This window comes from Neolamprologus brichardi, chromosome 23 (assembly GCF_056152115.1).
Source record: "Neolamprologus brichardi isolate AB-2024 chromosome 23, ASM5615211v1, whole genome shotgun sequence".
NCBI classification, from domain to species: domain Eukaryota; kingdom Metazoa; phylum Chordata; class Actinopteri; order Cichliformes; family Cichlidae; genus Neolamprologus; species Neolamprologus brichardi.
Genome location: NC_142125.1, coordinates 2,990,404 through 3,131,486, shown reverse-complemented (window position 1 = coordinate 3,131,486; position 141,083 = coordinate 2,990,404). Strand labels below are relative to the sequence as shown.

General features: G+C 40.2%; 11 protein-coding genes across 14 annotated transcripts in view; 6 read left to right on the top strand and 5 right to left on the bottom strand.

The window, feature by feature from the left end:
* The window catches only part of lpxn (leupaxin), a 9,480-nt gene extending 4,756 nt beyond the window's left edge, over positions 1-4,724 (bottom strand). Inside the window, exons 1-5 of the mRNA XM_087835667.1 lie at positions 4,683-4,724; positions 2,077-2,296; positions 1,026-1,111; positions 793-860; positions 27-123 (exon numbers count right to left, since the gene is read on the bottom strand). Coding sequence (XP_087691793.1) covers positions 27-123; positions 793-860; positions 1,026-1,111; positions 2,077-2,110 — 285 coding nt within the window. The 5' untranslated portion in view covers positions 2,111-2,296; positions 4,683-4,724. The remainder of the gene's footprint in view (positions 1-26; positions 124-792; positions 861-1,025; positions 1,112-2,076; positions 2,297-4,682) is intronic.
* The window catches only part of scyl3 (SCY1-like, kinase-like 3), a 17,660-nt gene extending 786 nt beyond the window's left edge, over positions 1-16,874 (top strand). Inside the window, exons 1-14 of one of the 2 annotated variants that reach the window (XM_087835664.1) lie at positions 5,796-6,005; positions 6,133-6,376; positions 6,822-7,007; positions 7,168-7,281; positions 9,403-9,459; positions 9,540-9,642; positions 9,732-9,843; positions 9,927-10,004; positions 10,120-10,259; positions 10,401-10,591; positions 11,086-11,257; positions 12,567-12,716; positions 12,803-13,605; positions 16,312-16,874. In XM_087835664.1, coding sequence (XP_087691790.1) covers positions 6,212-6,376; positions 6,822-7,007; positions 7,168-7,281; positions 9,403-9,459; positions 9,540-9,642; positions 9,732-9,843; positions 9,927-10,004; positions 10,120-10,259; positions 10,401-10,591; positions 11,086-11,257; positions 12,567-12,716; positions 12,803-13,605; positions 16,312-16,371 — 2,331 coding nt within the window. In that variant the 5' untranslated portion in view covers positions 5,796-6,005; positions 6,133-6,211 and the 3' untranslated portion in view covers positions 16,372-16,874. Of the gene's footprint in view, positions 1-5,795; positions 6,006-6,132; positions 6,377-6,821; positions 7,008-7,167; positions 7,282-9,402; positions 9,460-9,539; positions 9,643-9,731; positions 9,844-9,926; positions 10,005-10,119; positions 10,260-10,400; positions 10,592-11,085; positions 11,258-12,566; positions 12,717-12,802; positions 13,606-16,311 lie in introns of those variants that run through there. The other variant, XM_087835665.1, reaches the window with a different exon arrangement.
* Positions 16,875-16,977: 103 nt separating this feature from the next.
* On the bottom strand, positions 16,978-29,315 carry firrm (fignl1 interacting regulator of recombination and mitosis). Its single transcript, XM_087835668.1, has 24 exons — positions 28,880-29,315; positions 28,643-28,682; positions 28,474-28,562; positions 28,171-28,275; positions 27,889-28,029; positions 26,626-26,788; positions 26,422-26,506; positions 26,167-26,305; positions 25,817-25,906; positions 25,645-25,709; positions 25,392-25,540; positions 23,836-23,965; positions 23,228-23,414; positions 21,297-21,379; positions 21,099-21,150; positions 20,532-20,621; positions 19,525-19,710; positions 18,939-19,058; positions 18,763-18,858; positions 18,558-18,671; positions 18,219-18,323; positions 18,040-18,120; positions 17,814-17,960; positions 16,978-17,328 (listed from the first exon to the last, which is right to left on the bottom strand). Exons 1-24 carry the CDS (start codon positions 29,018-29,020, stop codon positions 17,113-17,115), a joined length of 2,814 nt encoding a protein of 937 aa, XP_087691794.1. The 5' UTR covers positions 29,021-29,315; the 3' UTR covers positions 16,978-17,112.
* Positions 29,316-40,131: 10,816 nt separating this feature from the next.
* si:dkey-51e6.1 lies at positions 40,132-41,147 on the bottom strand. Its single transcript, XM_006800454.3, has 3 exons — positions 40,921-41,147; positions 40,467-40,591; positions 40,132-40,382 (listed from the first exon to the last, which is right to left on the bottom strand). The coding sequence occupies exons 1-3, from the start codon at positions 41,132-41,134 to the stop codon at positions 40,290-40,292; spliced, it is 432 nt and encodes a 143-aa protein (XP_006800517.1). The 5' UTR covers positions 41,135-41,147; the 3' UTR covers positions 40,132-40,289.
* A 3,312-nt stretch (positions 41,148-44,459) lies between these two features.
* Positions 44,460-58,538, top strand: LOC102781488 (sushi, von Willebrand factor type A, EGF and pentraxin domain-containing protein 1-like). Its single transcript, XM_087835790.1, has 23 exons — positions 44,460-44,534; positions 44,656-44,719; positions 44,838-45,242; positions 45,413-45,517; positions 45,608-45,799; positions 45,954-46,139; positions 46,249-46,437; positions 46,633-46,839; positions 46,927-47,106; positions 47,219-47,348; positions 47,433-47,476; positions 54,710-54,897; positions 55,027-55,105; positions 55,236-55,640; positions 55,756-55,860; positions 55,952-56,143; positions 56,256-56,441; positions 56,551-56,739; positions 56,824-57,009; positions 57,121-57,327; positions 57,453-57,632; positions 57,739-57,868; positions 57,951-58,538. The coding sequence occupies exons 1-23, from the start codon at positions 44,532-44,534 to the stop codon at positions 58,009-58,011; spliced, it is 3,813 nt and encodes a 1,270-aa protein (XP_087691916.1). The 5' UTR covers positions 44,460-44,531; the 3' UTR covers positions 58,012-58,538.
* A 6,949-nt stretch (positions 58,539-65,487) lies between these two features.
* On the top strand, positions 65,488-72,268 carry LOC102798030 (E-selectin-like). The gene is made up of 15 exons (XM_087836714.1): positions 65,488-65,559; positions 65,664-65,736; positions 65,861-66,265; positions 66,907-67,011; positions 67,101-67,292; positions 67,448-67,633; positions 67,743-67,931; positions 68,016-68,201; positions 68,314-68,520; positions 68,646-68,825; positions 69,806-69,991; positions 70,104-70,310; positions 70,436-70,615; positions 70,685-70,814; positions 70,993-72,268. Exons 1-15 carry the CDS (start codon positions 65,497-65,499, stop codon positions 71,036-71,038), a joined length of 2,535 nt encoding a protein of 844 aa, XP_087692840.1. The 5' UTR covers positions 65,488-65,496; the 3' UTR covers positions 71,039-72,268.
* A 2,838-nt stretch (positions 72,269-75,106) lies between these two features.
* LOC148095973 (E-selectin-like) lies at positions 75,107-80,901 on the top strand. Its single transcript, XM_087836712.1, has 12 exons — positions 75,107-75,172; positions 75,266-75,338; positions 75,864-76,268; positions 76,411-76,515; positions 76,606-76,797; positions 76,910-77,095; positions 77,205-77,393; positions 77,478-77,663; positions 78,851-79,057; positions 79,145-79,324; positions 79,426-79,547; positions 79,631-80,901. Exons 1-11 carry the CDS (start codon positions 75,170-75,172, stop codon positions 79,542-79,544), a joined length of 1,845 nt encoding a protein of 614 aa, XP_087692838.1. The 5' UTR covers positions 75,107-75,169; the 3' UTR covers positions 79,545-79,547; positions 79,631-80,901.
* Positions 80,845-85,454, top strand: sell (selectin L). Its single transcript, XM_087836713.1, has 8 exons — positions 80,845-80,917; positions 81,769-82,164; positions 82,540-82,644; positions 83,063-83,242; positions 84,427-84,606; positions 84,824-84,913; positions 85,011-85,032; positions 85,151-85,454. Exons 1-8 carry the CDS (start codon positions 80,890-80,892, stop codon positions 85,191-85,193), a joined length of 1,044 nt encoding a protein of 347 aa, XP_087692839.1. The 5' UTR covers positions 80,845-80,889; the 3' UTR covers positions 85,194-85,454.
* On the top strand, positions 85,384-93,513 carry LOC102782066 (selectin P). The gene is made up of 17 exons (XM_087835786.1): positions 85,384-85,416; positions 85,810-85,891; positions 85,973-86,362; positions 86,434-86,541; positions 86,926-87,111; positions 87,197-87,388; positions 88,827-89,012; positions 89,120-89,305; positions 89,408-89,593; positions 89,792-89,977; positions 90,122-90,307; positions 90,435-90,620; positions 90,778-90,963; positions 91,103-91,291; positions 91,368-91,556; positions 91,783-91,899; positions 91,988-93,513. The coding sequence occupies exons 1-17, from the start codon at positions 85,384-85,386 to the stop codon at positions 92,050-92,052; spliced, it is 2,853 nt and encodes a 950-aa protein (XP_087691912.1). The 3' UTR covers positions 92,053-93,513.
* A 1,874-nt stretch (positions 93,514-95,387) lies between these two features.
* lmx1a (LIM homeobox transcription factor 1, alpha) lies at positions 95,388-105,111 on the bottom strand. The gene is made up of 9 exons (XM_087835663.1): positions 104,957-105,111; positions 104,822-104,867; positions 104,282-104,462; positions 99,312-99,532; positions 98,723-98,901; positions 98,042-98,119; positions 97,592-97,673; positions 95,818-95,997; positions 95,388-95,677 (listed from the first exon to the last, which is right to left on the bottom strand). The coding sequence occupies exons 2-9, from the start codon at positions 104,847-104,849 to the stop codon at positions 95,535-95,537; spliced, it is 1,092 nt and encodes a 363-aa protein (XP_087691789.1). The 5' UTR covers positions 104,850-104,867; positions 104,957-105,111; the 3' UTR covers positions 95,388-95,534.
* Positions 105,112-106,075: 964 nt separating this feature from the next.
* On the bottom strand, positions 106,076-133,919 carry rxrgb (retinoid X receptor, gamma b). Of its 3 annotated transcripts, none has more exons than XM_087835662.1 (10): positions 133,761-133,919; positions 117,651-117,886; positions 114,966-115,110; positions 114,402-114,605; positions 112,767-112,927; positions 111,935-112,064; positions 111,321-111,453; positions 110,212-110,303; positions 109,140-109,245; positions 106,076-106,598 (listed from the first exon to the last, which is right to left on the bottom strand). In XM_087835662.1, the coding sequence occupies exons 1-10, from the start codon at positions 133,789-133,791 to the stop codon at positions 106,451-106,453; spliced, it is 1,386 nt and encodes a 461-aa protein (XP_087691788.1). In that variant the 5' UTR covers positions 133,792-133,919; the 3' UTR covers positions 106,076-106,450. The 3 variants fall into 3 exon arrangements, with proteins under 3 accessions (XP_087691788.1, XP_087691786.1, XP_087691787.1); XM_087835660.1 differs by lacking the exon at positions 133,761-133,919 and adding an exon at positions 128,078-128,309; XM_087835661.1 differs by lacking the exon at positions 133,761-133,919 and adding an exon at positions 128,078-128,305 and having other exon boundaries at positions 114,426-114,605.
* Positions 133,920-141,083: the final 7,164 nt, after the last annotated feature.

Below are 141,083 nucleotides of genomic sequence, written 5' to 3'. Positions count from 1 at the left end.
TATTCCCACACTGGGGTAGTACTAACCCCTTGAGCTAGACCCATCAGGTCTTGCAAGATTAAGTCCAGCTCCTGAGTCGGTGAGTCGGGTTCCACAAAAGCTGGCACAGGAGTTGGAACATCACTAAATCCCAGAGAGGAAAAACATGAATGTTTTAAAATGCAAAACTGACATCCTGTAACATCATTAATAATTGAATGGTAAATGGCCTGTATTTGTATAGCGCTCTTACTAGTCCCTAAGGACCCCAAAGCGCTTTACACAACCAGTCATCCAACCATTCACACACTGGTGATGGCAGCTACATTGTAGCCACAGCTACCCTGGGGCGCACTGACAGAGGCGAGGCTGCCGGACACTGGCGCCACCAGCCCTCTGACCACCACCAGTAGGCAACGGGTGAAGTGTCTTGCCCAAGGACACAACGACCGAGACTGTCCGAGCCGGGGCTCGAACCGGCAACCTTCCAACTCTTGAGCCACAATCGCCCCAATGGTTGCATTTCTGAACCATAGCAAAAATATAACTGGAAATTCTTAACCTTTTAGACCTTAAGAAAATAAAGCACATCTACATAAAGGCCAGAATATGCTGAAGAACGATGCTTTCATTTTGACTGTAAATTAAAGCATTCAGACCACACTTTTTGGGTGTGGTCTGAATGAAAGAAAAACCTTAGCATTAAAATGTTTAAAAGAAATACATAAATTAATTAAAATGTATTATTTAAATTATTAAGCTAATGATCGTCATGCAGCACCACTGTGAATCGGGTTCAACTTTGAACTTCACCTGTACACATTTGAGGAGTTTGAGACTTTTCCATTTTTGGTAGTTCCAACACAAACTTCACTTGGCACCTGCGAACACAACCAACATATACTGACGTTTCTGTACTTAAAGAAATTAAATTACATGTTAGGTTTTACGTTGTTTTCTTTAGAATTCCAGGTTCATCTACAAATGAAATGGGGGATAAAGCAGAAACAGGATAAGCTCATGATTAATGAGTTTTATCTTTTTACTTCTCTTTTTGTTGCATCGTTGCTCTTTTTCTCAGGGACGCTGTCTGAACCCGCTGGATTCAGGGCCAGCTCCTCTAACAGCAAATCTGCGGCAGGACACACACACAATAAATCTTTAAACCTCAGAAAAAACACTCATGCAACCAAATATTCATATTACATAACGTTTGTACGGCACGCATTGTTCTTTCACACTTATCGTCCTTTGTGGGTGTTAACTGTTAGACTGTACGCATATAATTTATGTATGGTGAAATATTTTCTATGAAGTAAGTTACAGTGGATTTCAATACACAGATCAAGATGCTAGCAGACTAAGGTTGCTCGTGCAACTTGCGTTCCTCAGGAAGTGAGGGCATACCACATTGCAGAAGTGAAACTTGTGATGTCGCAAGAATCTGGTGACATTTGTTACAACAAATACAACACTCCTTCACACAGGGCAAACCACACATCTAGGGAAATGGGAAGCTTTTGTATGAGTAAGTATTTTACATAGAAGTAGCAAAAAAAGACAAAGGTTCATTTTAAAAAGTTAAAGACATGACTTTAACTTTCAATGTCAGTAAGTCAGTAAAGATCGTCATCTTCAAACATCATCGCACCTCAGAAAATTATTTTTTGACATTGTGAAATTAAATTTTTTTTTTTTTTTGACTTACCTTTTGACCGTCACCCTTATTTCATTTCCAGTATGCGAATTAAACGACTTCATTAAGACTTGTAAAATTCTACTGTATTCTAAATGTTACACTGTATTTGATTTGTAGTGAATCGCTACATGTAGAGCACTACGAATCAGAGGTAAAACACAAGAACAGTGGTAGACAAATTCCTTCTAATGAGCTGGATCATTGAGTACATTAAATATTGTACTCAGAGTCTGCTGTATAAATCAGTCTGAGAACACACAAGACTGTGGTTGTGCCTGATGTCATGGTGTCAACACACCAACTCCTGATTTTGCTAACAGTTTCGACCTCAGTTTAAATTGTACCATCGATTAGTTTGAGGACATTCATGAAGGTAAAACATGACAGAAAGTTCTTACCGAGCTCATCCATTTTGGTTCCTTCTGACAGCATAAAACTTGAATGTGAGTGGGTGGCTTTTTTTTCTTTGTGTGTGTGTGTGTGTCTTCTGGTTAGTTGCTAAGGCAACTGAACTCATTTCTGATCTGATCAAAACCGTCGCTTCCTGTGAGGAAGGTGTGTTTTCGTTTGCTGCTGTGTGAAGAATTGTCAGCAGCTAGGAGGAGGTTCGACTGTTTCCTGAAGATGAAAACAGTGAGAGTTTTAAAGCAGTGCAAGTGTGATACCAACAGAGTGAATTTTTCACTTATTAAATTTGTGCTTTTTAAAAAATATTTATTGCATATTTCTTCAAACAAAGTGTGTGTTATGTTGTAACACTACCTCCACTGCAAGTGGTAGAAAAAATCAGCTTCTCTTGATTACTGATTAACGTGGCGCTGATAAAACTCGACATCCTTGTGTTACTAACACAGAGTCAGACTGACATTTTGGTTCACAGATACAGAAAATAGTACAGAAAAGATCATTTTGAAGCTGTGTCATGACAGTGTTTGTCCAGCAGAGTTTGCTCTGACTCCACTGTTCACGGTTCTCTCAGCAGTGCAAGCATCGCATGTAGCAGGGGAGAGTCAAGTGAGGTCGTCACCTTAAGTTAACCTCACTTTAAACTTGTGAAACACATTACTGGAACGTTCCTAAATAAACTTTTTAATGTAACTTTGCACTCTGTATTTATACTCATAAAGAACATGTGTGATTTTTAAAATGCGCAAAAGAAGGAACATTTTTTTAAAAAGAGATCTATTATCTGTCGCCTACATTGTAGAGGGCGATTTTGCCTCTAAACAGAAGATGAGTATAGCCCAGGGTTAAAGCGGGATTCAGCACTAAAATCAGTTAGAGTGGCTCAGCGTGGGGAAAAGAATCGCAACTTCTGTTGTGAGCTCTTGTAGATCTTCTTTTGTGTGCATGCTGTGATCAGATGATCTGGGCTGCTGCTGCTCTGAGGTTTACTGCACTTTGTGGATTAACACAACTGAATTTAACAAGATGTGAGCAGGTGTTTCATGAGTTGTCCTGTTCCTTCCTCTACACTGACACAGTTTATGCTGCCTTTATACTAAACAGTATGAAGGTGGAATTCAGTGAATGAATCCAAGTATAATCAGCTTACCTTCAAATTCATCTTTGCAATACTTAATGTAACCTAACTCTGAAGACCACAGCCACTTTGCACCAATCTAACACAACGCAATCCGTAACGTAATCACATTACCTCAAGCGAACCAGCTTATCCTGCACTAAACTCCATGTTTTCATGCAACCTTTAAATAACACGGTTAGTCTGTGTCAGGTTTTTTTTCCAGCACATTTTACTACATAAAAAAAAATAACATAATATGTACAAACCTGATATTCACATTTCCAGTTTATCAAACACCATAAAAATATAACCTCTCTTCTTCCTCTCCTGCCCTGTCTTTATCTCTCTCCATCTCTGAGTAAAATTAACATCTTCACAGCAGCTCTACCTTTCTTTAGCTAGCACACAGTGTGACAAACTGCACACACAAACAGTTTGTGTGTTTGATGACATTTGTTGAGGTGACAAAAACGTTGCGTTTGAAATTACCTGCTACTTAAAAAATATCACTCCTTTTATGCTTCTCTTGGTCCTCTTCTGTAGTGCTAGCTAGATGCTGAAGTACAGCAACTGCAACTTACGGACATGTGCACCCGTTCCTGTGTTGTGCCGAAAAGTGGTTATCTGCCAAAAATTGATTTCCAATGTTTCGATGTGGTATTTTTTATGTGTCATGTCTTTACTTATATTGGTCAATAGACTTTAGTGAACAGGATTTACAAAGGGGTTATTTATAGAATTAAAAAAATACATGTTTTTCAAGTATCTTTATGACTCTGGGTTACTGTATCTACATTGTAACCAATCCAGTCCATTTTGGAAGTATCTTTATAGAATTATTGTTACATTTGTTGCAATTCCTGCTGTCCTCTTGGCCAGATTACTCCTAAAAAGACATTTGTTAATGTGAATTAGACTTTTTAACTGGATAAATAAAGGATATATAAAAGTCACTTTGCCAAAAAATTGATTGCGGCTTCTACGTTGAGATAGGAATGTTGTTTGTGGCTAAGATGACTTGATATCGTTCATGAGGGATACATTTGACATATGTTTTAGATATTATAGGCCAACAAGTTATTTATGGCTCTTTAAATACAGGCAATCACTTTTTAGCAAATACCGGAAATCAGTTTTTGGCAGGCAATCACCTTTTGGCATTTTAACCCCTGATTATGGTCTCTTTCGTCTCTTTTTATGTGACATATCGTTGTGAATAATACACGAGTAAGATTGCCTTTCATGTGTTGCTGTTGAGGCTCAAATTTTGAAAGTTTGATGCTTGAAGATGCGCACTGACATGAAAAAAAAAGAACTCCCCTCAAATGTCTTAAACCAAAAGTACCGAGTCTGTTTTGAAAGTGTAAGGAGTAGAAAGTACAGACATTTGGTTAAAAATATAGGTAGTAAAAGTAAGAAGGTGTTAAAAAAATTAATACTTATGTAAAGTACATATACCTGAAAAGGCTACATACTTACAGTAACAAATATTTGTACTTTGTTACTTCACACCTCCACTTTGACTTGTGCAATTTGCTGTCACGGTGAGGCTAGATCATATGTCAGCTGACATAGGATGAGAGACAGGATACAGCCTGGACAGGTCACCAGTCTGTCAGAGGGACAGACAACAGTTCACTCTCTCATATGCATACATGTTTTCGGATTGCTTAGGGAAGCCAGAGGACACAGGGAGAACATTTGAAACCAACACGTTCTTGCTGTAAGGTGACATTGGTAACCACAACACAACCCTGCAGCCTTTAGTATTAATTCCAAAAATCCAGTAATGGTGGTGGTGGTAAAGATGGAAGCAGTTTTAATTAACAAGCAATGTAAAGCATATCAGAAATATATATATTTTTAAGAACCCCACTAACATAGAAATAAAGTTTGGAATGCAAATTTTTATATTTAACATCCAATGATGGCTTTACGTGAACTGGTAGTGTTTATATGGTTTATTTTATTTAACCTAGCTGTGTTTGGGAGTCTCGTATATTATGCATATCATCATTATAATAAATAATGAACTATGAAACTATGCTTTGACAGCTTTTTAGTCAAAGTAAACTTTATTGTCATCTCCGCTATATCCAGTGACGAGGCTCCGGTTACATGAGTGCAAAAAAAAAAACCTAACAAAAATATATATAAGGAATAAGAAAATAAATATACACTTAAGACTTAAGGTAATTTTAACTTTTATACCTATGTGTTACCCTAACATTATGGACAGCACACCCGCTTTTGCTGTGAATGAAACCGTGTGCTTTTCAGAGTTTCATTAAAACAGATAGTGACAGTTTCTATTTTCACTTCACTCACCATATGGCGCTCAACTCTCCGCTGATTACTTGCGTTATCTCGCACCACTTTAGTCGCAACCATTAGCTTACGGGGAGGGGTGTTTGTTCTTTTGTATCAATGTATCAACAACAAATAAACCTATTAACGAATTATTTTATGATGAAGGGATTTGAAACCTGTATCTGTTGAAAATAAAGTTGAAAAACATTAAGTTATTCAACCAAGTGAGTAATTACAAGTAAGTACCAACCCCTCCTCTGTGGTTTCGTCTTTTACCGGAAAGGTCCTTGTTTACAGCACAGCTCTTGCTCCACGTTAGCATCGGTGATTTGACAAGAAGGAGACGGGATTTTTTTTTTTTTTTTAACTTTTAAAGCAGTTCGCAAAACTCGTTGAATTAATCTGTGGTACACTTCGACTGGCATGGTTGTTTGGAGGCGGAAAAGCTACCGACAAGGGCAGCAATGACAAGCTTGCTAACGTAGCGCTAAGGTTAGCCTGCTAGGCAACTGACGCTAGCTAACTTGTCACTAAGTGGTGCATCCAGTTTACTGAAACAGGTACCGGTATGTCAACTTAACTCTATAACAAGTACTCGTGTCTGTTTCTTTACTGACAGGCACTCGCACTGCCACGTATCACGCCTGGCTTGCTTAGTTTATGACCTGAGTGGCTGCTCATAAAGAACGACCGCGGTCATGGGTGCGGAGAGCAGCGCGGTGCGGAGCTGCACCCTGGAGGAGCCGCTCCTGACTCTGCCCACCGGACCCACCATGTACTCGGCGGTGCTCCAGGATGGAAAGCAGGCTTCTGTGTTTGTTCACAAACGTGGCAATGAAGACAAAGTCAACAAAGCTGCCAAGGTGTGTAATTTCCAGATGTCGCTGCTCGTCTTTGCCGTGTGCGTTATGCATGGAAGTGTGCAGCCAGCACGCTGCCATGATCATGTTGGACACAAAGTACCGCTGCAGCGTTGAGACATTTTTACCAAACTTCTCCAGTCGGTTTTCTGTATTTTCTAAAACAATGTAGAAAAAAAAGTTCTTTAAAAAAGCGAATTAATGCATCACGTGTGATTGTGTGTGAAGTTGAGATGTACACACAAGTGTGTAATGTGGATGTAACATTTTAATTAAGAAAAAAAATTAACATGGTTTTGCGTAGTGGAAGAGCCCCCTCCAACTTCAGTATTCTCTGTTGTGATTAGAATTAAATAAGTGAAAGTATGAGTTTTATTGTGTCTTAACTGACAGGTAATTTAAAATACTAATTCTTACACCTGCTTAATCATCCACACATTTCACCCAGCACCTGAAGACACTGCGACACCCGCGTCTACTGCGCTTCCTGTCCTGCTCAGTGCAGAATGGTGGCATCCACCTGGTGACAGAGCCTGTGCAGCCCCTGCAGCTACTGCTAGACAGTCTCTCCCCAGAGGAAATTTGTGCAGGCATCTATGACCTCCTGCAGGCACTTGTTTTTCTGCATGAGAGGGTGAGTGTTTCTACAGTCTCTGCATGATTATATCAAAGCATGTGGAAAAACAAGTTAGATGAAGATGGAGAAGGTGATTGACCCTTGGATGGCGTTCTGTTTGCATTAAACATGCATGCATATTCATGCAAGTTCCAAACTTGTCTTGCTCTTCCACCAGGGTAAGTCGAGCCACAACAACGTCTGTATTTCATCTGTATTTGTCAGTGATGATGGTCATTGGAAACTGGGAGGGATGGAGACTGTCTGCAAGTTCTCTGAAGCAACTCCTGAGGTAAGAGGTGCATTAAAGCCATGTGGGCAGTCATGTGAAAAAGAAAGTTTGAGAAGAATTCTTTACTGTCCTGTGGAAAAACTAAGTAGATATCATCATTCAGTAGCTTGTAGCTTTCTCAGTCTTTTACATCATAGTGAAAGAATATTGACCCACTCTTTGTACAACTCTTTTTACAACATTGTTTCAGTTCATTGAGGTTTGCAGGCATTGGCTTAGGAGATGATGTCAAATTTCAATTGATTTAAGGTCTAGACTTTGTTTTTGTTTGTTTGACAACTACTTGAAGTTTTAGCTGTTGGATAGAGTTGGTCTTTGGTACACAGAAAAGCTCATGGTTGACACAATGACAGCAAAGTGCCAAGGTCATGTGGTTGCAGAGCAAGCCAAAATCATCATCCCTCCACCACTGTGCTTAAAAGGTGGTTTGAGGTGTTTGTGCTGATGAGCTGTTTTTAATTTTAGCTTGATGCGATTCTGTGCATTATAGCTAACCATTTCCACTTTGATATCATGTAGCCAAAGCACATACCATAAATCCCGGACTACAGAGCGCACCTGATTAAAAGCCGCATGCTCTAATTTTAGACAGAAAATCAATTTTGTACTTGTACAGGCCGCACCGGATTTTAAGCCGTATGCGTTTCACTTGTAATATGATAAATTTACACTGAAATATTACACGTGAGGATTAATCCGTAAGGTAACATAAACATGGTAACATACAAAAATACATACTGCAAATTAGGGCTGCACGATTTTGCATAAAATGAGAATCACGTTTTTTTCCGCTTAGAATTGAGATCATGATTCTCTCACGTTTTTCTTTTCCAATATAAATATTTATTGCACTTATTAACTGCACATCAACTTCATAACAGTTGAGACTGAACATAAAAACAATAAATAAACATAAAAACAACAAATGTCTCACATTTTGTCGTTGCTGCGAAATGTTGTACTGCTTGAAATTCCGTCTCCACCGTTGCTCGACACTGCACATATAGAGCAGGTAGTGCAACAATAGAAAAATAGTTGCGGGACGGCACTGTGTAGCGTTTGTCTAGGGTGTTGATCGTTTTCCTAAATCCCTCGTTTTGCACAGTGTTGATGGAGCCATATCTTTGGTCAGGTGATAAGTGATAGCCTCCGTAATTTCTTTGTGCCTGTGGGAGTTCGACGGGTATAGGGAAGCGCTGTATAAGGTTCCCGTTATTGATGTTTGGGTGGTTGACCGGGACGGATTTTCTTCAGTCACTTTCTCGTCATCCCTGACGTGCTCTCCGTTGTTTTTTCCCTGCAGCCAGCTTCTGTATCACGTGGTATAAGGCTCCGCCCTTGTCATTTGTTGAGCAAGAAGAGTGAGCGCTTGTTTTTATGCAGATCACGTCCCGGATCAAAATGCGATACAATCGTCGTCGTCTTTTTTTTTTTTAAATTTTTAATTTTTTTATTTTTATCGTTGTCATTTGGAAATGAGATCGCACAGAAGTATGAATTGAGATCGCGATTCTCTAACGATTAATCGTGCAGCCCTACTGCAAATGCTTTCTTTCCTCGAACAGCGCCTGTAACGCGGCTACCTTTAAGTATACGTACGTATCGGTAACACACAAATTATGTTGCTTATGGTTTTTTTACAGAACAGTGCACAAACAACATTACGTCTCTTAACAACCGGTAAAAATATATACCGTATATATACTACTTATCAATTTTATTGGTCTACTGTTACCGGGCAAAATGTTTTTGGCTGAATGAAAAACAATATGCATTAGCCGCATGTCAGTATAAGTTGCAGTGTTCACAGTGTGGGGAAAAAAGTAGCAACTTATGACCCAAAAACTACGGTAATAGTGGTTAAGCTGTTTTCTAATCGTACTGTCATAACATGCTGATATTTGAGAAAACATGTTGTATGACTGTAATACTACAGTTCAGTCCGTGTGTGTTCACTCAACTAATGTTAAGTTGGCAAAGATTTATCCCAACATCGAGCTATTTTGCTTGCAATGTATATACAGTTCAGCAGTTTTAATGCACTTTTTTTAGACAGTTTGAAGACTCACTCTGTAAAATATCAGGTTTATGTTAAATTTTGGCTATTCCTAAACTCCTTAGTTCCTCACAAGCATCCAGAATGCAAGAGAGGCCAGCTATATTCCTCCAGAAGAGCAGGTAAGCAGGTTAAAGTTAATGATTGACAAGAAGCACTTCCCACTGTGTTGACAGGTTTTCAAGAAACGTTTTCTTGACAGGTGGAGGGTTTTAAAATCCTTCCTGATAAACATGCTCACTCTCGGGACTGTTACTCTTTTGGGATGATGGTGGAGTCTCTTATTCCTCTCCTTAATGGCTATGGTAAGGAGAGGTGACCTTTAATATCACATTTCATTTTTTCAGGTTTAACTTGCATGTACGTTATCATATGCTTGCACTGTTGTTTTCAGTGTCACAGGAGCTTGCTGCCAGCCTGACAAAAACACTGCAGGCAGGCCTGCTGAACTCTGACCCCATGTCGCGGCCGCCACTCAGTTCCTTGCTCACCAATGACTTTTTCAGGTTTGTGTGGTCAGGTTTGATTTGTAGTTATCAATAAATACTCAGAATGTTTTTTTTAAGCAAACATTATTTTCTGTGAACAGGAATGACTTTCTGGAAGTGATGAATTTTCTGAACAGTCTCACCCTAAAGACAGAAGAAGAGAAGAATGAATTCTTTAAGTAAGAAATAATTTACAGGTTATATGTGGACTTTTTTCACAGATAGAATTTTCTTTAACTTGTATTATGGTATATATATTCTCCTTACGTAGTGTTTTGGTTTTATGTTTTTTAGGTTTCTTCTAGACCGAGTCCAGAACCTCCCTCAAGAGTTGATAGCTACACGCCTTGCTCCCAAACTCCTTAACTCTCTCGTTTTTGCAGAACCCATGGCTGTAAAAAGCTTCCTGCCTCATCTTTTAAGGCCAAAGAAAGGTGAGATTGCATTTGAACAAAAATTGGCTCCTGATAACCAGATCTTATAATCCCATTTTCTGAGAGAAAGCCAGAACTTAGTATTTTCCTACAGGCACAAATGTTTTATGAAACTTTTCTTTATTTCACCTTTGTGGACAGATAACAGTGGTGGTGGTAGCAGTGAAGATTGCCTGCTGTCTATGTCCCTTTACCGTAAGCATGTGATTCCTCAGCTTCTCAAACTCTACAAGGTCAATGAGGAACATGTCCGAATCGTGCTGCTGACCCACATCCACCTTTACGCGGAGTTTTTCTCCCACGATGAACTCAAAAACCAGATCCTACCTCAGGTGGGGTGTTACTTTAGAAGCTTTTTTGTTGTTGTTCTTGTTGTCAAAAAACAAAAGTTGAAGCTGAATAGTTCAGTATTTTGGAAAATGTTTAAACCAATAAACAAATTTTTTCTTTAGTCTTTCTTAAGAAGCTCCAGACGGGGAGATTAGGTAATAGCTTAAACAGGGTGAAACAGGCAACCCCAGAAATTGTAACCAATTTAATAATGATAATAATAATAATGTATACTTTATTGATCCCTGTGGGGAAATTCCTCTCTGCATTTAACCCATTCACTCAGTGAAGCAGTGGACAGCCATTGGGCACCCGGGGAGCAGTGTGTAGGGACGGTACCTTGCTCGGGGGTACCTCAGGGTAGCTGTTCAGGGGAATCGAACCCCCGACCTTCTGATCACAGGGCCACCACTTTTATCTAATGTCTAAAGCTTGAGAACAAAATTCAAATGAAACTATCTCTTAAGTATATTATCTTGTCTATTACTCTCTTTAGGTTTTGTTAGGAATGAGAGACACCAGTGATTCTCTGGTTGCCATGACGCTGCAGAGTCTGGCGGTGTTGGTGCCCTTGCTCGGGGCTCAGGTGGTCGTTGGCGGAGAGAGAACCAAGGTCTTTAAACGCACCACACCTAACTTTACCAAGTCTACAGAAGTGACCCCTGAAAGTAAGCAACGCTGTCTATAAATGTCAATGAAAGCACCTCTATCTAAATAATAACTAAAAAAACCACTGCAGTGGATTTTAAATCAAACAGTCAGCTGCAGATTTTCAGCTTTTACAAAAGTTTTGCATAAACTGTTTAGTAATTACTGGAATATTAAACGTCGACCGTTTTCAGAGGCTCAGAAGTAACTGGACAAACTAAAACTGCAGAAATTTTAAATATAAGAGTTTGTTTTTGTAACTGGACAAAAATCCTTTTGCAGTCAATTACTGCATGAAGTCTAGAATCCATGAACATCATCAGATGCTGTGTTTCCTCCCGTGAGATGCTCTGCTAGGTTTTATTGGAGCTGCCTGCGGTGCCTGGTTGTTTGTGGGTCTCCCTGCAATCAGTTTTGTTTTCAGTCTTCATGCTGTGTTCTGTTGGGATTAGACTGACTTGGCCACTTAATATCTTTGCCTTGAGATAATCTTGCGTTGTTTCAGCATCATGCTTTGAGCCATTATCCATTTGCACTGTGAAGTATCTCTATTTTCAGATGTGTGAGTGATGATGTAGCCGCTTAACACGTTTTTGCTATTTCACAGATAGGTTTGTTTTGGTTTTCAGCCTAATGATGGCTTCCTTTACTTTTATCAGTATTTATTTGGATCTCATATTGAGAATTTCTCCTGTCTCTTATCTGCTTAATTTGTCAGAAAATAATGAGAAAACAGGCCTCAATTGGTCATGAAATTGGTTGTTAGTCCTGTTACTTTTGAACCTCTGAAAGTGGGGGATAGTTTAAAAACAGATGCAATTTGTAAACAGTTAATTCAATACTTTAGTTAAACCCCTTGAATTAAAGGTGAAAACCTTCAGCACTTCAGTTGCATGAAAAAAGACTGCAGTGGTGTATAGAAGCAAAATTATTTAAATTCCAAAACCTTCTGGACCTAACTGTATATAGAGTACATTTACATTATTGATACCGTAAATCAAATAAACTGAGGCTTTTGTTGTTTTTGAGAATTTAGCTATACCATATAAAAGTGGTGCACAGAACCTGATTGTGCATTAAAGGTCTGGCATCATACAGAGTTTACTAAATAAAATGCTTCATTTTACAAGTAATCTTTAAAAATCAACCAGGAACCATTACATTTGTGTTTAGCATGCCGTGTCTCGTCCAAAGAAGATTACTAGTTTAGTCAGACTACCAGTTCAAACTAGAAAATCTGGATTTGGAGATTGAAATGTCACTCTAGTAATCCTTTAAGAACTACAGTCAAGTGAGCTACTCTCATCTTTCTTTACTTTTATTCTTTAGCCTCACCTGTCCATATAGTTGGAAGTTTCCACCCTCAGATGGCCCAACCCTCCAAAGTGCTGAATTTATTCCCTAGACCATCAGGGACTGAAGGCTTAGTCCTCGGTCACACGGGTAGCAAGACACCAAGGGTTATCAAGCCAGTATCGGGTAAGAAACTCCCTTCATGATATTAATTCAAATGAATTAGTTCATTTATTTAAGGTTCATTGTATATTTCTTTTTGTATATTCCAGATGTTAGCAGAAAGATGTCTCTGCCTTTGAATGGCTTTCATCAGGACAGTGAGATGGACCAACTTTCTTCTAGCCCAGAGCAGACTGACAGACTAGAAGGCACTGTGGAAGACTGGCCTGACTGGAGTGACCCTGATAGTGAGAATAGAGATGGGCATTCGGTCCAGATCCACATTCAGGCCTCAAAGGGCGCAGATCCAGTTAGCAGCCTGGCAATCACACATCAGAACACAGACGAGGAGCCGTGGGATGACTTTGAGGACACTGAACCTACCCCGGATCTCTCCCCCACAGCTCCTTTATCAGACTCTGTCATCCCTGCACCACCCAAAGGGGGCGCTGCTTCCCCATCTTCAAAACATGTTCCTGAACCACTGAGACTGGGTTCCTCTAAACCCCTTAAGTTGAGCTCAACACTGCGGCAGTCAACAAAGACAGAGGCCACTTCCTTATGGGACAATAGCTGGGCTCAAGAGAAAAGGAACTCTCAGAAATCACATAAGCCCTTAAACCCCCAGTCCAAACCTACAGTGCCACAAAAAAGTAGTTCAGTAGGTCTGGGGGAGGAGTTTACTATAAGGGTGAAGACAAAGGTAGAGCAAGACCCAGAGCTGGATTTGTTTGCAGACATGGTGCCGGACATCAAGTTGTCATCTCCAGCAGTGCTGTCACTACAAGAGACTGGCGAGCGTGAAGCAGAGCCGTCCACAGCATCTTCTGATAACACTAAACCTCTGCAGGTCGATTCATCCATCGATACTTTAACATTCACTGCCAAGTTTGCAGCAGTTGACCTGACTGAGGTGAGTGTCTGGTGAAAGGATGTTTTATATACTTTAATATATTGGTTCTCAGTCACAGCTGCCTGAGATTTCCCTGATTTCTGAAATCTTGATTTTGTTATACTTAATGCTGGTAAAATAAGTATTGAACATGTCACCAGTTTCCTAAGTAAATATATTTCTAAAGGTGCTGTTAAGATGAAATTCTCACCAGATGTCAATGACAACCCATCCAGTCCACACATCCAAAGAAATCAAACCATAGATCTCCGTAAAATAACGAGACAGGGAAAAATATTGCTGATATGAAGAAAAGAAGGCACACAACAGGGTGCTCCCCACACGATTTCAGACAGCGGACTGAAAATAATTATCAGTAGAGTTGTCCAAGAGCCAAGGACCGCTCGTGTAGAGCTACAGAAAAACATGGAATTAGCAGATACCACTCAGTATCACCCCAAAACGTGTTATAGGCGCGCCGGTCCATCATGTTCCTTTCTCACTTTGCCTCTCCAAACAATGAAATGGACACGTGTGCAGAAGTTGCATTACCAGCAGGGGGATATAATATATATAAAGTTACAAAGTTGGTAATGAGCAAAAAAATGTATTAGTACATTCAAGGTCCTTAATTGTCAGAATCAGTTAAGCTAGGTGCCTGTGTAAGTATATGCAAATGTGTTAATAATGTCTGTTTAAACACTTTCCCGCGGTTATTTCCATGCTGGCTTGAAATAAAATATCTCTCTGCTTTTACTGCAGAAGCTTCAATTTGTACATGCGTGTACATTTCACGTTTTGGAGAGCAAAGCGTGAACTGGCCAGTGTGTCTATTACATGCTTTGCCCTGATATCGGATTGCGGGAATAATTGTTTATAAGAAAACAAGTAATGTACTCGACCACCATGGACTGTATGCGCACTCACCACGCCATAATCTCATTTCTGAAGAAAAAGCATGTTGAAGCAACTTTAAAGTTTCTGAACAACATTTAGACAAGCCTGGGAAATAGTAGGTGAATATATTCTGGCCATGTTTGGAAGACAAAAGGTGTTGCATATCATGCCAAAAGTGAAGTTTGGAGATGGGAACGTCATGGTGTGGGGCTGTTTTTTAGCATACAGCATGGGCAGCTTTGTGTCACTGAAGGAAGTATGAATGGGGAAAATGCACTGAGATAAAAACCTGCTGCCATCTGCCAGGATGAAGATGAAATGAGGGTGTCCAGCAAGACAATGATCCCAAAGACAGTCAAGGAAACTCAACTGGTTTTAGAGAAAGAAAATAAAGCTGCTAGGATGTCCCAGCCAGTCACCTGATGTGAATCCCCTTGAAAATCTATGGAAATGGTGCTGTTTTTGTGCTTTCCATTGCCTCGTCTGTTATATGTCATATGTAGCACCAGGGTCTCAGAGGAATGTTGCCTCGTTTCACTCTGTACTGTACGACTGTCCATGGTTAAAATGACAATAAAAGCGACTTGACTTAAAAGAACTAAAGCTCAGAGTTCATAGAAGGGGCCTAAAGAACCTTCTGGAAGAATGGACCAAAATCACGTGCGAAGTATTCAATACATTTAAGCAAGCGTGTTCAATACTTTTTCCCTGTCATTTCTCAGTATGGATTGGATGAGTTGTTATCGATAACTGGTGAGAATTTCATGTCAGTAGCACCTTCAGAAATATATTTAGTTTTAATTGGCGACGTATTCAACTCTTATTTTACCCGCTGTATGTGAAGCACCATCTGTGTACAATCAGTAATAAGGCATGACTTTCTTCATTTCACTGTTTTTGGAGGCCTTGTTGGTTTGTAGAACTTTTAGATATGCAGACAAGCCTGAAAACACAGGCTCGTTAGGCTTGGGGTGGTAGAGCAGATCAACTACTGACTGGAAGGGTTGGTGGTTCGATCCTTCCCCAGTCTACATGCCAAGTATCCTTGGGCAAGATACTAACCCCAAGTTGCTCTCCGATGCATCCGTCGGAGTGTGAATGTGTGCGAATGCTTAGATTGCACCTAAGTAAAGAAGGAAGTGCTTGTATGAGTGGGGGTGAATGAGGCATGTTGTATACAGCGCTTTGAGTACTCTGGGAGAGTAGAAAAGCGCTGTATAAGAATCCATCCATTTACAACTAGATGTTTTGTTTTTTCCACCAACAAATTTTACTTTTATCTAGTGACAGTAGGTTCCAACATGACTTAATTCTTTTGACAGTTACACTTCTGTGTATAACTTTGGAAATTACTGCAACCTGTAACCATTTAACACAACTGCCATGATTTTTGAAGAACCTACGAGCCAGAAGACACAGAAGAGATACAAATGCATGTCTAACTTTAAAAATACTGACGGCCACAAGTGTTACCTCTCAGCTTGCAAGTTGATGCACATACTGTATAAAATTCAAAATCCAAGGTGATTTTCAGAAAAACTGACCTCTGACCTTGAATTTAAGGTCACTGAGATGACCTTTTTTCAAGATTTTTAGTAGATCCACCTACTGTATGAATTTGAAAATCCTGTCACCTCATTCTCACATTCACAAACATGGGTGCCCATGCCACCTGCCCACTGTGGGGACAGTAGCCCATTAGCCTTTAACAGCTGAGGGGTAAAAAGTGACCGTCAATGACAATCATTGAGAATTAAGAATTTCCCACTATTGTAAATATTTTTCCCAGTGGATGATTGCACCTCTTCATTTACTTCTTTTCTCTCAAAGACTGAACCAGGTGGCTGGGGAGATGAAGATGACCTGAACTGGGAGGATAACGCCTGGTGATTACGTTTGATCCATTGCTTCCATCTGCAGTAAAAGACTTGACCACTGGAAAACTGAAACCCATGCACCACATCTGGAGTGCCACTTCACCAACAGACCAGTAAACTGGAAGTTTAACATGATGCAGTAGGGATGGTAATGACAGGGATGGGTTAAGGCTTTTTATGTTATGTTGATTTTATCACTTTTAATTATGAGAACTCTCTTTTAAACTGGAACGATCAGCTCTTCATCAGATGGTGCTAGACTTGGACAAAATAAGCCATTTATAATTTGCCAATCAGAGGTGAATGTAATCCTGTTTCATCTGCTCTGCTCTTTTCTTTATGGGTTATTTTCACCAGTGGCATAAAGAAACGTTTCGGAGACACTGGGTCTTCCCAAAAAGAGTCAGTTTGATTAACTGAAGGCTTGCACTTTGAATGAATGTGAAATCAGAATTGCATAATTTATTAGTAGCTTTTGGGTTGATGGTGAAATAAAGTAAAACTTACTGTATCAAATGTGTTTACTGTTTTGTTTTACAGTACAATATTTCATACAGCGACCCAGCCAGGAAAGACTATCGACGCTATAGCTAAAAGAAATGAAATGCTTCAAGTTTCAGAAACAGGTTTAATAAAAAAAGAACAAAGATTAACATTTTTTTAAAAAAAGAGAGAAACCATTTTCAATAGCAGCAAAAGTTGTGGGGACTTTGTGGGTTTTCCATGCAGAAAGCAAACACCCTGAGATGAAAAACTATCTCGAGCTGCTGGGTCTGACTGTAGTGATGTGGGTTAGGAGAGTCTGGAGCTCCTGTAGTCTGGAGTCCAGCCACTGTGGAGGTGGTGCACTACTGTTAGTTTTACCATCAGTGAGAGCCTGAAGGGCTTTTAAAGCACTCTCAGCTGTCTGGATATAGCGGCTGTATTCCTGCTCTGCGCTGTTCTCCTGTCGAGCTCTCTTAGGGCATGGCTGAGAGGGATGAATAGTTAAAGAGAAAAATAAAGGTCTTGTTAATTAAACTTATTTATATAACATGATTCACATTCTATAGTACTTCATAGGACACAGTTTGAACCTGGAGAGCAAAATCTTGTGATAAAAATATCAAAAACAAATCTTACCCACTGCCATATTTCTATATCTGACAAAGCTGACTTCCAATCAAACAGTCACATTGAAGTTGGATGCGTTCACTCAAATCTTTTACTGCTAAACAAAGTATTTGGTTTTTTTATGCTTAGCAAAATAAAACTGATTCTGATCATCTCTGACATCCAATAAAATATGAGAATCCAGGCTGCTTTTGTGCAATGTGCACCGTCTCCTTATGCTCTGGTAGCTTTAATTTAATATAAGCCTGCTACTACTAATATGAAACGTGTATGTGAGACAAGACTGTACATGAACATGCATATTCAGAAACACTGAATACATTTCAAGTTGATTAAACTAACCTCTGAGTCTGGAACAACTTCAGAAGCTGGTTTGTTGAAAGGCTTTTCTTTGCTACACTCCAGCTTCTCATTGTGTTGCTTGATGTGTTGCGTCTCATGTTTGAGCCTCTCGAGCCGTAACTCATTGCTTTCCTGCGCATTCACCGTCTGCAGCAAACGAAATGACGACTTCACCATGCTTCGTTTTTATATACATGTTCATGAACAAATAATAGATTTCCCTTACCTTGCTAAGATAATTAACCACTTTGGTTTTGGTTTCTTCGACACTCAAACTCTGAGAGATTACTTCTTCGTGGTTTGTATTCTTTGACGTCAGAAGGATATATCAAGGTTACGTTTAAGCTTCAACAGTGTATGAATTTAATGTAATATGAAAATTATGTTAGACTTATAAATGAATACCTCTGCAAATTGAGAAAAGGCCTCCAGGGTGTGCTGCTGCACCAGCCAAGACTCGTCAGCCAAAAGGACTCCAAACAGGCCACTCAGCCTCGGAAGAATTTGACTCTGGAACCAAAACGGGTCATAACTGAGAAAATGCTTAATTTGTTTGTATTATTTTTATTTTAAGAAAATAAAAATGGTTATTATCATTTGCTTCTTATCACGAACTTTCCTTTATACAACAAAATGTGTGTATCTATCTATCTATCTATCTATCTATATATATAGATCTCTCTCTCTCTCAATAGATAGATAGACCAAAATTAAAATCATCATTTCTAAAATGTCTTTTATCACCTGGCTGTCAGGAGGGACAAAAATCTTCCCCAGAGAGCAGAGAAACTCCAAAGCAGCCAGCAGTAACCAATCTGCACACTTCTGAGAAACCACAGCATCCAGACACACCAGAGCCTGTGATAACACACACACACACACAGAGACACACACATCAATAAATTTATTCTGCCCTCTTTAAATGTTAACGTGACGACCAACAACACACCTGACAAATCACGTGAGGTTCAATGTGCTTCACTAAAATAGCCGACAGTGACAAGAGAAGCTGCAGCGTCCACTGGAGCGCAGGGTGGGTCTGCAACTACAGCATGGCAGGTTACAGTTTACTGCTCTCGCATCTTCTCATTTACTCCACCTGTTTGTGCGTGTACCGTTTGTTACCTGGTCTGGACTCATTCGTAACCAGAGCTGTGTGACCATCCTCACAGAAGACGACACGCACTGCTCTTCGGGAGAGGACTGGCCTCGAACCACCGATAGGAGAGACATCAGCACTGCATTCTGGTAACAGGAGGAACTTTCTTTCATTCACGAAAGATTCTGTTTTCATGGACTGATCAGTAATAAAAACAACCATTAACCATTCTGTGTTAGTAATCTCAGCTGCGTAACTATTACTCACTGGAAGCTCTGAGTTCATAGGCCAACAATGGAAAGGTCACTAACAGTCTATTGCAGGAAAAAGGTTATCACAGTCCAAACATCATTTATTGCTGATAATCAAGCTGCCGTCGTCACGGCACAAGTACAAACGATGCTGCAGCCTTAATGTTTGTACATCAAATAACTGTCTTTGTTGCATATAAGGCTATAATAATAAGGATGAATGAGTACAAGTTTATTATTGACTTTTGTTTCGTCCTTTGCACAAACAACAAAAGGCCTTCACTTGATAAAACCATGCTAAAAAGATTCAGCGATGAGGTGCACGACTCCCATTACATCCAACTGCTGAGGTTGTCCTCACCACTTTGCCGACTTGTCCCAGTTTGTATCCTCCATTCTGCCAGTCAGCCAGCACTTTTTCAGTTAAACCAGTGATTTCTGTCACTACTTGCCGGCAGATGTCCTGAGAAAGAGCTCTGAGGAGAACGTGGTGCCAAACTCGAAGGTTTTCCATCTCAGAGGGTGGAAAATGTGACACCAGCTCCATCTGTGAAAATAAATACATAAGATTATGGGAGAAGACATTATTTATTAAGATTATTTTTTTATTCATTGAAGTTGTTTCTATTGATTTCTTAAGCATCATCTAAACCCAGAAAATGGCACTCTACTCCAAATTATATGGAAGGTACAAGGATTCACTGAGCTTATGTTAACAGGGACTACATCTTAATTCGACTGAATGTGGGACTTCAATTACAAACTCATATGTGAGAATGTTGCTCATCACTCCGGTAAAGTTTCAGAAGTGTAGCAGAAGTGTGTGGCATCAGTGCTGCTCAGCTGTCCAGCATTTTACATGTTTGTCTTTGCCTCTAATTGTTGTAGGCCCCGATAAGAAAAAACTTTTCAACCATTTTAATGTTTAAATATGAATCCATGCATTTCATTATTTGTGTAATTTACTTTAATACAGTGTGGGCTGACTCTCTAGCACAGCGGTCTCCAACCTTTTTTGCGCCACGGACCAGTTTATGCCCGACCATATTTTCATGGACCGGCCTTTAAGGTGTCGCGGATAAATACAACAAAATAAAACTAGTACCGGTACCGAAAAAAAGAAGATTTATTCATAACACACGTGAAAAGACCCAGGAAAACAGAGTAAATGATAAAAACAATAACAAAATAACACTGAAAACCGATAAAAACCTTGAAAACTAAACATTTCACACCTGAGCCTCAACTCTCGCGGCCCGGTACCAAATAACTCACGGACCGGTACTGGTCCGAGGCCCGGGGGTTGGGGACCGCTGCTCTAGCATAATTCCTATTTCCCTGAAATCTTTCCCCACTAGGGATTCTAACCTGGTGGTTCGGCGTCATAAGGAAAACCATGCGTTTTAGCAGCATGCCCAGATGTGATGCCTGGTAACAATCGGTGGCACATGCTTTCACCTGAAAGAGAAGAAGGGGAGCAGCAGGGAGGGGTGATGAACAGCTGAGTGAAAGCACCAAAACAAACAGGTAAGAGAAAGGTTAGCCTGTGACGTCCAGCTTCATCTGACAATCTGCCTGTTTAAACAACTGAGACGTTATTTTTTGAGGAGTGATGCATGAGACAAAGGCTGAGCGCGGCTGTCGGGCCATAGTTAAAGTATTTTAGAGACTCTCCAAACTAATGAAGGCAAGATTCAGATGTAGGATTACACTCCTAATCGTGTGTGTTCTTTTCCTTTAATGCAACTGCATTTAGATCTGTGCACTACTGAAAATGACACGTGAATTATTATGATTGAATTCATTAATAATTGTTATTATTATCAGCTCCAATCTATTTCATTCGTTTCAAAATGTTGTGAAGTACTGTCTGCTGTGACGTCTCACTTTCAAATCAATGTTTGTGCGTTGTGCATTTCGCCGGTCTCTACATACCAGTTGAGCAATCAGGAGGACATGATGTAGGCAAAGCTCTGCTGTCCCATACCTGTCAGCACAGATTTAAAAGACCAAAAAAAAGCATTTGATTCAATTAACAAACAAAATCTTCACAAGCAATATCTGAAATCAGTCTAAAGGTCCCTCATAGCAAAACAAAAAGACCCAAAAAGTAACATTACTCTTCATTCTCACCGTGCTGTAAAGCACCAAACATCTGCTGCCAACACAGCTGTTTGAGTATCAGCCTGAAGTACAGCTTCAACCAAGCAACATTCCTGAGAAGAGGAAATAAAGAAGAGGGGAAGTCAGATAAACCGGAGAAGGGTGGGAAAATTGAAAAAAACAAAAACAAAAAAGACGCATAATACTGAGCTATCACAGAAACACGAAAGAACAACAAGCTTTTAATCGAGGGAAATCCTGCAGTGACACACTGCTAATGGTCACCACAAGATTACACACAACCTAATAATGTCTTTTCAGTCTTTAACAGTGATTAATCTAAAGAGCTTATAATCACATAATGTTTTAGAATAAAACTCCTTTTATTTTTGTTTTTATTTGGCAATTTATTCTATTTTACTTTATTTTTTATGTATACTGTAAAAGTAGATCTATTGCTGTATATTATTGTTAGTGTGTTTAAATATAAATACTTGGCACAATCACCCATGGCTGCGTATGTCGGGGGTCAGGTTAGGTTCAAGTGAGGCTTTGTCCTGATTGGATACTTTCTGAAATCTTTCTTCTTGACCAAGCGAATAACGTCCTTGTTGTTTGCGAGTACTGCCCCCACAGTTTGTATTAAACATGTTGATATTTTGACAGAAGCAGTTTGTATAAACCGTGGTGCAGGAGGTCAGGAAGCGCAACTGTAACCGGAAGGTCGCCGGTTCGATCCCCGGGCTCTCTGTCCTGGTCATTGTGTCCTTGGGCAAGACACTTTACCCTACTGGTGCTGGCCAGAGGGGCCGATGGCGCGATATGGCAGCCCCAGGGCAGCTGTGGCTACATCTGTAGCTGCTTCCACCAGTGTGTGAATGTGAGAGTGAATGAATAGTGGAATTGTAAAGCGCTTTGGGTGCCTTGAAAAGCGCTATATAAATCCAATCCATTATTATTATTATTATAAATAACATATTTCACTCCTTGGCAGAGGCTGGGTTTGATTTATTCCCAGGACTACCGGATGGAGATTAAAATGATACAATCATGGTATCATCTGTCAATTCTAAGGTTCTTCATATCAGGGCATAGCAAAACCAATTTTGGTCCTTAGAATGTCTTATTACCTGTGGTTTGTTTTGTTTTCTCACTCACTCACTCACACCGAACCAAAATGCATCACTACAAACCACATGAAAATGTTCCCCCCGCTCATTGGCCAGATGTATCTGGGGCGGGAGCAACAAAAGTAAATACAGGAAGATGGTGCTGTGCTGTGGACTATTGGAGAACACAGAATTTACATTCAATTAACTCTTCAAACCTCAGTCGGCACGTTACATTTTAAAGTTCACAGCAACACAGTTACAAAAGAGCTGAACAAGTATGTACTAAGCAAGTTTGTTTAATATTGAGAAACTGTCTCTCTTAAAAGAACATTGGGCTTCGGTTTGGAAAACGGCACCTGAACAAATCATAAGACTTCTGAAAAACTGTATTGGACAGACAAGCCAAACCAAATGGAAATGTTTGATCATAATGGAAAACACCACATTTTATATAAAAACCAAACACAGCATCACAGCACTCTCACTTCATACCAGCTGTCACGCACAAGTGAAGGAGTGATGAGTTGGGTTTGCTTTGCCAGACTGCACGGCTGTGGTGTCACGTGCTGTTCATCTCAGGTTGTATTTCATTTTTAAACCTGTTAACTACTAGCTTTTTTAAATTATTATTACTTCCTGATATGTCACACCATATCATTAACAAATAATGTCATTTATTTTCCCATGACTGTATGCTACCTCGTGGTCTTCACATTTACAGTCTACAACAAATGAAACATTACATCAGATTAACAGTTTTAAAGTGTCCCTTATGCATTAAGTGGAACAGTGTAAGAGCCATTCTGCTAGTATTGCTTAAAACAGTGTGTGTTGTTGTGTTGACCTCACCAGTACACGGAAGTATTCAGGTGGAAGCCAAGCCACACTGGCACAGAGGTGCACACAGATGTGTTGATGCAGAGTGACTTGGACTTGTGCCTGACCCTTCAACATCACCCCAGGCAACAGCACCGGGACCTTACGCTCAGTATAGCAACGCCGGAAACTAGTGAAGACGGCCTGGAAGAGAGGAAGCCTGGGGACAAAGATGACACGCTGAAGGACACAAAAACACAACAAAAGAAGCTATTTTCTACTTTAAATTCAGCACACATGAATGTAACCTTTTCCAAGGCTGCTAACTAATACACTTGTTCCTAACAGCTGAAAAGAGATTGCTCCATGTGGGATGTAATTATTATAACATTACTGCATATTAAAAATAAATTGATAATAAACCGTAAAGGCTAAATTGATATTCATAATTATTCAGCTACACTTGAGTTGCATTTAACTGCACTGTGAAAACATGAAAAGTACAATTAACTTTGTGAACCAAACAAGTCAATAATACATCAATAACTCATAAAACTAGTAAATTTTACTAATAAGTTCTTCAATAAAACAAGTGTTTTAAAATTTTTACTGCTCATTAAATCATCTAAAACCATTATTACCTGATATTTTCTTCTGAAAACTGACTCCCTGCATACCAAAGCTGCAGCACCTCCTCAGGTTGGCCGGCCAGCTGTCCCATGACGCTCACCAGCAACAGACAGTGTGGAAGCTCATGTTCAGGACTTAAACCTGCAGACAGTATTTTGTACAATCTCTAACAGTCAGCATCTACAAACATTATAGTGACATCACAACAAAATACAAATGTAACAAAGATCAGCTTTCAGTTAAAGTTTTGAAAGCAACCGTGGTGACATTGGGCCCTCAGGCCACCCTCATCAAGTCTGTTTCTGTGCACAAAGCAGCTGAAACTGATTCAACAATCCACTTCTTAACTGACCATATCAATATCACAGAAATTTAAGTGACTTGATGGTATAACGTACAGCTTTTTTCATATCACGATATGTTTTTTTTTTTTCCATTTCAGGCGATAACGATTTATATCACGATATAAGCCAAATAACTATATTTGTAAGATTTAAATGTGCCGTTGCTCACAAGTAAAATGAGAAATAATCAGCAGCTTGTTTTGATTTAAATATTTATTTCCCATAATAAGTTCAACAGGGTAGATGTACTTAAGAAACATGAGACTTTTTCAGATAAATAAAGGCAAAGATTGCAAACTACACAAAAGGCAGCCGCTAAAGCGTTTAAGTTTCAAAACAGAACAAACAAAACAGACTAAATTGTCAATTCCACTTAGAAACAAAATATTAATTCTAAAAATAAATTTTAGTTTGTTTTACAGAAGAACAGACAAAATTGACTAACTTTTGTCAATATCAAATCAACTGAGAACTAAAAGGAAATTCTCGATCTCTCCTTGTTGTATAGCTCAGCTTTTCAAACAGTGTTAACAGTTACTTTAGTCTGACAAAAGCCGAATGACGAATTAGCGCTTCAGGTCAGAGATTATTGTATTTCCAGACTTGCTTTCGGCACATTTACTGTGCGCGCTGCTGTTTTTTGTCAGACTTGAAATAGCCGAAATACCTTCACACTACGGGACTTCTATGGCTCTTCCGTTCGACAATCTCTCCGGCATTGGAACCATCATCTGTTTTCTCTTCGGTAACCTTCGCTCACGCTCGGTTGATTTTTCTCTAGTCGGCGCACTCATTTCCTCCATTACCCGGGCGGCACGGCGGCTGGCTGCTTCCCAAACAAATACACATGTGCGGCTTGGCACTTGTGCTGTACGTAACAAGTCACGTGACGTGACGCTGCAGCTGTGATTGGTTCGGCTCTGCGCTACTTCATTTTGATTGGCTGTTCTTTTTTTTTTTTTAAGAGGACAAGAGCGGCGAGGTCTATCGCAATAGTTTAATTTTTCTATCGAGAAAAAGTTATTTCGCAATACATATCGTTATCGTTCTATCGCCCAGCTCTAGTATAATGTGATTAAAAAATGTTCCTACGACCTTTTTTGAGCAGCGTACTATGTGTCATATGCCAGTGGAATGTCATTAGTGCACAAACTGTAATTGTTGAGTTTAAAAAGCCACTACTGTATCATGAAAATGTCCAAGAAGATAAACCTTTCACTTACGCAGGTCTTGCTGGAGGACAGCTTCAGCAAAAGGTCTTAAAGGCAACAGCTGAAGCAGGAAGGCATCCATGGGAACAAGAGCTGCTGCATTTAGCTCCTGAGACAAAGCTATGGGCAGTTCTGGAGTGCACAAGCTGGGAGGGAATTTACTGAAAGACACCAGCCACATTGTTATAATCAGTATTAAACATAAACTAAAAGAAACTGTGATTTGTATCCATTTAGTTTTAAATGACATGTAACCAACCGATACCTCGTGATCTGGAGGTAGAGCTGGTGGAAGCAGCTACAAGATTTTGTTAGAAAAAATTTGAACTCCTGTTAAAAGGATAAAAAGAAGAAATGTGTTTTAGAGATAAGATACAAGACAGCCCAACATTTTTATGCTGTAAAAAACACCTGAAATAAATCATAATTTGAACTACCTTTATGTAATGAATCAAAGTGTTGGCAAAAAATCTGCACATCTTTGCACTTTTTTGGAACAGCTTGTATTCTGGACTTTGCGTGGCCTCCTATAAAAAGAGAACAGCATCAATACAAAAGGTCCCCGGGGTGACCCTACACTTTTATAAAGAAACCGAAGTCCTTCTGTAAGTACAAAGGGTTACAGCACAGGAAACACTCAGCATTTGCTCTGTCACTGTTGTGACTCCAGTTGGCATCAAGTCACTAAAGACACAAATATGCTGAGCTGCAATCTCTGCATTATTTTAGAGGTAAACAGAGAGAGAGAATTACAATATACATATGTTTATAATTAGAGGTTTTCTACCTGTAGGCCAGCATGTTTAATCTGTTCAGCCAGCTCCACAGAGTTGTGGAAGGATGTCAGCAGGTTGTCAACAAGGCGGCTGCTGATTTCACTGTGATGTAGATGCTCCTCAACCAATGACTGGTACTTCAGACTCGTTCTGAACAAAAGAACAGCCCGTTCAAATAGTTATAACAACCAATAAACTCGCCCAACTCTTAAAACTAAAAATTCATCGCGTTAACTGTAAAGTTTCATGACACCGATTGCACTAACTTGATGAGGAACTTCCACGTGTTTGCATGCAACGCTACATCCAGGTTGGAGATAACAGAGCAGATATCCAGCAGACTATGAATCACTGAGGAAGATGAAAAATATGTCAAATGAACTGAAGATTGCATTAAGATTCGAGAGCACAGAAAGTGAGAAAATATGAAACACATAGTGATGTTTACCTGCACAGACAACTGAACACACCTGTAACAATATCAGAGACGTCCTCATCTGAGGCGCTGTTGTCAAGGCAGATCTTATCCAGCAGCTCTAAAAGACCCTTTTGAAGCGAATAAGCCTCCTTGAATAATCCCTGCAGCAAGTCAGCCACAAGGGACAGACGGCCACAGTAGACCACCTCACTGTCCTGTGGACAACAGACAGAATATGCTTGATCAATTCTGTTTTCTTCAGATAAAGCTCTTTAGGAGTATAAATCAATTTAAAATTAACTGTAACTACTAGCTCTGAGGTCTTTACACTGGCTGCCTGTCTGTCAGAGGATAGACTTTAAAGTTCTGATGCTGGTCTATAAAGCTCTGAATGGTTTAGGACCAAAATACATCAGTGACCTCCTGACCCAGTATGAACCTTCCAGATCCCTCAGGTCATCTGGATCCGGTCTTTTATCAGTTCCCAGAGTCAGAACCAGACACGGAGAAGCTGCATTCAGCTTTTATGCTCCTTATATCTGGAACAAACTCCCAGAAAGCCTCAGATCAGCTGAAACACTCAGTTTATTTAAATCCAGGTTGAAGACTCACCTGTTCTCAGCTGCATTTGAATAAAGCACCAAATCTGCACACTTAAGCTTAAATTTCAAAACTTACATTTTAACTACTGATTTTATCTACTGTTCTGATTTTATCTGTTTTGATTTTATATACTGTTTTGTTTGTTTGCTAATTCGTTAGTTAGTTTGTTTGCTCGTTTTAATCAATTTTAAATCATGCTTTTTATTTGTTTTTGTTTCTAATGTCTCTGTAAAGCACTTTGAATCACCTTGTTGTTGAATTGTGCTATAAAAATAAACTTGCCTTGCCTTACTTTTATGTTCTTTTGCATTGCTAAGCGTTACATTTCTTGCTGCAGTATGATGGGATGCTTTTCAAATCTGTTTTCAGTCAATTTCTTGCACTGATGACACATTTGGTGTAAACAAGATGAGGAAAAACTTAAGAATGTTCTGTAGAATTATTTTCAACCACTTAAATTTGACAGATTTTGTGTTTGAAACAAATATTAAAAATCCTAATTGCACTACTCAGATTAGCGTCAGCATTTAGCTGTGTATAACTGTAATATAAACATTTCTGTAATTAACCACTTAGTACATTCTCAGCAGCCACTAAAACATAGTCAGCTTGGTTATTAATATTAATGTTATAAAACTAAAACACATGCAGTGACTTCACAGAACACCTGATTTATAAAGATAACAGCTACCAGCAAACTAAATATTCTGACCTTGCAGTGCTGAAACGTTTCTTTCAGAATTTTTAGGATACAAGTTGGTAGCGAGCGGATAGAATCCAGGTCAGGGGCTTCCTCCAATGAGCCAACATGACGCACACAAGTGGATAGCGCATCAATTATCTGCATCATTGCCTGAAAAAGAAAACAGAATCTTGTCACAATATAATCCAGGGTTTAATTTGGGAGAAAATTTAGAGCAATGCACATTATACGGCATGTAAAAAGTTGTATGGGTTCCACTGTACCATTTTGAAATGCACTGTGTCGCAATACCTGCAGTATATTCCTCAGTAAGGCACAAAGTTCAGTGTTTTGACTTGAAAGTCCACCGACTTGGTCCATGATTTCTTTCATCATGCTGTCAAACATCGTCACAGCCTGAAAACATTTGAGTTTTTTTTTTTTTCAAAAAGATTAAAGAAATACATTTTTAAGGAAAAAATATGGAAATACAGCAGTTATTCAAAAGAAAATAGTTACTTGTATCAACAATCTGATAATAAAAGAGCACTGTATCTACTTTTTTTTAACAAATGCCATAGATGGTATTCACATATTATGCAATTATCAGGATACCTTTGGTAAGATCTTGGAGAAGCATTCATCCTCCAAGTCTGGCAAACCAATATGAGGGAGGAACATGTCCGTAATTATCTTCAATATACCTGTAAAGGTGTCATGTTATACTTAAACAGCAAGTCCAACCAAAGTTTATAATTATTAAGTGTGTAATTAGGAAACTCACGTATGTGATCATCCCAGCTGTCAGACTGACAATGCAAAGAGTGAACACAGTTAAGGAGAAAAATGCATTACAGGGTGATTTCCAATATAATGCCGACCTACCTATTTTATCATTTCAGCTACAGGATTAATGCTATTTTTTGGTTATTTTTCCAGGGTAATGGAGACAGGTGACAATATGAACCATAAGCTTACAACGCTGAAACTTGGATGAAACAACAAACATTAGAGAGGATATAGTGAGTTTTGGCAGGACAGACTTGAGTTCCTGGCGACAGGTTTCCTGACTCCACTGCACCACCTCGTCCAAGAGAGAAGTGTTGGTCTGGGACATGATGAAAGACGTGCACTGCGGTCCAGGGAACAGATTTTTTTTCATCAAAGTTATCACTGAAAATGACTCCCAAGCCCTCTTACCAATTAGCTATTCAAGGAAATTCCTTTTATATCCATTCTGATCAGTTACAAATAGACAACTTTCCCTACTTCAGTTACTCTGCTTTGCCTAATTGTATTATAAATATCGTAAATGTCATGCAGACAGCGTTACCAGTACTTTTGTACAACAAGCTAGCGTTATAAATTCACTGAGTGCAAAGCGTCAGCTAGCTTGTCTGTTTACTGACATGTTTTGCTAACGGAAACAGGTAATGTTTTCGATGGTTAATACGTATGGCATCCTACCGCAAATACAAGTCCAGCTTCTCTTTAAGAGGTTACAAATTCACACCAGCTTTCCTAGGAGTCTTGAATTGTTGTCATTTTACGTTTTTAACGACTGAAACGACCAAGCGGATCGGTAACTCAATCTGCGTGACACTAAAGATAGCGCGCGCCGTAGTTTGAGTCGGACGTGACGTTACGACCCACGTGACTCGTCTACCCTCATCGTCATTTGTTAAAATCTTAGCTTTCAAGGAGTTCAACCAATCAGAGATCTGCTGAACTGCAAAGCGTTCGAAATAACAACTCTGGTTTGGAGCCCACAGAGACGAAGTTAAAAGACAGGAATTTCAACAATTACACTTTTGTCGATCTTTTCTGTACACATGCACATACTAACATGTTACTTATAGGTTAACATTTATAAAACTCATTGCCGTTCCAAAAATCATATTTGTGTGAAACTGTCAAAAACAAATACATTACGTGAATGATATCAAGTTATTTTGACTCAGAAGGAAAATCTGCAAAGTGATGTTTATTTATCTTTTATTTATCCATGCCTACTGCCAAGTCTAATTGAGCTTAAACATTTATTTATTTACTTACTTCAAGAGCGATCTGGGAAAGATGACAACAAAAATTGCAACAACTATTAAAAATATATTTTATCTGTCCAAAAAGGACTAGATTGTTCACAGAGTAGAGACAGTAATACAGATTCATAGGAATACTTGCAAAGTGGGTCATTTCTTCTTAATAAACCCAGTTTATTGCAGCATATTTACCACTATCAATAAGAATATTAGCCATAACACATACAAGCATCTGTAATCATTTTTGGCAGACAATCACTTATTGGGAGAACCCTGGTCCCAAGCCAGGGATCAGGGAGAGTTGTGTCAGGACGGGCGTCCGACATAGCAATCTTTGTCAAACCAAATGTGGATTAAAAAAATGAGATTTCCTACAAACTGTGCTATTATTGGCCAAAGACAAAAGGAAGATGAAATTGTGGAAGACGTGTTTGCTGGCAGCAAGAGAGATGAAAAGAGGGATCTGTAGGTTAGAATGGGGACTATGTCTGTTAAAGCGTCTAGTAAATGTTGGCTCCAGCACACCAGGTTAACAGGATTCAAGTTGTTAAACAATAGTGTAGATAGTAATGGGGTAGGGGTAACCTTGAAAAGGAATGTATGTGAATAGTGTTGTGGAGGTGAAGAGGTTTTCAGACGGAGCAGGACTTTGTAGCTGGAAACCAAAGAGGTGTTGCTGAATGTTGTCAGTGCATATGCCTCACAACGTGTCAGTTGGAAGAGAAAGAGGATTTTTGCAATAATTTGGATGACGAGGTAGGGAGTATTCCTAGGAGTGAGATAGTAGTCATTTAAGCAGACTTCAGTGGGCATGTAGGTGAAGGAAACATGAGTAATAAGGAGTTGCTGGGTGGGTAAGGTATTAAGGAGAAGAATATGGAAGGAAAGTGCAGCTGGGAAAGTAGAGCTGAAGTGGTGACGGAAACTAATTAGGGAAATGAGGAATTTAGACAGGAGTACTGGGAGTCTCCATACCACAAAGAGAGATGTGTCAAGAGCAAAGGAAAAGGCTTATAGTGAGTTGTATGTGAGGCTGGACGGAGAAAAGGACTTGCAATGAGTGGCTAGCCTAAGAGATCAAGTAGTAAAGGATGTGCAGCAAATTAGGATGATTAAGAATAGAAAAAGTCCACTGATATGGCGATGGAACAGACATCGCTATATCAGTGGACTTTTTAACCAAATTATTTAAAACTATTTTGGAGCGTTAGACGATGCCTTTGAGAGTGTTGATGGAGAACTGTAGCTACGGTCAGAAGAAAACATCTGATGGGGTGTAAAGAGAGGAATGTGATACTGCATGAAAAGAAGTAAAGAGTAGTGAAGGTGGTGCAGGACATTCAATTCAATTCAGTTTTATTTATATAGCGCTAAATCACAACAACCTTGCCTTGAGGCAACTGTTGTTGCCTCAAAGTGCTTTATATTGTAAGGTGAAGACTCTACAATATCACAAAGAAAACAGAGAAAACACAACAATCACATGACACATGAGCAAAGCTAGTCTGTGGTGAGGCATGTGGTAGGAGTGACAGATGTGTTCAGGCTGGGGTGAGATTACACAGGGCATCGGCTCTGAGTCTGTTCTTGTTTGCAATGATGATGGACGGGCTGGCCGATGAGGTCAGGCAGAAGTCTCCATGGATTTTAATGTTTGCAGTTGACTTTGAAATTTGTAAAGAGAGTAACGAGCAAATAGAAGAGATCCTGGAGAGGTTGAGGTATGCTGGAGAGAAGAGGAATGGAAGTCAGTAGAACCAAGACAGAATACATGTGTTAGAATAACAGGGAGATACTGAAGACACATGGAGCAGAAGCCATTTGAAATACCTGAGGTACCATTCAAAGCAACAGACAGTTCACAACACAGGTGAAGAAGAAGAGGTGATCAGGATAGACAAGATTAGAAATGAGTATGTGAAACAACAGCTCAAGTTAAGTGGTTTGAAGACAAAGCGTTGTGGAAATGTGAAATAAACTAAGGTGCACACAACCAGGTTATCTTTATGAGTTTTGTTTTACCTTTGCAAAGGTAGATAAGACAACAGTGCAAACAGCATGACAGCAGTCTGCGTGCTCTTCGACAAAGAGGGACTGTAATCCTGAACTACTAATACAGAGTTATCTATCTACAGTTAGAATATTGTGTGATAAAAGAGAACTTTTACATCAAGTCTAAAAGATTATATGAAAGCAGAATAAGAAAATATGGAACCTTCTGAAGTCCACTTGACACATAGAAGCAGCTTAATCTTAAAATACTTCATTACAAGATGCAAAAATTAGATACTCTGGACATAAATCTGCTCCTTCATATTTGTGTGACCTGCTCCATATCACTACTATTTCCCGCCCTCTCAGATCATCATCTGCTATTCATCTTACTGTTCCGTCCTCACACCTTATCACTATGAGGAACAGAGCTTTCAGTCGCTCTGCTCCCCAGCTCTGGAACTCTCTTCCTCCTGCACTAAGAAATATTGACTTCCTCTCCGTATTTAAGACACAGCTCAAAACACACCTGTTTAAACTGGCTTATTCGCTTTAATGCTGATTTTCATCTGTTGTCACGCTCTGTTTTGTAATTTTAACTTATTTCATGTATTTTAAGTACTACTGTTCCTTTTATTAATTGTTTTTTTGTAAGGTGACCTTGGGTTTCTGAAAGGCGCCCTCAAATAAAATGTATTATTATTATTATCATTAGTATGTACAAAGGCGGTATAGTGGATATATTGGACAAAAGATGCTGAATATCAAGTTTACATCTGCTGTGGCAACCCCTAAAGGGAGCAAGAAGAAGAAGAAGTAGAAGAAGTAGAAGAAGAAGAAGTAGTAGTAGAAGAAGAAGAAGGAGAAGTAGAAGAAGTAGTAGAAGAAGAAGAAGAAGAAGAAGAAGAAGAAGAAGGAGAAGAAGAAGAAGTAGTAGTAGTAGAAGAAGAAGAAGTAGAAGAAGAAGAAGAAGTAGTAGTAGAAGAAGAAGAAGGAGAAGTAGAAGAAGTAGTAGAAGAAGAAGAAGAAGAAGAAGGAGAAGAAGAAGAAGAAGTAGTAGTAGTAGAAGAAGAAGAAATAGAAGAAGAAGAAGAAGAAGAAGAAGAAGAAGAAGTAGTAGTAGAAGAAGAAGAAGAAGAACGAGAAGGAGAAGAAGTAGAAGAAGAAGAAGGAGAAGTAGAAGAAGTAGAAGAAGAAGAAGAAGAAGAAGTAGAAGTAGAAGAAGAAGAAGAAGAAGTAGAAGAAGAAGAAGAAGAAGAAGAAGTAGAAGAAGAAGAAGAAGAAGACTTCACTTAAGAAAAGAATGCTTTGCAATCAATATGATGATATTTCTTGTAAAGTTTTATGGCAAATTAAACCATAATGTAAAAATAAAACCCCCATTTTCTAGACCTTTGTAGCCGTTGAGCCATCTATCTACTTAGCACTTTTAATTCTTATTCTTATTTTTATTTTCATGTCTATTTAAGCGTTATATGACAGTATGTTTGCACTAAGCACCGCAGCAATTTCCTAATGTTGTAAACCTGCTTAACATTTGGCAATAAAACCCTTTCTGATTCTGATTCTGATCTGGAATTTCTGTAGCCTCTGTTTTGCAGATACGTTCTTAAGCATTGAAGTGAAGCCATGCTGTTGCTTGCTGTTGTGTCCTTTCCTAAAACTTTAAAGTGGGAGCTCACTTTTTGTTTATGAAACTGGGCTCCACACTGATGCTTATCTCGCTTTCTTCACTGCAACACTGCTTGAAGTGTACTCGGAAATATAAACATATATGGGACAGTGGCGCTATGACGATTTTCCTCCACCACTAAATCATTCCTTCTCTTTAAGCATTCACTAATTACACATGTATATCATATTTATAATATAACATAAACATCTGACTCAAAACTCCGGATGGGTTCAATGTCCTCATTGTGTATCATACATAAAGCATGCTATTGTTTTTGTATTGAAGAGGCATTGTTAGTGTATAGCAGTATTTATGAGAAACAAAACAGAGACTGTTTCTGGGAGTCAGGTGTACACTGAACCTTCTGGCACTTGGATGTAAACAGGGATTTATGCAAGGCAGTTATTTCAGATGTGAACTGGAAGATGGGCATGCATAACATCCACTGAAATCTTTCCACAGGAAAAACAAATAGCACAGAAGATTAATAGCAGGATTCTCTCTCTTGGACCAGATGTCAGGACTGGAAGCAACTGCACAGGAGAGAGCGGAGAGAGTCAGAGGAAGCAAAAAATCCCAACAAGCTGAACAAACACTAATTATGAGAGGCATTCAACAGAAGTACACTTGGTGCAGTTATCTTGCATCCAATGAGAGATTTCTTCAGCTTTAAGTGGAAGAAACGTTACGGCCAATTGCACAAAGGTGAGTTAACAGTTTCCAGAAGAGAGACAAAAACAAAACGGGGGATCATAACAAAAAATAAAAAAGCACTTTTAGATTTTCTCTTATTCATCATTACACTTAAGACTAAAGTCAAATTTTATTTCGCATCTTCTCCGGATGCAATGAGAGCATGAACACAGTTAATACTAACTTTTGGAAGAGTTGGAAATTCAGGTGTGTAGCACCTGAATCAATAAGGAGGATGACTTGCTGGCTATGCATCAAGTCAGACTGATGTATCTGGCATGATAATTAATATATACATTCACAGAGAATCTGACTTTATCTTCAAGTCTTGTGACAAACTGAGTAAACAGATGCTATTGGATGTGTAGGTGTGGCACCTCCAACCTCCTGCATCAGTTGAATCCGAGCAGTTGCGTGTCTTCCCCAGTTTCAGTCCACCTTGCCAAATTTCCAATCATCAAGTTTATCCTCGTTGAGGACTTCTCTAGCACAATGTCACCCCTGATAGCATTAGAAACAGAGGGCCTCATGTGGAACCACCTCTTCCTCCAACTAGAGCTTGATAAACGGTTGGAGTCAGGGTTTCTGGCAAAGAGCCTGTAGCCTGTACAGATTGGTACATGGTTAGGCCTGTCACGTCCTGGTCCATTTATTTTCCATTTTCTTCTTCCATTAGGCTCTGAGGAGATTGCTAATGTGCCATAATGTCTGACCTTGCACAGTGCTATCATGGCCTGCCTGTACACTTTATTGTCATCATCGTCCCACTTGCGATGTTGTCTGTTGATGTTATTAACTATTTCCTGATCGCAAGTCATGGCTTCAATCAACAGTCTAGTATGTCCATTGGGAAAGTGGTGTGGTGGGCTATGTGAGAAAACTCTGATGTGGAGGTGGACGTTCAGCTAATCAGCTTGTTAATGTGAAACCTCCGGTGTTAGATCGTAGTCAGTAATGAATCACTTTACATACTCGCCCCTTCGTACACTCCGCTCTTCTTCAGCTTCGCCACCTGCTCGCCTGACTACCATTGGACTCAGAGCCTTTAGTTGTTCTGCCCCGAGACTTTGGATGCACTTCCACTTGCTCTACGGACCACACACTGTCTCACCACTTTTAAATCACTACTCAAAACCCATCTGTTTAGAATTGCATACACCTGATCTCTCTTAGGCCATTTTTACCTTGCTCAGTTTTTATATTTGCTTTTATACTTTTATGACTGTTTATGTCTAAATTTTATCTACCATGTTCGCTATATATACATTTTTCCTATGTTTTTTATGGTATGTTTACGTGTTACTGTAAGGTGACCTTGAGGGTCTGAAAGGCGCCTATAAATAAAATGTATTATTATTATTATTAATTGTCTGCTGGCACCATGTCCTGTCCTGTGTCTTTGTTGTACAGTGACGGTGAAGGTCAAGGTGGAGCACATGTAGCCTTTGGAGCAGCACAGTTGAGATCACGATTCACACACTGAGGCTCCGAGGAGAGATGCGGACTTTCTCTGAGAAGGTTTCTCTGTTTCATCCTCCTTTTTTCTGCCTCACGCTTTAATGTCTTTAAGCAATTTTAACAAAATCTTTTCATTTTCCTTCTTGAATTTTATCTATTTGTCTCTATGATCATTTTTCTCTTCTAACTACATCAGCTGTCAAATGTTGACGCCTTGTGCAAATCCAAAATGGTTTACCCAAACATACATAACACAGACGGCTTTGTCTCCATACTTTCCCTTCTGATAAACTACATCTGGTGACAGGAAATCTGGCTCTTCATAGAGAATGGGGCTTTCTTTACCAGACTTTTTTCCCATGTTCATAAATTTCCATTTTTTGCTATCTGGTGTACTTAATCACTCCTCGAGACTTGATCCTCACCATAAATTCCAATATTTTTTTGACACAATTTGGTGGGGCAGTAATTACAGTAAGAAGGATGCAGTCTGCAGTTACTCTCTTCTCTTCCTTTGACAGTAATTCACTGAGTTCCTGGAACCTTGTGTTTACCTGGCCCACTAATGACCTCTAGACTAGACATGAACACAAGGAAACAATCAATGTCTTTCTTTCCCTTAAAACCCCCCCACAAAAAATCCCCTTTTCTGTATCTGTAAATCTCTCTCTGGGGTCTAAAAGGTTTGCTTTCTCCATATCTCAATTATGATACATAGAGGCTAGAAATGCATTTTTCAATAAGCTGATTTTTTTTTCAGTTGATCTTAGACCCCAGATTCAATCAACGAGGAAAACCACAGAAAATATTAATCGAAAAGGACAAGCAGAGGGCTGATGTGACAGAAGAGGATGAAAGATGAAGGATGGTGATCCACTGTAGTGGCTGAAAGAAGATGCCTTCACTTAAAAAAGTGCATATTTATTGAAAAGTCTTATGGCCATAAATGAAAATTTCCTAGGCCTTAACCCTTATTTATAGCTTGAAAAAAGGGACATTATGCAATATGTAATATCAGTATATCTTCTTTAGAATAAATAAAGTAGATGGAAGTGTTCTGATTCTGCCTCGTTGGAAGCAGTTTCTGTCTAGATATTTGTAGCTGTTCATCTCTCTGCAGCTATTTATAACATTCAACCAACTGCATTATTTATATATATCTCTATATCTATCTATCTATCTATCTATCTATCTATCTATCTATCTATCTATCTATCTATCTATCTATATATATAGATAGATAGATAGATATAGAGATATATAGATAGCTATATAGATATATATCCCTAACCCTATACACACACACACACACACACACACACACACACACACACACACACACACACACACACACACACACACACACACACCTTTATCTGGAACATCTGGAATTTCTGTTGACTCTGACCTGATGGAGTACTGGCTATTGTTTTGGAGATAAGATCTTAAACATTAAAGTGAACCCATGCTGGTTATTCTTCTGACTTCTTTTCCAGACACCCTGAGGTGTGAGCTGGCGCTGCTACAGGAAGGGACATTCTTCTTCAGGAAACAAGGCTCCAACCTGTTTGAAGTACATTTGGAAGTATAAAAATACACGGGACAATGGCAATATGGTGGTTTTTCCCCTTACTACTATGTTATAATTAAAAAAAGAAAAAGAAAAAAGAAACCAGTATTACTGAATCCTGTAGAATTCAGTAATTGTTTGTCTTTTTCAAGACTCATATTTTCAGTGTTCCCCAAAATAAAAGCATTTCTTTTATTTGATGGACAGTGAGGTCAAAATCCAGCAGTCCTACAACTTCTTCAGTTTCATGACTTTTTCTAAGGCTTTTGCAACCTTTGCAACCACTTAAATATTAAGATTTGGTTACAAACTATAAATATACATACATATATAGTTTGTAACCAAATTTTTATATATATGTATATATATATATATATATATATATATGCAGTTTGTAAACAAATTTATATATATATATTTATATTGTTACCTAAACTACAGTTTAATCTCAATAAATTAGACACTTTTACAGTCTAGTGAACCTTCAAAGCAACATGCATTTAAATAGGGTAAAATGAATATTTGAAAAAAATGCTTTAAAAAACAATGGAAATATTATGATGGTGTCCTCTAATAAGATTACTAAGAATTTGCTAATTTCTTACTGTAAATTATTCATTTTACAAGAAAAGGGCTGAGTCTAACTCACTTTAAGCCTCCTACCTCCCACACAGACCTCCCCATACCTAGATAATGGAAAGGTTATCAGTTTAAAGGAAACCGGTTGTAGATTGGAATACAAAGTGGAAGGAAAATGGCTTTTGTTATTGTTTTTGTTAGGGTCATGGGGTATTTGGCAGAATTTAGCCAGTAACTTTTTTTAAGTCTTCTGATGTGACTCAGTGTGAACTAAGGTCTATTCAGAGTGTCAACATGAGCTAATTCCAATCCTGTCTGCAACGTTACATGGTACTCTCTATCCAAATGTTTTCTTTGGGATTTTTTAAGCACTAAGTGAGTCAAAGTGAAACGGAAAGTACAGGAATGTGTGCCAGTGGTGACATTTATCATGCTGCCAACCTAAATATCATCGGAAAGATTGGGCTGTGAATTTCATGTAAATGCAGTCTTTTATGGTAAAAGGTCTATTACTTCTTTCATCATTATAATGAAGAATAAAGCTACTTTTTTAAATTAAAAACAACAATCAACTGTCAATGTAAAGTCACCCAAAGTATTTTCATGTACTGCTAACACAGCTGAGAAAACGCAGCGTTTGTGTTCTACTATAGGAGAAACACACTTAAAACACACACTGTGTCACGTTAAAAAATAAACACCAGAATGAATCTTGTCTCTTCACAGTCACTACCACTCATTTCTTTATACTTTTTAAGTGGTCTTGAGCAATGTCTTTGTACATGACGACTTTCAATGGTTTTTTGATTAATCAGGCCACTTGACCTATGAATCAGTCATGCATTAAAAAGGCGCCTAGCTCAAGGGATGAATGAGTGTTGTGACTTCAGATAAAAGACATCTTAGTAAAGCAGCCTGAGTCCTTAACATATTCGAGGAAACTGGTGAAGGGGAGAAGTGGCAGGCCTAAAAACTACAACATGTTCTTAATAGGAAGAAATTCAACAAAGACCTGACAAAAACTGTGTATGATGAGTTTTTACTGAAGACTCATCATGTAGCCATTCTTAAGGAAGGAAAGAGGGGAAAAGGCCAAGGAGTGCCAAATTATACACTGGACTGAAAATCAGCAGCATCAGGTCTTATGGAGTGATGAATCCAAAACTAAAATCTTTGGTTGAAATTGTCAACATGTACAGAAGAGAAGTACAACAGTGGGTGTTTTTAGGCATCTGTAAGACATGGTGGAAGCTTGCGTGGCACATACAGGTAGTGAAGTGACTACCTGAATAAATGACAAGAAAGCTTGCCTACGTGAGTTCAAGCTCAGTAGAAATGTACAAATTATTTTTTTACCTTATAAATTGTATTTCTGTGTATTTTTGCACATATTTCTTTTTTGTGTGCAATAAACAAAGAAATGATGGGTGGTTCAAGACGTTTGCACAGTACCAAATCACAACAGGGACAAAAATCATTCATGTGCTCGTGGATCACGTGACACAACCAAGTGGTTCCCTCTAACAGCACTACAAAGTTTACAGTGCCGTCATCAAATTAAAACATCAATTTATGCTTAAGTTAATGACCCAGAGTCTGCAAATGACCTTTACTAAATACCAAAGTGTTTGCAAACATGCAAACTGAAGAAGTTGATCACAGCAAATACTGTGCCTGCTAAATATGACCATGTGGTCTGGTGTAAGTACCACCTGTTTACTACAGATTTTAAAAGTGCCTTTTTTTGGCAGCATAAAAGTAAAAGTGAAATTTAAACTGGATTAAAGCCATAAAATGCTGAAGGCGGAAGAACTTTTCAAAATTCAACGTGTGATTTAAAATATGACTCAGCTCGGGCTATTTTCTCACTCTGAGTTCTTGTTAGTTTTTTGATTGGAGATATTTTATCGCAGGCTTTTATTTATTATTGCACTACCGTTTAGAAAGAGTTCTGCTGAATTTAGCTCGATGTTTATCATTATCCGGACTTAAACGAAAACACAAGTGATTATCCGTGGGTTAAATGAAAGTGCTTGTTATCTCTCTTTTGGGTTTTCAACAATAAACTTTCCCCTTCTGTGTAACAGGATATGTCTGTGATTCCAACAGACTCACCCTTTCCTGTATGGACTTTACGCCTGGCAAATGTACTCCTATTCAACCGAGGCTAATGGGGACTAAAAGTCAAAAAGGTATTTACAGGAATATCTACAGAGTTCATATACACAATTCAATTCTGAAGGACTAAAATTTTTACAACTGCAGAGAATCAGAATTTGTGCTTTATTGAGTAAGAAACCAAACGTGAAATGCAGAAGGACTGTATTTGAATGGTTACAGAACAGTTAAAGCACCATTATGTGTTTTGATTCACAGAACTGTTAAATAAAGGCGGACGTTTGAAATGTCACAAAGGTTACAACTATTTTTTGTCGTCCGACCAGGTGATCTCATAGTCGCTGAAGAGAGTCTTCAGCTTCTCCACAGAAACAGCATGGTCAGCTTTACCAAAGGCCTGCGAGTGAGCAAGAGGCCTGACATTAGTGAATTAAATACTACTGAAGATTTTAACTTTTCATTCAGCTTTTAGTTCACTTACAGTGGATTCTCCAAACACCCTTATCTTTTTCTCTTGGTTGTTGTGCTCGATCTTCCCTCCTCCAAGGCATTTGCACTCCATCCCCAAGGCCTCCATAGCAGGGTTGACCTTCTCAAAAATATGATCTGAAAATGTATGAAGACATTTAGAAGAAATTGAGATTGTAATTTAGTTACAATTTAATAAAAATAGCAATTAGAATCAAATACGGAAATTTGGTAGTTGTCTCCAACGACTAAGTTGGCATGAATTTCATCCCTCTGCTCTGTGCAGTATCTATTCCGCAATGCACGTCTGCAAAATCCACCAAAGGGACCATAACAATGAGACAACAATGCAAAATAGACTACATGCTATAGGTTTATATCTGCACCAACAGTCACTGCTGTGCACGATATCTCGCGCCGAACTGACGCAGTTGACGCTCCCCTTGAAACCAACTATAATAACTTACTGTGATATTCGGCATTTTTTGTGCCACGGACAATGTCTTTATGCACATCGCCATCTTTCGCTTTTACTCTGACCAGTATGTACTTAAAAGTTCCCTCTGGATCAATCTCCACATCGGGGATTTTAGCCAGAGCGTCTGCCATTGCGACTGTAGATTTACGCAAAACGCCGTAGACTCTCAAACTGCGCAGAGGTCTACTGACCACAGAGAACATGAGTAGTTCTCACACATACCTTTATTTGGGTCAGGATTTCTACTTCGCTTCTTAAAGCGGCAGGACATTCGCGACTTGTTGCCATAAATGTGCAGATTTAACGGCGCGCTCGCACTCTGGCGCCCTCATATGGCAGTAAGTGCGAAGTGTTTGAATTTGCGTTCCTTGCAGTCTGTGTATACCGTGGATTTGCATTAGAAAACATTATGTTACATTACTCAGACGCACAAGTGAGATCGTCAAATGTCTAAGTTTGGTATGAGAATTTTCTGCTTTCGGCCGTTTTCTGCAGCATGCGGCAGATTGTCCGCCGGTGTCTATCGGAGAGATCAGAGGTCAAGATCAAACCTCAGAGTTAGGTTTGATCCTCCCTCTGAGGGCCTTTTGGTTCTTAATACAAAGGAATCCTATCTTTTTGGATTCACATCAAGAACGCTTCAGCAGGCAGCAGGATGCATGGTCTTGCTTTGCGTGATTAGACTCCTGTTTGCCCTGTGACTTCATTAAGATGTAATTTATCATGTTACCTTAAGCTTGGAGCCAAAGGACACAGACGTTTTAGGACAGTCAGAGAAAGATAAACCTCTAAAAAGACAAAGCCTTTCCCATATAACCAAGCCAATAAGACAGGGAAGTCCAATAAACCTTTAGATTTTTTGTAACTAATAGTGATGAGTTGTGTAACTGTCTGTTCCATAGTTACAACTGTGTAATTGCTCTACTATTCACAGCTGTGTTAGTTAATCAGAGAGTTTGTTTCATCTAATTGTGGAAGGGAGTCAGGTTAAGATGTGGCAGTAACAGTAGCTACAATCCCATGCCTCAGCTCAGACAGGAAGGATGTAAACTGTCACTTCTGCAAACGCAGGCAGCCAGCAGGCACCTCTGCTCCGATGTGCCGCACATTTTCCATCTCTAGACACTCGCAAACAAGCGACTGTCGTGATCTTTCCTACAAAATCTTTCCCCTTGCTTTCTACCAACACCTCCTTTTCAATGACATGTCAGTTCTGAACTGTGAAAAGCATGTTTTACTCTATGCAGCGTCTGTTTGCACACTTTGTACTGTTGTTGTGTGTTAGTCAGAATGATTCATTGCATACAGTTGAGGTTTAGACATGGGCCGTGAGATTTCTTGAAGCACAAATGCAAACACAAGAAATCCTCATTAGTGATGAAGATAATATTCTCTCCTGACATCCAAGAAAACATGTCAGTGGCACACAAGTCAATCACAGATAGACTCTTATCAGCTCCCAGTGTTTCAGAGCTTTGAAAAAGAATTTCCTTCTCAGTGGCTTCATATTTAATACTTGTATTTTTAAACGCTTAAGTCATACAATTTGCTTTGTCTTTGAATTTCTTCTTCTTTTCCCCTCAGGTGTTTTTTTTTTTAACAAATTACAATTGTGGCCAAAAGCTTTGAGAATGACACAAATATATGCTTTCACAAAGTTTACTGCTTCTGTGTGTTTAGACCTTTTTATTGGCTGTTTCTATTGTACACTGAGGATACGTGTCAAAATGTGTTTTATTGACAATCACATTAAGTTTATGCAAAGGGTCAATATTTGTAAACATATTTGGCCTTTTCTTAAGACCTGTGACATTTGCCCTGGCATCCTGCCATTCTTTCAAGCAGCCTCTGGGTTACATCCTGGCTGACGGCAGCCAGTTCGTGCACAATCAGCAGTTGGAGTTTTGGGGATTTTTGTTTGTCCACCGGGTTCTCAGTGGAATTAAGGTCTGGGGAGTTTCCAAACATTTGATGATGTTCCCCAAGCTTAGCTATCACTTTTGCTCCAGCATGCTGGGAATGGCATTGGCTATGTTTTTAGGCAAAATTGTGAGTGATCCCACGCACATGTATGAGACATAACCCCACACACGAATAGTCACAAGATGCATTATTGTTGGCATGACACAGGCCTGATGTTAGAGCTCACCTTTTCGTCTCATCAGAGAAAGATGACTTTTAACACAGGCCTCTGCAGTACCTGTAGTTTTTTGCAAAACATCAGTCTCACTCTCACTCTCACCTGCCTGCTGTCTTTCCTAAGCAACTGAATAATTTTAGGACAAGGATGGCAAACTCATTTTACACTGTGGGCCACATACAGCCCCCTTTCATGTAAAGTGAAACTCTTTCTATCAATCTAAAGAAGTTTAACTGCACATTTAAACCCTGTGATACAAGAAAAAGAAGTTTCAACAGTACACCTCTTTTTGTTCGTGATAAAGAAATGCTGTTTTGGTAAATGAAAGAAATCTGTCAGGATCAGTCTTTGGACTTAAATTGTAAGAAATTAGTTTGTAAACTTAAAGATAAAGTCTGGTAGCTCATTGCCCAGTCTGTCCTAAAATTATAAAACATCTTGTTAATTAACAAAAATGCCCATTTTAATAACGTGAAAGAAAAAAATCTTTAGTAGACAGTAAAAAAGCAGGAACTTTTCAAGCATGGTATTTTCACAAGCTGATAAAAATATAGAAAATGCAGTTAAAAATCTAAAATGTATCCTCTCATTGACATTTTCCAAAAACTATCCAATGACCAGATTGGAGTCTTTGGCAGGCCAGTTCTGGCCCCCTGCCTTATGTTTGAAACCCCTGCTTTGGGAGATGGTACTGGCGCTTGCTGGGCTTTGCCCTGAAAACGTATTTATAACAACTGAACTTCTCTCTTTAAAGTTCTTCATGCTCCAATAATTGGTTGATTTAGGTGCAATCTTACTAGCATCAGTATCCCTGGGAAGCTCTTTTTATGCAAAGCAGTGGTGACTGTACATGTTTTCCTGCAGATAACCATGGTTAGAGTAAGAACAATGACTTCAATAACCACTGCCTGTTGTTTTAACTTAAATGATGTTCACAGGTGCTTTTGAAGCAGCTTTTTGCACATGTTATTGTTCTAAAGCACTCTGAGCAGCATGTTTTGATGGCATCTCAGTGAAGAACACTATATGCAGTGGTTGTGCATATGTTTAAAAATGCAATATTTGCACGTGCAGTGCAGTGTGATACTCATGTAAGGTTGCACAAAATGTAATACACTAGTAACTTCATGAAAATAGTTTGTAAACCGAAGTAAATACACTTGTTTTCTGCTCATGACAATGATACTGAAAGTACTAATGAAAATAGCAACTGTGTTAATAAATTTTTCTTTTCTTTTCTTTTTAACTTTTGCTTTTCTTTTTATCTCAAAAGGAACAGCCTCTCGCAGAGTGGAGGAGTATAAGAGTCAGGGTGGAGTTTCCACTCAAAAGTCCAATTGTTATGAAAGCTTTCAGGAAACCTGGACCAAGCCAACCATCATAAAAGCCGGCACTTCAGCGCAAAACCCTCAGAATCATTTCGATCTGCACTGAAGTCAAAGGCTAAAGAATCACTTAAAATGGTGAGTGGAAGTTGAATCAGTTTAAATTCAATTCTCTGCACTGCAGATTTATTCAGTTGTATCTTATAGCCTGTGATTGATAGTATACTATTAATGTATGTTAATGCATCTTATTTTTTAGGAATTGTGTGATGGATTATTTCAGGCACGTGCATCGTGGATCCAGTTCACTTTTATCTGCTCAAGTATGTGCAATGCAGACATCGTCCCACCTGCAAGTTTTAGAGCCTGATAGAAACTTAACATTTTTTGCATTTTTGCAAAAAATTGCATCTAATGTGTATCTCTGTTCTGTATCCTTAGTGCTGTGCATGTGGACTAGTGTTGAGTCCTGGTCTTACGTCTACTCAAACAAATCAATGAAATGGGACGATGCACGTAATTGGTGCAAGGAGCGCTACACAGACATGGTGGCCATCCAGAACCGGGAGGAGATCGAGCATCTTAACAACTGGCTGCCCAAAAAAAGGGGCTACTACTGGATAGGGATCCGTAAGATCAATGATGTCTGGACCTGGGTAGGAACCAACAAGACTCTGACGGAAGAAGCGACAAACTGGGCAGAAGGAGAACCGAACAATGGCAAAACTGAACAAAGTCTAGGAGTCAGTGAGGACTGTGTGGAGATGTACATTAAACGAGACCAAAATCCAGGCACGTGGAATGACGAGAGGTGTATGAAAAAAAAGACTGCTCTGTGCTACACAGGTGAGCAACAGTTTGGGGCTTATATGCTTTATTTTAGCTGCCTTAGATTTGTTATTGTGGTTCATTATTATCAAGGTAATCTACTGATAAAACATTTAGAAATATTTTATTTGATATATTATTTTTACTATGATTAGCAAGGCTTATAAAAGCATGTCTGTTTTTTCCAGCGGCTTGTAAGATTGACTCCTGTTTCCATGGAGAGTGTGTTGAAACCATCAACAGCCACAAATGTGATTGTTTTGAAGGGTTTTTTGGAGACAAGTGTGACCAAGGTATGAAAAGAAATGATAGCGTAGTTTAAATACATATTTTAAGTCACATAAAGGATTTGATATCTAACTGTGTGTTTTATTTGTTGTCAGTTGTGCAGTGTAACAAAGGTGAGGTGATTGTTCCAGATAAAGGACATGTCAATTGCTCTCACAAGTATGGCAGTTTCTCCTACGACTCCTTGTGTCAGTATTCCTGTGAGGAAGGATACAAGCTGAGTGTGCCAGGACCTTTGAGGTGTACTTCCTCGGGGAAATGGTCAGAAAAGCACCCTTCATGTGAATGTGAGTTGGAAATCTGCAGTAACAAGATAAATGAAGAGATGAGACATTAACCAGTAGCTACTAAAATTCTGAGATGCTATATTTTATTGATTGTTATTATTTCCTACGCAGTAATGGAGTCATGGACTGATGTTTTTCTTCCTGTTGTCTACAGTGATTCAGTGTGAGAAGATGTCAGAGCCTACACATGGATCCATGAAATGCTCCGATCCTCTGGGCTCATTCAGCTATCAGTCCACCTGTACTTTTACCTGTGATGAAGGTTATGTACTGTCTGGATCTCCATCTCTGCAATGTGAACCATCAGGAAAGTGGAATGGATCCCAGCCATACTGTGTTGGTACGGCCACATGTTTTTACCTTTCATCATTGTGTAGTTTTTGTTATTTGCAGGATGATTAAAATAAAAGCTTTAATTTAACTCCTTCTGTTGCCTCTCTCTTTTGTAGCTGTTCAGTGTCCTGCTCTGCAAAACTTGACAAATGGCTTTGTCAGCTGTGGAGAAGATGCTGATATGAGGTTCAGCTACAAAAACAGCTGCAGCTTCAGCTGTGACCAAGGTTACCATTTAGTGGGAGCCAGTAGAGTGACCTGCACATCAGGAGGTACATGGAATCAGCAGATTCCTCACTGTGAAGGTAAGAGGAACACGAGAAGTAGAACCCACCCATCTTCTATATCATGAGGACACGTTCAATAAAATACACATTTTTCTTTTCTAGTTGTATCAGTATTTATTGCAAACACCTTTCACTCATCATAGCAATTTTAACAGTGTCTGTGTTCTTATATGTTACTGATTAATTTTCTTTCTTTCTTTTTCTTTGTTTTAGCAAAAGGATGTCCTGCTCCAGAGGTGCCGACAAATGGTCAGATCAGCTGCAGCCCTTCTCTGTCTTCATCTCTTAGTCATGACACACCCCATCCACTTGGCATGGTTTGTCATTTTACATGTGATGAAGGACATGAGCTGCAAGGTGCACACAGCATGGAGTGTACACATCCAGGCCAATGGACCTCCAGATCACCAACCTGCACAGGTACATGTGAACCCATTTTACCTGGATTACTTGTTGTTCACAACTTCATTTGTATGTTAATGACATGAAAGTGACATCTTCCAACAGCTGTTCGATGCCCGCTGCTTGAGCCTCCTAAAAACAGTCACATCAATTGTTCCAGCTCTGAGTCAGTTTACAACTCTCAGTGCTCCTTCACCTGTGACCAAGGCTACTCATTAGAAGGACCTGAGCTGCTGACATGTGGTCATCATGGCAACTGGACTGCAGAGAAACCCACCTGTCAAGGTAAATAAGCAACAACATAACAAGGGGAACAAGAAGTTAAAATGCATAAACTTAACATAACAAGTTTCAGTTCAAAGTTTGACACTATTCACACTTCACCGTGTTTCCACAGCTCCTGCTCCAATTACTGCAGTTACCGCTGGTGTGGCAACAGGGGGCACTGCCTTGTTATCAGGCGTGTCTATGGCTATGTGGGTCTTGAAAAAACTGAAGAAGAATGTAGCCAAATTCGACCTGAGCAGGTTAGAGAAGGATTAACCATTTTTATTTTCTTTATTTTTAAGTTGATTGAAATTTCAGTGCTAATCTTCTCTCTTTTATTACAGCAGCACAGAGTCTCCCTCACAGAGCTACAAAAACAGCATTGACAGCCTAATATAGGAATCTCTGATATTCTTAATATTCTTAATAAACAAATATGGATACTGTAAATTTTTACCACGTTATTGCAAAACATATTATGTGCACTAGTATAACACACTAATCAGGCAACGCCAATGTAAGAAAAAGAGCTTATTTAGACACATCCACTGAATCATTGTATCCCTTTGTAAACTGTAAAAAGATCTGTGATTGCTCTGAAATGTTGCTTCAACATGTATTTCCTCCCAGTGGGAGTTTTATATTGAACATATTGTTCTACAACTTCATGAAAATGCTGTAAAAATGTGGCTATTCCTGTTACTTTAAACGTCACATAACATGTAAGCTGCCATTTCACTGCATACCTGTGAATTCTTTTTAGTATTTATGTGGTATTTATTTTCTAAAAGAAAATTGTGTTGAATGTTTATTCAGGTGTTTGCTTGTACAAAGCTATATTTTTATTTTTATTTACTGAGCTACTGTAACTGTAATGTTACCATGTACACACAAAACAAATAAATATTGTTTAAAACAATTTGATTTTGGCACTTCCATGTTTTGTTATAATGACCAATAAAAATATTCCATTAGTTTTGTCACCACCAGAGATGGGCAGTAACACATAATCTGATTACTTTTTTTTCAGGTAACGAGTAAAGTAAGGGATTACTGTTGTAAAAATGGTAATTAGATTACCGTTACTTTCCTGTAGGAACGCTGCGTTACTGCGTTACTAAAACCGTGATTTTTTTGCGAGAACATCTCACGACAGTGACGTAAGCGTTCATGGCAACAGCTGTGTGCAGATCAACAATGGATCATATATCGAGTGCAGAGAGAGTATGAGCGTGCAGCGTTTAAAGCGTGGAAGTACTGACCTTACTTTGAGTTTGATTCCATAAAAAGTGACAAAAACATTAGTGTCCGTTGTGCGTGGGAAGAAAACTTCTTTTTACAGCGAAAAAAACCCCTAAACTTCCAAACAAGCACCGAGTAGCTACGACGTAATGGGAAACTCACAGAGAAACTCGCGGATTCTTCCACTGACCGCTGCACACCTGCACCAGGGTAACCCTCCGCCTACCCCACTCCTGCTTTACAGGTGAAAATAGAGCAACAGGACTGCTAGTCTGTGACTTTATTTATTTTCTGCTGTGTTTTACTTGCATCTATTTGAAAGACTGAGTGTAAACACATAAAAAATTTAATATGTGCTGGATTGTGGAGAAAATAGGTTTAAATGTTAAACTAATTTCTTCCAGTCAGAGAATGTTGCATATAATTAAATTCTTGGTTGATGGATAAAGTTAAAAGATTAAAACTAATAAAACAAGTTTTAAAAAGAGACTTTTCCATTTGATTACATTTTGTATGATGGATTATGTAGAAAAAGTAGAATTGGGCTGAAAGATCTATCACTTTATCACCTATTCAGGTTGTAAATCGTGTTTTTAAAAAGTAACTAAGTAACTAAGTAATTAATTACTTTTGAAAATAAGTAATCAGTAAAGTAACTGGATTACCTTTTTGGGGAAGTAATCGGTAATTAGTTACTGATTACTTTTTTCAAGTAACTCGACCAACACTGGTCACCACAATGATAGAAATGCTTAGCCAAGCAGGGTCTGAAGCCGTCTGCTTTCATAACTTACCTCATCAATTCTGCACGACATGCACCGACTCTCACAGTTTTAGCAGTGACCTTCTGCCACCATGACTTTTTTTAGATGTTGAGAAAGAACCTCTTTTGAAAGCTGCCTGGACCTTTTGTCTCTCCAGCAACCTTTCCATCATAAAGGACACGACAAAGCAGAATAACATTGAAAAGTGAGAGGTAGGAAGGAAAAGCTATATTTCTGGGTATTCTATCCATTGTTTTAATTGAGTGTCATTTGTGCAAGCACTTTTGTGGGACAGGAAAGGGTCAGATATCTTACATAAGGCTGAAAATGACAACATGTTGTGACCATCGAGTTATTCTATGCTAAGGCCACCCTGAATGTAAAAATGAGAGCTTACAAAAACCTGGCAATGACCCTTAGATGCACTGGATGGACGCACAATTATTTTTACTGCTGCAGCACTTTCTTATCTTATGTTTGGGTTGATCAGATAAGCAAAGATTTAACTTCAGCAGCAGCTTCTGTCAAACAACATAACATCTGAGTAAATGACACATTTTCTCATCAGTCATTTTTAATGATAATATGCATCATAATGCAGCGGTCCCCAACCTTTTTAGCGCTACGGACCGGTTTATGCCCGACAATATTTTCACGGACTGGCCTTTAAGGTGTCGCGGATAAATACAACAAAATAAAACTATTACTGGTACCGAAAAAAGATTTATCGGAGATTTATTCATAACACACGTGAAAAGTCCCAGGAAAACCGAGTTAACGATAAAAACGATAACAAAATAACGCAGAAAACCGATAAAAACCCTGAAAATCATACATTTCACACCTGAGCCTCAACTCTCGCGGCCCAGTACCAAACGACTCAAGGACCGGTACCAGTCGGAGGCCCGGGGGTTGGGGACTGCTGTCATAATGGATGTAAATATATCCACCTTTCACCTTGGGTAGGCAACAGATTAATAATATAGGATAAGGTTGATATAAATTATTGATATTATCTTTGGGATTTAGATTTGATGCTAGCAAAATGTGTGACTGATGCCGTGGAACATGCAACACTGTTACATGTTATAATCGTCACACTATGAATTATTCTGAATGTTTTCAGATAATTCTTTGGATGAGACTACTGTCTGCGGGATGCATCACGACTCCAGCAAGACAATGACCTGGACCCAGGCCAGACAGTGGTGCCAGGCCAGATTCACAGACATGATGTTGAAACCAAGAGGAGGATGACTGTCTGGTCTCTATCCTGCTGCAAAGGATATTTTCTCCCTGTATTTCTGGATTCCACTCCCCAAAAAAACACAAGAGTGAAATTTGGACACAGTTTGAGAATAACAGCATACAGATCGGTAATGATTCATCAGCAACAAATGAGCCAAATAGCCACAGTGGAGGATACTAACCCCATGTCTGCTACTACTACTGGTGGTGGTCAGAGGGCCGGGTGGCGCCAGTGTCCGGCAGCCTCGCCTCTGTCAGTGCACCCCAGGGTGGCTGTGGCTACAATGTAGCTGCCGTCACCAGTGTGTGAATGTGTGTGTGAATGGGTGGATGACTGAATGTAGTGTGAAGTGCTTTGGGGTCCTTAGGGACTGAGTAAAGCGCTATACAAATGCAGGCCATTTACCAAAGTTTGATATTTCCTACACAAAATTTTGCACCATTTTAAATCCTGGTCTTATTTTGTTGATTTAGAAATATTTTAAATTGTTATATGATCGTCATAATATCACTTTCATCGAACATTTATATATATTATTATTATTATATAAGTATAATTATTTGTCACATCTTTAACTGCTGTAACTATTAAATGGACCAACTTTGGGATTTATTAAGAATATCATATCTTCTCCTGAACTTGATTCATTTGTATGCAGTTTGGCAAAGGATAAGGCTGTTATCTGAAAAAAGGAATAACAGGAAATATTATTTTGGTATTAATAACAAGCATTTTAATCATGCTTCGTTTGGGGGAGGGGGGTTGGGGGGGGGGGGTATCATAATTGCCCAGGTTGAAAAAAAAAAAGCCAAACAGGTGAGCAGATGGCTATTAGAATGGGCAAAGAATAGCAACTCGAAGTTATTAGTCATTTATTATTAGTAAAGGACAGAATAAACTGAAGTCAGGTCATCCTGGTATATTCATACATCCTTATACACACTTTCAGATGTCTGAATGTTTTTAAAATATTTCTTTCCACACAACATGCTCTACATATTTCAATAACTTATACTTTTCATCATTAAAACACTGAAATTAGTTTTTTGTTTTTTACATAATTTTAACATACCTGAATACCCATGCAGGCTGATGAGTGAATACAAATTCTCCTCATTTATCTTATGCATTCACTTCATTTAAAGATATTGATAAATAATTCGGACTAAGGCTGACTGTTCAGTGCTGTTAGGTTTTTTTTTATATATCTCTGGTACACTGATTCTCCTCTAGTGACTCAGTATGAGATATTATTACCACTGACTAGAACAGCAATAATATTGCTAAGAGATTCAGCGCACGTTTATGGCAAAACAGGAATAATCCACAGCTCTATTTACTCTTCACAAGAAAGAAATGTGAGCATGACAAGTAAGTTTTGAAATTCTTGTACCCGACAATTTCCCTGTAACCAAAGACCTCCACAGTCACCGGTTCTCAGTGATGGGAAGGTTACTTTTAAAATGTATTCCATTACAGATTACAGATTACATGCCCCAAAATGTATTCTGTAACGTATTCCGTTACGCTACTCAATGAGAGTAACGTATTCTGAATACTTTGGATTACTTAATATATTATCATGCTGTTTACAACTACATGAATGTACTATTGCTGTGATTTATTACTGTTACTGAAGGTCCGCGGCTCCGAACCGTAGTAAAGGGACCTCTGACTAATACGGTGGGTTCTGTGTCGGGCTCGTAGCCGAAAACTAGCTTTACTTTGTTGTCTGGGTCAACTTTGCTAGCGAGAGACAGAGAGAGGCGTTGAAAGGCTGCTCCAACAGAACTTATTGTTTTTGGAGGAAAACACGAACACGGTGTACAGTCGAGTCTTAATAGCTTACTTACAACTGGGCTCGTCAGGCTCTCTTCTTGGCTGCAGTGGTTATTATTATATTTACACGCTTCCAGCTCCCGTTTTTGCTCGATGACAGCTCGTACTTTTCCTTTTTCTCCCTCCCTCGCTCACAGACACATAACGGGTATGGCAGTCCATTCTCCCTGCAGCACGGACTACACTGCCCATGATGCTACATTCTTTAGAGCTATACCGGTAGCATTCTGCCTATTAGCTTAGCACAACAACAACAAAAAGTCCCTCTCTCACCCAGGAAACACGCAGAGAGAGAGCGTCACCCTGTAACGATGGCAACCGTAACGCTGCCGCCTGGAACAACAGAACGTAGCTGTCAAACAAAACCCAAACAGTCCTGACCCGCGACAATATGAAACAGGGAAGTACCGCCGTGTAATCCATTTATTTCAACAAAGTAACTGTATTCTAAATACCACCTTTTTAAACGGTAACTGTAACGGAATACAGTTACTCATATTTTGTATTTTAAATACGTAACGGCGGTACATGTATTCCGTTACTCCCCAACACTGCCGGTTCTCAATTCAAAAGAGCACATTTGAGAGAGAGTTACATCATGAATGTGCAGCTGACACGTCTCCAGCAACTGGGTGACGACATCCTGTTGATATGGAGAAAGATTTTTGAGGAATGTCACATTTGACCTATTGCACGAATTTCACTTTATAATTGTGTAGGTTTAAAGTCAGGATGTGATTCATGCATTTGTACTGTATTCATTTACTATAATCTCACATGAAATGAGTCACTTACTGTGTATGCATGTGTCTGTGTGGGGATGTGTGTATATGAGTGAAAGCCTTCCTGAAAGGAAGCTATGGCCAAAATGATAACGCAAAATTTACCAGTGGCTCAATTCCAGAAGGATAAATATTGTCCTTTATATATTTATGAATAAGTGTAAATGTAGTGACAATAATGAGTAACTAAAGACAGATAAGACGATACTACTCATCCTTATTTATAGAATAGAAACAGATACGACATATTCAAAACAGTAAGGAACAACACAGGACTACTCTGATAATTCATTCTGAATAACTCTGACTTTTCTAACATGATCGATAACTCTTTGAGAGATGAATTATTACAACTTATTCATTATGAATAATATTTATTTTTCTCCTCACATTATTCATTCCTGTTTTATCTAAATGGCACAAACCAGTATCCGTGCAACAGTTACAAATATTCTATCTGTGGTTCATCTTTATGTTCACCACAAATAAATAAATAAATACATCAGTTTTGATACATTGTAAAAAACAAAACAAAAAAACATCACAAATAACAACATTTGATGTTTTCCCAGTCTCCCAGTCTGCTCCCCGGTACCTCATAATATCCACCCATTTATAATTAGATTATTACCAATATGTCCCTCGCTTGTTCATGACAAACTTCGGTGTCTTTGTTTAACCTGAAAAGGATTACAAATATTAAATTCAAATTCAAATTCAAATTTTATTTGTCACATACACAGTCATACACAGTACGATATGCAGTGAAATGCTTAGACAACTGCTCGTGACCTAAAGAAAAAAAAGAAAAGGCTATGAATAAGATAGGAAATAAATATGGAAATTAAAAAGGGTAAATTTGACTAGGAATAAAATATAAAAATTTAAGTTAAAAATGAAATAATTGTACAACACAAATTAGAATAAAGGGTAAATTTAACTGGGAAAGAATAAGATAAAATATATAAATTAAAGTTGAAAATAAAATAACTGTACAACAAAATACACAATACACAGTATAGAAATATATAAGAATGTATGAAGAAATATAAATATAAATATATATATACACAATAACAGCAGCTGTATAAGTATTAACTGGGAATGAAGAATGTAATATAATGTAAAAATAATCACAAATAACAACATTTGATGTTTTCCCAGTCTCCCAGTCTGCTCCCCAGTACCTCATAATATCCACCCATTTATAATTAGATTATTACTAATATGTCCCTCGCTTGTTCATGACAAACTTCGGTGTCTTTGTTTAACCTGAAAGGGATTACAAATATTTTTATAAACCTGAGCCAAAGACCTGACCTTTTTCTCTAATGAATATATTTTCCCCGTTTTTTAATCATGCAAACCGTTTCCACATCAAGATCAATGCTCTACTCACTGTTTCCATCCCTGTGGGTCTAAAGGTTTCCTCTCGGTGGAGCTGACCCAGATCCAAACTGTTTTGGCAAGCGCACTGAAAATCATCATCCTCTGTTTCAACATAAGACAACAGGAAACCAACAGTTTTATAAACTGATATTTCAGATTCTGATTCCGTAGCACCAGATGATGTGTGAACACAGCTGGCAGCCAGTGTTGCAGCATATAAAGTTATCAATACTTCTATTGACTGAATTTATTTGAATTTGTTTAAATTATTATCATTTAATGCTTTTTTTGATGATGACAGACAATAGAAGTTTCCTTTTTGTCTTTTTTCTTTCTTATGGGAAATGATCCTGAAGCCTTCTGTGGAATTCAGCGTTGGGAAATATTGCGGGAAATTCCACTCCAGGCTTCCTGTAGGAGGATGGAGTCAAATATAAGAGGAGGCAGTCCAGTGGATCACACTCAGAATCATTTTATCCTTAAATATACTGAGGCGGAAGGATCAACAATCTTCTGCAGGCTATCAGGCATATTAGTTAACATGGTGAGTAGAAGGGTTAGTAATTTAAATATCAATCTTTTCAGAGAACATTATTTCACTTTTATCTTATATTTAATGATGATAGCACGCTGTAAATTTATTTTAACTTGTTTTGTGATTTTATTTTCATAGGATTCCTGCTTTGGACTACTTAAGAGCTGGGGATATAAGAGCTCTGCTTCATGGATGAATTTCACCTTCATTTGCTTAGGTATGGAATTTTGATGCAAGCAGAAACATCAGTGTAACTGTTGCAAGTTTTACAACCAAAGAGAAATTCTTCAAATGCATCCTTTCTGCCACATATGCATCTAATGCGTATCTCTGTTCTCTATCCTTAGTGCTGTGCATGTGGACTAGTGTAGAGTCCTGGTCTTATTTCTATTCAAACAACACAATGACATGGGAAAATGCACGAAGCTGGTGCCAGGAGCACTACACAGACATGGTGGCCATCCAGAACCAGGAGGAGCTTGAGCATCTTAATAACTGGCTGCCCAAGAAAAATGGCTACTACTGGATTGGGATTCGTAAGATCAATAATGTCTGGACCTGGGTAGGAACCAACAAGCCTCTGACAGAAGAAGCAACCAACTGGGCAGAAGGAGAACCGAACAATGGCGAGAGAGTAATAAATTCAGAGATCAGTGAGGACTGTGTGGAGATGTACATTAAAAGAGATAAAGAACCAGGCAAGTGGAATGACGAGAGATGTACAAAATCAAAGACTGCTCTGTGCTACACAGGTGAGCAACAGTTTGGGACTAACATACTAGAGCAGATTAAAAATTTAAGATTAATTATGTGACATTATTTTACTATAAAATGTAAAATTTCTAAAAGCATGTCTGTTTTTTCCAGCGGCTTGTAAGATTGACTCCTGTTTGCATGGAGAGTGTGTTGAAACCATCAACAGCCACAAATGTGATTGTTTTGAAGGGTTTTTTGGAGACAAGTGTGACCAAGGTAAGAAAACAAAATGACAGCCTAGATTAAATACATATTTTAAGTCACGTAAAGGATTTGATATCTAACTGTGTGTTTTATTTGTTGTCAGTTGTGCAGTGTAACAAAAGTGAGGTGATTGTTCCAGATAAAGGACATGTCAATTGCTCTCACAAGTATGGCAGTTTCTCCTACGACTCCTTGTGTCAGTATTCCTGTGAGGAAGGATACAAGCTGAGTGTGCAGACTCCTCTGAGGTGCTCGGGGTCAGGAAAATGGTCGGATAAGCACCCTTCATGTGAATGTGAGTTTAAGTACTAATAGCTCGTAATATTGCTACTTTTTTTTGTAATTATACTATTTCCTACACAGTGATGGAGTCATGGCGTAATGCTTTTCCCCTCTGTTGTCTACAGTGATTCAGTGTGAGAAGATGTCAGAGCCTACACATGGATCCATGAAATGCTCCGATCCTCTGGACTCATTCAGCTATCAGTCCACCTGTACTTTTACCTGTGATGAAGGTTATGTACTGTCTGGATCTCCATCTCTGCAATGTGAACCATCAGGAAAGTGGAATGGATCCCAGCCATACTGTGCTGGTACGGCCACATGTTTTTACCTTTCATCATTGTGTAGTTTTTGTTATTTGCAGGATGATTAAAATAAAAGCTTTAATTTAACTCCTTCTGTTGCCTCTCTCTTTTGTAGCTGTTCAGTGCCCTGCTCTGCAAAACTTGACAAATGGCTTTGTCAGCTGTGGAGAAGATGCTGATACGAAGTTCAGCTACAAAAACACTTGCAGCTTCAGTTGTGACCAAGGTTACCATTTAGTGGGAGCCAGTAGAGTGACCTGCACATCAGGAGGTACATGGAATCAGCAGATTCCTCACTGTGAAGGTAAGAGGAACACGGAAAGTAGAACCCACCCATCTTCTATATCACGAGGACACGTTCAATAAAATACACATTTTTCTGTGTCAGCCATCCTTTGCCAGAATCCAGAGAGAGAAGCTCCCCTCATCATGCAGTGCAGTGAATCTGTGACTGAACTGCGACCAAACTCCACCTGCAGCTTCAGCTGTGAAGAAGGTTTTGAACTGCAGGGAGCAAACACCATCAAGTGTTCTGAGGACGGACAGTGGAATAAAAACATACCTACATGCAAAGGTCTGAAAGACTAATTATATCAATATTTACTACAAACAGTGTTACTCAAGATTTTTTGATTGATTATGTCAAAAGATATTAATAATATTTTCCTCTTTTTTCTTTTTGTAGCAAAAGGATGTCCTGCTCCAGAGGTCCCAACAAATGGTCAGATCAGTTGCAGCCCTTCTCTGTCTTCATCTCTTAGTCATGACACACCCCATCCACTTGGCATGGTTTGTCATTTTACATGTGATGAAGGACATGAGCTGCAAGGTGCACACAGCATGGAGTGTACACATCCAGGCCAATGGACCTCCAGATCACCAACCTGCACAGGTACATGTGAACCCATTTTACTTGGATTACTTGTTGTTCACAACTTCATTTGCATGTTCAGAATCTTACGAGCACAGGTGAGATCACTTTTTTAATATGCAATATCTTCCTTTCTTTTACAACAGCTGTTACATGTTTGTTGCTTGAGGCTCCTGAAAACGGTCACATCAGTTGCTCCAGCTCTGAGTCAGTTTACAACTCTCAGTGCTCCTTCACCTGTGACCAAGGCTACTCATTAGAAGGACCTGAGCTGCTGACATGTGATCGTCATGGCAACTGGACTGCAGAGAAACCCACCTGTCAAGGTAAATGAGCAACAACAGATCAAATGGTACACAAAATGTAAATGTGCACACTTACAAATCTCTGTTCAAAAGTTCACATTATTCACGTTTCACAATGTTTCCACAGCTCCTGCTCCAGTAGCTGCAGTTACCGTCGGTGTGGCAACAGGGGGCACTGCCTTGTTCTCTGGTGTGTCTATGGCTATGTGGCTCTTAAAAAAAATGAAGAAGAAAGCTGACGCATATGAGCTGAGCAGGTAAGAGAAGGAGTCACCTCTTTGTTTCCTTCATCTTTCCTTTGAAGTTTGTTGTCTTATCCTCTCCTCTCTTTTTTCACAGCAACTCTGACATAGAGTCGTCCCCACAGAGCTACAAAAACAGCACTGACAGCCTAATATAGAAGACACTTCTCTTCCTCTAAGACAGCTACAGACAGCTGTGAATTTCACCACAGAAATGCAAAAAGTACACATGATATGCACCAGCATAACAGATGGGAATAAACAGCCATACTAAATGTGACAAGGAGTGACATAATGTGACATTAAAAGATCTGCAATTGCTCTGAAATGTTGTTCCAACATGTATTTCCTCCAGAATGGAATTTCATATTGAACATATTGTTCTAAAACTTCATGAAAATGCTGGAACGGTGGCACGATTCATGTCACCGTAAATGTTACACAACGTTATGTGTGAATTGTCATTTAGCTGCACAAATGTGAATAATTTGATATGTATTTATTTACTATTTATTTTACAATAGGATAGTTCCAATTGAATTTTTATTTTATTGTTTTTATGTATAAAGTTTTCTTTTACCTTCACTGTTTTTTTATACTATGAAATTTTACAGTTGATGTTTTATGAAATTCTGGAATATATGCAAACCTAATAAACCTTTTTGGATAAAAATATGAAGAAAAATGTCTTTGTTTGCTGTTGGCACGTTCACTTTTCTTCATCAGGAGTAATAATAATAGTTCAGCTGTGTCACCACATTGCTGCAAATGCGTAGCCAAGCAGGATCTATTCCAGGCTCATGTGGAGCCAGGATTTAAACTTGACTCATCAGTTCTGCCCATCATCAACCTGATCTCGCAGTTTCACAGTGACCTTCTGCCACCGTGTGTTTTTTTTAAGGGCTAAACAAGAATGTCTCTCTTCTCCCTCATGAAGGTCATTAGCAGTTATTCAAGGAAGGAAGAACTGTTTTCCTGTGTGTTTCATTTCCCCATTTGCTCATTGTTTGTTTTAATAAACTGATTGTTATCTGTGCACTTTAGTGGTGCAGGAAAAGGACCTAATATCTTACATAAGGCTGAAGGTGACAACATGTGCCGTGTATTGTTATCAACATCCACTTATTGTATGATAAAAAAAAGGGAAACTTACAAAAGCCTGACACTGATTTTTAATTGTGTTTAAAACGCACACTTATTTTACTGCTGTAACACCTTTTTTGTTTATATTCGAGTTGATTAGAAAAGCAAATGTTTAACTGAAGCAGCAGCTTGTGTTTTTTCACAGAGCATTTTATGGTGTTATTATAAAAATAAGTCAGGATTTTCTTATTCAGTCCTTTTCATCATGATCTTCATTGTTACTTATGAGAAGTACTGTTAGTCTTAACTATCAGTAACAATTCAAGGGCCCTGTATGAATCAAATAATATCCACTCTACAGATATGTGTGTGGAGATGTACACTAACCCAGGAAAAATAGGAGGAAGTTGAATGATAGAAGTGTATAAAAATTTTTGTTCCATAGATTAGTAGTTTTACCTTGTAAAATATTCATTCTGTTATTTATTTCATTAAGTTTTTTTTATATGATTGTATATTTGTTTATATCTTATTTTACTGATCTATACACCATTCCACCATTTTTATTTTTGTGTTTAACTATTGTGACAGAGCAATTTCCCAAAGTAAATTTGATGGGATAAACTCAATAAATCTTATCTTAAAACGAATGATTTTATATCAGTCATCAAGGAAAAAGACACAGTCATCTGTACTAAGAAAAACAAGAACCTGTGTGAGTTTTGAAGTGATAAGTGACCAGGATATGTCCTTCAACGCACATATTAAACAAATATGTATATATGCTTTCTTCCATTTGCGCAACATCTCTAAAGTTAGAAATATCCTGTCTCAGAGTGATGCTGAAAAACTAGTTCATGCATTTATTACTTCCAGGCTGGACGACTGTAATTCATTATTATCAGGAAGTCCTAAAAACTCCCTGAAAAGCCTTCAGCTAATCCAAAATGCTGCAGCAAGAGTCCTGACAGGGACTAGAAAGAGAGAGCAGATTTCTCCTGTTTTGGCTTCCTGTTAAATCCAGAATTCAAAATCCTGCTCCTCACATACAAGGTCTTAAATAATCAGGCCCCATCTTATCTTAATGACCTTGTAGTACCATATCACCCTATTAGAGCACTTCGCTCTCGCTCTGCAGGCCTACTTGTTGTTCCTAGAGTATTTAAAAGTAGAATGGGAGGCAGAGCCTTCAGTTTTCAGGCCCCTCTTCTGTGGAACCAGCTTCCAGTTTGGATTCAGGAGACAGACACTATCTCTACTTTTAAGATTAGGCTTCAAACTTTCCTTTTTGCTAAAGCATATAGTTAGGGCTGGACCAGGTGACCCTGAATCCTCCCTTAGTTATGCTGCAATAGACGTAGGCTGCCGGGGATTCCCATGATGCATTGAGTTTTTCCTTTCCAGTCACCTTTCTCACTCACTATGTGTTAACAGACCTCTCTGCATTGAATCATATCTGTTATTAATCTCTGTCTCTCTTCCACAGCATGTCTTTATCCTGTCTTCCTTCTCTCACCCCAACCAATCACAGCAGATGGCCCCGCCCCTCCCTGAGCCTGGTTCTGTCGGAGGTTTCTTCCTGTTAAAAGGGAGTTTTTCCTTCCCACTGTCGCCAAAGTGCTTACTCATAGGGGGTCATATGATTGTTGGGTTTTTCTCTGTATCTATGAAGCACCTTGAGGCGACTTTTGTTGTGATTTGGCGCTATATAAATAAAATTGAATTGAATTGAATTGTCCGACTTATTGCCAGAGCTTGGTTCGCATTGCCGGCAATAAGTCGGACTCGTTCCCGGTGGGTGATGGGCTCCGCCAGGGCTGCCCTTTGTCACCGGTTCTGTTCATAATTTTTATGGACAGGATTTCTAGGCGCAGCCAAGTGGCGGAGGGCTTTCGCTTTGGTGGCCTCAGGATCTCATCTCTGATCTTTGCGGATGATGTGGTTCTGTTGGCTTCATCGGGTGAGGGCCTCCAGCTCGCACTGGAGCGGTTCGCAGCCGAGTGTGAAGCAGCGGGAATGAGGATCAGCACCTCCAAATCTGAGGCCATGGTTCTCAGCTGGAAAAGGGTGGAGTGCCCACTCCGGGTCGGGGATGAGGTCCTGCCCCAAGTGGAGGAGTTCAAGTATCTCGGGGTCTTGTTCGCGAGTGATGGGAGAAGGGAGCCGGAGATCGACAGACGGATTGGGGCTGCAGCTGCAGTAATGCAGACGCTGCACTGGTCCGTTGTGGTGAAGAGGGAGCTGAGTGTAAAAGCGAAGCTCTCAGTTTACCGGTCGATCTACGTTCCTACCCTCACCTATGGCCACGAGCTGTGGGTAGTGACCGAAAGGACGAGATCGCGGATACAAGCGGCGGAAATGAGCTTCCTCCGAAGGGTGGCTGGCCTCTCCCTTAGAGATAGGGTGAGAAGTTCGGCCATCCGGGAGGGGCTCAGAGTAGAGCCGCTGCTGCTCCACATCGAAAGGAGCCAGCTGAGGTGGTTTGGGCATCTGACAAGGATGCCTCCTGGGCACCTCCTGGGTGAGGTGTTCCAGGCATGTCCCACCGGGAGGAGGCCCAGGGCAGACCCAGGACACGCTGGAGAGATTATATCTCTCGGCTGGCCTGGGAACGCCTTGGTGTTCCCCCGGATGAGCTGGAGGAGGTGGCTGGGGAGAGGGAGGTCTGGGCCTCTTTGCTTAGGCTGCTGCCCCCGCGACCCGGCCCCGGATAAAGCGGATGAAGATGGATGGAGATGAATTGAATTGAATTAAGTGACCTTTTATTGGTGAGCTTTTTCTTAAAACCCAGTGTAATGCAACATCATGTGAAGATGGGAGATGCCAGGAGACTATCAACAATATAACTGTGAACGTGGTTTTGAGGGAGAAAGGCGCCAAACATGTGAGCAGTTTAGTATTGAAATCGGCAAAGAGCTGCCATTCAAAGTCAGGACAGGTGCTCCACGCTCGCGGGGTCTCAGCCGTTCCTCACACTCCGGTCACGCTCTCAGCTCGCGCTAAATCTTCCAAAAAGCAGGGAACAGGAAGGGTCCAAGAATCTGAAGCCAGGAAGAGAAGCAATCACTGAAGGTACACGATATCAGACACGAATCTATAAGCCGGGATTCATTCTTTAAATGTTTGTAAAATGTTGTTGGAAAGCACGTTAAATATGAAGGCTGACAATTGAACTTATGGATCGTGTTTTTTCTTCATTCTAAGTTATTACGATCAGCAATACTAGTGTCATGCTACTGTCACTGCATGTTGGGTTTTTTTATTTGTTTTTTTCCCCTTAGACTATAAACAGACTCTATTAGCTGCAGTCGAGTGTGGAGCTAGTTTTACCTTCTGCTGCATCTGTTTTTGCTACATAAAACATAAACATACTCAGGTTTTCTCAAGTATATGTTATAGAAGTAAGAGAGCATATGAAATCTCATTGCAACACCCCTCAAAAGTGATAATATCTCTGTTTGTTTCTCACGAGGAAGAAACTTACCCAAGTAAGGTCAGTGTTGAAATTATGTGTTTGTCTTAAGCTGCCCCACCCTTCCACACAGCCTTTGCCAACCTAGCAGTTTAAAAAAAAAAAATTCAAAGAATGAACAAAAAAGAAAATGCTGAGAGCTTTCTTTTTTTTCATGTTCTTCACAGGCTGCCTGAAGAAGCCAGTCCATCATGTGATACACAACTATAAACAACAAGTCTTATTTAGAACAGTTGTACAGTTACTTATATTAATTACAGTGCAGTGGTAACAGGTAGATTCAAACATGCTCTGGATGCTGTTTTAAATATCAGTAAGTTAAAGCTTTTGTTTAATATGTTGTTAACAGAGATGGGCAGTAACGCGTTACTTGTAACGTGTTACTGTAATCTGATTACTTTTTTCATGTAAAGAGTAAAGGGATTACTTTTGCAAAAACGGTAATTAGATTACCGTTACTTTCCCGTAGGAACGCTGCGTTACTGCGTTACTAAAACCGTGATTTTTTTTGCGAGAATGTCTCATGACAGTGACGTAAGCGAGTGCGACGTTCGTGACAACAGCTGTGTGCAGATCAACAATGGATCATATATCGAGTGCAGAGAGAGTATGAGCGTGCAGCGTTTAAAGCGTGGAAGTACTGACCTTACTTTGAGTTTGATTCCATAAAAAGTGACAAAAACATTAGTGTCCGTTGTGCGTGGGAAGAAAACTTCTTTTTACAGCGAAAAAACCCCTAAACTTCCAAACAAGCAGCGAGTAGCTACGGTAATGGGAAATTCACAGGGAAACTCGCGGATTCTTCCACTGACCGCTGTGGCACACCTGCACCAGGGTAAACCTCCGCCTACGCAACTCCTGCTTTACAGGTGAAAATAGAGCAACAGGACCGCTGAGTCTTTGACTTTATTTATTTTCTGCTGTGTTTTACTTGCATCTATTTGAAAGACTGAGTGTAAACACACAAAATATTTTATTTTATGTGCTGGAATGTGCAGAAAATAGGTTTAAATATTAAACTAATTTCTTCCAGTTAGAGAATGTTGCAGATAATTAAATTTTTGCTTGATGGATAAAGTTAAAAGATTAAAACTAATAAAACAAGTTTTAAAAAGAGACTTTTTCATTTGATTACATTTTGTATGATGGATTATGCAGAAAAAGTAGAATTGGGCTGAAAGATCTATCGCTTTATCACCTATTCAGGTTGTAAATCGTGTTTTTAAAAAGTAACTAAGTAACTAAGTAATTAATTACTTTTGAAAATAAGTAATCAGTAAAGAAACAGGATTACTTTTTTGGGGAAGTAATTGGTAATTAGTTACTGATTACTTTTTTCAAGTAACTTGACCAACACTGGTTGTTAATACTATGCCAACGTGGTGTGGTGGTTAGCACTGTTGCACTGATCCTGAGTTAAATTCCACCATCAGGCCGGGATCTTTCTTTGTAGAGTTTGCACGGTCTGTCCGTGTTCATGTGTGGGTACTGCGACATGCAGTTAGTGGGGATCGGTTAAATGGAAACGAAATTTCCCATAGTTGTGAATGTGAGTGCAAATAGTGGCCCTAAGATAGGTGGGATAGGCCCCAGCCCTCCCCCAAGGGACCCTAAAAGGATAAGCAGAAGATATATATATATATGTGTGTGTGTGTGTGTGTGTGTGTTAATAATGTCCTTTTAAATGCTTTGTACTTCATATGTTTTTAGCTTACTACCGACTCAGTGGATGGTTGCTGGTTGCTGGTATTGTATTTTTATAGACATTAGAGTCAGCCTCAAAGATGTCCTTGGAACCTTTGTGTGAACATATGGAAAAATCACAGTTTGTTTTATTATTTTAATCAGAATCAGAACACTTATTAATCCCTGAGGAAATGATATGGTTACAAGATAATAACAGTAACAGACTTAACTAAATTAAATAATATGTTACAAACTTTACAAAACTCTAATGAAAGTGTCCTTCCATGTTCAAGAACCACACTCAGCAGCGTTTCTGCACAGCCACTATACATTAGTTACCTTTCGATCTGGATTTTGCATTGAATTCTTTTCTAGCCACTTAGATGCTCTGAGGTTATGCAGCCTTTTATCATTTTTATTTAGTAAGGTAATTAGATATAAGGCATTCAGTGAGTGCACAATTGCCAGTAATAAGTTGGACTCACTATTGATGGACGTTGGGCATGAGTGCTCTGCCAGGGCTACCCTTTGTCCCCTTTGTTTTTGATTCATAATTTTTCTGGACAGAATTTCTCGGTGCAGACTTAAGGGTTCATCCCATCCTCAGAATTTCATCTCTGCTTTTTGTGGTTGGTGTGGCCCTGTTGGTTTCCTCCAGCTTGGGCTGGAGAAGTTCACATCCAATTGTTAAACAATGAGAGTGAGCATCAAAGTCTGAGGCCATGCTCCTTAGCAGTAGTAGTCACATCGACATGTATGAGTGTACTTTTTTTCCTCTCTCTTTTTTCTTCAGACTCTAAACAGCTTCTCTACCATCATCTGACAAAGTCAGTTACTTTCTCAATTATGTGTTGAAGAAATAAAATAAATAAAATGAAATCTTATTGCAATATACCTCAAAAGAAATCAACTTCTTTGTTTTTTTCTCCAGGGAAAGAAACTTACCAAAGTAAGGTCAGTGTTGAAATGAGGCGTTTGTCCTGAGCTACTCCACCCTTTCACACAGTCTTTGCTGTACATTTAAATAATTTTACAAAATGTTCAGTGAGTTGTTTTGTCTTCACCAGAGCAACTAAAAATGCAAATCTATCAACTGTGAAGAATATTGCAATTTTTACACAATTTTATGAAAATATCACTCAGCTAAGGTTGTTGTCTGTTATCAACTCAACCTGTGAGTTACAGACTGATGAACACTATGAGCTGATTGAGTAAGACGGCACAAACGTTTTAAACAGGAAATGTTTTTAAAGCCTTCTGTGGAATGACGAAATACTGGACAGTATTGGAGGGGGTGGGGGGAATTCAACTGATATCCTCCAGGTTTCCTGGACGATACAAGAGAAGAACATAAAAGCAGCAAATCCAGTGCATAACACTCAGAATACTTTCATCCCTACATATGAGGCTGAAACCCACAGAGTCAAACATCTACTGTAGGCTATCAGGCGTATCATTTGACATGGTGAGTGGGGTATCAATTTAAATATTGTTCTTTTTAGGGCAGATTTCAGTAAAAATCAATTCAGCTTTAATTTAATGAACTTTTTTTAAAATATATGTTTACAGAATTCCTGCTTTGGAATAATTCAGACCCATGGATATAAGAGCTCGTGGATCAACTTTGCCTTTATTTGCTTAAGTATGTAAATTTAATGCAACCACACCTTTAGTTAATTAAAAACTTTTACAAATAATTTGTAAAAAATCAAAAAAAGTTTTTACTATATTTGCATCTAATAAATATCCCTGTTCTCTATCCTTAGTGCTGTGCATGTGGACTAGTGTAGAGTCCTGGTCTTATTTCTATTCAAACAACACAATGACATGGGAAAATGCACGAAGCTGGTGCCAGGAGCACTACACAGACATGGTGGCCATCCAGAACCAGGAAGAGATCGAGCATCTTAACAACTGGCTGCCCAAGAAAAATGGCTACTACTGGATTGGAATCCGTAAGATTAATTACGTCTGGACCTGGGTAGGAACCAACAAGCCTCTGACAGAGGAAGCAACCAACTGGGCAGAAGGAGAACCGAACAACAGCAAGAGTGACAGAAATGCAAAAATCAGTGAGGACTGTGTGGAGATGTACATTAAAAGAGATAAAGAACCAAGCAAGTGGAATGATGAGAGATGTACAAAATCAAAGACTGCTCTGTGCTACACAGGTGAGCAACAGTTTGGGACTAACATACTAGAGCAGCTTGTTTTAGCTGCTTCATGTTTGATATTCTTGTTCATAACCTCACTGATCTAAAAGCTTTGCAATTATTTATTTGACATGTTCTTGTAGTATAATCGGTGTTGGTCAAGTTACTTGAAAAAGTAATTAGTAACTAATTAATGATTAAGTCTCCAAAAAAGTAATCCCATTACTTTACTGGTTACTTATTTTCAAAAGTAATTAGTTACTTAGTTACAACCTGAATAGGTAATACAACAATAGACCTTTCAGCCCATTTCTATTGTTTATGCAGAATCCATCATATAAAATGTCATCAAATGGAAAGGCTCTTTTTAAAATTTGTTTTATTCGTTTTAATCTTTTAACTTTCTGCACATTGCATCAAGCAAAAATGTATTTATATGCAAACATGTTTGACTTGAAGAAATTTGTTTAACATTTAAACCTATTTTCTGCATATTCCAGCATTTAAAATAAAATATTTTTTGTGTTTACACTCACTCTTTGAAATAGATGCAAGTAAAACACAGCAAAAAATAAATAAAATCAAAGACTCAGCAGCACTGAGATACTTACTCTGAGTATAATTAAGAAGACTTATGAAAGTACATTTGCTTTCTGCAGCGGCTTGTAAGAATGACTCCTGTTTGCACGGAGAGTGTGTTGAAACCATCAACAGCCACAAATGTGATTGCTTTGAAGGGTTTTTTGGAGACAAGTGTGACCAAGGTATGAAAAAAAATGACCGCCTAGATTAAATCATATTTTAAGTCATGTAAAGGATTTGATATCTAACTGTGTGTTTTATTTGTTTTCAGCTGTGCAGTGTAACAAAGGTGAGGTGATTGTTCCAGATAAAGGACATGTCAATTGCTCTCACAAGTATGGCAGTTTCTCCTATGACTCCTTGTGTCAATATTCCTGTGAGGAAGGATACAAGCTGAGTGTGCAGACTCCTCTAAGGTGTACTTCCTCAGGAAAATGGTCAGAAAAGCCACCTTTGTGTGAATGTGAGTTGGAAATCTGCAGTAACAAGATAAATGAAGAGATGAGACATTAACCAGTAGCTACTAAAATTCTGAGATGCTATATTTTATTGATTGTTATTATTTCCTACACAGTGATGGAGTCATGGCGTAATGCTTTCCCCCTCTGTTGTCTACAGTGATTCAGTGTGAGAAGATGTCAGAGCCTACACATGGATCCATGAAATGCTCCGATCCTCTGGGCTCATTCAGCTATCAGTCCACCTGTACTTTTACCTGTGATGAAGGTTATGTACTGTCTGGATCTCCATCTCTGCAATGTGAATCATCAGGAAACTGGAATGGATCCCAGCCATACTGTGTTGGTACGGCCACATGTTTTTACCTTTCATCATTGTGTCGTTTTTGTTATTTGCAGGATGATTAAAATAAAAGCTTTAATTTAACTCCTTCTGTTGCCTCTCTCTTTTGTAGCTGTTCAGTGCCCTGCTCTGCAAAACTTGACAAATGGCTTTGTCAGCTGTGGAGAAGATGCTGATATGAGGTTCAGCTACAAAAACAGCTGCAGCTTCAGCTGTGACCAAGGTTACCATTTAGTGGGAGCCAGTAGAGTGACCTGCACATCAGGAGGTACATGGAATCAGCAGATTCCTCACTGTGAAGGTAAGAGGAACACGGAAAGTAGAACCCACCCATCTTCTATATCACGAGGACACGTTCAATAAAATACACATTTTTCTGTGTCAGCCATCCTTTGCCAGAATCCAGAGAGAGAAGCTCCCCTCATCATGCAGTGCAGTGAATCTGTGACTGAACTGCGACCAAACTCCACCTGCAGCTTCAGCTGTGAAGAAGGTTTTGAACTGCAGGGAGCAAACACCATCAAGTGTTCTGAGGACGGACAGTGGAATAAAAACATACCTACATGCAAAGGTCTGAAAGACTAATTATATCAATATTTACTACAAACAGTGTTACTCAAGTTTTTTTTTGATTGATTATGTCAAAACATGTTAATAATATTTTCCTCTTTTCTCTTTTGTAGCAAAAGGATGTCCTGCTCCAGAGGTGCCAACAAATGGTCAGATCAGCTGCAGCCCTTCTCTGTCTTCATCTCTTAGTCATGACACACCCCATCCACTTGGCATGGTTTGTCATTTTACATGTGATGAAGGACATGAGCTGCAAGGTGCACACAGCATGGAGTGTACACATCCAGGCCAATGGACCTCCAGATCACCAACGTGCACAGGTACATGTGAACCCATTTTACTTGGATTACTTGCTGTTCACAACTTCATTTGCATGTTCAGAATCTTAAGAGCACAGGTGAGATCACCTTTTTAATATGCAATATCTTCCTGTCCTTTACAACAGCTGTTACATGTTTGTTGCTTGAGGCTCCTGAAAACGGTCACATCAGTTGCTCCAGCACTGAGTCAGTTTACAACTCTCAGTGCTCCTTCACCTGTGACCAAGGCTACTCATTACAAGGACCTGAGCTGCTGACATGTGATCGTCATGGCAACTGGACTGCAGAGAAACCCACCTGTCAAGGTAAACCAATAAATGTGAATCAAATAGAACAAGAACTTTAAATGCACACTTACACACTTTTTACTTCAAAATGTTCACTTTAGTCATATTTCATAATGTTTGTATAGCTCCCTCTTTATAACCCACCCATTTTCTATATAATGTGGACATTGTGGAGAACTATTAATACCTTGGAGTACACTTACACAATAAACTGGACTAGGTTAAAACACTACTACACTTTACAGGAAGGGCCAGAGTTGTCTCTATTTTCTGGGGGGTCGGAGGTCTTTCAACATCTGTCGGACAATGTTTAGAACTTACTATGAGACTGTTGTGGTCACTGCCGTCCTCTATGCTGTTGCATGCTGGGGCAGCAGGTTGAGGGTTGCAGATGCCAACTTACTAAAAAAACTGATCTGCAAGGTCAGTAATGTTGTGAGGATGGAGCTGGACTCCCTCAGGGTGGTGTCTGAGAGGCGGATGTTGTCCAAGATAAGGACAATGCTGAATAATACCTTTCCCCCACTCCATGACGTGCTGGTTAGTCACCGGAGCACATTCAGTGAGAGACTGAGATTACCAAAGACTACACTGAACGACACAGGAAATCATTCCTGCCTGTGGCCATCTCCCTGTACAACTCTTCCATCTAATACACTGTGAAACTGCAAAAGCTGCACTCTTTTTGCACATGCTCAGTAAAATAGGAAATAAAATAGCAAAAGACAAAGTTTACAGGTTAGAGTCAAATGTCAGTTATATATATTCCACCCCTGTAATATTCTTCATATCTATAATTCAGTGATTGTATTTATTAATGCTATTTCTTAAATTTGTAAACTCTGTAACATATTGTATTACTTAAATCGTTTAGTCTGTTACTGTTACTGTCTTGGAGCAACTGTAACCCACGTAATTTCCTTGGGGATTATTAAAGTAGTCTGATTCTGATATATCACGAGGACACGTTCAATAAAATACACATTTTTCTGTGTCAGCCATCCTTTGCCAGAATTCAGAGAGAGAAGCTCCCCTCATCATGCAGTGCAGTGAATCTGTGATTGAACTGCGACCAAACTCCACCTGCAGCTTCAGCTGTGAAGAAGGTTTTGAACTGCAGGGAGCAAACACCATCAAGTGTTCTGAGGACGGACAGTGGAATAAAAACATACCTACATGCAAAGGTCTGAAAGACTAATTATATCAATATTTACTACAAACAGTGTTACTCAAGATTTTTTTTGATTGATTATGTCCTGACATATTAATAATATTTTCCTCTTTTCCCTTTTGTAGCAAAAGGATGTCCTGCTCCAGAGGTCCCAACAAATGGTCAGATCAGCTGCAGCCCTTCTCTGTCTTCATCTCTTAGTCATGACACACCCCATCCACTTGGCATGGTTTGTCATTTTACATGTGATGAAGGACATGAGCTGCAAGGTGCACACAGCATGGAGTGTACACATCCAGGCCAATGGACCTCCAGATCACCAACCTGCACAGGTACATGTGAACCCATTTTACCTGGATTACTTGTTGTTCACAACTTCATTTGCATGTTCAGAATCTTACGAGCACAGGTGAGATCACTTTTTTAATATGCAATATCTTCCTTTCTTTTACAACAGCTGTTACATGTTTGTTGCTTGAGGCTCCTGAAAATGGTCACATCAATTGTTCCAGCACTGAGTCAGTTTACAACTCTCAGTGCTCCTTCACCTGTGACCAAGGCTACTCATTAGAAGGACCTGAGCTGCTGACATGTGATCGTCATGGCAACTGGACTGCAGAGAAACCCACCTGTCAAGGTAAAGAAGAAACAACACATCAAAGGGGAAAAGAAAACACATTATTCATATGTCACAATGTTTCCACAGCTCCTGCTCTAGTGGCTGCAATTACCGCTGGTGTGGCAGCAGGGGCTACTGCCCTGTTCTCTGGTGTGTCTATGGTTATGTGGCTCTTGAAAAAAATGAAGAAGAAAGCTGACGCATATGAGCTGAGCAGGTTAGAGAAGGATTCACCTCTTTGTTCTCTGCTGTGTTTCTGAATATGTTGACTTTGAAAAAACCGAAGAACAAATCAGTTATGTATGAACTCAGCAGGTTCGGTTTCACCTCTTTTCAAAACTGTTTTTTAAGTTTGTTGAATTTAGTTGCTCATATTCTTCTCTCTTTTATTACAGCAACTCTGACACAGAGGCTCCTCTACAGAGCTACAAAACGCAGTGACAGCCTGATGTAGAAGACACTTCTGTTCTTTGTAGACAACTACAGACAGTATATGTTTCAAAACAGCAATGTGAAAATATGAATCATATATACTCATTTAAAAGGAGTATAAAATAAGTAAACCCAGTGAGTGGATGTGACATTTGCAGATTATATTATAGGTTTGATTTGGCTGAATTTTTCAAACAAAATGTGCCGACATATATTTCCTCCAAAAGGGAGTTTTAAATTGAACATATTGTTCTACAACTTAATGCAAATGCTGGGACGGTGGCATTATCCATGTTTTTGTAAATATTATATAGCATCGTGTGATTCTTGTGTGTATAACGTTGTGTTTTGCTAAGTTACCATTACACTTTAAAACGGATATGTTATATTTTCAGTCTTAGGCTACGTTCACACTGCAGGCGAAAGCGCATCAAATCCGGTTTTTTTGACCCTATGCGACCCATATCCGATCATGGTGTGACAGTGTGAACGGCACAAATCCGATATTTTCAAATCCGATCTGGGTCACTTTCGTATGTGGTACTGAATCCGATACATATCTGATGTTTCAGAAAGCGACTGCTGTTTGATGGTCAAGTCGCATTAAATCCGTCTTTTACGTCACTGACACAAGACAGACGCCAATTATCAGCGCCGGAGAAGACATCCTGTACGCTTCCTGGCCATCCGGTGAAACTGTTGGGAAGACAACGTTGGAGAAACGTGAACATTTTATTTGTACTGTATAATCTGCAGATTCTGACAGAAATCTGCAACTATCCTTTGAAGCACCGCTCCTCTAAAACAGCAATAAGGATCATTATTAGGTTATCTACATTATTATGTAAATAACAAAATAACTTAAAGCAAAAATTGGGAAACGTGAAGTCCGAAGTCTTTATATTAAGGTCCATCAGTCAAACAATACTGTTTGCTCTGGGTCTAAACAGAGCGCGTTGTGTGTGACGTCTTCTTTTGCGCATGCGGCCGCTTTGAGCGTTCACACTAGAGCGCGTTTGCTGTCGCATTTTATTTGTAGTGTGAACGAGCAGACAAAAAAATCTGAATTGAGCATCAAGACCTGCAGTGTGAACGTAGCCTTAGATGTTTGGAAATGTTGTGGTATACATGCAAAACTAAGAAGAATTGATTTAAAAAAAATCATCCAGAGAACATTTTGTTACCTATTTTATTTTTTAATTCCTTGTTCATACAGCATATTGCTAATTAAAGATGAATTGGACACTGATCCTTATCTTTGGTGGGTTTTAATGTCAACACTAGCAAAATGTGTGGCTGCTGGGGAAAGATTAGGACAATAATTATTATTACATTAACAGCTGTTCTGAATGTTTCCAGGTCGTTGCTTGGCTGAGACAACTCAGTTCGAAACATGTTATTACTCTATCAAAACAATGAACTGAACCCAGGCCAGACAGTGGTGCCACATCCACAGTCATGGCGGTGATCCAAAACTAAAAGAAGAATTACTACCTAGTCTCCATCCTACCACAGAGATATTCTTTCTTGTATTTCTTGACTGTATTCATCAGAAACCCCACGAATAAAAGTTGAACTTAGACTTGAAATAACAACACATTGGCAGGTTATGTTGTGTGGCAGGTAGGATGTAGGACCCAAATACAGGACTCACAGACACGAAAGGATGAACTCAAACAGGAAGCTTTATTGCGCTGTAGCAAAAACATACTAGAAACAAAATCCAAAAGCAGAAAACTAGAAACTAAGGACAAGGAACATAAACACTAGGAAACTAGAACGCTAGAAACTAGGTGCAAGGAAACAAAGCACATGGAAGTGGTACAACACAAGAAAAGGGAACGGAAAACACAGGGCTTAAATATACAAGGGAGTAATGAGAGAATGGGAAACAGGAGGGAACCACAGCTGGGACTAACAAGACATGACGAGACAAGGGGACGCAAAACTAGATACGCTGATATAGGACGCAGACTTTCAAAGTAAAACAGGAAACACGAGAAAATCACAAAGACGCAGACTAGACCCCGAGACCAAAATCCTAGGACTAAAAATATAACACAAGCATAACCAAAACCCATGAATAACCCGGTACCGTGACACACATGGACCAACCGGTGTTGGGGGTCATTACTCAAAAAACAGTAATGTATTATATATTATTTGTTTCTCTTCTGAAAAGTAATTCAGTGCATTACTTAATTACATAATTCATATGGACTTGATCTGGCTATTGCTCAAAGCATCCTAAAGTCATGCACTCTTCGATGATTTTTACTTTAGATAGATAAATAGTCTGATATAAGCCATTTGGTCTGTGCGCAAATGTTGTTGTCTGTGTCACACTGTTTGCGACTGCACTTGGGGACATATTCAAATGACTGACTGACCTCCAGTTCTTAAAATAATGATGGACTGTCATTTCTCTTCATTAGCTGATTGGTTCTTGTCATAATAAGAATTCCGACTTTTCAAATAGAGCTGTCAGCTGTGGACCAACCTGACTTCTGCACAAGACAACTGATGGTCCAAACCCCATTAAGAAGGCAAGAGATTCCACAAATGAACCCTGACGAGACACACCTGTGAAGTGAAAACCATTTCAGGTCACTACATCATGATGTTACGTCCCCTGGCTAGTCTAGGGGGTTGGAGGGACGAACATAAAGGTGGATAGAGAAGGAGGAGCCAAGATGGTAATTTTAGTAGGTTTATTTAACACTGGTGATGGGATTTGGGTCCAGACTGAGGTGTAACGTCAGGGAGAGCCAAGGCCAACATAACAAACAAAACATACCTGATGTAGAAATAAAAGAAACTTACCTAACTCCAAAGAAACAAAATATACAACCTATAACCATAACCTACCTAACAACACATAAACAGGAGAAAACAGGGTGTCAAAGCAAAAGGCAGCTCTCCCCTACAAGCAGTCTGAACATGAAAACAACAATGCTCATACAAGACGCAAAGGCGTGCAAGCCTGCACAGGTATGGCAAACAAAATGGCCAGAGGGCATAGAAGCACAGCTCCACAGGCCTTAAATAGTGCTCTGCTGATTACCAATTAGCCGGACTCTGCGCAGCATCCAATCAGGACAGAGGAGGTGGAGCCTAGACAAAACAAAGGGTTAGTATAGGGAGAAGAGACATCCTCCTGGGGGATGTAACAATGAAGAAAAGGCCAAGGGTTTGAAGTGCTGTCAACAAAGACTTTCAGGAATCTAAAATATAAGACATATTTGGAGTTATTTATAGATTTTTTCTTTGCTGCATAATTCTATATATCTTGCTTCATATATTTGATTTCAGTATGTATCTACAATGTAGAAAGTAGTGAAAATAAAGAAAAACTATTAAAATGAGATGGTGTGTCCAAACTTTTGACTTTTGTAGTGTGTATGTATATATATTTTTATAAACCTGAACCAAAGAACCGACCTCTTTCTCAAACTAATATATTTTCTTTTTATTTTCATCTTCGGCAATTCCATGCAAACCTTTCCCCATCCAGATCAAGGCTCTAACCACTGTTTTTATCTGTTTGGGTCTAAAGGTCTAATCTTTTCCTGCTTTTTGGCTTTCTGTTGGTGGGCACACCCCAACCCATCTATCAAGCCAGCAGACCTTGGAGCTATTCTCTTCCTCTTCATTAATGTACGGCAACAGGAAACTGACAATTTTTAAAAACTAATATTTCAGATGTCGAAGTTTAAAAAAATAGTTTTGACTGTTTATCATAGTTACACAGTGTCTAGCTTAGAAACACAACAATTTCAGTGGGAGTAGCGTGAACATGCAGTCACCCCATTTGTCACCCTGTGAGGAGAAGATCCCTATTAGCTGCATTGTTGCAGAGTCGAGTCAGCCCCATCTCACCCTAAAAGTCAACCTGGGAGTTCAGTACTGAGAACGAGCAGCCAATGCTTTTGTGCAGGAAATGTTTTTAAAGCCTTTTGTGGAATGGAGCAGTATTGGGGGGGATTCCATGGAAACCTTCCAGATTTCCTGAATGACACTAGAGAAGCGTATAAAACCTGGAAATCCAGCGCATAACGCAGAGAATCATCCCAACACACACTAAGGCTGGAAGCTAGAGCATCAAGTGCCTTCTGGAGGTTATCAGGCATATCATTTAAAATGGTGAGTGGAAGGGATATCAATTTAAATATTATTCATTTTAATGTAAATTAATTTGGTTTTTAATTGAATGCACCTTTAAATTATTTTTTACAGGATTCCTTCTTTGGACTAACCCATGGATATAAGAGCTCTGCCTCACGGATCAACTTCGCCGTTATTTGCTCAAGTATGTAAATTTATTGCCAGAAGAGCCTTGAGTGTCTCACTAATAATAATAATAATAATAATAATAATAATAATAATAAATTTTATTTATGAGCGAATTTCAAGTCACCCAAGGACACTTTACAATAGGATAAAACACTTAGTAAAACAATGGCAGAATAAGAACAATAAAATAAAAGCACACTAAAACTAAAAAGTTTTAGAACCAGAACCAGCCCTGTGTTCACTGTACATGTATGACAAAATTGTGGGTGCTCCACACCAAGCCTTATGACAGCTGGGATAGGCTCCAGCGCCCCCCGCAACCCTGAAAAGGATAAGCGGAAGCGAATGGATGGATAGTAAGACAGCAAAAATCAACAACAAATAAGAGAAGTTTATACAGGATGAAGAATATATACAGGAGGGACAAAGGCAGCCAATACTAAAAACACTCATTAGAGAGAAAATTAGTAAATAGAATTTTTTTTAAATCTCTCCTTTTCTCCACATTTACATCTCCTATATGTCACTGTCTCTATTTAAGTGCTGTGCATGTGGACTAGTGTAGAGTCTTGGTCTTACTTCTACTCGGACAACGCAATGACATGGGATGATGCACGAAGCTGGTGCCAGGAGCACTACACAGACATGGTGGCCATCCAGAACCATGAGGAGCTCGAGCATCTTAATAACTGGCTGCCCAAGAAAAATGGCTACTACTGGATTGGGATTCGTAGGATTAATAACGTCTGGACCTGGGTAGGAACCAACAAGCCTCTGACAGAAGAAGCAACCAACTGGGCAGAAGGAGAACCGAACAATAACGAGGGTGACAAAAACACAGGCATGCATGAGGACTGTGTGGAGATGTACATTAAAAGAGATAAAGAACCAGGCAAGTGGAATGACGAGAGATGTGTTAAAAGAAAGACTGCTCTGTGCTACACAGGTGAGCAAAAATCTTGAAAAACTAATTTTTGCTGCTGTGTTGCTGTTCTTTAATAGGTGATCTAACAGTTAAAAAAGATTTTTCTGACATATTGTTTTAGTATATTTACCAACCTTTATAGAAGTACCTCTGTTTTTTCCAGCGGCTTGTAAGATTGACTCCTGTTTGCATGGAGAGTGTGTTGAAACCATCAACAGCCACAAATGTGATTGCTTTGAAGGGTTTTTTGGACACAAGTGCGACCAAGGTGAGAAAAAATCTGACAGCGTAGTTTAAATACATATTTTAAGTCACGTAAAGGATTTGATATCTAACTGTGTGTTTTATTTGTTGTCAGTTGTGCAGTGTAACAAAGGTGAGGTGATTGTTCCAGATAAAGGACATGTCAATTGCTCTCACAAGTATGGCAGTTTCTCCTATGACTCCTTGTGTCAGTATTCCTGTGAGGAAGGATACGAGCTGAGTGTGCAGACTCCTCTGAGGTGCTCGGGGTCAGGAAAATGGTCGGATAAGCACCCTTCATGTGAATGTGAGTTTAAGTATTAATAACTTATAATATTGCTACTACTTTTTGTTAATTTTATTATTTCCTACACAGTGATGGAGTCATGGACTGATGTTTTTCTTCCTGTTGTCTACAGTGATTCAGTGTGAGAAGATGTCAGAGCCTACACATGGATCCATGAAATGCTCCGATCCTCTGGACTCATTCAGCTATCAGTCCACCTGTACTTTTACCTGTGATGAAGGTTATGTACTGTCTGGATCTCCATCTCTGCAATGTGAATCATCAGCAAACTGGAATGGATCCCAGCCATACTGTGTTGGTACGGCCACATGTTTTTACCTTTCATCATTGTGTAGTTTTTGTTATTTGCATGATGATTAAAATAAAAGCTTTAATTTAACTCCTTCTGTTGCCTCTCTCTTTTGTAGCTGTTCAGTGCCCTGCTCTGCAAAACTTGACAAATGGCTTTGTCAGCTGTGGAGAAGATGCTGATATGAGGTTCAGCTACAAAAACACCTGCAGCTTCAGCTGTGACCAAGGTTACCATTTAGTGGGAGCCAGTAGAGTGACCTGCACATCAGGAGGTACATGGAATCAGCAGATTCCTCACTGTGAAGGTAAGAGGAACACGGAAAGTAGAACCCACCCATCTTCTATATCATGAGGACACGTTCAATAAAATACACATTTTTCTGTGTCAGCCATCCTTTGCCAGAATCCAGAGAGAGAAGCTCCCCTCATCATGCAGTGCAGTGAATCTGTGACCGAACTGCGACCAAACTCCACCTGCAGCTTCAGCTGTGAAGAAGGTTTTGAACTGCAGGGAGCAAACACCATCAAGTGTTCTGAGGACGGACAGTGGAATAAAAACATACCTACATGCAAAGGTCTGAAAGCACAATTATATCAATATTTATTTGAAAACACACCAAGGCGTTCCCAGGCCAGCCGAGAGATATAATCTCTCCAGCGTGTCCTGGGTCTGCCCCGGGGCCTCCTCCCGGTGGGACATGCCTGGAACACCTCACCCAGGAGGCATCCTTGTCAGATTCTCAGTCGACGTCAGCAGCGCTCCGCCAGCACTATACACAGTGCAGGTAGAGCACCGCTTTCCCCTCCTGAGACGCCTGACGGTTTGCCAGAATCTCTTCGAGGCAGTCCGAAAGTCTTTTTCCATGGCCTCTCCGAACTCCTCCCACACCCGAGTTTTTGCTTCAGCCACTGCCCGAGCCGCATTCCGCTTGGCCTGTCGATACCTGTCGGCTGCCTCCGGAGTCCCACAGGCTAACCAAGCCCGATAGGACTCCTTCTTCAGCCTGGTGGCTCCCTTCACCTCTGGTGTCCACCATTTGGTTCGGGGATTACCACCACGGCAGACACCAACCACCTTGCGGCCGCAGCTCAATGCAGCAGCTTCGGCAATGGAGACGCTGAACATGGTCCATTCGGACTCAATGTCCCCCGCCTCCCTCGGAATGCTGTTGAAGCTCTGCCGGAGGTGTGCGTTGAAGATCTCGCGGACTGGGGCCTCTGCTAGACGTTCCCAGCACACCCTCACTACGCGTTTAGGTGCACCGGGTCTGTCCAGGGTCCTCCCCCGCCACCTGATCCAACTCACCAGCAGGTGGTGATCAGTTGACAGCTCAGCCCCTCTCTTTACCCGAGTGTCCAGAACATATGGTCGCAGGTCTGGTGATACGGTTACAAAATCGATCATCGACCTACGGCCTAGAGCGTCCTGGTGCCACGTGCACTTATGGACACTCTTATGTTCAAACAAGGTGTTCGTTATGGCCAAACTGTGATTAGCACAGAAGTCCAATAACAAAGCACCGCTCGGGTTCAGATCAGGGAGGCCGTTCCTCCCAATCACGCCCCTCCAGGTCTCGCTGTCGTTACCCACGTGAGCATTGAAGTCTCCCAGCAGGACAACAAAGTCTCCAGGTGGAGCACCCCCCCCTCCCCCAGTTACTCTGAACTGCCACTCGGCGCATAAGCGCAGATGACAGTCAGGACCCCGTTCTAAAATGTTACTAAATAATTTTCTTTCTTCTTCTTTTTTGTTTTGTTTTAGAAAAACGATGTCCTGCTCCAGAGGTCCCAACAAATGGTCAGATCAGCTGCAGCCCTTCTCTGTCTTCATCTCTTAGTCATGACACACCCCATCCACTTGGCATGGTTTGTCATTTTACATGTGATGAAGGACATGAGCTGCAAGGTGCACACAGCATGGAGTGTACACATCCAGGCCAATGGACCTCCAGATCACCAACCTGCACAGGTACATGTGAACCCATTTTACCTGGATTACTTGTTGTTCACAACTTCATTTGTATGTTAATGAAATGAAAGTGAAATCTTCCAACAGCTGTTACATGTTTGTTGCTTGAGGCTCCTGAAAACGGTCACATCAGTTGTTCCAGCACTGAGTCAGTTTACAACTCTCAGTGCTCCTTCACCTGTGACCAAGGCTACTCATTAGAAGGACCTGAGCTGCTGACCTGTGGTCATCATGGCAACTGGACTGCAGAGAAACCCACCTGTCAAGGTAAAGAAGAAACAACAGACAAAAGGGAAAAGCAAAAATTCACAGTTTTACAAATTTCACTTCAAATTTCAAACTATTCACATTTCACTGTGTTTCCACAGCTCCTGCTCCAGTTGCAGCAGTTACTGCTGGTGTAGCCACAGGAGGGATTGCCTTCCTCTCTGGTGTGCCTATGGCTATGTGGATCTTTAAAAAACTGAAGAAATCAAACAAGTTTTAACAGGTTCGAAAAGAATTTACCTCGTTTAAATCACGTATGTGTCTTTTGAGGTTTTCTGATTTTTCCTCTTTTCTCTTTTCTTACAGCATCTCTGACATAGAGGCTCCTCCACAGAGTTTTCTACAGAGTGTGTGTGTGTGTGTGTTCTATTTTTTGACTTTGTTACTGTAACACTTCAAATTTGATGTTTTTTATCTGCTGTTTTCTATGTTTGGAAATGTTCTGATATTCATTTGATAAAAATATACGGAGGACAAATAAAAAAGTTCAGCCAGTTGTGTCAGTGTCACCACACTGGTAGGAATGCTTAGCCAAGCAGGATGTGTAGTAGTGGTGTGTGTAATAGCCTCGTGTGGAGCCAGCCTTCATAGATCGACTCGTGATTTCTATCATCAATCTATTTTCCCAGTTTCAGCCATGACCTTCTACAACCTTCTGTTTTTTTCAGGGGTTGAGGAAGGATGTGTTTTAAAAAAATTCCCAGATCTCTTGCCAAAACATCGACCTTTCCATCATAAAGTTCATGACAAAGCAGAATAAACATATAAAAGTGAGCGGTATTCAAAGAAGGAACAATTATATTCCTAAGTATTCTTTTTTTCTCTCCCAGAGTTCATTGTTTAAAAAAATTCAGTCTCTTTTACTTTAGTTGGACAGGAACTCACATCTCGCATCTTTCATAAGTCTAAAGTTGTCTCGAAGGACACTGCCGTTAAAAACAGTTTCCATTACATCAATATGTCAGGATATGGAGAAGATGTGCTTTTGAAAACAGACAAGAAAACACTCATTCTTGCCACAAATGAAAGGCTTAAAAAATCCTATTTAAACACTAAAAAGTGTTTCAAAGGCTGCAGTCCAACCTCTATGAGTAAGCACCTTGTGGCATTGTGTACCTTTTCTTCATTAAAATCTGCCCCTGAAACCACCTTTACTAGAAATAGGTGGGGTTTCCCTAAAGGTTTGTTAAAGTCATTAAAATATTCAGTAAATCATTCGTTACGTGCATTCAGCCTGAACAGAAAACATCCAGTTATTGTATGATAATGTTGCTCTGAATGGCAAACGAGAACATATAAAAGCCCGACACTGGTCCTTCGTTTCGTCTAACAAACTTTACATTTTTCTGCTGTAACGCTTTTTGTTTTATGTTTGAGTTGATCAGAAAAAACTTTAACTTATGTAGAAGTTTGTGTCAAACAGTTCAAAGGACAATATTATAATATTCATTCTGGGTAAGTCACGATTTTCTTATTCAGCAACTCTCCATGGTGATATTCATTAGTACTTTTGAAAATATACTCTTTTTTCCCCCGTTGTACAGACAGTAAATTGCTCTTTGAAGATGAAGTGGACATTAATCCTCATCTTTGGTAAGTTTTAATTCCAGTTTCAGTGAAATGTAGCTGCTGGGCAAAGACCGGCTGACACGTGTCAGAAAACTTTATTAATTATCATATTAAAAGTAGGGGAGCACCGATACCGATACTGGTATCGGGCCGATACTGTAAAATGTTTGCTTCTCGGATGAGAGGTGAAACGTCTTCAAGCAACTTAAAGAAGTCCAGACACTTTTCTTTGCAAGCTCCTTTGACTACAATGACCTGGATGACTGAGAACCTTCACAGACATGTACTCATACTCGTAAAAGTTAACCGATACCATGAACTGATACCAACTTATTTCATTAATCAGAGGGTGGCTTGTCATTTCTGTTGTAGTTTTTTTTAGATTGGCCACTAGGGAGCCAATTATTATTTTATTTATTATTTATTTAATAATAATTATTTTGTTTGTTTGTTTACAATATGGACATAGCAATAATTTAAAAGTTTCTTTTATTCTCAAACCTAATTTGTATTTATTTTATTCCAAACAGAAGTGTTTATTTATTATTCTGAAAGCTCGAGACAGTGCCAATAGTTCAGTGATATTTTGTAAAATTACAATGTGGAGACTCTGCAATAATTTAACAGAAGTGCTTATTTTTCACTTGAAATTTTTTTGTGGTCATTTTTATTAAGATTTTATTTTTTATCGACTGGGAATATAATAAAACCTGTCTTCCAATTAATTGTATTTGTGTGTGTGTGTGTGTGTGGTAGAAGTATCGTTTTTTGTACTCTGTATCGGCAAGTACTCAGAGCCAAGTATCGTATTGTATCGGTTTGAAAAAATTGGTATCGTTGCATCCCTAATTAAAAGCTGTTCTGAACATTTGCAGGTAGTTGCTTGGCTGAGACTACTCTGTGCTGGACGTATCACTACTCAAACGACACAATGAACTGGACCCAGGCCAGAGAGTGGTGCCAGAAATATTTCACAGACATGGTGGTCATCCAGAACCAAGCGGAGAATGATTATCTGGTCTCCATCCTGCCACAGAAAAGAAGCTCCCCGTATTTCTGGATTGGGATCACTAGAAATCATATGAATGAAAGCTGGATTTGGATTGGGAATAACAGCACGTGGATTGGTAACAATTCATGGGCACCAAATGAACCAAATAATGTCCATGCAACAGAGTTTTGTGTAGAGATCTACACGAACACAGGAGAAAACCGAGGGAAGTGGAACGACGAGAAATGTAGCAAATTAAAATATGCAGCGTGTTTTAAGAGTACGTAAACCTGTCATATAGTACTTCCTGTACAGTTTTTACCACATTTTTAATTCTGCTTTGTTGATTTTTTTTACTTTTTGCTATATCATAACTTTATATTTTCACGAACAAGCATGGCTGATTTCCTTTAATCTTGATGTAAATTGTTTACATATTATTTTAATGTGCTATGCACCATTACAGTAATGTCAGATATTTTTTGTTTGCATTGTTTAACTTTTCTAACATCTTCAGGATAACATGTCTTATCTTAAAACTAATTTTTTAAATATCAATTATTAAAAAAGAAATAAAGTGTCTTCTATACAAAGAAAAGCTGTGAAGGTTTTATAATGATAAGTGACCTTATATTGATGTGCCTTTTCTTAAAAGCCCAGTGCAATGAATCATCCTGTGAAAGAGGAAGATGCCAGGAGGCCATCAACAGTACAACCTGCCTCTGTGAACGTGGCTTTAAGGGAGACAGGTGCCAAACAGGTGAGCAATTTACTGTTATTTATTATAATGCATAAAGAGTTGCCATTTAAAGTTATTAATAATGTGTGAAACAATGTGCAGGCATACTTGCACGGAGGAAACAAGTAATCGTAACCGAGTTGTATATTCCTTGAGAACAGATAAAGCCGCTCAAGAGAAAATCAAACATTCAACACAACATGTCGATTTAACTGGAACCCAGGTTTTGTCCTGAGTGGTTCCCCACTTTACGTACAATTAGACATAGAAGTAAATACTTCAAAAAAGATTTCGTTTAACTGCTACGCTTATTCTGTTTTCAGCGACTCATTATCCACATTCTTATATAACATTAAAATGTGCACGCACCAGCATGTTTGTGCTTTGAAATGTTTTATAAATCATTACAAGATGTTGCGTAACTTGTTTGTGTCCGTAGCTGTGGAATGCCTCCCTCTCTCTAAGCCTTATAATGGACACCATAGCTGCTCAGGAGGAAATCGAACCTTCAACACGACCTGTCGATTGAAGTGTGACCCTGGCTTCTTCATAAATGGCTCGTCATTTGTCACCTGTGAAGACACTGGGGACTGGAGTGGGCCGAGACCTACTTGTGCAGGTAATTTCACGAAATCATCTAAAAGTTTAAAGCTTCTTGAAAATACACAGGTTTGTTTTCATAAGAGTGGTGCTTTCAGTGAAGCATTTTAACTTACTGTTACCACTGATTAGAGCGGTAGTAATACCAAACTGTAATATCACATTAAAAATAAAGTACACTTATTGGGCTGAAATACTAATGAGGATTTAAAAAGTCATGGGTTTTGAGATTGAGTTTTGCTTTGCTACAATGTATTTGGGAAATGTACCAGTTGAGATGAATAGGAAAGATAAACACCTTTTTAAAATATTCCCGGCAGCAAGTAAAAAAGCAATAACTAGAAGATGGCTGGACAAGGACCCACCAACGGTTGGAGAGTGGTCAGCCATAGTAAAAGAGATTCGTGAAATGGAAAAGATGACCTTTTCTCTAAGAATCTGTAAAGACAAAGTTCAAAGATATTGGTCAAAATGGTTTTTGAGTATGCGAAAGGATCTTATTCATTCCCTTCCCATTCTGTTTTCATTTAACCTGATTTTCCGGTGCTCGACTGGTCTTAATAGCTTATGATGCTGAATGGACACTTGTATAGACATGCACAAAAATATGTCAAAGGGTATACATGCATGAGTATGCATGCGTGCACATGTAGATATGTATTATGTATGTATATGTAGATGTGTATGTAGATACTTGAAAGTGTGTGTGAGTATGTACATAGACGTAGGTATGGGGGTGAAGATGCACGGTGTGTCTCCAAGTGGAAAAACTACATTTTAGTAACTTCCCATTGCCCTGGGTGAACCCCTCCCTCCATTATTTTTTATTATTTGTTTATTTATCTTATTTATATTATTATTTTTACTTCTAGTTAGTTGTTTACCTTTTTCCCTTGCTGTGTCTGTGTAAATGTTAATGTTCCTGTTCCTAAAAATAAATACAAATAAAGTATAAAAAATAAATAAATAAAAATAAAGTATAAATAAAAAAATAAAAAAATAAAAATAAAGTATAAAAAAATAAAGTATAAAAAATAAATAAATAAAAATAAAGTATAAATAAATAAATAAATAAAAATAAATTATAAAAATAAATAAATAAAAATAAAGTATAAATAAATAAATAAATAAAAATAAAGTACAGTGCTTTAAAATGTATTATAACTTACTGTAAGATGTTGTATAACCTGTTTGTGCCCTCAGCTGTGGAGTGTCCTCCTCTACCTCAAACTTATAATGGAGCCCATAACTGCTCCAGAGGAAATCAGACATTCAAGACAACCTGTCATTTTAAGTGTGACCCTGGCTTCCTCGTGATTGGCTCACCAGCTGTCACTTGTGGAGAGACCAGAGTCTGGAGTGGCCCAAGACCTACTTGTACAAGTAATTTCAAAAAAAAATCATGTAAATGTTTGTAAAATGTTATTAAACATTAAATATGGCAGCCGGCCATTTCATGTATGGTTTTTATAGTTTCTTTGCCATCAGAACTGAGCTTCCAGTAACTCTTTTGATGGAAAGCAGTAGTTTTGACATGTACATGAATGATGTGCTATAATATATAACTGAATGGTAAAAATTGCTTTCCCCTCTCTTCCAGGCTATAAACAGGCTCTGTTGGCTTTAGCTGGATGTGGAGCCCTCTCTACCTTCTGCTGCATCTGTTTTTGTTGCATAAAACACAGACAAAGTCAGTCACTCTCAACTACTCTCTATACAAATAAAAGATTCACTGCAATCTTATTGCAACACCCCTCAAAAGTAATCCATTTCTCTGTTTCTCACAGGAAAGAAACTTTCCCAAGAAAGGTCAGTGTTGAAATTAAACGTTTGTCTTAAGCTGCTCCACCCTTTCTCACAGCCTTTGCTAACTTAGTATTCAAAGAATTTTTTTGAAAATCTAAGAACATTGTTCTGTCCTGCACAGGCTGCCCGAAGAAGGAAGTCCACCCTGTGATACACAACCGTAAACAACGTCCCACGTCTTAATTAGAATATATTTGACACCAAGACAGTTCACTGGTCTCCTTGCATCATGCACTGGATGCTGATTCAAATATCAGTCAGCTAAGGCTTTTGCCTAATATGTTGTAAAAGTTACATTTGATATGTTGCATACTTATAAATTATGTAATTGTGTATATTCGAGGGTTTGTCATCATGGTATGGTTCAGACACGTGTGCCGCATTCTTGTAAATTGCTTTGAAATGTAAATGTGAATAAAAATAATGTTTTAGTGACTGTGTCTGCATGTCTTTTTGTGAATATATAATTATCTTTGGATGTGTGCATGCGTGCGTGGAGAGTGCTGCGAGTGGTTGAGTGAAACCCTTCCTGAAAGGAAGCTGTGGTACAAATGATATTACAAAATTGGACGTTGGCTCAGTCCCTGGAGGACAGATAATACTGTTTTGCCATTTACTGAAGAGGTGAGAGTTAAATGCCAAGAATTAGTAACTAAAGACGGCTCAGAAGGTAAGACACGTAACGGCTGTTCATTCATACCTATAGAAATCGATACTGCACCTTCATTCTCACATATGGCAGCCACGTGTCGTTCTCAGTTGCTTTTCTTTGTATTTCAGATGTCAGTTGATGTAAAACAAAACTCGCATTGTAACGCGCTGATAGCTACGCTGATAGCTACGCTGATTGTGTTTGCTGTAGGTAAGCCTGCGTAACACACACACCAAACACTTTTCCTCACCAGTCCACATTTATCTTACTGTCCTTATGCTACATTTTTAGACTTGAGTAGTAGGAGAGGAGGTGCACAGGCATGGACATACAACTACAGCACTGGTCCAAACCAGAACTGGTACGAGGCTCGCAAGTGGTGCCAGAAGTTCTTCACGGATATGGTTGCCATTCAGAACCAAGAGGAGACCAATTTCCTCAATGATCTGCTACCATTTAATCCAAAATATTACTGGATAGGGATTCACAGAGTGGCTGGATCGTGGACCTCAGTAAACACCAGTCAGAGTGTACCTGAAGAGGCTCAAAACTGGGCATCAGCAGAGCCAGATACCATACCCCGTCAGGACTGTGTGGAGATATACATTAAGAGGGCGAGAGACACAGCCAAGTGGAACAATGAGAACTGCGATAAGTTGAAAGGAGCCGTCTGCTACACCGGTAGGATACTTTTAATATAACTTTGGCAGTAAATGTAGTACAGCATCTGACACTTTTTGTGTGATTTGCAGCCTCTTGCAAAGACGAGTCTTGTAGTGCTCATGCAGACTGTGTGGAAAGCATTGGAAGCCACATCTGCAAGTGCCATCCTGGTTTCCGAGGCCTACGCTGTGAAGAGGGTAAGCTAATAAGAGCTGTAGAATATTGCAATATGCAATCCAAATATACAACTATTAAATTAAAATAACCAGCCGGGATTAGCCTGATATTTCATTCTGACCACCTCAGACTTATTTAATGAAGTTACTTGACAACTCAGCCACAAGATTCCCCATAACAAGTGATTGATTTTGAATAATATTGACCATCTTTAAGTCTTCGTTTTATATCTGAATGGCACCTCACCGTAGCAGTCCATTTAGGGTTAGATTGTTATTCATTTGTCCCTCATTTGTTCCTCAGGAACTTCTGTATTTTAGTTTTAGCCTACTGACAATTGTTAAAGATATTTTTGCCAACCTAAGCAAAAGACATGAACTGATTTTTATTTGTTTTATCTCCAGCGATCACATGCAAACCTTTTCCGCATCCAGATCAAGGCTCTCACCGCTGTTCTAATCCCTATGGGTTGAATCATTTTAACTCTTCCTGCCATTTTCTCTGTGAAGTTGGATTTCGGTTAATAGGCGCGCCTCGACTGATTTGCCAAGCCAATGGGCTCTGGAACCACCCTGTTCCTCTGTGTCAAGGTACGGCAACAGGAAACCGGCTGTTTTTAAAAACTGATATTTCAGATGGCAAAGTTACAAAACATATTTTGACTGCTTATCATAGTTGCACAGTGTCCCAATTTGAAATACACCAACTTCAGTGCGAGTAGCACGAACTGCAGCCACCCCATTGCAGCCTTCAGCTACAACTCGACCTGCGAGTTCAGTTGTGATGAAGGCTACGAACTGATTGGGCAGAACCAGATCATCTGTGACCACACTGGCCAATGGACAGCCACTGTTCCAGTATGTACAGGTAAAGTTGTCATTGCCTTTGAATTGAAATCATTCTGTATGGTGGTTAATTAGCAGTGTTGGGGAGTAACGGAATACATGTACCGCCGTTACGTATTTAAAATACAAAATATGAGTAACTGTATTCCGTTACAGTTACCGTTTAAAAAGGTGGTATTTAGAATACAGTTACTTTGTTGAAATAAATGGATTACACGGCGGTACTTCCCTGTTTCATATTGTCGCGGGTCAGGACTGTTTGGGTTTTGTTTGACAGCTACGTTCTATTGTTCCAGGCGGCACCGTTACGGTTGCCATGGTTACAGGGTGACGCTCTCTCTGCGTGTTTCCTGGGTGAGAGAGGCCTTTTTGTTGTTGTTGTGCTAAGCTAATAGGCAGAATGCTACTGGTATAGCTCTAAAGAATGTAGCATCATGGGCAGTGTAGTCCGTGCTGCAGGGAGAATGGACTGCCATACCCGTTATGCGTCTGTGAGCGAGGGAGGGAGAAAAAGGAAAAGTACGAGCTGTCATCGAGCAAAAACGGGAGCTGGAAGCATGTAAATATAATAATAACCACTGCAGCCAAGAAGAGAGCCTGACAAGCCCAGTTGTAAGTAAGCTATTAAGACTCGACTGTACACCGTGTTCGTGTTTTCCTCCAAAAACAATAAGTTCCGTTGGAGCAGCCTTTCAACGCCTCTCTCTGTCTCTCGCTAGCAAAGTTGACCCAGACAACAAAGTAAAGCTAGTTTTCAGCTACGAGCCCGACACGAACCCACCGTATTAGCCAGAGGTCCCTTTACTACGGTTCGGAGCCGCGGACCTTCAGTAACAGTAATAAATCACAGCAATAGTACATTCATGTAGTTGTAAACAGCATGATAATATATTAAGTAATCCAAAGTATTCAGAATATGTTACTCTCATTGAGTAACGTAACGGAATACGTTACAGAATACATTTTGGGGCATGTATTCTGTAATGGAATACATTTTAAAAGTAACCTTCCCAACACTGTTAATTAGTTTACTCATTTTTATTTTTAGTTAAACTGATTATAGCTTTCATTTTGTGTGTCTGTGTGTGTGTTTGAGTGTCACATACTTTTCACAGAACTTGTATAATACTTGAACCCTTTTTACAGATGTACTTTCGAGATATACTACCACATAACTGCACTCAGTCCACTTTCACATCCTGTCTGGACTGTGCAGCAGATTAGCTTTAGGTCACGCCTGTCATCACTCCACTTCACACTCATTTAAGTCCGTGCTGGACAAACAACACTGATTTTTTTTCATGGGTCAGTAAACTGTTTTTTTGTTTTTTCTTTGACCGTAAATGATCTCATGTTTGTGAAAGCTCAGTCATAACATACAGTTGTTCAAACTGACATTTTAAATAAGAGCACCGATCTGCATTATGTGAACTCTGAGTGATATCTGTGTCTCACCACAGTGAGAAAATGCTCCCCAGTTTTCCCACCTGCTATGGGCCACATGACCTGCGTTGACCCCGTGGAGCCTTTCTCTTATGGCTCCTGGTGTAACTTCACCTGCAAGGAGGGTTACTCTTTAACTGGGGACAAGGTGCTCAGCTGTCTGACCTTGGGACAGTGGAGCAAGCCTACACCTACATGTGCAGGTGTGTCGCAAACTACTCTGCTGTACCACAAAGCAGCACGCGCTTTCTGGATAGAAATAAAAATTGCATGCTCTGATGTTGAAAGAACAGTGTTCCCTCTTTTCTAGTGGTACAGTGCAACAGTCTTCAGGCTCCACCTCATGCCTATCTGCAATGCCACGACCCTATAAACAAGCACAGCTACACCTCAACATGCACTGTTCAGTGTGAAGAAGGATTTGATCTAATTGGTACAAATGTGACAAAATGTTCTTCACAGGGTAACTGGAGTCATGCACTTCCTGTTTGCCTGGGTATGACTAAATGCTGGTATATATACTTTATAATTTAAAACGGTTTTGAATGTGAACCACAGGTTAAGAAGCTGCCTCTTCTTGTGTCTGTCTTTCTTTAAGCTAAGAGATGTTCTCCAATTAGTTCTCCTTCTCATGGCTCCATATCATGTTCTGACCCAAATGGTTCCTTCAGTTTTGGTTCTCGGTGCACATCAACATGTGATGAGGGCTTTCTGCTGAATGGGACGTCCAGCACTGAGTGCACCTCCATGGGCATGTGGAGTACAGACATTCCCCCTTGCTTGGGTAAAGAACATGCTAAAATCTTGTAGTTTCATGCTTCAGTTTGCATTACAACAATTTTTCACTAAATCAACTTTATGTCTGTGAAAGTTCTCAGTCATCCAGGTCATCGTAGTCAAAGGAGCTTGCAAAGAAAAGCGTCTGGACTTCTTTAAATCAACTTAATACCTTGTGTACATCTTTCCTTTTGTTCATCTCCAGCTAAGAAATGCCCCACGCTGAACTCTCCTGCTCACGGATCCATAATTTGCTCTGACGCTCATGGAGACTTCAGTTTTGGTTCTCGTTGCACGACAACCTGTGATGAAGGTTTTATCTTAAATGGAACTGCTGTCACCGAGTGCACGGCTATGAGCAACTGGAGCACAGACGTCCCACATTGCTTGGGTAAAAAAACATTCTAAATGCATGCATTTTAATCTTATTTAACATAAGAATGTGTAATTTCAAGGTTTACATAGTGTTCATCTACCACTTTAGCCATATAAAACATATTGCTGACCTTCTACCCTGCCTGTTCCCTCCCATCAGCTAATAAATGCCCCACACTGAACTCTCCTGCTCACGGATCCATAATTTGCTCTGATCCTCATGGAGAGTTCAGTTTTGGTTCTCGTTGCACGACAACCTGCGATGAAGGATTTGTGCTGAATGGGACAGCTGACACCGAGTGCACGGCTATGAGCAACTGGAGCACTGACATACCTCAATGTCTGGGTAGGAAAAAACCCTCTATCAATAATAAGCGATCAGACAATCAAAGATAAATGCTTAATTTAAAGGTTTAAACGGCATGATGCCTTTTCTTTGTCTTGGTACCTCTGTGTCTTCATCCCTCTTGCAGCTAGACGGTGTCCCACTCTGAACTCACCCTCTCACGGGTCCTTAGTCTGCTCTAATCCCCACAGAGAGTACAGTTTTGCTTCTGTGTGCACATCAACATGTGCAGAAGGTTTTGTGCTAAATGGTACAGCTATCACAGAGTGCACACCTCAAGGCAGGTGGAACAGAGCTGTTCCCCATTGCTTAGGTAAAAACACTCTTTGTATCAATATCCAGTGTATCAGAAACAGACCGATAAACTCCTTTTTCCATAATTTCAATTGCACAGCTACACTTTTTTCTTTAAAAAAGCTAATAATCTGCTCTGTTCCTCTCTATGTGCTGTGAGTTGTTTTCTTTTATAGCTGAAAGGTGTCCTATTCTCACTCCTCCTTCTCATGGGACTTTAGACTGCTCTCATTCTCATGGCGAGTTCAGTTTTGGCTCTAGGTGCACATCAACCTGTGAGGACGGCTTTCTGCTAACTGGGAGTCCTGACACTGAATGCACCTCTGCGGGCACATGGAGCACAGAAATACCAGGCTGTCAGGGTAATAAACCAAAACATGATACGGTTGCCATCCATATGAAGTCCTTCTTAATCTCCATACATTAAATAGTTTCAAACTTCACCCGGAAAGTCAAAAGTGAAGCTGTCCTGAGCCTATACTGTTTTTATGTTATCCACAGCACGTCGATGCCCCCTGCTGGCCAAATCACCACAGCACGGGAGGATGAACTGTAGCCATCTGAACTCTCCTTTCAGTTATGGCTCACAGTGTGACTTTAAATGCAATAAAGGTTTCTGGCTGAAAGGAACATCTGCTATGATGTGCAACACCTCAGGCCACTGGAATCAGGATCCACCCACCTGTCAACGTAAGTGCATAGCAATACTTTGAATGTTATTACATATTCACTGATCTTATGTAATTGTAGTTGCTGTCCTTTTTAGCTGTACAGTGTAAGGCCCTCCGTGCCTTCTCCTCAGACCTGTCTATGAATTGCTCTCATCCTCTGGGGAATTTCAGCTTTAGCTCTGAATGCGTTTTCAGCTGTAAAGATGGATTCACCCTCAATGGCACAGCAGTGATACTTTGCTCTGCCACTGGGATCTGGAATGACACCCTGCCCAGCTGCACAGGTGAATTATTCTCTGTAGTTTAAAATGTTATTTCCCCCGTAATTTATAAATGATGCCATTTTTCTAAGATAGGAGTCTTCTCCTGCACACTGTGTGGTGTGATACAGGCAAAAGCCAAACTAATAGCAACATACACTCTAAAACAATGACTTCTGCTGGCCATGAAGTATACACTGAGAACAAATCCCTAAAGCTTCATTAAAATCTTTATGTGATCCCACGCCAGGTATGTCGATAGGGACCACCATGTTGCTGTACACTGGCGCAGGGGCGGGAATTGCTGTTGTGATACTTCTCCTGATAGGACTGACTGTGTTGATCATGAAACAATTTAAGAAAACAGGTGAAACTTACTGTAGTGATGCACATTTACACATACAGTGGTGTAGCAGGGCGAGCACACTTCTAATCCCATCTTTTCATCTTTGTAGGAAATATGATCACTTCTGATGTCCCGACATGGGGTGAAAGAGAGAATCCAGCATTTGAGTTTTGACCTCGTTCCTTTTTTACTTTTTGCTTGTTATTATTATTATTCTAAGAAGCTTGGTAGGTAGGGGAGACCGGGGATAGTTGTAACATTTTTGACATTTCTGTCTGTAAATTGGAGCTCTTTTAAGGTAGTGGATTCAAAATGTAATGCAAAGTATTTACATGTCTCTGCTATTAAATAGTGCAGCTATTTTCTCTGCAGCACAATTACCCATTGCATGGTATGGTCTCAAACACAAAGAGTGAAATGTTACAATTAACCCCATAGTCTGGGTTAGTTGTAACATATCCTGGGGTGAAATGTAACACAATGAAATAAGGGTACTAACAAAACATTAACATGTAATCTTTGTTTATTCAACACATGAATGCATTTAGAGCCATTTATGTAGCTGTGTGTGTGGCAGAATGCAGAAATCTAGCTTTTGAACATATTCCAACCCCCCAAAAAAGACAAATTATGCAACTGAATATTACATTAATTTTGGTTGGTCTTCCTTGAGTTTGGCCTCATTGGCTCAGTGGGCATTATAACCTACAACTCTTGCACCAACTTTTGAACATAACAATGAAACTGAAAAAATGTAGTTGTTCACCAGCATCGCAATTCCATTACTTTGTATCATGGCTTACCTTGGTGTGGTTTGCAAAGTGCTTCAGAAAGATGAGGAAATCTGTTTCTTGCACCCATCCTGATTTATTTCCACTACCAGTACTTCCTACTGGTCCATCTCTGACACAGTGGTCTGCATAATGTATGTGTGGGAACACAAACAGTGGAGGAATTGTGTTGCCAATGGCATTAACCGCATATACAAAGGCGACCAGTGAACCTCTCTCTGCTGATGTCGTTGCCCCAACTTGTTAAATAGAAGTTAAAGTAATAGTGTGGTAAGTTGTAACATCTGCATTATTGTTACAACTAACCCAGACTGTTGCTGTTACAACTGACCCAGACTCCTATAGCCATGAACTAGCTAACATTACAGCCAACGGCTAAAACATTAGCACTAAAGACCTACACAGAATATATCCCCATAGACATACAAATAACATAATTTAAGTTTGATGAGTTTAACTGCAAAGCAGATAATGGTGTTAGAAATTGAAATAAAGTAGAAAAACTTACTTTTTGGCATACAAATGACTTTTTTTCGTGTTAAATTGTCTGTGTTTGACAAAATGTGCTGATTTTTCACACGTGATAGCAGAACTGAATTGGGCATGCACAGGATGAGTCACATCATTTGAAACTTAGCCCTGATTGGAGAAATTGGAAGTGTTACAACTGACCCACGTTACAACTATCCCCGGTCTCCCTACTGCATCTACTTGCTCTCGCTTAAGCAATAGCAATTCATATTACAAACGTCATCCACGATACATAAAGTATGTCTACAACTGTTGCATTAGGTCCTCCCTGAAAATTTCCAAAAGTCAATAAAATGTAAAAAATCTCAGAAAACTGTTGTTTCATTTGCTTTTTCATTGTTTATGTTTACTCTTCCCTGACTCATTCAGTCCCATTTTACTGCTGGCATTCTTTCAGCTATGTCCAGTATCATGTGGTACAATTAGGAACAACCCTGTCCTGTCAGGTCGTCATCAGAAATTCATATTTTACACATTTGGCATTTGAATGCTGTGGGGTCAACTGGGAATGTTCCCAGAAATCTCTAGGCTTGCCGAAATGCCGTTAACTGTCAATTTAGCACATTTGGTGACCAGAAAGCTCCCATCATAGGATATGGTGAGGAGGTGATCAACTCAGTGTCAAACTGGGCACTGATCCCACCCATTACACTGATTATTGAAATGTGTTTCATATTTGTGAATATGTAAGTCCAGTGGCTGAAATGATACGTTTCCATGGTACGACTGTATCTACTGCATTAAACCTTGCTGGTCTATGTGTGCAAACAGACTTTATTTATAATCTGCAAGCATCCTTTGGAGTACGTTCAGCAAAGCGTGTGCATCTGTCTTGGCACTGCAACAGCATGAAGCCAATTATAGCAGTTAAAAGACAGAGGGTTTGTGGCCCGCGGTTGGCATGAAGCGTGCAATAAATAACCGCACTGTCGACAGGAAACTGTTTGGCTACCATCGGAATAATAATGAGGTTATTGCTACCCGCTGCGACCGTATGATCACGGTGTGAACTTTTTTTTTTTTGGTCTTCTCACCTGCTACGTATGCCAACTGCACACAGACAAGAAGGTAAAAGGCTCCCCCAGGTGACCACCTTGGCTTTCTTCCCCGATATTTAAGCCTTTTTTCCCCCCTCTTTTCATTCACCTATAGATACAAGATACATTATGTTATGTTAGGCCCTACAACAAAGAGTGTTGTTCCTTCTAACACATGAGAATGAACGCATGCACATGCCAGCAGACGCTCGGAGCAGATACAGAAACAGATACTAAGGGACTGCAAAACACAGACGTACTGTAGGTATACTCTGCTGCTTGCTTCTTTAGCTCTGGTTGGCAGTAGTGTGCTACGGTGACAGACAGTTAGATTGTTCCTGACCATTGACTTGAGCTCTCTGCTTTGCAAGGTCTGATTTCATAGTGGGAAATATGAGATGGGTCCAGGAGAGGGTTCACGGCTGGGGCAAGGAGGCACTCCATACAGTAGGGCTTCATATCTCCGTGTCACCCCGGGCATTCTCCCCTGACACAGCTTTCAGCCACTCCGTTGTCTGAAGCCCCCTCCGTGGGTTTTCGCAACCTCCCTTCCCATGATTGGTGCATTCCAGCTGGGCACAGCGCCTGGGTGGTCCCCCACCTCCTCCTCCTCCCATCCTCTTTGACTGAAGGAAGGAAAAGGCAGAAAAATGCAGCAAAGGCCTTTGACCAAGAAAAGCACAATGTGAGCGTTGATGATGGCGGCGTGGATGTGATGCTTACCTGCCACTGACCCATACGGCTGTCATAGCCCAGCATTTTACAATCTGACGGTCCATTCAACAGCCAGGAGAAGATGTCTCACTGACCCGTCACCTAGATCGGACTGATAAGCACTGAGGATGGACTGACCCGCCTCTAACCCTCAGCATGAATATCCCGTTTTCATATGGACAAATCACCCCGTGGTTCGTAGCAACACCGTAGCGAACATTCACCATTTCACGTTTATTATTTTCTGATTATTGTTAATTTGATCGAGACGAACAGCATACACACACATTTGGAGAATAAATACAAATACACACCCAGTCAACTATTTACATGAGTAGATGCAGTTACGCTCTCATAATCTAGCATTCAAACATAATGAGAGGTCAGTGTCATGCACGTACAGGAGAGATTTTAAAGCATAAGAGGCAGGAGTGTAATTGGGTTTGTATAGAGGTGAACATGGTATAGTATTGCATGGTATCACTGTGAGTGTACCCCTGTCCCCTTCTAACATTTTACGTCCACGTACCAAATTACCACATTTCTGAGATAAATTCAGTCTGTCTGAATCTGATAGGCACCCTCACGAGGTGAAGTATGAGTCCTGCATGGAGTAGAGGCGGTCAATAGGAGTGAGTGGCGAGCAGTCGCCAAGAGAGAGGCAGTCGCCGTCAGCCATATGACACAGCGGGTCTCTGTCCACATCGCCATACAGGCTCTTGAAACCTTTAAAAAGATATAAATTATTATTTTGTATCTCAACTACTATTGGAAGTTTAAACTCATACCAGCAATATCAAAAGTCCATTTATTTCATGTTTGTTTTACAAAAGGCTTAAAATAAGCTGAGGATTGAGATCTTTTACCATAAGGATGCATGTGATCTCCTGGCATCTGAGGCGGGGTCAGGCCCTGTCTGAAGGGGTCCATGTCCCAGTCCTGCTGTTCCAGTGTGGTCATTCCCATCTGCTGCTGCTGCAGTTCAATATGGACATAAGAGGACCCGAGGTGCTTCATCTCAGAGGTCACGCTGCCACTGGAGGGCGCTATGAAGCACAGGAAACCAAAGGAGATCACAGAGCTGTGTGTTTATGAGCTTTTGTTCTCTGTTAATGATTGTAGCCTGTTTTAACTCCAGAAACCCCTTCAACACGATTAAAAGCTAAACATTAGCTCTAAACTTTGGAGTCTTCACACACCCCCGTTCTCTGCGGCCTGCTGGAGCGGGGGGGCTGGGAGGAGGAGTTGGCCGTCCGATTGGGGTCTGGAATGTGGGGCCTCCCTGCTGCTGCCGAGCCGGGGCGGTCTGCTTCTCTCCACCCCAGGGAAAAGGGTAACACTACCTGGGTCTTGGTGCAGTTTCCCCCTCCGGGGGCAAGGGTACCTAGACCTGGGGCTTAGAGTACGCTTGGGGAGTGTGATTGTGTGTACAGCGTCTCTTTATGTCTGTCTCCACGTTGGGTGAGTGTTGAGTAATCACATATGAGAGCACGAGGGTGGGAATGGATGTTTGTATCTGTGTGTGCCTGTTTGTCTGTGTCTATATGTCAGGTTGGGTATTAGACGCCACCTCTCTGGGGACATCTCAGGCCCTCCAAGGTTTGGAGGCCTATCTCCCCCCACCACTTCCCCTGCCAGTGGCAGACGCCCTCAGACATCAGTGCGTTGGTGGTTCTTTGTGTCTGGGGATGGGTGTCCAGGTACACACCAGCTCACTCCTTGGTGGCTGCTTATCGGGCCACTTCGGGGGTGGGGTGCCCTCGGCCTCTCGGCCTGGGGCTCGGTCACTCTGGCACAGCTGGCTGCCGGCGGAGCTCACGGGCAGGTCACTGCAACCCCCCCTGGCTTCTGCTCCGCGGCTGCTGAGTGACCCCTCACCTGGGGCTCTCCTCAGCTTTTTCTGGGATAGTGCCGCAGCTGCCCCTCTGTTGGTCTTCTTGGTCTCTCGTGTTCTGGGGGCCTCTGGATGTCTGGAGTCTTGATCTCCTCCATACCTGCTTCATGCCCTGGAGGACGGGGCAGTGCCCCCCCACACCCTCTAGCAGATCATTACATGAAGGAACCTTTTAAATACAAGCACGTCCATGCTCACAGGTGTACACACGGGTGCTCACACACACAAACTACACCCTTTTTGGCTCCTAAATCAAAGCACACTGTAGGCTGTCGATCTTACGTGCTGCACAATAATATTTAATATTTACTGTTATATTCCCATAGATCATCATGATGTTGTTTATTATGTTGCTCTTTTTTCTTCTGCTTGTTTTCTCTTTTTTCTTTCTCAACAGGTGATCCAGGTGATTGATAGATGGATTTTTTTGTCTGCTTATTTTGTTGTTTTTTGCCCTTCATCACCATCCCTCTTCCCCGCTGTTTTTCTTTCTCCCCTTTCTTTTCCCCAGTCAAATCTGTCCCGTATTTAACAAGTAAAAATAAAATAAAATAAACAATAAAAGGTAAAAAAAAAAAAAAAAAAAAGCTAAACTTTATATAAATTGAATTTGAACTTTGTATAACTTAAAGGCTGAATAAAATCTTTAGTCAAGGTATTGCCCATTACCGATTAGAAACAGATAAATAAATAGAGAAAACGGCCCCTTTTCTTACAGCGAGAACAAAAGCAATTATGAATCATACCTGTGTGATGCGATGGGTGCTCACACTGCTCCTGAGTCTGTTGCTGCTCCTGCTGCTGTTGTCTCCTGGCCAGTTTCTTCATCTAAAAACATGCATCGAGAGACATTAAAGCTCTTTGATGCCTCAGTGCAGTCAAATCCTCAAGTCTACTGTAAAAAAAAACTGTCCTCCCACTCCACAGTCCATCTACCACCCAGGAGTATGCTTGTGTTCACTCAGTTGTAAAGTATCAAGAATGAAGTAGAGGGCAGCCACACACGAGCCCAAATTGTGAGGAAATATTGGGTTTAATCTACAGTGATCTCTCCATGAGATGTCATCAGTTTCCTGTATGAACAGATAACCAGGCTGATTTCCACTCTGGCTTACAAACACAGTGCAGAAAGAAGGCTTTTATTAGCAGTGCATGAGTGTGTGTGTGCGTGCATGTGTGTGTGTACTTTGAATTACTTTGGCTCTTTGGTTCTGGAACCAGACCTGCACCACCCGGACACTCAGACCAGTCTCAGCTGCCAAGGTCTCTCTTACCTTGGATTAAGATTCAGGAGGGCAACACAAAGACAGAATGCGAGGGTGAAAAAAAAAAGAATGAGGAGGTCATTTGAAGGATAATAAAAATCTGCGTCACATCACAAATTTAGCAAAGAGGCAGAAACTGCTTAAAGAAACACTCATGGTGCTTATTTGTTTTGTGAAAATAACAAACTATAATAACTGCTGTGTTTTCAAATCTTTACTTTGGCACTTTTTAGGAATTTAGCAATGTCACTTATAACAAAACTGCCCAACTACCCACCTGCAGTACAGTGATACTAATGTACAGAAGATACATGAAACCATGTCACATATTTTTGAATGAAGTTTTCTCCTTTTTTTTGTTCATTCTGTCAAGGTGACACATGGTACAATGGCTTTCTTTCACAATATGAGATAAAAGGGTCTCTGGATTGTACAGGCTAGTAAAAGGCTTAGCCCTTGCACCTTGTTTTAAACAATGAATAAAATAAGTGTAAAGATGAAACAGTGCTGTATGAAAATTTCTAACACTAGTCTATGTTATGTCCTGATATGAAATAGATTCATAGTTTTAACTTGAATGCAAAGTAACAGAAGATTTTTTTTTTTATTTACCTTTCGACAAGGCTTGGAGGAGACCTCAAAGGATGCTTTAAAGGTCCGTCTTTGCTGAGTGGTCAGAATAGTGCGAGGTCTTTTGGGGCGTTTGCTCTCCACGTCATCTGATTTAACTTTTCTGCCTGCAATCCTTCCAGATTCCTCCTCAACTTCTTCATCTTCATCATTGCTTTTACCTAGAAGACAGGCATGGATATGATTGAAAATATTCACATAAAAACAGAAATTCTTTCTATTGTTGTGAAGGAAAATTCATGCCTGTCAATGTTTAAATATTTTTTTTATAAGAATTTTAGTTTTTGTTTAAAATGCAGATACTTTACATCAACCTGGCTGATGTCGGGCTGAGTTTTGGGCTTTTCTGTGTCTCCCAGGATGATTTTTATGTCCCAACTTGAACTTCATTTAATCATTATTTAGGCAATGTTTTTATTGCACTGTTACAGTTAGTTACTCAAACTAAAATGTGCTTATTTTACCCAATGCTGAACAGCGTTTGAGTTCTTAAAGTAGGATTTAATCATCAAAATGGATTGTGAATTTATTACAAATCAAAGAGCAGCATGAAAGCATGCAATTTCTGTACCTGTTTCAGAAGAGCTCGGACTGGCCAGACACTGGTGGTAGGCCTCTCTGGCACATAGTAGCTGTCCCTCCCTGAGGACGCAGCGATCTCCTGTCTGCAGGCGGCAGGAACAAACGCTGCAGGTGAAACAGCGCAGGTGGAACACAGCGGCCCCCGCACGCATCACCAGCTCTGCAGGAGAGATGGCTTCTGTGCACCCTGCACAACGCACTGCAAACAGGCTGAACAGTGGAGGAAAGCAAGCGCACAGAGAAAGTGTGAGAGCTGAGTAAACAGAGAATAGGGATTTGGTTTTCTTTAGACACTTGAGGACCCCCTCACACATAAGTAAGATGGGACTCGATGAGAAAACCAAAAAGTGCTGGGTAGACTTTGAGAATGTTGCTGAGTCGAGCTGTCACTCAAAACAACCGCCAGCCTGACTTCTCTCGCCTTTCCCCCCCTCCTGCCCGGACCACTCAGACACATACCCTTAGTGTGTCGGGTGTGTATCTTAGCGCCTGGCAACCAGTACTGGTGAGCTTAGCTTCAGAGACTGTTGCCGTGGCTCCGACTGCCGTGTCCGAGGCTGCGCTCCTGGGGAGGCAGGAGAAAGGCTCTCGGCAGGCCATGGCTCCAGGCAGAGGGGTGGAATCAGATCTCCTGGTGGGAGAGACTGAGCCACTGGTCCCAGGAATTATCCGTGGAATTATCCGTAAGTCTGCTTAACCAGAAGTAGACAAAGACAGAGCCAGCCCTCAAGCAGCAGGACCATTGTCCGCTGGCTGGCACCTCCGCATTTTGGGTCTGTCACGCGGGATGATGCGTCATCATTCTGGAGCTGGCGTTTGTCTCCAGACTTGACTAGGTCACCGGAGCAGTCAGCACAGAGGCATGAGAAAGTGACAGCTTTTCCCCTTTTTTTGTTTCCAAATAAAAATACTCCATGTGCCTCATGAGAAAAGGCTTTTTCAATACTGTGAAACCATCAGAAAATAGGAGCATTGGAGGTTATTCTAACACTGGACACATTAATAACCACAATTATTGTTCTGTATGTCCTAATCTCATTGAATCTATTTTATTTACCTTAATAAGTTGTGTAATGTTGCTTTTATTGACTTTCTTCTTAATAGTACAAAGATTGAACAAATTTTTACACTAACTAGAAAAAAAATGCACCCAAACTTAAGCAAATTAATTAATTTTTGGATACATTTCAAATTCCGAATGAGAACAATATTTCCAAACAAATAAATTTTTAAGTTGAAAATAAAACAGCCATGTTGACATATCCCCGTCAAAGGCTCCGGAGCTCGTACGTCCTAAAGCCAGACATTGCTAAGACCTCTTACTGTTGCTCCGGGGTCACTATGGCGATGGTAAGAGCCCCTTCCCAGAAGCTCAGGAGGGTCGGTCTGCTTGACCCATCTGAGTTGTCTGCCCCTTCAATGGTATGTGCTTTAATATGGTCAACATACCGTCTGTGGAATGTGCATTCCTGTGGCAACACAAGATGCATCAATCAAATATTTCAAAGGAAGTGTGGCAGAGGAAATACCCTGAATGTTTCTGGGTCTCTGAGATACCGCAAAGCATTTGATTTGACATCTCAGTATGACGCTAATGCCAGTGGAGAAGAAACTACGGGCATTAATGTTTTGAGATCATTCGTGTTTCGAGAAGCGCTTTTCCATTATACGCCTTATCCAGTTGGTCTAATTATCCCCAGTACTCTTAAGCGTCGTTAATGCAAAGGTAAGAGTACCTCCAATACTTATGGAGTGGCTCGAGGTGTTTAATATTTCAGAGTTTCCGCTGACATGATTGGCCCAGAGGCTCGGCCAGGAGAGCGGGAACACTCAGTCACGCTGGATTTAGACATGGCAATTAGTGACAAGATCATTACAGAGGAGTAAGTCAGCAGAATTTTGCACTCCTCCACACTGACATGGTCTGGGTGAGGCCCTCCTAATGCAGAAGCACTGTATAAAAAGATTGTTTAGCAGAAATGTACACAGACAAACTCAGTTTTCCTCAAGCCCTCCTCTTTCATTGTTCTTGCTCTGACTTCAGTGCTGACCTTTGGCAGTCAGGCAAACAGACTGCTGGTCTAGTGGACAAGCAGAGAGACAGATCTTGTTTCTGGATCAGGTTAACTTGGATCCATTGCTGAACGCACACACCAGCGGGAGCTATGTATCAGATACAGATCGTCAGGTCAAGTGAACAGCGAGTCACACCGAAGATCTGACGACCAATCTGCTGTCCGGTGCACCTGCCCGCTGAACCGTTTAGTTAACCTAAACCAAGCTGCAGACGCGCCGTCAGACAGGATTCTGCATTCGGCTTCAGAAAACTGGAGTCACTACAGGTCAGACAGCCAATGTCTAAACTATGGACTAAAACAAGCATTATCAAAAACAACTGCATTCAGTCGTCTAAATGAATCCGATTGTTGTAAATTAATTATTACAGTTAGAAAAGCTTCAGCGGCTTCTCTAAAATGTGGGGCACTGACTGCAAGTTAATACCACACATACTGCCGATGACTTTATAATTAACGTTTAAATACTGAGTTTTTTCAATGCAACCCTCGGGTTGGATGAGAGGAAGAAAAACAGATGGATCCCCCCACCTACACTTGAGGTGCAAAAACCCCTCTGCTCAGCTGGTCTTTATAAAAAAAATTAATTCAAAGTGTTTCGATATAATCAAAAATTAAATTAAAGAGGAATAAAGGACTATCAGAAAGTATTATGATATGAAAACACATTGAATTTATTTTATTTTTTTGGTTGTGATTACTTTCTCAGATACTGAATGAGTTTAAATATGCTTAAGTTAGTCTGTAACTGGGACAGACAATGAAAATCAGTAAAGTTCTGTTAAAACAAAAATGTTGTTTGTTATATCACACATATTAGATCATCCAAAAAGTGATAAACTACTTTAATTATGTTTTTCAATAAGTTTTGATAAGTTAATTTTTAATTTTCAACCCTTTTTTAATGTTATTATTTCTTTGTGGCACATATATTATATCCTCATGTTCCTATTTGTTATTGAAAAGAAACATTTTAGATGCATAAATATATATAAAATTAAAATCTGTACGCTCCTCTGGTACTGGAAAATATTAGCATTATTGTCTTATAAACCACATGAATGGGCCAGGCTTCATGGTATGGCCGGCACTGATGAAACAAAGGTAAAAACAAAGCAAGATTCAGTCAGACGATGCAGCATGTGGTAAAAGACAAATGTTGTCACAGTATGGAATAATCACACTTGTTTTGCATCAGCCGAACGGGGGAGCAGGACATAGTTTGTTGGTGAGAAGAAAAAAAAAAAAAACTGGCACAGTTTTAAAACCCTCATTGTGGACAAAAGTAGTGCTCATGTGTTATTGGGTGTCATAGCTCCAGACAGGACAGCAGGGGTGGAAGGATGACGGCTGGACTCAGAGGTGGAGCTTTGGCACCAGGCCTCCTGCTAATTGATCAGGTCAGATAACTCACGGTCGGCTGGGCGTCGTCCCATTGCTCAACACAGGGGCTGCTGTGTGAAGAGCTTTCCAGATGCCACGGCGCATAACGCCAGGGCTCATGCAGCGCACTGTCCCCCAAAATAAGTTCACACCATCCTCACCGTCCCTCTTCTAGGGATGCACCAGACCTTCTGACATATGGCTGTGCACTCCTAATTACCTCTCAGTACAAGTCTTTACGTGTTTTCGCCAAGTGTTATTATCTCCACTGAAGACACTAAGTCTAAATTTTTTTTTTGTTTTGTTTTACAGAAATTAAATCTACATATTTTTCTAAAACACTCCATCTCCTTATAGGTATATGTCTCCAACATGAGTGCGTTGAAACATTTCCTTGCTTCCCTGTGTGCTTGGCAGAACAGCCGTTACCAAATTGTTCAAAAATAATGTGAGTTGTTGCCTTTTAGGGTGTGCAGAGTGTATTTGGAAGCTGAGGGGGGATGAGCTGGTGAATGAGGTAGGAGGGCATGAGCAGTAGGTGATTTTTTTTTAATTTATTTATTTATTGTGTGTGTGGATGGGTGGGGAACCATATGTTGTCCCCAGCTTGCAGTTGCCACGTCAGTGGGCCTCAAAATTTTAACACATTTTGACAATGTGTCAGTTGAGCCTTACCCCTGGTTGTGCATGAAGGTGTGACCACATTATTGTGTGTGTGCATGTGCATGGACGGACGAACGCAACACAATACAATAGTTTTCTTACATTCCAGCTCCCTTGCCACCCCTTCCTCCTACAGTCACCTTGTTCTCTCAGTGCACTGTGCCAAGTTTACTGGAAGTCATATTACGGCATATACACACACATTTAAACACAACTGCACACATAATGCATCCATGTCTACCCAATACAACACTAAGAAGGATTAGAAATATTTATGTTGGCCTTATGAGAAAGTTATTTCCTTTATCGCTCTCAGACACACACACACACTTTCTTTCTTAGTCAAGGTCAAGTCTGGACAAAGCTGTGCTGTTGTAAAAATGACCTTAATGATACACCATCAGATTTGGCCCTCAGAATAAAATTATCAAAACTGAAGTCAAATAACATAGTTTTCATTTTTTTTTAAATGGCAGAAAAGTTCATATATATTTTTTTATATCATGATTATATTTTTGCAGGAAGCTGCATAAAAATGACGACCTTATTTAGAACTTTATCAGTTTAGTTTTGTGTTAAAACGCTTATTCAAACATTTTAATGGTTAGAGTCGTTTAATATATATATATTTTTTTCCTTATTTATTTATTTTTTTTACTGTATGAGAAATATTAGGTAGTTTTTTCTTAACATGCCTGCGTGTGTTGCATTATATGAGCCCAAGTTGCAAATTTTACTTTGTCACGTCTTGGTTAAAGCTGAAATTGGTGATTTCCCATGAAAAAGGAACTACTACTTACGCCACCTATGAACCAAACAGTTATAAATAATAACTCACTCAGCATAGTCCCGTTTGCAGTAAAGTTTGCGGTCCCGCAGAAAGCAGGAGTTCGTGAGCGCGTCCCCGCACGCTGCGCACCGCACACAGTCCTCATGCCAGAGGCCGTCAGTGACTCTGAGCAGGAATCTGTCTCTGATCATCCGATGGCATCCGGCACACACTGCCCTCCGATTCACATCTGCAATGCACGGAAATCCTTTAATTGGTAAATATTTTGGTTCAGCGAGAAAGATAAAACTGAAGAAATAAAAACTGGCAAATTTTGTTGTGTGCGTAACCAAGTGGCTGAACTAGGCGAAGGTTGGCAAATTAACCAAACTTTTCCTCTTTTATAATCAGAGGAAAATGTGTGCATGTGTTTTATAAGAGCGATATACATTTGAACAATTAATTTAAAGTTAGCACTTTTTTAAAAGGTCAAATTGTTAAATTCTAGACACTGAGTAATTCTGTTGAGCTGATAAAAAAACATAAATGAAGTTGCTTAAAATAAACGAATCTAATCTCAATATATTGATAAAATGCATGTTTACTTACCTAAGGATGTATCCGGTATATCCACCATTGCTGTTCCCTGAAGAAGCTGCGAAATATATTTTCACCAAGGTTTAATTTAAGGAAAACATTTTTCTAAGATTTTCTTCTTAGAGTTTTCTAAGAAGAGTAACATACCTGTAAAATGCGAGTTTCCGGTCAGCAGCGAAGGATTTTGGTTCTGAACTCCCAGCCCTGCTCAGAGCATCTCCGCCACTCAAAGTTCCTCTGCAACTTGCTCCTCGGAGCAGAGAGCAGCGCATCAAAGTTTCTGCTTAGTGCTTCGAGCGACCTCGCTGAGTCCACAGTTATTGACTATTTGGGCTGTCTATCAATTATCCTATTAGGGGTGAACGGGAAAGAGAGTGAGAGAGCGCGAAACAGAGTAAGACTTCCTCCATGTGCAGGTGCAGGTTACCTCTCTCTCTCTTTCTCTCTCCTTCTCTGCCAGGCACTCTCTCTCCTCCCTCGGTCACTCGCTCTCCCCCCCACGCTTGTGTGTCTCTCTCGCCAAGCCTTAATGCCAGTCGTATTCAAATTGTGATTTGATGATATTTTAATGTTCATGAAGTAAACTGCAGGTTCAAAGGTCACACACTTAAGTGATGATTTCCCCCCAAAATCTTTAAACGATCAGTTTGGTTTTTCTGCGAATTAGTGGCTTCACAAAGTTTCACTTTAGCCCAGTCTTGGCAGTAAATGGGATCATAGAGATTCCAGTGATTTTTGCAAAATAACAACATCTATTTTTCCTATTGAAACATGTCAGCAAGATATGGCTGTATGCTATTTTATATTCTAGCTCTAGTTGCAACTATTCCGGACAACTGCAAACCCGTGCGGATTTTGTTACATATCAGCCAACATACTGACGCATTCCACTATAAGCACATATTCCGACGTAGATTTTCTTTTTTGTTCTCTGTAGATTCCTATTTCTTCGTGGATTATCTTCACCAAGAAGTCTTAATGAAATCAAAGGTATTTGTGATGAGGTCCTGGCAGCTCGTGATGTTGAAGCCTGCAGAGGCCCTGACAAGTCATGTAACTCTGACAGACCGTAGCCACGAGCAGGATACAGGAATCCGTGCAAACAGCTCTAAAATATGCTGTGGAGCAGTGTCTCTCGTCTTGATGGCACTCTGTGGACGCCATCTGGTGGACGAGGGGTGAAAATAGCAGCTTCACTTTATATTTGATACCAAACACAGCTAATAAAAGAAAATGTGATAAGGCATTAACACAATGCACAAAATATTTCATGTACATTTTTAAATAACTTTATTCCGTAAGAATTCTCAGACACGTTTAAGAAATGCAGGGATGGTTTTTGTTTTATACAATTCCGCTTTGAATAAAATATGATTTTTTTTTTCAAATTGCATTTGGTGGCTTTTGAAACAAACACCTGAAATTAGCTATTTACAAAATTCCAAACCAACTTTATTGGAATTTATCGTGTTATGACTCCACCATCCCCACAACCACATTTTTTTTTAAAACATTTTAATTGCATTTTTTTTTAAATGGGTACAAAATAAGCTGTTTTACATTTCAATCAAGTCTTTTTAATTCCATCATCACATTGCTCATGATGCGGGAGTATGTACAAGGGAAAGGGGAAGACGTGTGTCATGTGATCTGATGCGGAGCTTCCAGCATCTCCATCAAAAAGGTGTCGATAGGCGTGTCCCCAATTAGCTTGAAGAAGAACAGATGCTCCAAACATTTGAGGCCGATGGAGCGCAGGGCAGGCAGGCGCAGCAGCAGTTTGGCAAACCTGAGAATAATAAAAAGTCGTGCCAAATAGTGAGGCATGAACAACTGAGCTTAAAACTCACTTCCACATATGTTCAAAGTTGTTTAAAAAAAAAAAAAAAGAGGCATATTTTACACACACTCACTAGCCACTTTGTTTGATACACCTGTTCACCTGCTTTGTAGTGCAAATATCTAATCAGCCAATCACATGGCAGCAACTCTGCATTTAGGCATGTAGACATGATCAAGATGACCTGCTGAAGTTCAGGATGAAAGGTGACAATCATCTCTACGGTTTGCAGAGAATAGTCCAAAAAAGAAAATATATGCATGGGAGCATCTCTGAATGCACAACATATTAAACTTTAAAGCAGACGACCTACAGCAGCAACAAGACCACACCGGGTCACCTGCTAAAGGACAGAGCGCCACCTAAATTGAACCACAGAGGAATGGACAAACAATGTCTCATTTGATAAGTCACAATTTTTACTGTGACGTTAGAATAATAGAGTCAGAATTTAGTGCAAACACCATGAAAACATGGATGCATTCTGCCCTGTGTACAATTCAGGCTGCTGTTGGTGGTAGTGTGTGTGTGTGTGTGTGGGAGATATTTTCTTGGCACATTTTGGGCTCCAGCTGAGCATCGCTTTAAACATCACTGCTTATCTGAACATTGGTGCTGACTATATCATTATTGAGTGTTCCCATTTTCCGATAGCTTTTTCCAGCAGGATAAAACACCATAGTCACCGGATCTCAATCCAATAAAGCACCTTTGGGATGTGGTGGAACGTGAGAATCCCATCATAGACATGCAGCGATCATATCAATATGGCCCCAAAGGACTAGCAAGATGTTCCTAATAAAGAATATAGTGAGTGCATATCAAGAATATTTTTTTTATATTGTAAACATCTCACTTTTCATGAGACGACATACGTACACAGTAAGCCATGTCAAAGAAAGTCAAGCTAGTGTTACATTTACCTTTCAAAAATCAATTCTTTGCTCACAGAGATTTATGATTTAGATGAATGAAAACAAACATGAAAAAGTATTACATGTTGCAGTGGTGATCTTTTTCACTGCCGGGCTGTGGCATGTTAGTTTCACTTCAATTATGTGCACTTAATGTCATCATTTCACCATTAAATGTTTTTTCAGTGAGGTGAAATATTCATGGCGTAATAATAATAATAATAATAATAATAACTGTGATTTCAATAGTGACCAAAATATTCTCAAGCGTTCTTTCTGCAGCTCAGCTGTGTTGACTTTTCAGGAAGTTTGCAGCGTGAGCTTTTACCTCTAATACCTGTTGCTCTCAATCAGCTCCCAAATAAAAAATACAATCAATGGCAACAATTTGCAGTTACAAACAGTGTTGGTCAAGTTACTTGAAAAAAGTAATAAGTAACTAATTATTGATTACTTCCCGCAAAAAGTAATCCCGTTACTTTACTGATTACTTATTTTCAAAAGTAATTAATTACTTAGTTACTTTTTAAAAACATGATTTACAACCTGAATAGGTGATAAAGTGATAGATCTTTCAGCCCAATTCTACTTTTTCTACATAATCATCATACAAAATGTAATCAAATGGAAAAGTCTCTTTTTAAAACTTGTTTTATTAGTTTTAATCTTTTAACTTTATGCATCAAGCAAAATTTAATTATCTGCAACATTCTCTGACTGGAAGAAATTTGTTTAATATTTAAACCTATTTTCTGCACATTCCAGCACATAAAATAATTTTTTTTTGTGTGTTTACACTCAGTCTTTCAAATAGATGCAAGTAAAACACAGCAGAAAATAAATAAAGTCAAAGACTAGCGGTCCTGTTGCTCTATTTTCACCTGTAAAGCAGGAGTGGGGTAGGCGGAGGGTTACCCTGGTGTAGGTGTGCCGCAGCGGTCAGTGGAAGAATCCGCGAGTTTCTCTGTGAGTTTCCCATTACGTCGTAGCTACTCGGTGCTTGCTCGGAAGTTTAGGGGTTTTTTTCGCTGTAAAAAGAAGTTTTCTTCCCACGCACAACGGACACTAATGTTTTTGTCACTTTTTATGGAATCAAACTCAAAGTAAGGTCAGTACTTCCACGCTTTAAACGCTGCACGCTCATACTCTCTCTGCACTCAATATATGATCCATTGTTGATCTGCACACAGCTGTTGTCACGAACGTCGCACTCGCTTACGTCACTGTCATGAGACATTCTCGCAAAAAAAAAAATATCACGGTTTTAGTGACGCAGTAACGCAGCGTTCCTACGGGAAAGTAACGGTAATCTAATTACCGTTTTTGCAATAGTAATCCCTTACTTTACTCGTTACTTGAAAAAAGTAATCGGATTACATGTTACTGCCCATCTCTGGTTACAAATAGTGTTATCAGCCTACATCCTTTTAAATGCAATGTTGTGGTTAGGCAAAAGTGTTTTACTTGCATAAGAGCTGTGTACTAATATAATGCAAGCTGCCGTCCTTATTATTCTTTACATCCAGTGCAGCAATGTGTTTAAAAATGATCGATGTTGTAACGGAACAGTTCCTACCTGCCAGGCTGGTCCGGGTACTTCTGTTTTGTATACGACTCCAATGAGGCATAGACCTTTTCTCTCAGCCCTTCAACCTCTGCTGGGTTAGACAAACCTTTTGCATCTGGAAAAAAGACCCAAAACAAAACACACAAGTCATTCTGCTAGTTCGTGATCGAATGGAGTCAATTTTCTGCAGTCTGTTTGTGATAATATGGCTTTTAACTGTGAGCAAAAATCATAAATCTGTTGCTGTCTAACAACACAGAAATCCAGTGTATTCCATTTGAAGCTATAAGTCTGGATTTCAGCGTTCTCAACTTTCAATCTGTGAAAATACTGTTGTACATATTTGATTCACTAAATAAGCCATATACAGAACACCGTCCAGCTCTAACCATAAATGTGTTGCTGTTGTGTTTTTCAGTTAAAAAAAACAACAACAAACCCAAACAAACATCACCTTGTTTCCCCATCGTGGTATGAACAGCTCTACTTGCTAAGGAACAAAATAAATCCTGTTTTTCTGACTTCACTACTGGAACACGCTCAACTCGGGAGTGATGTCACTCCCAGCTCTGCTTCCAAGGGAAACTGAATGCATCATTACATTTAGAGTCCAGCCAGAACCTCATAAATTTTAAACAGAGATTCAGAAATTCCTCCACAAATAATGACCTAATTGCTGCAGGATGGTTAATTGACTGATTTATATGACACAGGTGCTCAGCAACGATGTTTTCTTCTACCAAGACACCTGTGCAATTGAAAATGGTTGCTGCAACTACTTTAATCAGCAAAAAGAATCCGGGCAATCACTCATTTTTCTTGATATAAAGTAGATTACCATCCTATTTTTAGTCTAGTCTGACTGAGCCATTAGAAACACATGGGTGCACAGTAAAATCTCTCCAACTAGCCATAATATTGTGATGACCAACATTACACTTGACAAATATGTTCACATGAATTTCATGAATCCAGTATAGTGATTCTGCAGTTACTAAAAGAAGCAGTGAAATAACAACTGAAATGTCTGTGAAAATGTTGTTTTGGGTGGTACGTAACAGTCTCAAGAGGCCAGACTGACCTGGATTGAAGAGGACGATTGCTCGCAAGCAGCCGAGCTCCGTCTTATCCATCTGCATGTCTTTCATTTTAGACACTAACTCTGTGAGTACTCTGCAGGAAATCAAGAAAGAAACAATGACACAAAAATAGGACTGAATTAAATCAGTATAATAATTAGAATCATTTCTCAGTAAAGAATTTGCATTTCTATGCAAATATGTACTTAGCTTAAATGACAAGACACTGAAATGAATGCAGTTAAGACATTAGTAACATTTACAGCCAGTTAACGGTGGTGTTGGGGGGGTTGCCTCAAATCACAAAATATACAGAATTAAGAGGTTAATCATGAAGGAGTCTAAGGCTACGTTCACACTGCAGGCGAAAGCGCATCAAATCCGATTTTTCTGACCATATGCGACCCATATCCGATCATGGTGTGACAGTGTGAACGGCACAAATCCGATATTTTCAAATCCGATCTGGGTCACTTTCGTATGTGGTACTGAATCTGATACATATCTGATGTTTTAGAAAGCGACTGCTGTTTGATGGTCATGTCGCATTAAATCCGTCTTTTACGTCACTGACACAAGACAGACGCCAATTATCAGCGCCGGAGAAGACATCGCGAACGCTTCCTGACCATCAGGTGAAACTGTTGGGAAGACAACGTTGGAGAAACGTGAACATTTTATTTGTACTGTATAATCTGCAGATTCTGACAGAAATCTGCAACTATCCTTTGAAGCAGCGCTCCTCTAAAACAGCAATAAGGATCATTATTAGGTTATTTACATTATTATGTAAATAACAAAATAACTTAAAGCAAAAATTGGGAAACGTAAAGTCCGAAGTCTTTATATTAAGGGCCATCAGACAAACAATACTGTTGCTCTGGGTCTAAACAGAGCGCGTTGTGTGTGACGTCTTCTTTTGCGCATGCGGCCGTTTGAACGTTCACACTAGAGCGCGTTTGCTGTCGCATTTTATTTGTAGTGTGAACGAGCAGACAAAAAAATCAGATTTGACCAAAAAATCGGAATTGAGCATCAAGACCTGCAGTGTGAACGTAGCCTTAATGTCACATTATTTGATCTTTTTGCCTCATCTTTCAATCCTTCCTACCTGTCAAAGATGGAGCCAACTCCAGCACTGTGGGCGCTGCTTCTGTGGACGTGAAGACCTGTTGCCAGCAGGATACCGTCTTTTACCGTGACCGAGCGATGCGAGAATGATGCAATTAGTAGCTCGTTCCAGCCTGGACACAAAAAAGGAACAAAGAAAAACGAGTGACATCTCGATCCACTCGTCTCTTTAAAGATTGTGTAAATTAAATACACAAAACATGTTCTGTGATTTTCCTGCTTGCTTAAAATTAATTATCCATTTTGTGACTTTTTCACTTTATCGTCCTGGCATGTGTTAAATCTCCTCCCAGCAGAGGTCAGCACTGGCAGCAAACTGCACTGCTGGGACTTGCAAATGGTCCAGTTATTTTGGTTTCACTGCTCCATTAAACTAGATGTTACACAAAAAAAAAAAAAAGACTTAAATAGACTGCTTGACATCAGCTCGACAACTACTCTGAATGAAAATACTACACAAAACGTGAGAGGGGGGGGAAAGGGAGGATAAAGGACTGTTTACCCTTGCAGGAAACTGCTGTGTATGAGTGTGTGGTCTGATGTTTGTGTGAGCATAAGCTTGCCGCATGCACTGCTTTGTGTTTGCGCGTCTACCTGCTCGTAGTAAGATGACCTGGTCATCGAGGGGGAGCTCGGAGAAGTGCGGGATCCTTTTCGCCCACTCCACCAAGGTGAAAAGCTGTTTGTCTGCTGCTTGGCAGATATTGGTGACAGGGTCATTGGTCTGGAGAAGAACATGTAGGACAAGTGCCAGACCGGTTTAATGTGATTGTAAGCACTGTTAGTGACATCTAAACTTTTCCTAGCAACCGCTGGTAACCAGGTGCAACATATTTCTGACTCTTTTTAAACCAACAATTTCCTCTCGTTGCTTGCGGTAGTTTTAATACAACCCTAAATTCTACATACCAAAGAAGAAGAAATATCTTGAAGCACAAGTTCCACACAGCTTTTAAATTGTGGCTCTGTTACCCAACCTCTAGGTTTTTAAATTCATTTAAGTCCTTGAGCTCATACCCAGTAAATTGCCAGATCAGTGTTTACTTAATTTGTTTACCAACGTCTCAGATTTAAGAGTTCGTTTTGGACCAGAGCAACTCGGCAGCTCGGCTACATCATCTCAACAGATTAACCCAGGAGATTATGACAACCGCACAAAGTAGCTTGTCACAATTTTGGAGCAAAGCCTAGATTTATTCCCATAAACTCCTCAGCTTGTGTTATTTATATTCAACTGACCCAATTCCATCCGGTCCAAGCTTCACACTCAAAACTATTTAGCCAAGCTTGTGTGTTTATGTTTATAATAAGATCAGTGTATCTTAATAGCACAGCATCTTGGCATCTAGTTTCTCCCCAGAAAAACAGCCTCAGATTCATAATACAAGCAGTGAAAGAGACATGGACCAGTGTCTGTATTAATTACCGAGTTCCCGGGGCTGCCGTCGCTGTACGTCTCTGTTTTGGGTTCTACAGCCAACTCGGCATCTAGGATCTTGTCCACGGGCATGTCCTCGTTGAAACTGCTGGTGGATTCTACCTCATTCTCACCCCGCTCTTTCCCACGCTGCCTCTCTTCCTGCACCGCTGCACACAGACACACAAAAAAACCACACAGCATATAAACGTCCTGAATTGGTGACTAGAAAATCCGTAATATTAGCAGATAACTCAACCCCCCCCCCCCCAATCGCGACAGATAGCTGCCCCTCTGCCATGAGTAGGGATGGGTACCGGTATCCGGTGCCATGATGGCACTGGTTCTGACATAAACGGTAGTAACCAGACTGGAAAGCAGCGCACATTTCGGTGCTTTATTTTCATGAGCTGTGATACACTTTAGATTCTAGCCAATCATCAATCATTTTATGTTTCCGAGGATAGTAGGCGGGTCCAGGTACGTACGTTCTTTTAGAGCAGAGCTACAGATTAAAAATGGCCAAGGCGAAGCGGTCAAAGTCTGGCTGTACTTCACAGCAAAAGATGCAAACTCAGCAGCTGCAACAAGTGCTTTAAGCTGATACTGTGATGCTGTCAAAGGAGGTAACACCTCAAATCTGATGAAACACCTGGCGACGCATAGCGTTTTTTTTAAAGCCAAAAAATGCGCCGTATTTGATAGCTTGCTGCGAGACCTCACACCGAGCACATCTACTGCGGGTGTGGTGCCTGTTATCGGACCAGGAGTTAGCAACATCCCCCAAAAACCCGAAGAGGAGAGTCCTGGCCCCTAGCCCTGCCAGTGTAGCAGAAATGATGATGATGATGATGCAGCAGCAGCCGTTCTTCTCTGCGTGAGTAGCTTAATGTTGTTCGTGTGTAATTGACGTTGAGTAGGCTAACCACGTTATTACATTAATGCATGTAAGGTGAACTAGCAAACACCATCATAGCTACATGTGGCTGTCTTCTTGTTTGATGGCAGATACTCCCTTCACCCTGGCCAAAAAGGCTAAAATGACCAAAGAAAAAGTGGAAAACAGTTAAACATGAGAGGTTTTTGGACAAAGTTTGTGTTTTTTCCATTGTTTAAGCACTGCTTCCAGCCAAGAGTGATACCATATATGCCCCATAGCTGCAGAAAAGGCTAACATTGTTATCTTTTTACAAAAAAACAGCTGAACATGAGAGGTTTCTGGACCAATTTTGTGGTCAAAATTGGTCCAAAACTGCCACCTGCTGACCTTACATTCTTTAAGTACCGGTTTGAGCACCGTTTAAGCACCGGCACCGTTTCAAAAGTACCGGTTTGGCACCGGTATCGGATAAAACCTAAACGATACCCATCCCTAGCCATGAGGTCTTTTTCCTTCCCACTGTTGCCAAGCACTTGCTCACAGGGGAACGTCTGAATGTTGGGATTTTCTCTATTCTTGTAGCGTCTTCATCTTACGATATTAAGCGCCTTGAAGCGACTGTTGTCATAATTTGGCGCCATTTAGAACATTCAATAAACAAAACTGAATTTACCTGAAAATTATAGTTTCACTACAAGACAAAACCACATGTGATTTTTTTTTTAACTGCAAAATGTCACATATTGTTAAAAATTCCAACCAACCTTTTTCTAACCCTCCATACACACCTTCTCTTTTCATGCCCATGGCCAGGCACTTCTGGTAGCGGCAGTATTGGCAGCGGTTTCGCTGGCGCTTGTCAATCAGGCACTCCTTGTTATCTCGACAAGTGTAGCTGAGATCTTTGCGCACGGTCCTCTTGAAGAAACCTTTACATCCCTCACAGCTGTATACTCCATAGTGCTTTCCTGAGGAGAATAAAGCCACAGGATCAATATTGATTAGGACCGCTATTCAGCTTGCATCACAGTGCATAAAGCGTCGCACTGGCTTGTAGACTAATTTCTGGGCACATCTTTAGAATTAGGATTGGAAATGTGTTAACTATTTTCTGTATGATAGACAACCTACTTGTAACAACATACCGATAAAAGATATTTGCAGAAACATACGGCACAAATCCTTACAAAATACTTAACAAACGACTTCAAACAAGTCCGTCTTTGTCTGCTATCTGCTCTCATCTGGGTGGGGGGAGTTGTGTTGGTGAGTGGGAGTGTAAATATGCTTGCCCATCCCTCTCCTCCGTCCTTACATGCTAACATTACCTGAGGAGCGGTCCCCACAAATGGCACAGATGTGCTTTGACATCCCTCCCGGGCTCGTACATTGGTAGTTGATGTTTCCCAGATTCTGTAGGCCCGGCGGAGGCTTGATGTCCTCTGAGCTGCTAACACTGTTCATAGAGTTCATCTGCAGATGACAGGAAGAGAGAACAAAGAATTAAAGCTGAGGTGGCCAGAGCTGAACGGAACAGAGCAGAGGAGGAAGCAGAGGGGAAGTGAGAGTGAAAAGTTTGTGGTAGTCTCATGACACTCTCTCCCTTCCCCTATTTTCTCATTTTGTCTTCCGCTCACTCATAGTTTTTTGTTCCCCCACCCACACACTTTATTGTGAAAGTGTCTCGGTATGATCACATGCTCAGCCTGTAGGAGGGGCTGAGGCCTGTCATACAGGTTTTTTAATGTTTGCTGACAGGGAGAGTCGCAGGAAGCGGGAGTCACGTGGAGCAGGTGCAGTACTCAAACTCGGCAGCAGAGGGAACTCATGGTGAATTTTACGCTTTGTGATGACAGTTGGCATTTCTGTTAGACCTCTAATGAAGGCCAAATGTATTTTATCTGCCTTTTTTTATATCATAAGCAGTGCTTACAGCAGCGTTTAATCCCAAGTAGATGCACAATAACGCACACTTCAATTGGCATGATTTATATCTCTTACTGCAGCGTAGGGTTTCGCACCTGATCCCAAGGAACCCCACGAGATATACGAGTAACTCCCAAATATGGTGCATCAAGACTCCAAACCACAAAGTATGGCCAATTTAGAAATGATGTGTAATATAATATGTTTCCCCCCCAAAAAAGAGCAACAAGTTAAGCCTGCTTCTTTCTCTTCTTATCGTCCAGCCTGTCGATCCTCTCTCAGAGAGACACATGGAAAGCATATCTGCGTGATCTCCAGATTCCAACCAGAAAAAAAAACAAGCCTGGCCTACATATACCTCGTACTATATGATGCAGCCTGATATACAGTATCGGACATCCTTCTGACAGATCCTATCACTTATTTACAAAGTGCACTCTCAATATTCTCCAATGGCAGTCTGAACTTAGGACTCTATATCCATGAATTTGCAGCAGAGACCATCACACAAGAGTGTTTCTTTTTGCCGTCATTCAGTTTAATCTCAGCATGCCGGCTGCCTGCAGGGAGACGGTCACACCCTAAATAAGCTTTTAGCAACAGCGTGCTCGCTTATTGGCGAGTCTGTAATGAGCAGCTATTCAGCGTAACGCACAGTTTTCATAATTAATTTTGCACGACCTTAAAAAATAAGTGTTTTTAAACTGTGGTTTAGACGACATGCAGCTTTACACAGACAACAGGATGCTGTAGAAAACGGCTACGAGCACTGCATATGGATTATTGATGCTTCATACATTTTTTATTCAACACATGGTATCAAGAAAATACTGCATGAGAAATGCAAGGTTTACTGAGTGATGCGTGTGTTTGTTTTTTAAATTTATATGTAAAGATTTCTGTAAAATGAAATTGATTTTTTTTTAGTAAGTTTTTGCTGATTGATGAATTCATTAAAATCGCTGATTATTTAACTGATCAGAAAATCAGTTATCAGCTACTCCAAAGCAAATGTGATGATGTGAAACAAAGTCAGTCACAATCATCCAAATAAATCAAATTTACACATAATTTCTCCTCTCTCCTGATTTCACCAGACTTTAAGCTGTAATCATGAATTTGCCTATGTTGCTAACACTGTCATGTTCGTAATCTTCACTCCATGAAAAACATACATTACATGATAAAAAACCTGCCAGCAGCTTTGTTTTTGGCATGCAGCGAAACAGCCAAAATCCCTATCATAACATCATCGCCTGCTATTCCCAACAGCACGGTCCTGAATCTAGCCTCGAAAGCACCACGTGCATCCAAACATCTTTGTTTCTGTTTGTATGGCTGACTGTCAAATCGCTGAGCTTAAAAAGTGCAACAGAGCTCCTGTGACGTAAAGAGCCTCGGTATTATTAGTATATGCCTAAATGAGCAGAAAAAAGTAAAACAAATAAATAGAAACATCCGCAAAGGAAGAAGGAGAAACCAGGAAAAATTAGGCTGCCCTTTCTCCGTCTTTCAAGAATCCATTAAGGGGCTAATAGTCATACTGTGTCCTATATGTCCACTTCCATGAGTGTAGTAATTCAGAACTCATGGATGACCTTTAGGGAGAAAAGTTTAAAGGTCAGCAGAAGGGTAAAAGAGTGAGAGTAAAGCCAAGGTATGCCTGCCAAACACATTGGATATGGCTAACCTTCAAAGTCCTGTCTGCTGGAGGAGATCCCAAGCAATACAGGCACATGACCACCGAAAAACATGTTATTTAATACATGTGCCAAGAGTAACAGTTCTAGCAAGTAGTATTTGCATTCTTCACTACCTTAAAACACACAAACTCTGCTTCAAAACACATTCTCTGGTATTTCCAAATGGGGTTCTGAGTGGTGCATATTTTTTTTTACTTTTACCTGCCTTAAGAGTTCGCTTTGACACGGGATGGTGAAAGAAGAACAAACATTTCAAATATAAATGCAAAAAAAATAATAATCCTGTCATGATAATTTCATGGATACATAAAAGCAACTTTATATTCGAGCCATTTAGGGAAATAACAATTCATTGTTATCTTCTATCTATCTGACATGTCTCACCTGTGGACTGCTGAGTGGTCCAAAGTTCATGTTGGGAGTAGACTGCAGCGATACAGAGGGCGAGCCCAGGGAAGATGTAATAACTGGATAGGGAGAGGCCAGGCCGTTCATTGGTGAGCCCAAGGTGGACATGGGGGACGGTAAGGGCCTGGAGGTGCTGATGACTGATGGGTGACCCACCATGCTGCCCATCAAAGGGGGGTGGGTGTGGGCTGTACTCATCGGCCCTGTAGAGTCTGGAAAGGAAGATGGTGCATGTTGAAAAGAACAAGCAAATGCTTTGGATTTAGGAGTTAGGAATAAAGGAATTAGGAAGGTACACCTACACAAACAAATGCATCCATGCTACCACACATGCCTTCTTTGTGAAGTTGTACTTTGAGCAGACACTGCTTGTCATAGGCACTATCTAAAGCCACTTGAACAGCAGACTATTCAAAGGCGATTCTAATATTTATGTATATACACAGCGGCATAATAACAGAAACATTATATAACCCAGTATCTCTGCCAACTTTGGTCCTAGGAAGGATCTATTAATCTGGGAATTTTGTGTATTACGAAAATCAAAATATCCACCAAGGCCAGTTTTTAGCTGCATCCAAAATAAGCTGCTTGAATCTAAAATGCATGACTTTCGAGGTATTGGGTGACAGTGTAACAAGTTTGAAACCAATACCGACTTGTCTGACTTCATGGAGCTGAACTCGACACCACAGATTTGCTGAATCACACATACAATAGACAAAACTAATAAACAGAGGCGAATAAATTAAAATAAAATTAAACCACATCAAACCCTTGTTAGCTATCAAGTCTCCACCAACTTGGAGAAAAAAATAAATAAATCCGGCTCCGCTGTAGGCTACGTCCACACGTACCCGGGTATTTTTGAAAACGCAGATTTTTCTATGCGTTTGCACCTTTCGTTCACACGTAAACGGCGTTTTTGGTCACTGAAAACGGAGATTTCTAAAAACTCCAGCCAGGGTGGATATTTTCTAAAACTCCGTTTCTGCATTTACGTGCAGCGTCAAAGATGTGCGCCTTTTTTGACGTCACACTGTGCGCCACGTTATTGTTTCGGTTAAATGAATTTCTACAATACTGTTATTGTTAATTGTACTCTCTGCAGTGTTTAAATGCTTACATATACACACACAGTTACTGTCCTTCCACACATACTACTCGGTTCTGCTTCTATGCCCCAACTTTGTTTACTTTTTCCCGCCGAGGCTTCTAGACTTCTGATTGGCCAACATTTCTACACGGTTAGGAATATAGCGCCACCTGCTGCTTTGGCATGTTCCTAGCAGCGTTTTCCTTCATTTCTGCCTTTACGTGTGGACGGGATTATTTTTTAAAACGAAAACAGAAAATCTCCGCTTTCAAAACTACCCGTGTACGTGTGGACGTAGCCATAGTTTGTCATTTGGTACTGAGCCGATGTGTTCAGTGTTTTTTTTCTGAAACAATAATTATAGAACGAAGAGTGACCTGAACAGTAAAGTTGTGGAGGATAAAACCAAACCGATGATCAGGATGTTGCTCTACAGTCAGAAGACGGAAATCAGATTGTTCAAGAAGGACGTCTCCACATTACCATTAGTCATTTGATACATTTGTATAAAAATTAGCTTCAAGGTTCGAAACAGTTTAGAGGTTCCACATGAATGGATACACTAAATAATCACACTTTAAAACGTAAAGTCTAGCAACTGACAAAATGATGATGTTATCTAATTAGAATCCAGGTTTGGGTTATATATTGTTGGCCAGTGGTGCCATGTGTCCTTTTGGAGTGTAAATTTAGCGACACAGAGTGAAGCCCATCTGATTTTGGTCACAGGATGCTGACTTTGCTCAGCGGCCATTGATGTAAACTGACAGGCTGGCATTTACATAGATGACCTACTTAGAAAAGCTGTCAGTCAGCTGGGTAACAGGGCATGGTGTGTAATTTCATGCATGTGTTGTAGCTGCGAGTAATACAAATTCAGCAAATACCATCATATACATATGGTGTGTACGAGCAAGGGACCAAGACACATCTTTACACAAATGCCAAAGGCTATCATAATACAGACAGATGCAATAAGCAGCAGCCCTCTGGGCTAATGGTGATGACTCAACGACGCGAACAAAACTGGGCTTTCTTGAGTAAAATGCTACTGATGAAGAGTGACAGACCACCATATGCACATAAACATTTGGATAAGCCTGCAGACGTTTTGGCTTTTTTGTCAGTGTATATCCCCTGCCTCCATTTACACACACAAACTCAGCGTGATACTGGGCTTTGCACCACTGTTCTTAGTTAAATGTCACATTCTTGTGTCCCGTGTGCGTCTATAAAGCTGGGTTGTGGCATGATTGCACAGACACGCAATGAACAGCACCTGTGTTTTGGGTTTCTTATAATCTTCAAAGGAATCAAAGCCGAACCGGGTGCCCGGAGAGAGCCCCAAGGGAGGGTTTGATGTCTTTTTGTCATGACTACTAATAACCTAGATCTCCAATGTAAAAAAAAACCCCACTTATTTAACTTAAAAGTTGAAAGTTTAAAAGATGATTATGGATTGTGCACTTTCCAACAGATGATAATGGAGTCTTTTATCACTTGAAAGTTCCTTTAGTAGAGATTCATGGTTGTAAACAAATCTGAGTTGCTAAAAATACTGTAAATAACAAGAAAATACTAGTGATCAATTAAAATCATGAGTCAAAAACAGCGTGACTACAGCATGACCCTTGAGATGCTGGAGATTACCCGGGCAGCAAGAGCTCCAAGAGCTTTATTGTGAAGTCTCATTTAACACACAGTTACCAATAAATTGCAGGTTCTAGCTTCTCAAAAGTGAAGAATTTGATGCTTCCCCCTTTCTTATGTGACAGTAAACTGATTATGTCCAAGGTTTGCGGGACTGTTGACCAGACAGGACATCTAGAAAAATCTTGCAAGATTTAAAAGAAGGGACATTTTCACCATTTTAAGAATGATTTACCACAGAAAAGATTCTGACAACTAATCAACAGTACAGCACACCTCGCTGCGACTAGTCTGTGTGATAATCTTAAATCTAAAGAGCCATCTCAGCTCCTCCTGTATGTCATAATTACACAAAATCGGAATTGTATGTACTTGTCAGCACTCTTTCAAAAGCATGTTCTTTTTCCTGGCTTTTAAATTTATTTTGTGCATTTTAGATTTCACCAAAAAGCCTAAAACAAGAGTTTTCCTGCTCCCACTGAATGAAAACATCTTATACATCTGGTTTGGTCTGTAATTATGATTTCTAATCTCTGCTTTTGAAGTTCGCATCATCTTATTTATTTTGAATTTCATTGCCATCATTGCTTTTTCTGCAGGCCCCTTTGCTAACGTTGTCACTGTGACTTGAAATGGAACACACAAATATAAATTAAACTTGGTTTTCCTTATCTGATCTGATAAAAATGTGTCAAAATTGCTAAACGCTAATGCTGCTAATCTGTTTGTTTATCTGACTCTGGGGGAAAAATTGTGTCACAATTTGTTTTTGACCTTTTAGACCTGAAAAAGTTTGTGACTTCAGTTTTAAGGCTTTACTCAGAACAACTTGTCAAGCATTTTGAAACAGTTTTGAAACGTTGCCGTGATATTTAACCTTTAGCACCCACTTATACCACATTAAAGGAAATGGTGACAGAGTAATGAAAGAGCATTGCGCTGAAATATGAAGAAATTGTGAAAAAGGGAATAATGTCATATTGTCGGGCTGGACGCAGCACTTTCTGCACAAAGACGCACAGTAAGACACAGCTGGCCATTCACTCCCTCTCTGTACGCAAAGGAACAGATGTTGTGCAACTTCCTGTTTAGCAGTGAAACTATATCCTCCACCCCCTTCTTTACTCGCCCACTTTCTCCAGCCCTCCACGAGTGATCCCTGGCAGGCAGAAATGGATTGGGGCCTTCCCCTCTCTCCCACAGAGCTGAATGGATAGAAGAAATATACTTCACACTCCAGGCTGTTACAAAATGCACTACATAGATTGAAATTCAACTATGTGGCAGTGTTCCCAACTTTCCCGAGTGCATTTTCATCCAATCAACACTCTTATGTAATAGACGTCCACTGTACAACATGTGCTGTGTCTGATTTCGTGCAATGACCCCTCTTTTATGTGCATGACAAATTCCCTTTGGGGGTTCATAAAGATCCATTCTATTCTAGTACAGAGTGGGAGATATGGCAACAGGGTACTCCAGCAGCCAATAGTTTGGCAACATGATCTGAAGACCAACAAGACTGGATGTAAAAGATAATATGAGGATGAAAATATGGAGAGAAATGAAAAGTAAAGTAGGTAGATCGGTGCAGTTCTATTTGTGACCTGAATGTTCAGATTTCCTGCTTGTCTGGAGACAGGGTCCGTTTAAACTCTGAAAAACAACATACATGTTTGACACAACACTAGAGCAGGGCGATATGACCAAAAATATTTATCACGATATACATTTGAAAATTTGCGATAACGATATAACTGACGATATAATTGACATGAGACAAAATACTTTACAACTCCACAACTTTATTAGTGCAAAAACCCCATCAATGTATTTTCACTTAAACAAGCAGCTGTTTTTTATGTGCAGTTATATAAAAATGTAACAGTGCAAATGCAAATTCCTCGCTGACAGTTTAACCAAAAGGCATTTCCAGTGGAAACTGGCCGACATATCCTCAGCATAACCATGTATAATATCCACAAAACTTAAAAAGAGGTTATACACACACACAATACGGTAATATTATGTTGAAGCACAGTACGTATCACTCCGCGAGGCTCCGCAATAGCCGTAATGCTCCAACAATCCATCAAGCAGTGCGGCTTCGTAGCTTAGCAAAGTCGTACTAAAACATTTGACAGATTTTCGAGCGCCGTGTACATAAACTCGTTTCGAGGTCAGTAAACACAACCAAAGCTCATACATAAGACACACGGGATTATAAGGGGCACTGTCGATTTTCAGAAAAATCAAAGGATTGATTTTAAGTGTGCCGTATTTTCCAAACAATACGGTAACGCTAGCATGCTCTACCAAAAATAGTGCTTTGTTGTGTATCTGATGGACGAAAGCTAAACCAGTTCCACACCACTGAAGTTGCAGCATTTTTACAAACCAGTTCTGGTTCATCCGTTTTATTCAACGATCCACTTTCACTCTTCTCATTCTGCGTCGCCGCCATGTGCGTATGTAAACAAAGGCACTGCGCATGCGCGTTTTACCCATATTCTATCACGATATGTCATTTTCCTATCGTTGCCCAAAATTACACCGGTATTACCGTGAACGGTATGATAAAGCCCAGTCCTACACAACACTAACGACAAATCTTCGCCCAGACCTGAGTGTGTTCGTGGCTGCATTACACAAGGGGAAAAGAAAAGCACGTGGACAGTCAGCTGGTGGGATGCCTAAAAGGGAATTGCTCGAGAGGTGAGCATGCTTTGGGAAGGGCGTGTGCGTGTTTTGTGTCTGTGTGTAAGAAGGCCAACATGCTCAGTGGAGGAAGCACAAATGGGCCCCGAGCGGCTCAAAGAAGCCTATCCTTGAACGACCCGCCTCAACTGGCAGTCCAATCTAAGTCACTTGCACAACAAAGACTTAAATGCACAGACTATATTTGACCATAATCCTTCCATTCATTTCGTGGCACAGAAATGTACGTTAGCAGTCTGCAGCATTCGCAAATATGTCGTCTAACTTTTCCCTCTCAGTCTATGCAACGCTTCAGCAACTCAAGCATCTATCTGAGAGCAAACAGAGCAGTGAAGGGCACCTTTGAACACTAGTGTCGCAAATCAAAGGTCACTTGTTACCAAACTCCTGAGCCAAGTTCAAAAGAGTTTTCTGTCTGCAGCAGCGCAGCTCTCTACTGATCGTTCCCAGAAATTATTGCACTGAGGGGGGATGCAGGACTCGCAAAATAACCTGCTAAAATGCAGCTTGATCTGACTTTGTGTAAATCACAGCTACTTTTAGCAAGAAATGTAACCCATACAGTTTTACAGCACATCAGCCTATTTTCATATTAGCTCCCTTTTGATATGCTTATTGTGTTTGAAAGATCTTTGAATGTAGAGTGATTGCACAGTTATCAACAATAAGAAACCAATCGCGGTAGTGTTATATTAAACTAACCTGTGCAAACCATGTCCACACACATCAAGATTGACTCTTTTTCCTGTGGTCTTTGGAAAATTGGGATTAGTACTTTTTGCCTCCGAGGCATTTTTATAGACTAACCACTTCACCAGACCAGTGAATACCAACAATAATTCTTAATATGACCTTTACTGAGCTTAACAACATCACATTATTCTGTTCCCTCGCATGCAAAAGATTCAAACATCCTCATCAAACTGCCTCTGCTGTGTCAGATGATCATATTTTCTTTGAAAGCCAAAGGAATACCCAAAGCCACAAATACATCACATTGATCTGATGATCAACAGGTTTAAAAAAACATCACAAACCCTCTAAATCCCTTGCAGTTAATTACTGGGTTGTAACTGGATGGAGCGCTGCACTGAGTAGTAATTCAATAAGACCAAACTAATAATATCTCCCGTCTGGAGAGCAGACCAGCACTGGGAGTGCACAGCGAGGGGATGACGGGGTGGGAGCAGCAGAACCACTCCTAAATGACAACATAAAATTCAATATCTATCACATGAACCCCAACAAAAAGGAGCATGTGCATGGATTTGTTCAATAACCGTCTACTCTATATGTGTTTTTATGCAAAATGAGTTAAAGTCTGTAGATGACAGTGCCGTGACCAAACGACATAGAGCAGAATGCATCCTAAAGTAATCAGACGGACAGCCTGAGGAGCTCATTAGATTCAGTGAACATGTAATTAAGAAATCTCCGTGTTGCCAGTCCGGCTCATTTGCGCTGGCTGCAAACCATCACACTCACTCCTTGCATGCGCACATACTTGCTCACACTAAAAGAGGGGGGGAAAAACACCCCTCAAATTGTCTGCACACACCAGCATAAAAATCACCAACCTTTTAACATTCATTTCTTGACTAAATGAGGTTGATATCTGATCAATTGTGTCAGTAAATCCTCTTATCCCCGGGTAAGTATGTGCAGCTCAGCAGGCCAGCTGTCAAGAAGGTGGGAGGCCCGGGGAGGAGGGGACTGAGAGCCGAATAGACCCAGGGAGGAAGAAGGTAGCAACGGATGGCTGGATGGATGGCTGGCTGGGGGAGGGCACTCCTCTCCTTCTCTTCCCAGCCTTCATGACTGCACCAACACTACCACCACACACTCCTAATCGCCCCGCCTGTGCGAGGACATTAGATCATGAGTTGAGAAAAGCCCCTGTTTATTTTCTGCACAGCTGTGATTTTAGGAGATACGAATGGTTGCCGGTGATAGAAAATAAAGATACAGTCCACTGTTACATAAGCAGCACTCTGTCCAAAGCTGCTTCAAGGACACCTGTTCCATTTTCATACTGCTTTGTCAGCCAAAATTAATACCGCTCATTTTACCAGCAGAACAGATGCTACAGCTGTGCATCATTCCTGTCTTGTTGGAAACATAAAGAAAAGTGTGTCCATAAAGGCTTACGGCTGTCACAACATAAAGGCTTCAGATGGCAAACCTCTCTGACCCCAAATTCTGCCCTGTGAAACCCTCCAGTGAAATCAAATATACTTCTGAACAGAAGAGGAATGAACTCTTTCCCCCATTTCTTTCAGTTTCTCTATAGCAAGCATTCATACAAGCAAAGCAAATTGTTTGGAAAGTACATATATTGTTTTCCCACAGGCGGACCACGTTTGTAGTTCTCTAAAATCAAACACTGACCTGCCACTGGGACCTTTTTTTTTTCTTTTTTTAAACACAGGCCCACAGAGAATCGATGAGGAGCCCATGACTGAGACTGGGACAAGATAAAGACTGTTTTGCAAGTGATAAAAGTTTGGAACTTAAACAACACGAGCTAACACAGAACAGGCTGACGAAGCAGTCCTGGAAAACAAACAAACAGCTGGGCCGAAAGTCCCAATGCAAATCGGGCATCCGCCCTTTTGGCTTCGCCTGCTGAGACAACTCAAATGAGTTCCTAGAAGTAGTCATTCACTGTTACAGGGGGCAATGGGGATATAGCCATGTGCTGTTGACATGCACACACTGACACACAAAACACACACAAACTCATTCATCTCATGCTGCGACCAGGCCGACCTGACCTCCTGAACTGAAGACAGATCCTAGAAAGAGGACGACACTTACACCAGCTTTCCGGATCCTAGAAAGACAGTCGGACTTACACCAGCTTAGCAGCTAGAGTTAGCACAGACAGTCTGGTCTTGGGGTACCGTATCACATGAAAAACAATATGTTCCTTGTGGTCATGTACAGAAACATAAAAAGACCAATCGGGAAATGAGAAGAAAAATGCTAAATGACAAGAAGCGAGGTGGTGATAGGATTAAGCTTCTAAGCTAGCCATGCTAACGGCTTTGCTTTAAGTTAACTGCTAAAGTCAGGCAAGCTGCTGGTTATTCGGACATGATGCTAAGAGGTAGCACATTTAGCACAACAAAATAAAGTTTTCAAAAAGAAGGATTTGCTCCCTCAGAATAACTACACTGTACCCCTTTAACTACAAGCAGCATTTGACGATTTTCCTTTAATCTTCTCCCCAACCCCCGGGCCTCGGACCGGTACCGGTCCGTGGTACCGGGCCGCAAGAGTTGAGGCTCAGGTGTGAAATGTATAGTTTTCAGGGTTTTTAGCATTATTTTGTTATCGTTTTTATCGTTTACTCGGTTTTCCTTGGTCTTTTCACGTGTGTTATGAATAAATTTAATTTTTTTCGGTACCAGTACTAGTTTTATTTTGTTGTATTCATCCGCGACACCTTAAAGGCCGGTCCGTGAAAATATTGTCGGGCATAAACCGGTCCGTGGCGCAAAAAAGGTTGGGGACCGCTGTTCTAAAGATTATTCTTAGCTATGATTTACTCCACATTGCCAAAGCAACTAAAATGTGAAAATCAAATAACAGAAATATCTTTAAAGTTAGCATGGAATCAAATTTATTTAAACCCAGTGCTTGGTTGCTTTAAAAGTTCCTATAAACTAATCTCTTTTTCAGACAAGGAAAATCATTATGAAACCATATGGTGGCTCCGGTTTAATGCCATATCAATCAATTTGTACTGGACTGTTGAAAAACATGCAAAACTGCCAGCATTTATTAAGCTATAGTCCTGTTGTTTGTTTAAGTTTTATTGAATTGCTCCTGATATTAAATAGGCAACACTGTATTTCATCAACATAGCTGAAGCTCAGCATAATATGAATTTAATCACAGCTTTGTCGAATGTCCTGCGGTGCTTTTAATGAATGATCAGAACAGAAAGAGCCAATAATAAGCATAACCATGAACATAAAACACTTGGACTGCCAGGTTTGAAAGTCTGTATTAGACTATATTACTGTCCTCAGACCATACTTCCACCCAGGCCAAGAAAATCCACTGAACAACTTTAATATTTTCAGGAGAATTTGTTTCTCAAGGACACTCAAAAACACGAGGGTGCTCTAAAATGCACAATTTGCAGATATACATATTCTCTAGACAGAGAAGCCACTTAATGGCTCACACCAATGCTTCCCACACCTCTTCAGGAAGGCTAGAAAGGAAAAAAAAAGGAAACAAACACATCACTGAGGCTGTTGATGGAAAGGTGACAGGCAGTGTGACACAAATGGAGAAAGAAAGCGTGATGAAGAGGGCTAACAGGAAGGGACAAGTGTTGAGAGATAAAGAGACAGCGAAGGACAAGGCAAAGAGAGCTGGAAGCATCCTTTTAGACTGTGTGACAACCCCGCTGAACTCATCTGAGAATTCAAGTGAGTCACTAGTTCTAGATCCCGATCTCCAACTGAAAAACCTTGTACCTGCCACGACTTGTTAAAATGACCCAGTGATGATAAAAGCAGGAACTAATCTGTTAGCAGCGAATATCCTGGAAATAGATTTAAAGATGCAGTTCCTTGATTAAAAAAAAAAAACAATTAAATGTTTCGTTATTTTTTAGCGAGGGATATATACAACATGGGTGAGAGAAGAATATATAAAAGAAAAAGAAAAACGGGTCTAACGATCTGCAGATGCAATTGCCATGAGAGTTGTTGGTTTCTACCCGGAAGAAAGAAATTCAAAATAACTTCATCAAAGAGTGCACAGGGATTAGAGGCATTACTCAAATGCATCTGTGCACCACTAGCTTTTCGTGCTCAAGCTTCACTTCTGTTGAAACCCACAGAAGAGACGCATTGCATCAGAATGACTCCACACACACACACACACACACACACACTAAAAACAAAACCCAGCTACTCACAGTGACCATAACCTATTTCCGTTCCAGGGCTGCCCCCACTTCCAGGTGATGCCACTGGATGCCACATGTCTTCAGGCCCTAATGGCAGCGCTGGAAGAACACGAGTCGCTCAGGACCCGGTGTCAGACTCAACGTGCCGGCTTGGTGGATGCTCAATCGAGCACTTTTCAGAGAAGAACGGGACGGAAGGGTCGGCGTGTAGAGGGAGGGATGGGGGGGCCTCCGTGAAGAGCAAAAGAGGCGGAGTCCAACAGCGCCGGTTATAGGATTACCCAGATTATCCTTCCCCAGAGATCAATCCCACAGGAACTGTTTGCTGCCCGACTGCAGCACAAATCAGCTCCTCTACCGCCCACTCAACTCATGTTTCTCCTCTCTCTTTATCTCCCCCTCTATCTATACAGAAACACCTGTTGTAGTGCTACAACCAGGAGGTCTGGCCAGAGGGGGGCGCGGTTGGGGGAGGTCATGGTGGAAGGGGTTGCTTAAAAGTACAGTACAACCAGACGTTTCCAATTACTTCCTCTAAAAAGGGTTCAGGACTAAAGAGCAAGGGAAGACAGTATGAAGACACTAATACAGTCCAAAGGTTATTATATGTCAGTGACATTTCTTCACTACGTTCTCCTTGTTTTTTAAAAGCATTTATCACAAATTCTCTTTCTGTTTTGCAGGTTTTTATAAATGACGTGTGTTGAGTGGGTGACAAGAAGTGGTCAGAGGTTGAAGTTCTTTTTTGTCTTGCCAAAAATAACTTAACACCATATCACGCTGTGAAATAACTGTGCCAGCATACAAGCTTAAAGGTATTGTTAGCAGCATGTTCAGTTGAGTCGCCTCTGTGAATATGTTCGTGTGTTTAACAAGTGTGATAGCATTCCAGGAAGTCAGGAATTGTCTTTTTTAGGTGCTCTAGGATAGCCAGGAAAACACAGGGCGAAGTGAAAATCCAGATGCACACACAGGCCAAAAATATAACTTAAAGGCAGCGAGGAACAATACACGAGAAATCCTGAGGGAAGCTAAATAAACCATGCAGAGACTGATTTGATCTGCAAAAGTAACCCTTGGTGGAAGACTGCGTCTACTATAGCAGGCTTTTAAAACAGGGAATAAGTTTTAGACTTAAAAATATGCATGCAAGAAGTAGATGTTCGACTTGTTTAGTGATGACAGAGGCAAGGCAACGTGTTATTATCCATCCATTTGCCTTACGCAACTCAGAGCCTTCTTGCGCAGACTACCCAGCAAGTTATTGGATCGTCTATACAGTGTTTAAAGGAGAACCACTAGTAACAGTATACTCTCAGTGACACTCGTTTGGCTTTGTCCTCCTCCCGTGACTCAGCGGCCCGACACAGAGGAGAACATGACGGAAGAGGAGAAACGCTAGCGTCTCTTTAAGAAATCCCAGAGGGAGAAATTAAAATAATACGATCCTTCTGAAAAGCACGCTGTGTTATATTAGTGTGTCATGGCCCACATAAAATACGTGAAATTAACCCCGAGAGCCATAATTAGTGATCACAGATGTATTATGGTTTGTTAAGGCGCGGGAAGAAGATAATTGGCAGCCCTAAATTTAGGCTACATTCTTAAATCTAAACTTCTAATAATGTAATCAGCGTACTGTCACCTCAGGAGAAAGGTTTGCTTATGACCTGCTCTCCCTGCCGGTAGTGATTTCTGACAGCACTGAGGACATAATCATGTGGCATATTCAGCTGTGTAGACATTTATAGGAAAATACAGTGGAAAAGCAGAAAAGAGAAGGGAAATGTGTGCTTCTGCTACATGTTGATGCTCTGTAGAAGTGAGACAGGAGCGGCACACTAAAACGGCACTCTCAAAGCATTAAAAATAACCAAGCGAGGTTTCCAGCATGTTCTTCATGGAGAGGTTTAATGAGATCTAATGTGCTTAGCTGTTACCTGTTGCTGCTATTTGTGCACCCACAGGACAAAAAAAGCACCATGAGAAATATTTGGGCTGGTCAGTCAAACTAGCATCTATTGAGTTATGAACGTGCGCTCATTAATCACACTCCTATAACAGTATAAATGAGTTGAGTGCTTAAACTTTCTAAGCATGTGCTTGTTTTGGAACTGACTCCACATACATCCAACATGGGAACACATCAGCTAGTCTGCTGACTTGGCCTGCAAAGCCAACGGCCAATTTTCGCAGCTTCCTGTGCAGCGAGGATATCCAAACAGCGGATACTGGAAATCCGGGTCAAACCTTCCTGTTCATTTCACAGGTGATTGTATGCACACAACTGAAGAAAATGTTGAAAAGTTATTGAAATGCAAACAAAGTTGCCTGAATGTGATTGGTGAAAAGAACTTGGGGCTACAAATGTAAAGCTAAGAAACTTCCAGCACCTTTTCCTACAGAGTCAGTTTACAACTGTCTAAAAATGTGCCTGGAACTCGAGGTTATGGCTTCTAACTGCCTGTTTTGTGCAAACACCAGTAAATACTTAACTGCAATTATGAATGACAAAGAAAGACAAAGAAATAATTCACATCATGCACGTAGTAAACTTGGGAATGTTTGGCCTATTTCCAGTGGAAGACTTTAACACACATTTAGCATTTTTTAATTAAATTGAAAAAAACTGCACAAATCCACAAGCAGATTATTGCATTTTCACTACTGAATCCTCAAATATTTTCCTGTGTGACTACTTTCTAATTCTTATTTGATTCCATATATTTATTACTATTATTCACTGCACTCCAGCCTTTTTAGCAGAGCGGTAAGAGTGAACCACTCTGCATTTCTCAAACTAATAGTAGCACGGCTGGCAAACAGTTTTCTATCAATTAAGTAATCAAGTAATGTTCCCTCTAGGAATAATATCGCAGATGCATCAACAGCTTTAGTTCTGTGTGCGCAGGTGCAACTTAAAGCTTGCACACACTGAGAAGTGCTGTTGCAGGAAATGACAATTTATTGAATATCCGATGGAAAAAGGAGCCAGATGTTAAGACGCCTTCAAAGCAGTGAACAAATTAAAAACTCAAATTAGATAAGTCGTTGAAATCAGAAATAGCTCAATGCATCTCATAACTAAACATTGCTTTAGCACGTGAGCCTTTGAAGGTTCTCTGCTTGATTAAAGCTGGAATTAAATCAAGGATTTGACCTTCTTCACTAATGACTAATTACTGGCAATTAGCCCAGAGAATGGCCTCTTTTTGCCCCCTCTTTTCCCTCATCCTGCTCTCACAATTGGCACCCGCTCAAACACACAATCAAGGCGAGCTGACTATTTTACGCGGAAACACAAATACGCACACGCTCACTTAAAAAGGGCCTGAAAATAAACCTTTTGTAGGTATTGTGTGCTAATGAATGTGTGGACACAGAGGTACTGCATGTCACAAGCTATGGGATCCTTGAGCAAATACCTGCAAAGAGCCACACCTTCTCTACCTGTGTGGTGTATTTAAGTCTGCAGCAGTGGGAGGGGAGGAGGTTTTATTACTGCGGGGACTTGACAGTCAAAAGGTAAAACTCACATTCTTTAAGTCACGTGCCATCACGGTCACAGTCTGTTGTAAAGGAGTTACTCATACAAGCTACTGCGCAGCTGTGAAGAATAGGCATGGGCGTGTGAATGTGTGTGGGTGTCCTCCTGCTTCTGTCTGAGCCTGCACCGGGAGGTCAACTGTTGATCCCTAGGAAGTGATGAGTTCTCAAACCACCCCCTCACCCCCATCCATCCCCTCACCCGGGTTTCAATCCAGTTCTTCTTTCTGTCATGACCTCCCTGTTGAGTGAGCCAAATAAGTTCTCACCGTCAAATGTACCAAAATACGCGCACATCAGCTTGTCTAGAATCACTTCCACTGACGGAAAATAAAAAATGCTGAAGTGCTGAGAGAGAAAAAAATGCTGATTCTACTTGCAGCTCCTGCATCAAACCTGCTGAAACATAACAAGTCTGGGAAAAGCCAAGAGGAGGAAGAGGTGGATCGTGAAGCAATCTGCACATAATCACCAGACTGTTTTTTTTGACTCCACACTGCTTCGCCTCAGCTTCACGCTCCTGACAGATTACAAAGGGTGACCATTTTCAAGTCAGAATACAAGTACTGTTTATGGCCTTGTTTTCCTACGTGCTTTGGTGCATCCTAAATCATAGCTGTGAGCCAACACGCAAACAAAACAAGATCTGAAATGACTTTCAGTGGTTGTGGTTTTCATTTCGCTCTGTGGCTTTACTACCAACATTCAAAAGCGAATGCACCAGAAGAGGAGGATTCAGCTAATCCTGGTTTATGAGAACTACTTTAAGATTTATTCATAATTCATTTTTTTCATACCAAAAATTATGACTATTTCGCGTTTAAGACAGACCTCTAGCCTTTGCGGGTAGTGAGTAATGCTACAGCGGCATTACTGTGGAGAACAGACTCTCTGTTTAAACCAAAACCAATGCAATTTTGGAAAAGAACAGTGTTTGAATCGCACAGTGGAACTTTAACGCAGAAACACGATTGGCTAATATCTATTAATATCTAAATCGTAGGATGACGACTACTGCCCAATCATAACAGATCTTTAAAGAGAAAGAAGAAAGAGTTTAGCCCTGAGGGACTGCTCCATTACTTATGTACACTGTGGGTTTCTCTCAACACACTCTCCTATCCAGATGTCATGTCATTCCCCTGGGAGCCACATTCATTATGGAAACAATACTCAGCCCCTCCAAATGGTGCAAAGATATCTCTGATAGCATAAACAGGCGGTACAGTTTTGCCTTCAAAGAGTTAGCCTGCTATTAGATTTTCTTTTCCCCACACAAGACAAGTAAAACCACTTTAGGTTTTCCAATCACTGCGCTAAAATACATGGTAGGATAAGTGTGTGTGACCTAATGAGACTATATGCGCAAGCCTATTAGACCACATTCGGTTTCAACTAAACACTTAAATGGCACAGGATATTTCTGTAAGTAGTGTGTCCCACGTGTTGCTCCAAGACGTCCTATTTCCTTGTCTCAGATGATTTTAAGCGGCCACAAGAAGGATAACAGAACAAATCCAATCCACTGGTTCAAGGGCAAAGTCACCGAGTCAGATCAGAGCACAGCTTTACTGAGCAAAATCACATCACGCTGTCATTCAGTTGAATATGGCCACGGCGGTGGCCAGGGCGCGTCTAGCACGCTGCACTCCTTTCTCCCACAAAGAGGGAGCCTATAAGTTTGTTTATCAGTGGAAATCCGCCATTCCTCTGCGCAGTTGAACGCTTTTCCCCTCTCTGGATCTGACGACCAACCCAGACCAATAAATTGTGTTTCTGTCTCAAACTGTTTAGCAAGAGACGCGCGACAAGCACCATAAATTACATAAGCGCAATTAAAGTGCCAACCTCTGACCTTGCCCGACCGGCACAGCCACGATCACCTGACTTTTGCAGTGACCGCATCTTTCGTTTCAATTCGCGCTGTTCTAAAGCGATTATTTAAGAGCAAGCGTAACAACAGGATCCACACACAGCAGTTGGTGGTTAAAGTCCGAGAACACTTTCGCGCACCGCTTGCTGACCGGAGAGAGAAGACGCCATAAAACAAACGCGCTCGCCGCTCAAGTCGCAACAAAACGCAGCGGCTTCGCGGGGAGCACCGCGGCAAGATCGGACCCGGGCTAAAATACTCAAGAGTACTCACTGAGGTGTAGATATGGATCATTGCTGTCCATACTGCGCGAGTTGTTGCGTCGATTTCCTACAGTCGGTGCTGCTCCGCATCCCAGCACATTCCTCTCCCAGCCCGACTGAACTCTCTCTGCAAGGCGGCTCTACACAGGGGCCCAGCGAGGGAGGGGGCGGCAAAAACAGGGCTTCTCCCAATGACAACAGTGGTCGATATCAAGCTCCAACACGATCATGACGAAACATCTCTCCTGCAGCGACACTGTGTTGCAATATTTTCACAGTAAAATGTTACTTTGGCGACAGAAAGAAAGAAATAAGGTGTTTTACAGCCTACGCGTTGTCTTCTTCCTATTTATAGGCAGCGTAATCAGATCAATCTTTAATAGGCCAATGAAAATAAATCTAGTCGGTCTAGGAAGGGAATGCAAGCTGGATTTTATTGATGACAGGCGATATGTTTGGGCATGACAACCAGTTTAAATACAATAGGTAACGTTATCCTTATATTTTAAAATAATTGCTCCACTGACTTTAGAGTCTGTAGGTCTGTGCTTATCTGACACAGATTCTTTATCTTCTCATAAAATCATGCGATTTAAAAAAAATAGCTTTATTATTTGCAGCCTACGCACAACTCCAAAAACAAACACCTGCTTCCCAGCTCCTAAATTATCCGGTTTAATCTGTATTTGGCAGGTTATTAACTCCAATGAAATATCTCATTTGGCTTTGCTTAAAGCCTATTAAATCTGTGACTATAACATTTCCAAATGCAAAACACTCTTTTTAATCTCCTGCCGTCTTCCTGTGAAGGGATCTCTCCAGTGTTTACCTAATTGTTAGTGTGAGTCCTGGTCTGGGTACCCCCCCGGAGCCCCCCCACACACACCCCTGTTCACAGTGCGGGGTCATGTAGGGGTGAAGCTCCCGGTACCTCAGAAGGTTATTTAGGAGTCAAGCCGCACTGAGGCATTCACAGTCTTGAGCTGCAGAGCGGGCAGACGCTCCGTCAACGCCCGGCCGCTGACCACTCAGCGGGCCTTTGGGCTGCCCCGCTAATAGGACAGGCACCCCGGCACTCCCGTCCTTGTAACAGCGACCCATAAAAGAGCACAGGAGGATGCTAACCAAGATGAATGGGTTTTTTTTCTCAGCTCATTCTACACTAATCAGAGCTTTTCATTTGTTATGGCCTTGCGCCAGCCCCTCAGCGCAGCCTTCCATTAGGGCCAGATAACATATAAATTCATTAAAGTCAAACAGAGGCATTAAAATGGTCATTTGTCAGCTCTCTCTTTGTGTGTTCCTAATGGTGGCACATGGTTCAAGGCATTGAAATGATTTTGGTAGGGCTTTTTTTGCACTCTGGCTCAAAAAGGGGGGACGTGGGAATTACATACACACACATATATATACATATATATATATATATATAGATAGATAGATAGATAGATAGATATAAGAGTCTGTGTGTTTATATGTGTATTTTTTTTTTTAATGAAAATTTTGAAATTCTAAAAACATATGTTCATACTGGTTTTTATGCTTTATTAAAAAAATTAATTCACATTATAAAAATCTGCTCAAATCCACACGTATAGTTTAAAACCTTCTTTTAATCTATCATATTTTATTTATTTATTTATTTATTCATTCAATTGCCTAATGTTTTATTTTGGCGATCATCTAATACATCCATCAACTTCAGATCTCATTCCCCACCCATCCTGCTCACACACACCCATTCAAGCCCACTCAGTGAAGCAACCCTTTGCACTAATCCCTTTGTATTCACAGCCCCATTCCCACCAAACTGTCCTAAAGCCTAATCCTAAACCAAGCTCGACAAACCTGGGCTACCTGCTAACAAGTCGCAGTGCAGCTAAGAGGCCAACCGAAACCTTAACCAAACCGTCTGTTTAAGCCACCTTTAATCACCCCTTCGCATGCATTCATGTAAACAGCACCAGCTTATAGGTGCGTTCATTTTTTTTTCAGTCTTTCCTCTATTTTCCTTGTTCCTTTCTGCATGTGTCCTTCTCTGGCTTCGGGATGGAAGTTCTAGCTGCGTCGTCATGGGAGATGACTCTCTCCATCTGCCTCCGCAGCCATGAGCCCATCTCCATCACGCTTTATCCGAGGGACTTCCACCACCCCCACCCTCCTGGACCCCTCTTCACCATTCTGACAACCCCTGCCCCCTGCTCAATAGCCTACATAAGCCTGCGATGATAAGTGTTCTCCCTCTTTGTGCGGGTTGGGATAAGACAATGCCACAGAGCACTACAGAACATCATCCATCTCATAGCTCATCAATCTGGCAGACAAAAGATGAAATGTAGCTCAAAGTCCCTTTCGCAAAAGGGGTTTTCTCTTTGCTTAGAAGAGGCTTGTAGCCCAACTTTCTCGCTCCTTTTCACTGCTAAGTAAAGTTCTTCTCCTCATGGCCGCAGGGGAGGAAAGTATGGCTGTCTTTTCATAAAACACCAGTGCATAATTGCAGCTGCACAAAAACCCAATCAAATATGTAGACACAATTTCAATATCAAGTGACAGATGTACTCAGTGGCAGCAAAATGATCTTTTAGGCATGAAAAGCCTGACTGGAAACATGCTGTCAACTCACCAAAGCACGAGGCCTCTGCCACATTTACAGGAATTTGTTTTGTGGTAAATGCTAATTAAAGCCTGCTGTCAAATAAATGACACCATCTACTTTTGGTTCCTTGATTAAGTTTACATTGTCTCATGGCCAGCGTGGGGCTCTTTGTTCACTCACTGTGGTCTTTATTTTATTTATGTGTTTATTTGTTTCAGCAATACATTCCTAACAAGATACTCCTTAATGTTTTATGAGTAAATGTAAATTTACTCATACAGCATTTAGATCCCTGTGAACAATAGTGTGTTGTTTCACCTCTTTAACCACCATGACAAATAACAAGAGCATCAGAACGTAACCACCAAAGCATTAACTGTAACAAATTACTGTAAACAACCAATAAATTGAGTATAGTAACCTGCTGTAATCAACTTTTTCTTCTTTTTCAGTCATCAAGTCATCTGACTCGAGTCTTGCTCTGTTGCTTGTTTCTCATCTCATCTGAGCAAAACCCTGTTAGAGAAATCCTGGGGCACTGTCTACATCATAGGTGTCAAACTCTGGCCCGCGGGCCAAATTTGGCCCGCAGCCTAATTACATTTGGCCTGCGAAGCCATAGCAAATTACTATTAGAGCTGGCCTACTGGTATTATACAGCTAATATATATATTGTTTAGTATTAAGCTTTGCTTGTTCCATATTCAGTTTTTCAGCAAAACTTGTTTGAGTCCATAAGAAAAGATTCATTCTTATATCTAGAGCAGTGGTTCTTAACCTTGTTGGAGGTACCGAACCCCACCAGTTTCATATGCACATTCACTGAACCCCTCTTTAGTGAAAAATAAAATATGATTTTTTTCAAATTCAAGACATAGATATGTTTTTTACTGGTGCACAAAATGAGCCATGCATGTCATGGCGGAGGCTCTGCCGAACCCCTGAGACCGACTCACCGAACCCCTAGGGTTCGATCGAACCCAGGTTAAGAACCACTGATCTAGAGGAAGATTTTTTTTTTCAATAAATATTAACGTTAGCCCGCGACTTTGTTCCAGTTTTGAATTTTGGCCCACTGTGTATTTGAGTTTGACTCCCCTGGTCTACATCTTCCATTATTGGTCTAAATGGAGTTTATTTAACCCTGTTTTCAAAAGTGTTTTGAGGAAGCAGTGTGAGAGGAAACTGTTATCTTGCATAAAAAAAAAGAAAATGAACTGAGAGACAAGAACACACAGACTGAAAATCTTTTCTGCTTAAAAAAAAATGGCTTTTTTTCTACTTACTGAGCTACAGAGCAGTGAAACATCCTAAGCTAACCCTCATTTTCTTTTATGTTGCTAGGGAAATTAAAAGCACTTACAATGATTTATTGAAATATGTTTCAATATAAATTGAAACAAAGTATATCAGGCAAAACCAGAGTTTATGCAATTCTAAAAGGCCTGAAAGTCAATATGTGGTATGACCACCGTTATTATTCCACATGGCCTGAACTCTCATAGTCAAGCTTTCTTGTAATTTCTTTAAGTAGTCTTCAGGAAAAGTCCTCCAGTTTTTTGTTTCACTTTTGTCATCTTACATTGCTTCAATGATTTTTTGGCATACGTCAGCCTTTTCTACCCATTTCCCTTCCTTAAGAATGGCTTTATGACAGCCACTTCTCCACTGAGACCATTTATGGTGACCCTTCAGTGAGCAGTACATGGATGCGCTGAATGGCTAGCATCTCTCTGGTACTGATTTTTTTTTTTAGGTCCACTGTTCCTTTGTCCATTTTCCTCAGATTTAAGGAAACATTGCACACCATGCTGCAATAACAACACGTTGTGCAATTCTAATAGCCAGTGGGAATTATGTTTATAGAGCAAAAGTACTATTTTAGGTCTGTCAAGTTGTGCAGTCTTTAGCTGTTTTAATTAATTCAACTCAAGAGATGGAAACAAAGTATGTGTTTTACAGGCTGCTAATAGTAAAGTCACAAAGACTGGTTTCATAACGGGTTATTGTTTTATTCTAAGGGATTTTGTGAAGAATTAACAACACAAAAAGCTTGTTGTGAGTGTGTTAAAGTGGGCATAATATTCAAATAACATTGTGTTCCTTTTCTGCTGTGTGTTATTTATAGTGGCAACATACACTGTTTATATCAGCTGTTCATATTTGTATAAAATATATGTGACTGCTTTACCTGTCCCAAAATTACACTGGGCACCCTTAATTATCATCATTTCTACTCTGGTGTTCATTTAAAATTACTACGAATATTTCACAAGAATTTTCATTAAGTCTGCTTCGAACTTTAAAAAAAATGAACAGAGCATCAGCATGAATGGTGCGTTTCAGACAAAGGGAGGAGACGTGTTGTAGCAGCTTTTACACCAACCGCAGCAGCAATATGACCAAAGCCTCTAATCCATTTTACACAAATGTTCTGTTAAACCATTCAGCCAACATATCAGGTTAACCTGTTAATCTGCTCTGCGTGTCTGGCTCTCAGGGGCTTTTCTCACGATCAATATTATAAGTCCCAAACTGTCCACAGACTCCAAACAGACATGCTTGCATTGTTACCATAATCAAGACACCACAAAGTTAGCATTTTGAGTTCTGTTAAAAGTAAAACCCTAGACTGGAACCATAGAGAACTATATCCTGCTAAGTAAACACAATATACTTTTAGACGTAGACGACCTCAATGTAAGTCTCTGCCTTGAAGTATTAAGTTTAAACCAGTGGCTATTTCTTCTTGAGAGAAGCTTCAAACCAGTCCAGCAGGGAATCAACCAGACCACCTCAGGTTAATCTCACTACGACCTGAAATGCCCATGAAGGATTAAGTCCAGTGTACACCTGCTGCTGATTTTTAGCACACAATGTCACTTAAGGTGACTGCGTTATTTTAAAATCGCAAATTATAAACATAACTCTTAAGAGCTGATTAATTACCCGCATTATTCAACTATACATAAATCTCTGATGCAGGACTGCTTAGAGTTTAGCTACAGAAGTGATGACCCTTAACTTGTCCATATTTAATGTCTTAACATGCTTTTTTCCTTGTAAAATTGGAATGATTTTATATGATCTGATTTACGTCCACCTCTAAAAATAAAGTTTTACTTACAGAACTAGAATTAGGACTGAAAACGCACTCTAACATCTAGTAGAGTCTATGCGTGTCCAGCTATTATTGTAGCAGATATAATCTGTGTAAGTAAGTAAGTAAGTAAGTAAGTAAGTAAAGTTTATTTATTAAGCGCTTTTCATAGACAGGTAGTCACAAAGCGCTGCACACAGAGATTAAAATAAACAGTACGATAAATAGCAAAATGCACAATATAGAGTTTAAATGTAAATTAAAATATAAAAATGTAAAAAGCATTGGTCAACAGAAAGCTTGTTTAAACAGTAAAGTTTTTAACTGTTTTTTAAAGGATTCCACAGAGTCAACCAAACGTAGTTGTAGAGGTAGACTGTTCCACAGCCTTGGTGCCACAGACTGAAAGGCTCTGTCCCCTTTCGTCTTCAGACGTGTTCTGGGAGCAACCAACAAACTCTGAGTCTGTGAGCGGAGACGGCGAGCAGTAGTGTATTTTGTGAGAAGCTTGGATAAATAATCTGGGGCTTGGCCATTTAGTGCTCTGTACGTTACTGTTGAAGAGTTGTGTAGCTGTCAAGGTGTGTATGTGTGTTTTTTAAAAAAAGCTTCACACCAAGATGAACTCTCTGACACTCAAGTACAGTTCACATCAGAATGGACCTGCACAGCAGCACAGAACCCCAGGAATTGGACAGAGTGGATAGATTCTGTCCATGCAATTCACACCTCCTCTGACCATTATTACAGCCAAGTTTGGTTGTCTTAAGAACGCTGCCCTGTCTGTAGCTGCTGGGGTAAAATGACCAGTCTAAACTGAGGAATCTGTCTTCAAAAAATACCTTCATTTGGTTTTTTTTAATTTCTCTCTCACAAAACTGACTCTGGCTTCAATAAGACCCAACATATGGGAAGTACCAGTGAAAATCTGGTCTGATTAGATATCACTTTTCACCTTGTTTTTTGTGTTTCTGACAACTCTCATGTGACTACCATGTGCATGTGGCCTTAATGACTCATGGTGAAACATCATCATGTGCATGAGGCAAAAGGTTCCAATGCCTTGCCTCTCTGTCAAAAAAAGGGGAAAAAAGCGAGAAAGCTGGCGGTGGATGTCATCTTAAAGTAAAAAACTTTAAACTAAAATGAATTACTGAGAAGAATACACTGGTGTCTACCACAAAGCAGACTGCGTTTTATATATACACTTTGATGGACAAGATATTTTTGTCTCTTAAATGACCCCTTATGACCCCTTGCCAAAACATTACCTTTATTTAACCATATTCGGCCACTACAGGATTTTTTCGGTTTTTTTAAAACTGCGGAAATGCAGGTGTAGTCTTTAAAATTACTAGTTTGCTTTAGAACTTAACATAAGTGACTTACTCAACTTCTGCCTCATGATCTCAGCTCCTGCGTGTCGACAGAAATCAGCGTTTGAACACTAAACATTTCACGCCGTACCGTGGAGCCTGCAGTACTATCCTGCTACCTAGTGGCGCAGTTAGGAACTACAAGCTGCGATGCAAATTTTCCAGCAGCATTAAAACCGTTGCAATTTGTAATACTTTTAATGTCTTTGTTTAATGTCACTGTCGCTCTCGCATTGTTTGTTGTTGTTTTTGTTCATTTTT

Bases quoted from the DNA above. Each gene is read 5' to 3' on its own strand.
- firrm (XM_087835668.1), bottom strand. From the start codon at position 29,020: ATGAAAAAAAATCTGTTCCCTGGACCGCAGTGCACGTCTTTCATCATG. The intron at 28,030-28,170 runs GTATTGCGACAC...TTTCTTTTTCAG, and splicing joins TACTGAGGAATATACTGCAG to GCAATGATGCAGATAATTGA. The intron at 25,907-26,166 runs GTAGAAAACCTC...CTCTTTTTATAG, and splicing joins TTAAACATGCTGGCCTACAG to GAGGCCACGCAAAGTCCAGA.
- si:dkey-51e6.1 (XM_006800454.3), bottom strand. From the start codon at position 41,134: ATGTTCTCTGTGGTCAGTAGACCTCTGCGCAGTTTGAGAGTCTACGGC. The intron at 40,592-40,920 runs GTAAGTTATTAT...ATACATTTTCAG, and splicing joins AAAAAATGCCGAATATCACA to ATCATATTTTTGAGAAGGTC. The intron at 40,383-40,466 runs GTAAGTGAACTA...GCTCACTCGCAG, and splicing joins GGGTGTTTGGAGAATCCACT to GCCTTTGGTAAAGCTGACCA.
- LOC102781488 (XM_087835790.1), top strand. The intron at 55,106-55,235 runs GTATGGAATTTT...CTCTATCCTTAG, and splicing joins TTTCACCTTCATTTGCTTAG to TGCTGTGCATGTGGACTAGT. The intron at 56,442-56,550 runs GTACGGCCACAT...TCTCTTTTGTAG, and splicing joins ATCCCAGCCATACTGTGCTG to CTGTTCAGTGCCCTGCTCTG.
- LOC102798030 (XM_087836714.1), top strand. From the start codon at position 65,497: ATGAGGCTGAAACCCACAGAGTCAAACATCTACTGTAGGCTATCAGGC. The intron at 65,737-65,860 runs GTATGTAAATTT...CTCTATCCTTAG, and splicing joins CTTTGCCTTTATTTGCTTAA to TGCTGTGCATGTGGACTAGT. The intron at 70,311-70,435 runs GTACATGTGAAC...CTTTTACAACAG, and splicing joins CAGATCACCAACCTGCACAG to CTGTTACATGTTTGTTGCTT.
- LOC148095973 (XM_087836712.1), top strand. The intron at 75,339-75,863 runs GTATGTAAATTT...TCTCTATTTAAG, and splicing joins CTTCGCCGTTATTTGCTCAA to TGCTGTGCATGTGGACTAGT. The intron at 79,325-79,425 runs GTAAAGAAGAAA...GTGTTTCCACAG, and splicing joins AGAGAAACCCACCTGTCAAG to CTCCTGCTCCAGTTGCAGCA.
- sell (XM_087836713.1), top strand. From the start codon at position 80,890: ATGAAGTGGACATTAATCCTCATCTTTG. The intron at 82,165-82,539 runs GTACGTAAACCT...TTTTCTTAAAAG, and splicing joins ATATGCAGCGTGTTTTAAGA to CCCAGTGCAATGAATCATCC. The intron at 83,243-84,426 runs GTAATTTCACGA...TTGTGCCCTCAG, and splicing joins GCCGAGACCTACTTGTGCAG to CTGTGGAGTGTCCTCCTCTA.
- LOC102782066 (XM_087835786.1), top strand. From the start codon at position 85,384: ATGGTATGGTTCAGACACGTGTGCCGCATTCTT. The intron at 87,389-88,826 runs GTAAAGTTGTCA...GTCTCACCACAG, and splicing joins CACTGTTCCAGTATGTACAG to TGAGAAAATGCTCCCCAGTT. The intron at 91,900-91,987 runs GTGAAACTTACT...TCATCTTTGTAG, and splicing joins GAAACAATTTAAGAAAACAG to GAAATATGATCACTTCTGAT.
- lmx1a (XM_087835663.1), bottom strand. From the start codon at position 104,849: ATGGTGGATATACCGGATACATCCTTAG. The intron at 98,120-98,722 runs GTAAATAAAAAA...TCTTAATCCAAG, and splicing joins CCTCCAAGCCTTGTCGAAAG to GTAAGAGAGACCTTGGCAGC. The intron at 95,998-97,591 runs GTATGATTCATA...TGTGCTTCATAG, and splicing joins GCACCCATCGCATCACACAG to CGCCCTCCAGTGGCAGCGTG.
- rxrgb (XM_087835660.1), bottom strand. From the start codon at position 128,144: ATGTGGCATCCAGTGGCATCACCTGGAAGTGGGGGCAGCCCTGGAACG. The intron at 117,887-128,077 runs GTGAGTAGCTGG...CTTCCTTTCCAG, and splicing joins GGAAATAGGTTATGGTCACT to ACTCTACAGGGCCGATGAGT. The intron at 112,928-114,401 runs GTTGGTTGGAAT...GTCTGTGTGCAG, and splicing joins GTATGGAGGGTTAGAAAAAG to CGGTGCAGGAAGAGAGGCAG.